The 144,179-nt window shown below is 33.5% G+C and overlaps 4 protein-coding genes and 1 long non-coding RNA gene across 23 annotated transcripts in view; 1 reads left to right on the top strand and 4 right to left on the bottom strand.

Moving 5' to 3' along the window:
• Positions 1–17,416: 17,416 nt before the first annotated feature.
• Positions 17,417–21,842, bottom strand: LOC143228260 (uncharacterized). The gene is made up of 3 exons (XR_013015292.1): positions 21,706–21,842; positions 20,914–21,099; positions 17,417–17,502 (listed from the first exon to the last, which is right to left on the bottom strand). It is a non-coding gene; the product is annotated as an uncharacterized LOC143228260 (long non-coding RNA).
• Positions 21,843–44,142: 22,300 nt separating this feature from the next.
• LOC143229683 (uncharacterized) lies at positions 44,143–87,609 on the top strand. 11 transcript variants are annotated; one of them, XM_076462374.1, is made up of 4 exons: positions 44,143–44,474; positions 72,916–73,160; positions 77,080–77,185; positions 86,039–87,609. In XM_076462374.1, the coding sequence occupies exon 4, from the start codon at positions 86,327–86,329 to the stop codon at positions 86,999–87,001; it is 675 nt and encodes a 224-aa protein (XP_076318489.1). In that variant the 5' UTR covers positions 44,143–44,474; positions 72,916–73,160; positions 77,080–77,185; positions 86,039–86,326; the 3' UTR covers positions 87,002–87,609. The 11 variants fall into 11 exon arrangements, 6 of the variants coding, with proteins under 6 accessions (XP_076318489.1, XP_076318491.1, XP_076318490.1 ...); XM_076462376.1 differs by lacking the exon at positions 44,143–44,474 and adding an exon at positions 71,767–71,991; XM_076462375.1 differs by lacking the exon at positions 44,143–44,474 and adding an exon at positions 72,027–72,513.
• On the bottom strand, positions 44,742–65,212 carry LOC143229682 (1,5-anhydro-D-fructose reductase-like). Of its 3 annotated transcripts, none has more exons than XM_076462370.1 (10): positions 65,076–65,212; positions 64,731–64,898; positions 60,801–60,917; positions 59,668–59,751; positions 57,438–57,554; positions 50,045–50,175; positions 49,226–49,304; positions 47,741–47,824; positions 47,513–47,595; positions 44,742–44,883 (listed from the first exon to the last, which is right to left on the bottom strand). In XM_076462370.1, the coding sequence occupies exons 1-10, from the start codon at positions 65,148–65,150 to the stop codon at positions 44,757–44,759; spliced, it is 1,065 nt and encodes a 354-aa protein (XP_076318485.1). In that variant the 5' UTR covers positions 65,151–65,212; the 3' UTR covers positions 44,742–44,756. The 3 variants fall into 3 exon arrangements, with proteins under 3 accessions (XP_076318485.1, XP_076318487.1, XP_076318486.1); XM_076462371.1 differs by lacking the exon at positions 44,742–44,883 and adding an exon at positions 46,734–46,925; XM_076462372.1 differs by lacking the exons at positions 49,226–49,304; positions 50,045–50,175.
• A 132-nt stretch (positions 87,610–87,741) lies between the features above and the next one.
• On the bottom strand, positions 87,742–96,096 carry LOC143229681 (aldo-keto reductase family 1 member A1-like). Its single transcript, XM_076462369.1, has 5 exons — positions 95,986–96,096; positions 95,645–95,812; positions 92,008–92,124; positions 90,657–90,740; positions 87,742–87,915 (listed from the first exon to the last, which is right to left on the bottom strand). Exons 1-5 carry the CDS (start codon positions 96,058–96,060, stop codon positions 87,742–87,744), a joined length of 618 nt encoding a protein of 205 aa, XP_076318484.1. The 5' UTR covers positions 96,061–96,096.
• Positions 96,097–118,364: 22,268 nt separating this feature from the next.
• The window catches only part of LOC143229685 (1,5-anhydro-D-fructose reductase-like), a 55,859-nt gene continuing 30,044 nt past the window's right edge, over positions 118,365–144,179 (bottom strand). For 4 of the 7 annotated variants that reach the window (XM_076462383.1, XM_076462384.1, XM_076462380.1 and 1 more), the window contains one exon: positions 118,365–118,550. In XM_076462383.1, coding sequence (XP_076318498.1) covers positions 118,508–118,550 — 43 coding nt within the window. In that variant the 3' untranslated portion in view covers positions 118,365–118,507. Of the gene's footprint in view, positions 118,551–119,163; positions 119,247–119,391; positions 119,476–120,853; positions 120,933–121,646; positions 121,778–131,572; positions 131,690–134,715; positions 134,800–136,072; positions 136,190–139,713; positions 139,882–140,054; positions 140,209–144,179 lie in introns of those variants that run through there. The other 3 variants (XM_076462381.1, XM_076462385.1, XM_076462382.1) reach the window with 3 other exon arrangements.

Here is a 144,179-nt window from a genome sequence, read left to right on the forward strand (position 1 = left end):
GAAATGAAATTGTGATTTTAAAGTTTAGACCCAAACTACACTGCATGGATTTATTTGTATGTTCTTTGTTACCTATTCAGTATAAATATATCCGATTAACTTCTAGAGTGAATGTATCAATGAACTCTGACCAGTAATAAGAAAAAGAGCCGTAAGATCAGAACCTTGCTGTTATTGTGAATATAATATATATTGAAAACCTAAATATTAAAATCATTCAATTCGTTTCTTGGTTGAAAACAAAACTGCAGAATGATTATACCGGAATTTGTTTTTTTTTTTTTTTTGAAGTTCGCACAAAGCTACTCGAGGGCGATCTGTGCTAGCCGTCCTTAATTTAGTAGTGTAAGACTAGAGGGAAGGCAGCTAGTCATCACCACCCACCACCAACTCTTGGGCTACTCTTTTACCAACGAATAGTGGGATTGACCGTCACATTATAATGACCCCACAGCTGAAAGGGCGAGCATGTTTGGCTCGACGGGGATACGAACCCGCAACCCTCAGATTTCGAGTCGCACGCCTTAACACGCTTGGCCATGCCGGACCCCTCCCCGGAATTTAATAAAAAACAAAACAAAACAAAAACAGCAGTGATTTATACTCCTATTACAAAGAAGAGGACATTACATTTAATAGTGAGATAAGACTAAATGATGTATGAAAATTAAGAGCAACTGGTTGGTTATTTTAAAGCAAATCTGTACTGGATTATATGCTGTGCCCAGTACAAAGAATCGAACTCCAGATTTAAAACAATATCCTAAATGTTTTCATTAAAACATGAAATGGCTCGTCTTGGAAGCACTTGAACAGTTTCAATTTCTTTGCGTTGATTTCATTAATTATACATTGCTAATATTATAAAATGTCTACAATCGTATGATACATCAAATTACTGAAACCTAATTAAATAGAGTAGTATTACATTGTGAGACACTGCAGCGTATTATACAGAGGTTTAAAAACGTTTTATTGAAGTAATTTAGAAGTCATTCTACATTATTACCTCACATTTCATCAAGTGATCATGCACCTTCATGATCGCCCTGACTTCCTTTTGCAAGAGGTCCCATTTTAAGGTTGACACCTTCAAAATACACAACTTGTCACTGTAGAACTTCCATAGTCTATGTGTTGTAGAGAACGACAGTCTCCCATTATCCGTTTCAACACTCTAATCGCATAGAAAACTCTAGATACTATATCCGACAACCTTACCAATATAACTGTGCATGAATACCTGTTTTATTCTCTAGTTGCTTGAGTATATGACAGTTTAACATGAGATATAGCTAGCAACTTACCTTATCTTCGTGAATCCATACTCTATTGACACGTTTTCATACAAATCCGGTACTTTTTTGCAACACAGAGTGTCCAGAACATTGATCTGACCCAAAAGTATAGTTTACATTAATCCGTCTATCCATTGTTTTGTTAGTTACCCTGTTCCTGTTGTAGTATCTAGTGACGATCATGAACCATTTTTGTAAATATTTTCATCCTTTGACCTGTAAAAAGTGAAGAGAACTTTTTCAGTTATCAAGGTACATATAACCCTCATCGAATGTCACTTAATATCGACTCTCACTGGACAGCAGTAAGTCTTTGTTGTAAACCACAACGCTAAAATCAAGGGTTAGATTTCTCTCGGAAGACACGACAGGTAGCCCGATATGGCTTTACTATAAAAAAAACAGACACTTATTTTCACTTTCCCACATTAATACAGCTTTCATACAGTTCTTATTTCTTTTCTGTATATTTCATGGAAGCATCTCGTGTATACATGACTCATGTCTTTTCCACATTAGTTTCCTTTTTGGCTATGTTGTTCACTGTCACCTGGAGCACGTGAACGATGTTTACTCAGACCTTCGTGTTCGTGGATTCTCATCTGATAAAAGACACAACATTTTTGCTTACCATAAATGGAATACTATTCGTTTCAGATTATTTTCTGATTGTTTCTGGTTCCCAAGGTATTCCATACTTCTCTGTTTTCCAGTATAATTAAATGCAAGGGATAGTCCCGTCTTGTAAATACTAAATCCACGATCTAAACATATGTCTACGATTTGAGTATAAAGTGTAGTTATTTTGTGTCTAAAATATCTATTAGCCGCTTTTTCCCAAAAGAGTTAAATTTTCCCTGTCATCACACTAACTATGAAACCCCAAATAATACCCAAATGTAGTTATGATACATCTGTTTAATAACGGCTCTATATCGGTGGCGGTTTCACGTTAGTTGCTGATATGCGTAACTAGAATTGTTTTGATATGTGTTCAACCCTCTGTACTACACTCTATTATACTTTATTATATTACAATGTAAAGTATAACAAAGTAATGAGAATATAGTATTGTGTATGTTGACTTAGTAAGCAAACAGTCATGAATCCAATTTTGGTAATTTAACTTAGAAATTTATAGTATTTTTAATTTGTATTTTGAATTTCGCACAAAGCTACTCGAGGACTATCTGTGCTAGCCGTCCCTAATTTAGCAGTGTAAGACTAGAGGGAAGGCAGCTAGTCATCACCACCCATAGCCAACTCTTGGGCTACTCTTTTACCAACGAATAGTGGGATTGACCGTCAAATTATAACGCCCCCACGGCTGAAAGGACGAGCATATTTGGCGCGACGGGGATGCGAACCCGCGACCCTCGGATTACGAGTCGCACGAAGGCTTAGAAAACAAAATATGTTTAGAATAAACAGTGTAGGTAAAGGCATATTTCCGAGCCTGTCCAACCTATACTGAATCAGTGGAGATAACTCGCACCTAGCGACATTTTCAAAAGAAAGATCGACTTTTAGGAACAAAAGTACATTGGCGAAAAATGCACCTGAAACTCAAGTATCGTTCATACTGCCTTCTAATATTACGTCACTGTAATGTTATGCACACCTGTACAACATATAATGGTATTGGTATTGTTGTTACTGTAATGTTGCTCTTACCTGTACACTGTAGCGTTGCTGTCATATGTGTACCATACAAGAAACCTTTTTGTCTCACCTTGTTAAATGATATATGAAATCTTTCTGATGTTCTCGTACTTCTTTAAAAAATAGCGAAACTTAGAACTGTCATGAATGATATCGAAATGTCGTTAACACATGCTATTTATACTGAATTATTCCATGAATATATTTTATACACGTGCAGCTGGTATTTCGCTTTTCACTAACAAGACCTTACAAGTAAAATACTTTTAACCACATGCAAATTCAATCCTATTAAAGAAGCTATATTAGCTCATAACTTACCGATTATTACCTTGTGACCACAAAGCCATGGTTGGTAAGCAAGTAAGTCAGTAAGTCAGTATTTACCGTAATGTCCTGTATTTTCTATTAAAAAAGTAATTTCGATATTAAGTGAAGCCTCTGACCTCTTCAAGCGTAATACGTATTAGTAAGTTTTATTTCCATGTTGTGAAACTTTTCACCAAATTCAGTACTTTCCAAGACACACCTAAATCTTATAACAACAAGGTGTATGAAACAGCGCGGTAAAAAGTCAATGTCGAACTAACATTTCTAGTTAAGGTAAACCTGGGGACGAGGCTAAGTGTCAGCTGCTTTTATAATCGACACAAATTACATGGTGATGGAAAAGTAGTGCTCGTAATGATAGGCTTAGTACATCCCAACCGACCAGTGCAGGTTATTGCATACCAAACGCTTCTTACGGTCTTTGGGAAAGAGGTGAGAGAACGTGGGGGCTCTGAAGCCTCAACTACTCAACTTGGTTAAAGTTGACGTAAATGGGACATTGTTATCTCCGACAGAGGTCTTGCCGATCTGACACAACTCGTCTAAAAGTGTAGCTGTAATATACACAGAGAATTAGCTTAAATGCTTACGTATCGAATATCAAAACTACTGACAGTCTACGCCATATTGTTATCCGAGTGTTGACTATTATTATATATTATCATTTACTTCTTGCCTTTAATTCGTTCGAGAGTTCAATATAACCTTTCAAATTATTGAATACAATAATATTAGCGAACATTAACAATAAGCTTCACGTGAAAAATCCACCAGTGGTTCAGCGGTAAATTTGCGCACTAACAAGTTTCTTTGCTTGTTTTTTGAATTTCGCACAAAGCTACTCGTGGGCTATCTGTGCTAGCCTTCCCTAATTTAGCAGTGTAAGACTAGAGGGAAGGCAACTAGTCATCAACACCACCGCCAGCTCCTGGGTTACTCTTTTACAAACGAATAGTGGGATTGACTGTAAGATTATAACGCCCCCACGGCTGAAAGGGCAAGCATGTTTGATACGACCGGGATTCGAACCCGCGAATTACGAGTCGAACGCCTCAACACACTTTACCATGCCGGGCCTGGTGAATATGAATCATTCTTATTAATTAAAATTAAATTCGCTGACTCATCAACAATATATTGAATAAATAAACAGACGAGTTAACATTAAATGGAGCACTAAAGTTATTACGTGCCATTCCTACAATATTTGAAGACTATTACGATTCACTTTATGTGTTCTGTATATCCATGATAACAAATTTCGGTTTCATTTTTGTTTATCACAACGCCTCATTCCTCCTCCAAATGGCACAGTTGTTTGTCTGAGAACTTAAAACGCTAGAAAACGGGTTAAAATACCAGTAGGAGGGCAAAGCACAGATAGCTCATAGTGTACTTTTGTGGTTAATTACAAACAAATAAACAAAACATCACCTTCAGTGGCATAGTGGTTAGTCTAAAAGCCTATAACTCTGAAAACCTAGTTTTGATACCTGTGATGAGTACAGCACAGACAGCCTATTGTGTAGCTTTTAGCAACAAAATAACTGATATCTTCATTTAACAATAACAAAATAAGGATTTGTATTAAGATGTACTTAATAAGGATTTTTATTTTCGTATTTTTCACCTTTTCAATAATTTACTTTTCAGAACGCTATTTGTCTTAGTTCCACCGGAACTTGCAGTTATAGCTTATTCACAAGCTGATCTACTAATTCATTCACAATACTGCTTCACAATCATTACATTCATACATTGGGTGAGTTTGTTTGTTTCTTTTGAATTTCGCGCAAAGCTACTCAAGGACTATCTGTGCTAGCCGTCCCTAATTTAGCAGTTTAAGACTAGAAGGAAGATAGCTAGTCATCACCATCCACCGCAACTTTTGGACTACTCTTTTATCAACGAATAGTGAGACTGAACGTCACATAAAACGTTTCCACGGCTGAAAGGACGAGAATGTTTGGTGCGACGGGGATTCGAATCCACAACCTTCAGATTACGAGTCGAACGCTTTAACCCACCTGGCCATGCCGGGCCCACTGAGGGAGAAAACAATCTAAAGATATATGAATGTGAAGACGATTACCTATCGCTCTCAATTTAGAATGATATATATATATATATATATATATACATACGTATATTTAACTACGTAAAGAAAATAAACAATTTGGTTTCACTTTCGTCTGGTTTTTACAATTTCGATTCAAATTATTAATTGAAACATTATTTTACATGAATTAGCACAAATATACCCACGCTTAGCTTGTGTATTCAAATGTTTCCATCCCCCTTATGATTCACAAAAATCTCAAAGTAATGATCTGGCTATAGCTACCCAAATGAGAGGGATTCACCCGAAAACAAACCCCATTAGGACACTTACTCGTGGTAACAAGCTACGTGTGCCACGTTTGATCTTCTGAATTGCGAATGAAGTAAGAACATAATTTCAAACATGACACCTCCAGGATCTTTAGTAGAGCTAAGAACACAAAGTAAACACCCTGGTTTCCCCCTCCCCGTTGCAAAATTTGAGGAATTCCACTAATAGCGAGAGGGAACACAATTTATTCTCTCTCAGTATCTATATAGTATACCGAGCCGGCTGTGATAATTATTCACAGGTTTTTATAGTCAGCTCAAGCGTTGAAAATTTATTAATGTAAGAGTTTGCTCAACAGAAGCATTCTAGTTTGAAACAATTTTTACGCTACATACTGCCCATAGAAAGGGCAGATTTAAGGCCAAGAAAAATTTCCTAGAATCTTGGAGGACATTTAGAAATTACTAATATAAAAAGAATAAAGATTATTTAATTTAAGTACTTTTTCCATACACCCCTGAAGCCTTAAATTTCTACACAAGAAATCTTGTAAAGGGCAGACTATAAAGAAATATCATATTTTTTTGAAACAAAAGCGTATATATATGTGTATACTTTTATTTTATCATAGTAAAGTGAAATCATTTATATTGCATTAAAAGTACACTTGAAACAAGGAAATTGAGATCTCTGAAAGCTTTAATCTCTATTTAAAAAAACGTGATGTTAGATAATGGTCAAAAGCTATTTTAACCTTGGGATATTATGTTCTGTCATGTACTTTAAGCAGTGGGATAAAATTCTGCCATCCTAACTTGTATCGTGAACTCTAACACACAGAAGTGAGGAAAGTGAAGTTTTAAGTGACTCGTTTACTTTGTTCTAATTTACATGGTCAGTGACCTCGCTTGGAAAACAGAACCGGCAAAAATACGATAAGAACGATTATACATTGTTTGTTTGTTGAGAATAAAGCACAAAGCTACACAATGGGTTATTGTGCTCTGCCCACCATGAGTATCGAAACCTGGTTTTTAGCGATATAAGTCCACAGACATCCAGCTGTGCCACTGCTGGCCAAAATCTTAAGTCCAATAAACATAAAGATAAAATATGCATTTTGCGTTGTTAGACTCAACCTCTTATTTGAGTAGAGCTTCAAAAGATGAAAATAAAAAAACCTTTTTAGCATTTAATAGGGAAAATGTGAACACTATGAAATTAGCCTAAATACTAGTCGGTTAAAAGTTTAAGACCATAGTGACACGAAGCGTTAATCGGTAGACACGAAACGAAATTTAGACATTCATGTTCATGCATTAGCGTTGTCAACATCTTCCACTGACATCTCCTGTATTACATTGGGTAAAAACATGGCAAAGGCTAAAAAGCTGACAGAGTTTGAACGTGGAAGAATTGTCGAGCTGCAAAAGCAAGATCTCTCTCAACGTGCCTTCGCTGGTGAGATTGAGCGCAGTAAAACCGCTGTTACAAATTTCTTAAAAGACCCTGAGGGATACGGAACGAGAATTTCCAGTGGTCGGCCCAAGAATATTTCGCCGGCATTGAGCAGGAAGATTTGACGGGTTGCCGATCGTCTAACGAGATTAAGGCCCTTACGGACGTAGAATGCAGCTCAAGAACAATAAGACGGCATCTATGAGAGAAAGGCTTTAAAAACCGTAAACGTCTTCAAAGGCCACACCTCCTTAAACACCATGAAACAGCTAAGTTAAACCTTGCTGAGAAGCACCAAACATGGGACGTAGAAAAGTGGAAGAAGGTTTTGTTCTCTGATGAGAAGAAATTTAACCTGGATGTTCCAGATGGCTTCCAACATTACTGGCACGATAAGGATATCTCACCGGAGACATTTTCTACACGACACAGTGGAGGTTCCATCCTGATCTGGGGTACTTTCTCTTTCCATGGAACAATATAGCTTCATGTTATACCAGGGCGTTAAACAGCAGTTGGCTCTATTGGCATGTCGCAGAGAGCATCCTTATTGACTGAAGGCCCTCTCTTGTGTGGAAATGACTGAATCTTTCAATAGGACAACGCTACAATCCACAATGCCCGCAGGACAAAGGACATTTTTATGGCAAATAACGTGATTCTTTTGGACCATCCAGCGTGTTTGCCCGAACTGAAACCCCATTGAAAATGTTTGAGGGTGGATGGCAAGGGAAGTCTATAGAAATGAACGTCAATTCCAAACAGTGCATGATCTTCATGAAGCCGTTTTCACCACTTGGAAAAAACATTTCAACCAGCCTTCTGCAACTGCTTATATCGACCATGCCAATACGAATGTTTGCAGTTATTCGTAATGACGGCCGTGCAATTTACTACTGAGACCTCTTGTTGGGCATTTCCATGTAAAATAATGGCTTGTTTTAGATTGTCTCGAGTCAGGAATGAATGTTTGTGTAAAAAAATAAAATTTTAATTTGTTCTGAAATGTGCGCAAAGCTACACGAGAGCTATCTGGGCTAGCTATCCTTAATTTAGCAGTATAAGACTAGAGGAAAGGTAGCTAGTCATCACCACCCACCGCTAATTCTTGGGCTAGTCTTTTATCAACGAATAGTGAGATTGGTCGTAACATTATAACCACTCCACGGCTGAAAGGGCGAGTATGTTTGGCGTGATAGGAATTCGAACCCACGACCCCCAGATTAAGAATCGAGTGCCTTAACCACCTGGCCATGTCTGGCCGAAAGAAAAATAAATAGCGTAATGTTTTAATAGGTCTTCACTTGTTTGACTTCTTCCTTATAAACATGTTAAGTACATAATCTATTATTTTTATTAAATTCAGATATTTGTACTAGAAAGTCGGTTACATGTTTGTTTTCTTTTTTCTTTCACTATTAACAATGAACAAAAAAAATCCTAAGAAGTATTCTGTTTTTTTTCTCATTTTCAAAGCTACTCGAGGGCTATGTGCGCTACCTAAGAGTAAAACAGCATTAAAAAAATGTTTCTTGTAGAATTTCACTCAAACTTCTTGAGAACCTATCTGCGCTAGTACACTTCCTTAATTTAGATGTGATAGTTTTCAAACTGCGTTCCGTGGAACTCCTGAGGTTTCACGAAGAGTTACCAGTGATTTCTCGTCAAGATAATACATAGCGGTGTTGTTTTTTAATTATTGAGAGTTCACCCATCAGGGTCCAAATCTATTTTTAAGAATCAGGAGTCATTTGATTTTCAGTGTCCACACAATTAACACACAAGCAAATAAAATAAGAAATATTCGTACTTATATAAATTATAAAGGTGGGTTAAGGGTTGAGGTCCCGTGGCTTCTTAAAGTTTGAAAGCAAACAATAGTTTAATCAAGAGACAGCTAGCCAGCAGCACCCACCGACAACTCTTTAGGCTATTCTTTAACAATAATTAGTAAGACTGACCACTATATTATTATGACCTTACGGCTGCAACGTCAAACATGTTTGGCGACAGGTTTGAATCCTGCAATCCTCAGCTTATGAGTCAGTTTCTACCACATAATTAGCGGGCCAAATATCATGTATGTTAATAAATAACATGTACTGAGGTTACTCGTAATCTGAGGGTCGTGGGTCGCACCAAACATGCTCGCTCTTTCAGCCGTGGGGGCGTTATAATGTGACGGCCAATCCCACTATTCGTTGATAAAAGAGTAGCCCAAAAGTTGGCGGTGGGTGGTGATGACTAGCTGCCTTCCCTCTAGCCTTACACTGCTAAATTAGGGACGGCTAGCGCAGATAGTTCTCGTGCAGCTTTACTCGAAATTCAAAAACAAAAAAAACGTACTAGCAAAAATATCCAAGATTTCCTAATTTAATAAGTTAAATAAACAAACGTGTAACGTTTTCGGTCATTGAAAAAGAGAATATGGAAATAAATTAGCGGTTAATATACTTGGCAGAGTTATAAATTCTAACGTTTTTAAGAACGTCGTTTTGTAAAAGGAAAAAGAGTATAACCAAACTGATTTTCGTCAGACTTTTTATGTCCTATCGGTGTTCACAAGCACCTCAATGAAAGTCTTTATCTGCTTGTCGTCGAACTTAAATATATGTGTTACAAATAGGACATCAATGATTATTAAATGCTGGTCCTAAATTACAACTGAGGTGCACAAAGTAAAAATATGTTTGAAGTAACGTTTAATATATTTTCACGAAGGTAATGTTGTTGGGAAGTCTAGTTGCAGCTACGATTCCTTTAGGCATATTTTTTAAGTAATGTCTTAAGTTCTTAAGATTGTAAAAGAGCCGTGGGGCTCTTTAGTAGCTTTGCGCGAAATTAAAAAGAAAAAAAAATACAGTTCCACACAAAAGATTACACTGGGGAACACTCATTTTGTTGCATTTAAAAAAAGACCTTTCTATAGTCAATTTGAGTGTGTTGATTTCAAATCTGAAGTCGGTTTTTGTCTGCAAGCTACAGATTTTATGCAATTTGACATTTTTATTTATTTTTTAATTTTTCGTTATTATAGGAAATTATAGGAATAGCTTATCAATTTGTTTGTGTATTTTATTCAGGGAGGAATTTGCGTTTGTACACTTCATCTGGACAATCTCGTTTAATGCTCCAGCAGTAGTCAGCCATCATACTTTTGTCCCAGCGCCCTTGGTAGCGTTCTTCCATGACCTTTAGGTCTTGGTGAAATCGTTCTCATTGTCCGTCACTCACAGCCCCCAGGTTGTCAGGGAACTTATCAAGGTGGCTGTTTAAAAAATGAAGCTTGATGCTCATGTTGCACCCGAGATCACGAAAAGCGAGGAGCATTCTGTTCACAAGTTCACTGTAGTTCTCCGCCTTATTGTTTCCAAGGAAGTTCTGAACGACTGCCACAAAGGATAACCATGCTGCCTTTTCTAAAGCGGTCATCTTAGCAACAAACTGATCATCACGAATTAGGATTCGAATCTGTGGGCCATCAAACACGCCTGCTTTGATCTTCTCAAATGATAACCCTGGTAAAGCTGTGATGATATGTTGGAAACATTCACCTTCGGTTTCCAGTGCCTTGACAAATTGCTTCATCAAACCTAATTTGATGTGAAGAGGAGGAAAGATGATCTTATCTCTGCTTACAATTGGGTCTTGTATGATATTTGGCATGCCTGCTTCAAGGGTGTCACGAATAGGCCAGTCCTTCTGGACCCAATGTCTGTCTCGTGCTTGGCTGTCCCACATACAGAGGAAACATGGAAACTTAGTGAAACCTTTCTGTTGTCCAAGAAGAAAGTTGACCATCTTTAAGTCTACACAAATGATCCAATTGTGCTCATGATATTTTAATAAGTCCATAACCATTCTCATATCATCATTGTCTTCCCGCAAATGCACTGAGTGACCGGCAGGTACTGCTCCATAAACATTCCCATTATGTAAAAGAACACACTTTAGACTGCGTTTTGAACTGTCTAAAAAGAGTCTCCATTCACAGGACTATAGTAAGGTACACCCAGTTCTTTGAGAAGCCCTTGGATGTCATGGCAGAAAACAAACTGTCTGTCTTCTGAAAAGAAGGTCACAAAAAGCTGGTCACGCTTTCTGAAATATGATACTTTAACAGAGTGATCAACAAGATTTCTGCCTTGTAATCTTGATGCCAAAAGCTCTGCTGCTTTCTTTGAAAGACCTAAATCCCCCACTAAATCATTCAGTTCAGCCTGGGGAAGAGGCTTGGGGACGGGGAAAGGTTCAGTGTCTGAAGAACAGTTCTCCGATTGTGTACATTTTTCTGACAATTCACTGTCACAACTGTCTTGTTTGCTTGTATCATGTCCAATGTCTTTATCGTCCAATGAAGGCAAGCCTTTGAAAACTGAAAGAGGAACTTCTTCAGAGTACGGAGCAGGCCGAATAGCTGAGGGAATGTTCGGATACGTAATCTTATGTCGGTTTTCCTTCCCAACACCCGTTGTGTTTACCATGCAGAAATAACAGTCAGTTACATGGTTGGTGGGTTCGCGCCAAATCATTGGAACACCAAAAGGCAGACCATTGCGTTTTCCTTTGGTCCAGTCTCGAAGCATTTCCTCACAATTGTGGCACACAACATGAGGAGCCCATTGCTTGTCTTGATCACCAAGATGAACTTCAAAATATGCCTTGTAGGCACGCTTGACGAACGAGGATATGTTACGTCTCTGACGATTGAGTGTGTAGCATCCACATATGTAGCAGAAGGCATCAGGCTTGTTTCTGCAATGATATCTATTTTTGGAAGCCATGTTTGATCTGAAACAAAAGAAGAATGATCAAAATATTAGAAGCTATCTATATATATGGACGTGAAAATGCTTATACATGGTTTACGCAAGTTCACATTTGTACAATTTCATTAACTTGCATACAAACTAGAGCTTGTAGAGATAAACTAATTTCAGATTTGAAATCAGCGCCTAAAACTCCTTCAGAATCAGTTAAAATATCCAATACAACTTAAAGTTACTGAAAAAGTGTTCCCCAGTGTTATCTAAATACATCACATGAGGAGGTACTGGAAATAACCCAGTTATTTGAATTCTAGAGTGGTTGTATTAGTGATATTAATTACTTCAATTAGGTTTTATTAATGGAGCTCAGTCCAACTGGACCACTGTTACTAATGGAATGTCTGTGATTCAGGAATCAGCTCTTAGACATTTGTCTATTAATAGAGATTAATTAGTAAATCAGCAAAATTAGCAAATGACATTAGCTTAGATTAATTAGTGAATTAGAATAGTTACTTAATGACCTTAACATAGTTTAACAAACGAATTAGCAAAGATAGCTGATGAGAGTAAATTCTTGGGAATTTTGTACAATTTGTACATTGGGTACAATGATTCTTGATGTCTCCATAATCAGAAACAGCTACATTTAAGTTTAAAACTGTCAATGCTCTCACAGACTGTCAGCTTTATACGTACAAAATGAGGTTTAATTTTGATGTCATAAAACGGTTTAAAGATATTGTAAGTTGAGGTCTTTTTATTTCAATGTTGTGGACTAGTTAACATCCAAAATGTTAAGTTTTATTTTTGTTGTTGTTTTTTTTTTTAATTTCGCGCAAAGTTACTCGGGGTCTATCTGCGCTAGCCGTCCCTAATTTAGTAGTGTAAGACTAGAGGGAAGGCAGCTAGTCATCACTATCCACCGCCAACTCTTGGGCTACTCTTTTACCAACGAATAGTGAGATTGACCTTCACATTATAACGCCCCCACGGCTGAAAGGGCGAGCATGTTTGGTGTGACGGGGATGCAAACCCTTAACCCACCTGGCCATGCCGGACCAAAACAAATATGTTTAATTAGATTTAAAGGTTTAAACTTTACGATTTAAAGAATGTCGTATATACCTTTTAGACAAAAAGACATTTATTATTTGAAACTTGTTATTTCCGTAATTAATTTTGGGTAAGCTAGAAACAAAAATTATGCCAGTCCTTGAACATCGAAATTACCCAACAATGTCTAAGTGTTAAATTTGTTTGTTAGTAATTATACGCAAAGCTACACGAAGGGCTATCTGTGATGAGTCCAAGACAGGTATCGAAATCCGATTTGTAGCGTTATAAGCTCGCAAATTTTCCGTTGTATCACTGGTGGCAGGGGTAAACATGACGGTTTAAAACGCTAAAATTCGTATTTATACACTCGTTGTGAGTACAATTCAACTAGCTTATTGTGTAGCTGTGTGCTTAACTACAGCAATAAAAAAAAGGCTTAACACAGGTTATGTTTCTCTGTTTGCGAGGTGCTATATTTATTTACTCATATTTATTATAGTACCTTTTAAGTGTGGACCCGTGTGGTTTTGTTTGCTTTTTAATTTCGTGCAAAGCCACACGAGGGCTATCTGTACTCGCCGTACCTAATTAAGCAGGTGTAAGACTAGAGGGAAGGTATCTAGTGATCACCACCCACCGCTCTTGAACTACTCTTTTACCAATAAATAGAAGGATTGAATGTAACATTATAACGCTATCACGGCTGAAAGGACGAGCATGTTTGGTGTGACGGAGATTCGAACCCGCGATCCTCGGATTACGAGTCGAACGCCTTAACCACTTGGCCATGCGGGCTCCCAAACGCGCTCCGTATTTGGACCTGTGTTGGGATGGTACAGTCACAGTCACAGTGACAACCAAAATTGTTTGGTTAGAAAAGGAGTGGATAAAGAAGGTGATGGTTGCTGTTGATTAAGTGCCTTCGCTCAAGTCTGTAGGCTCAAAATTTAATTCAGGTATATATTTGTGTGGGTTAGCATGTAAATTCTGAAACAAACACATAAAATATATTGGATTGTTTTAAAAGTAAAAGAAAACGAGAAAATTTGTCCTAGCCAGTTTGTACGATCTTAAGAATCGCTTAATTTGAAACTAGTTTAAAATATCTTGAGAAATACTTACTTTTAAACTGATTGATATATTCTTAATAATTTCTTTGTACTAAGATAACTGATATGGTCTTAAGAATGTCTTTTTTTTAACTAGTTGATTTGTCTTAAACTTTTTTTTACTCATTTATTTGTTTTGAAACTTTCTTTGTTTGAAGTAGTTGGTACAGGTTGATAATGCAAATAGAGCTAGTGCATTACTATACCGAGTTATATTATTTATTACTGTAACTTAATGGCTCTCAGACATTGTCATAACAAGCGTCTCTAAACAAATAAGAAAAAACAACTTCGCCCCATTCATAGTTTACTACGTTTGAAAAGACTGCGTGGGAATAAGCCACACAGTTTAAGACTGACTCCAAGGGCACATTTCAAAATAGAACGTTGACTCTACTTTATATCACGGTTCCCTCAATGTCGACTGTCAATCAGAAACTTTGTTCAGCATTTCCAAAATGTACGTCAAAACATAAAATAAAAGTTGCTAGACCTTCGTTTACAGTAAACTTTAAGTCCCCTAGTGTAGATGTCACGACTCTTTAGAAGATGTCATGTGGCTTTTTTAATCTCAACGCTTCTTCGTGCTATTCAATTGTGTTGAATAAATACTGAAGTAACACCGGGGACCAACGATTACAAAGTGATTTTAGGAACAGGATCTGTCAGCGTGGAGGTTTTTTAATACACCTATGTATATATCAGGATCTGTCAACGTGGAAGTTTTGAATACAACTACATATATATATACATATCAGGATCCGACAGCGTGGAGTTTTTGATTACATCTATGTATATAATATCAGGATCCGACAACGTGGAGTTTTTAGTAAATATCTATACACACTTTTCAGGATCTGCAACTCGTAAAATGTCTAACCGGTCCCTCACGTACATTCTAACTGGTTCTTATCAAGGTTACAAGTCCACTCCAACAAAATGTTATGTTAATACTTTTATATCATTTGCATACGCCATTTTCTCAAGGAAGGAAACAGTTTTAAGTACGTGTTTGTAACATTAAACAAAACTCTTTGATTTAGAACATTTTTTATTATATCATTCTTAGAATGTTCGTACATATATATATTATTTTAATAAATTAAGAACACACAGAGACTTGAGACTGCTATATTAATACTGACCAAAGAGTAAAATGTTTCTTCATTATGTTTCGTTTGATCCATCCGTTCACATGTTTCAGGAACTTTTTTTTCATTTCAAACATCAAAGGGATTTCCTGTAATGTTTAAAGATAGGCCAGGGATCCCCAGAAAGCTAGAAGCTTCACTTATGAATTTGAAGTAAATAGAGTACATTTTGCAGACGAAGACATACAGTTTTGGGGAAAACGTGTATAAGTGGTGAAATGTGAAAAAAAGTTTAAGGTTTTAATAAGTTTAACATGTCTGATTAGAATATTTTTATTTTTTGTTATTCCAATCCGTCCTTAGATGTGTTTCAGTTGCTAAGGGATACTAGTTGCCAAAAAAAAATATTTGCGATTAATTTGGTTTGGTAGGCCCGGCAAGGCCATGTGGGTTAAGGCGTTCGACACGTAATTTGAAGGTTGCAGGTTGGAATTCCTATCGTACCAAACATGCTCGCCCTTTAAGCGATATATATGTATATCGGGTCCTACAGAATGATACAGTAATGTACCTCTGTGATATACAGGTATATAATGAATGATACCGTGGTGTATCGATATATATAATGAATGATACTGTGATGTATTTCCATATCCTGCTTTCATTCCCCCTTTAACGTTTTCACATGATGGTATTAGAAATCGTTTCATTCTTATTCTTAGATCAGATATGTGCACGTACGATATATTCATAACTGTGTTTGTGTAGCTCACACTTTGAAGAATAATGCTGGCCAAATAAGCTTTAACAATGTTTTATTAGGCATTAGTCTGACGAGCTGTACTTGGTTTATTTCCGTCAAAATATTTGGCCTCGAAAGTATTAATAAATATATAAATCTATATAACTACATACATTTTAATTGAACTATTTACGGATCACTTCTAAACATATCGTGAAAAATTTTCACTATTTTAATTTGCAGAGAAAATCCGGGACTTGTTTTATGTTTCCCATTAATCCATAAAACAAATTATAGGAATTAAAAAGACCACTCCAAATTTAATTTTACTTTCAGATGAAGCTGATGAATATTTGAGAAAATTTACTTCAGTAAATATACAAATGTAATTTCATTATTAGATATCCATATACACGGTATTCTAAATTACTCACCAAAGTGATATGTTGGTCTTTTTTTTGTTGTTTTCTTTAGGTGAAAGGCTATTTTATTTCCGGAAACTGACGATACTTGAATATAATTTGAAAAGCAATTAGAACAAAGCTTCCTTGTTCTACACAAAGTAGAGGTACTAAACTTGGAGAACCCTCAGTGATTTACCATGATTATGATTACACACAGGATTTCGGACATTCACGTAAGTTAGTGTGCACTGACGTCGTGCACTGGAACACTTCATTGCAAAGACCCCAGCTAAATCATCTTAGCGTTTTAAGTTGTCTAAAACAACTTTACTTTCATAAACGAGCAATATACTCTTTGTTCACATGAAAAAACAAACATTCTAGTGAATAACGTGAAACAAATATGTCACCGCAATAATCAACACTTTAAACTAAAACTCAAAATGTTCAGTTCTCCGCTGGGTCAGTGGTAAATCTATGGATTTACAACGCTAACATCAGAGGTTTGATTCCCCTCGGTAGACACAGAAGATAGCCCAAGGTGGCTCTTTTGTAAGAAAAACACAACACACTAAATGTTTGGTTTCGTGAAACACATTTTGATACCTTCTACTTTTTTTATCACAATTTAATCGTTTGTGTAAACTACAGGGGAAAAAGTGTAATTAAATAACTCACATTCCGAGGTTGTTTTATTACTAACAAAGTGAAAATTTATACTTTTATGTTAAGTTTCTTTTAATTGGATATCATTATCTTTGTTCGCGATGCCAATTCGTGTTTAAATATAATATACGTATATATCGAAGAATTTAGCAAAGTTTAGTAGGAAGAGGTTTCATTATACCATTTAAAATAAAGTTAACATTCATAATGAAAATAATTTTATGCAATCTTTATATATATTTAAGGCCCCCCGCTAGTACAGCGGTATGTCTCCGAATTTACAACGCTAGAATAAGGGGTTCGATTCCCCTCGGTGGGCTGAGCAGATAGCCTTTTGTGGCTTTGCTATACGAAAAAAACACACACACATATATATATTTAAGAGTATATGGATCATAAAAACACTTTTATATAACACGATATGATCATCCAGATTAGATAATATATAGAATTTACAGTACGTATTAATGTTTATTAATCACAAAAAGTTACGAATCCGCTAGAACTCTTCATTTAAAATTTAATGCATTGTGCTTAAGTGACAACTTCAGACAGGCTCTTTAGCACACAGTATTTTCTTTCCTGTAAGAATGAATAAGATTACAGTTAACCTATTTTAACAACTCGTGTAAAAACTACATAAAATATTTCTAGTTTATTTAACAACGTGTCGGAAATCGTTTAGCAACTACTTGCATGTAATATGTTTAAAATGTGGAAAGTGTTTGACAGTTCTCAACCTTATCAGAAACACACGTTTTATTTATTCGTTTTTTTAAAAAATTGTATGAAGTGTTAAAGTAGTTTAAAAAACTAAGTGTAAAAGAGGAAATCATTTTCAATTTATGCTCTGGAAAGAATATAAGGTTAAAAATTACATTATCTTGACTTTAACGCTTCTCTACTTCTCCATTTCTTAGTAGAGGCAAGGTAAAAAGTGGATTAATAAACATTTGTTGCTTGCAATAAATCTGAGGGACTATTAGTGGCTTGACATGGCCAGGTGGGTTTAGGCGTTTGACTTGTCATATGAGGGTCGCGGGTTCGAATCCCCGTCACACCAAACATGCTCGCCCTTTTAGCTATAATGGCGTTATAATGTGACGGTCAATCCAACTATTCGTTGGTAAAAGAGTAGCCCAAGAATTGGTGGTGGGTATTGATAACTAGTTGCCTTCCCTCTAGTCTTACACTGTTAAATTAGGGACGGCTAGCGCAGATAGCCCTCGTGTAGCTTTGTGCGAAATAAACAAAAAAATTGAGGATATTAACACATAATTTCGCTGATTTATTCCTGCTCTGGTTTATATAAATAGCCAACTGTACTTAATAACAAAAACAAACAAATAAAAGTTCTCCAAAATAGGAAAACAAGGTTCAATTCTCATTAGCGATTCTTAAACTCTCAGCTCAGAGAAAACTTTGATTCAGGATTGAAATCGCCCATATAATGGCAACAGGATACGTTGTGACCATTAGCGAAAATAAATACGGATGAAGTTCAGCACTATGTGAGTAAGAAAGTAACAAACTTATAAGCTTGAAGTATGTTACTGATATTTTTTCATAGAACCTTAAATAAAAATGATGATTAAAAACGAAAATATAAATTCCAATCCCACAATGCCATTTGTAACAAGTCATTGATTGGTCAGTTCTTATTGCATTTTCCATGGTGACTTAAAAATACTGTTTGAATATTTATTGTAAAATAATATATTTTTGGAAGTATTAGGTGTGAAAACAAAGGTGCAGCCCAAAAAAAAAAAAAAAATGAAATGTTCGCGCTACATAAAGAAATGAAGTCAAAATTGGCGACCAAAATGGTAACTACGATTATAGCATTGATAAGAAAGTTAACCACCATCATGCCCCAAGCTGAATAAAAAAACGAGGCCTGGTTAACAAATGTATGAATACTTGCTGTGAAGTCCTGGCAATAGTATAAGTACATCTACCAGTTATGTTCACCAATTTTGATTTTTTTCCTTCAAGTCGCACGATTATTTTTTGGCCGTAACTTTATTCACATCTAAGGTGTTTTTGATTATAAATTATGACTTTTTGTCAATACACACCAACAAACCACACCAAATAAGAAAGTGACACTCGATAGTCGTTTTTAACATTAGCTTAAGAATCACACCCCTATTACTCGGAACAGACCTTTATCTCACAAAACCAGCCGGATTCTTTAAATATATCGTGGTAGTTTTCCTCTGTACAGTAACGCCATGGAAACTAAATTAGCAATTTCTTTTTATTACCCGCATTTACTCGGTGCAGCCGTATGAATCATTATTATCTACGCTAATTTCTTGCGCTAATATCACATGATGCTAAACTCTCTCTAATTAGGAGAATTTATTAAAATTTAGAAAAACTAGTGTTTAAAAGTTGGCAATGAATAATAAATGATAATTGTCTGCCCTCATGACTCTTTCGAAAACTCCAGTTAGAAACTGATAATCTAGTTTGCTTGGCCTAACTAATATTTACGTGTCTGCACGTTCTTTCAACCTAAACAAGTTTACCTGTACTGTTAAATTAAAGCCGAAATGAAACTTTTAGACCGATAGCTTACGTGATATTTTGCAGAGGCGTGCGCAAAATTGCTGGTCAAAATTGAGAAGTTTTTGTTAAATAACTTTGCACATGTGTCCTATATTTAAATCAAACTTGATACGTAATTGTAGGTTGCAAAGATCTATCAGTGTACCAAATTAAAAAAAAACCCTAAAAGTGACGAATGTTTTTTATCATATAAAGGTTCCGTTTTTTGTGCGTGTGAGAAGAAAGAAGTAAATAAAAACTGCAGGTTTTATAACTTGTGTATTTCTTAATAAATTGCCTTCAGATTTGGTGTGTGAAGTCATATTCTAGTGGAACATATCCAACACTGAAAATATGTGTTAGTTTGGATTACCACAATTCCATCGACATAAGGTGCAAAATTGCTAAACTGTCACTCCTAGCGCAGATAGCCCTCGAGTAACTTTGCGCGAAATTAAAAAACAACAAAACAAACTGATCCTACAGGTTACTTTGGCCGCACGACACACTATTGCGTGTCCTTATATGAAATAAAGAATGAATAGAGTACAATCTGTTTCCCAGTTCTCACAACTATTAAGTATTTCATTTTTTACTGGTTTAATATTACATTACTCAATGTTAAACACTGATAATACATCCTCGCAAACTTGCCCGTCATCAAATAACTCTATCGAATCTCAAACTCAAGCTACACAAGTGTCTATTATCAGTTATAAAACGTTACGAATGTCCAGGCTAGTAAAGTTTCTACTTTATTATAGCTCAGTTGTCGACAAGTAAAACAAACTATGAGAAATATCAAGGTTTGAAACGTTGATCTATCAACATATTATATATTTATCTATTTAAAACGTTTCTTTTACGTTCTATCAGGTGCAGATAAACAGAATGATCCAGGAATGTCATCTGTAGCAATTGCAGAAAATAAAACATGAACTATTTCCTTTTCTCGGATTTAATTTCGTATTAGACAAAATATTATTTAGCCTATTGAATATAAATTCTTATAAGCTAATATTACTGACATTAAACGCCTCATTAGATCCCATAACAGAATAAGCCTTCTCGACTTTACTTGAAGAATAAAATCCAGTAATTTTTGGCTATTCGCCTGCTTTCGACTTTAGGACGCTCTGGATACTTGAAAAGAAGGGGAGTTAGGTCTTCATATCTAGCTTTTGAAGACTTGTGTGAGTGTTGATATTTTTTTCACTTCTTCTCTTCACACATAATATAGAAGTTAGTTCTCTAAAGACACCGACTGTATAGTGTACAAAACATTGAGTATTCTACTTGTTACTTTTAACGAAATAAGGAAGCTAACTACAAGGGGTATTAACATCGTTTTTAATTTTTCGTAAAATAATAATAAAATAGGTAATCAGCGGTCACGAAGACTGTTTTTTTTCTATCAAATGATGATAAAATTATACTTACTTCTAGAAATAGGTAGACGCTAAGCCTGTTGAAGAAGGATGATGATGATGAACGAAAGTAAGAAATCTCGGTTCAGGTTAATAGCTAGTTTTCGAATTTGGACGCTCTGGATAGCTAAAAAGCTGCTCATACGCCAGATATATAAAAATTATGCTAGGTAGCGCTTTATATTTAGCGTTTGATGACCTGTAGGAAAAAGAATCCACATGACTTTTGTATTGCTTTAATACAGGCACCTATGTCGTCCCTACATAGAGTGCTAGTGCATTCTTGGCATACGTATATACATTTGAGCTTTATTAATAAATTTTAACGATCTCAAAGATTTTAGGTATATTTGCTTCAAACGTTTTATAATGATATGGCGTTATGACTTTACTGGGATATATTTCTAGGAGACAACAATATTGTTTCGATTGTCAACTTTGTGAAACTTAAATCTTGGAGTCATGTCTTAATACACAGTTTCAAGTATTCAAATATTTCCAATGGTGGATTGATTTTGAATGTTCAATTAGTTGTTATATATATAAAATCAAACCACAAAATAATTTAATTTATGTAAATAGTAAAGACAATTATAAAAAGGGTTACTTGAATCAAATAAGTGAGGCAACCTATGAAATAAAAATATATGGCATGTAAATAATAAAGAATATAAATAATTAATGATCGGTACTTGTGTGATAGGTTTCTGTATTCATTTAAAACGGTTTCGTTTGAAAGAAAAAACCTCTACACACTTCTACCTTATTACGTCACTTTCATAGGGAGTTAGTTTCCATAACTCACTTGTTTTTATGTGAGGAAACGTCACAAGGTCGTCAATCCCAGTTTCGTCTCTTTTGTTTTTAAAACTTAGATACATCGCGAAGCTCGCAGTATTGAATCTGGTCTTGTTTCGTCACGAGCGGGAAACTTAAATTCGTAACGAGTTATTCAACAAATGACTAAGACGTAAGAAGATTTTACGCGTACACTTGAATAGGCTTGTGGGAAGTCATGTGATTTTACGTTCTCTGTTATTTACAACCTAACTTCCTCATGACCTTTACAGAAGGACACATCATATGCCAACTCTACGATTAGTTGGGCTGTTATTTTTGTATACTACTACGTATTATTTTTCTAGTTTTGTTATTTCTAACGATCCGTCGATGTATTTAACAAACAAACTATTAGGATGAGCTAGAATTATCGCTTTGTCCTATCGAAATACGTATTGTGCTGTTTGTGTATATTTTGGTATAGACGAATTTCATTTTTTTATTCCTAACATAAACTTTATGTTTTACTAACGTTTACTTTTAGTCACAAATATAAATACTAATACATTCGTACAGTATTTTGTGAGTTCCAGGCTTATGAATTGAACTATTTTGTCATCGGTTTTATCCAAAATGCGCTTAATTTTACTTTGAATCAAGAATATTTTTTCTCAAAAGGTTTATATAACTTATTAATCGTAATACGTAAGTTGAAGTTTGATTTTAATTTTCTTATAAACAGATTTTAACGTATTATTTATAACTTCCATTGAACATTTACTAAACTGACTTCAATTTGAGTACTCTTTTAACTGCTACGTAATTAATTAATAACAATTAATTTCGTAGACTGTATTGATCAATCCATTTCTTCATGTCTCTGTAAAGATAAGTATAAATGAAGAAGGTTTTATGCTATTGCATGGCATGATTCTTAAAGTGGGCCATGACATAAGCGAAACGTTACCTAAACACATCTTTTTTGACCAATTTATCTACAAAAAGTAAACTCTTACTTTCTTCATTTTATGATTAAATACAATTGGTGATTCTATACTGTTTCTTTAGTTTCATAATTAAATACAATTGGTGGTTCTATACTGTTTCTTCAGTTTCATAATTAAATACAATTGGTGATTCTATACTGTTTCTTCAGTTTCATAATTAAATACAATTGGTGGTTCTATACTGTTTCTTCAGTTTCATAATTAAATACAATTGGTGGTTCTATACTGTTTCTTCAGTTTCATAATTAAATACAATTGGTGATTCTATACTGTTTCTTCAGTTTCATAATTAAATACAATTGGTGGTTCTATACTGTTTCTCCAGTTTCATAATGAAATATAATTGGTGGTTCTGTACTGTTTCTCCACTTTCATATTTAAATACAACTGGTGGTTCTATACTGTTTCTCCAGTTTCATAATGAAATATAATTGGTGGTTCTGTACTGTTTCTCCACTTTCATATTTAAATACAACTGGTGGTGGTTCTGTATTCTATATTTAAATGTTTCTCCAGTTTCTTATTTAAATACAATTGGTGGTTCTATACTGTTTCTTCAGTTTCATAATTAAATACAATTGGTGGTTCTATACTGTTTCTTCAGTTTCATAATTAAATACAATTGGTGGTTCTATACTGTTTCTTCAGTTTCATAATTAAATACAATTGGTGGTTCTGTACTGTTTCTTCAGTTTCATAATTAAATACAATTGGCGATTCTATACTGTTTCTTCAGTTTCATAATGAAATACAATTGGTGATTCTATACTGTTTTTTCAGTTTCATAATTAAATACAATTGGTGGTTCTATACTGTTTCTTCAGTTTCATAATTAAATACAATTGGTGGTTCTATACTGTTTCTTCAGTTTCATAATTAAATACAATTAGTGGTTCTATACTGTTTCTCCAGTTTCATATTTGAATACAATTGGTGGTTCTATACTGTTTCTCCAGTTTCATATTTGAATACAATGGGTGGTTCTATACTGTTTCTCCAGTTTCATAATGAAATATAATTGGTGGTTCTGTACTGTTTCTCCACTTTCATATTTAAATACAACTGGTGGTTCTATACTGTTTCTCCAGTTTCATAATGAAATATAATTGGTGGTTCTGTACTGTTTCTCCACTTTCATATTTAAATACAACTGGTGATTCTATAATGTTTCTCCAGTTTCTTATTTAAATACAATTGGTGGTTCTATACTGTTTCTTCAGTTTCATAATTAAATACAATTGGTGGTTCTATACTGTTTCTTCAGTTTCATAATTAAATACAATTGGTGGTTCTATACTGTTTCTTCAGTTTGATAATTAAATACAATTGGTGGTTCTATACTGTTTCTTCAGTTTCATAATTAAATACAATTGGTGATTCTATACTGTTTCTTCAGTTTCATAATTAAATACAATTGGTGGTTCTATACTGTTTCTTCAGTTTCATAATTAAATACAATTGGTGGTTCTATACTGTTTCTTCAGTTTCATAATTAAATACAATTGGTGGTTTTATACTGTTTCTTCAGTTTCATAATTAAATACAATTAGTGGTTCTATTCTGTTTCTCCAGTTTCATATTTGAATACAATTGGTGGTTCTATACTGTTTCTCCAGTTTCATATTTGAATACAATTGGTGGTTCTATACTGTTTCTCCAGTTTCATAATGAAATATAATTGGTGGTTCTGTACTGTTTCTCCACTTTCATATTTAAATACAACTGGTGGTTCTATACTGTTTCTCCAGTTTCATAATGAAATATAATTGGTGGTTCTGTACTGTTTCTCCACTTTCATATTTAAATACAACTGGTGATTCTATAATGTTTCTCCAGTTTCTTATTTAAATACAATTGGTGGTTCTATACTGTTTCTTCAGTTTCATAATTAAATACAATTGGTGGTTCTATACTGTTTCTTCAGTTTCATAATTAAATACAATTGGTGGTTCTATACTGTTTCTTCAGTTTCATAATTAAATACAATTGGTGATTGTATACTGTTTCTTCAGTTTCATAATTAAATACAATTGGTGGTTCTATACTGTTTCTTCAGTTTCATAATTAAATACAATTGGTGGTTCTATACTGTTTCTTCAGTTTCATAATTAAATACAATTGGTGGTTCTATACTGTTTCTTCAGTTTCATAATTAAATACAATTGGTGGTTCTATACTGTTTCTTCAGTTTCATAATTAAATACAATTGGTGGTTCTATACTGTTTCTTCAGTTTCATAATTAAATACAATTGGTGGTTCTATACTGTTTCTTCAGTTTCATAATTAAATACAATTGGTGGTTCTATACTGTTTCTTCAGTTTCATAATTAAATACAATTGGTGGTTCTATACTGTTTCTTCAGTTTCATAATTAAATACAATTGGTGGTTCTATACTGTTTCTTCAGTTTCATAATTAAATACAATTGGTGGTTCTATACTGTTTCTCTAGTTTCATATTTGAATACAATTGGTGGTTCTATACTGTTTCTCCAGTTTCATAATGAAATATAATTGGTGGTTCTGTACTGTTTCTCCAGTTTCATAATGAAATATAATTGGTGGTTCTGTACTGTTTCTTTACATTCATATTTAAATACAACTGGTGATTCTATAATGTTTCTCCAGTTTCTTATTTAAATACAATTGGTGGTTCTATACTGTTTCTTCAATTTCATAATTAAATACAATTGGTGATTCTATAATGTTTCTCCAGTTTCATAATTAAATACAATTGGTGGTTCTATACTGTTTCTTTTCATATTTGAATACAATTGGTGGTTCTATACTGTTTCTCCAGTTTCATATTTAAATACAATTGGTGGTTCTATACTGTTTCTCCATAATTAAATACTTTCATTTAAATACAATTGGTGGTTCTATACTGTTTCTCCAGTTTCATAATGAAATATAATTAAATACAATTAGTGGTTCTATTCTGTTTCTCCAGTTTCATATTTGAATACAATTGGTGGTTCTATACTGTTTCTCCAGTTGGGTGGTTTCTCCAGTGATTCTATAATGTTTCTCAGTTTCTTATTTAAATACTATACTTTTCTTCAGTTTCATAATTAAATACAATTGGTGGTTCTATACTGTAATTGGTGGTTCTATACTGTTTCTCCAGTTTCATATTTGAATACAATTGGTGGTTCTATACTGTTTCTCCAGTTTCATATTTAAATACAACTGGTGGTTCTGTACTGTTTCTCCACTTTCCTATTTAAATACAATTGGTGGTTCTATACTGTTTCTCCAGTTTCATAATGAAATATAATTGGTGGTTCTGTACTGTTTCTCCACTTTCATATTTAAATACAACTGGTGATTCTATAATGTTTCTCCAGTTTCTTATTTAAATACAATTGGTGGTTCTATACTGTTTTTCCAGTTTCATAATGAAGTATAATTTGTGGTTCTATACTATTTCTCCAGTTTCATAATTAAATACAGTTGGTGGATCTATATTGTTTCTCAGTTTTATAATTAAATACAATTTGTGGTTCTATACTATTTCTCCAGTTTCATAATTAAATACAGTTGGTGGATCTATATTGTTTCTCAGTTTTATAATTAAGTACAATTGGTGGTTCTGTACTGTTTCTCCAGTTTTATAATTAAATACAATTGGTAGTTCTATACTTTTTCTCTATTGCCTTATTTCTACATTTACAGTCTTGGAGATATTCACTAAACAAGAAGATTTGATAAAGTATTAATTATTAATTAATTATTTAGTACTTGAAATTCAATTCAAATGTTGTATAAAGTCTTTAATAAATTTAGTAATAAGGCAATGTCAATTATAAACACCAACATCAAATTCTAATGAAATAAAAAAAAATCAGAGACTAGACCATGAAACTAGGACTTCTGGTCAGCAAGTCTAGTTTATGTATACTCTCTCTTTATAATAACCAAAACATACGAAGTAGTTGTACATACAAAAAAATCCAGAATAAAACAAATTGCAAAGCGCATACTTCTATCGATTTCAGAAAAATAATAAACACGATAATATGTGGAAATGTTAAGATTATAAAATGAGCTGTTGAAGTGAATAAAACATTTAATGTTATTACGTATAGTGTAAATGAAAAAATAACAACTAATTTTATTTTCAATCTTGGCTTTATAAAAAGATGAATTCACAATTCTTTGTTAAGAATATTCTTAGAATGGTCATTATACAATATTTAGAAATAGTATTTGAAAACATTATTCCACCGCAGAGCTATATAAGATTCTAAGTCGTTGCCACCAACGTTTGTTTTTAAACTTCTTGTTATGAATATAATACACTTTGCTACGTTGTTACATTAGTGTAAGTACAAAAACCAAATCAAAAGAAGTTAATTCGCAAAAGTACACTTATTTTTAAGTTCGGTTCGGATAATATTTAACATTATCATGAATGGCAAACGAATAAAGCAAGTTATCAGATATACATATCATTTTGATAGAAATATATAATGGGCATCTTTTTAAGCAAATGATCAAGTGTGGGTATCAAACCAAGAACGTTTTTCACATCCTCCTCCACAGGCTGTGTAGATTATTTACACGAGTGAAGAAAATATCTTTTCAGGTATTAATACAAAGTTACAGCATTATAAACGGAGTATTTTTAATCAATCAGATAAAGCATATTAAAATATTAATTTTGATGAAAGCATCGTAATAGATAAGATATATTAATTTCTGATAATGATAATACAATATTTACGCGAGTAGAACATAAATTACGTTAAGCTTCAACCTAGTACAGTGGTACCTCGGTTCTCGAACGACTCCCTTCTCGAACAATTCGGTTTTCGAACATATTGTTTGAGAAAAAAATGTCTCGGTTATCGAACATAAACTCGGTTCCCGAACCAAGTTGTCTTGGCCCGAGCCCCCGAAATAACTCGACTGATGACCCGAACGACACTTCGACCATTTTCGGCTCACGCCAAGCTTGCCCAAAACATTTTACCCGCACCTGTAGCTCAGTCCACACCCCCGCTAAAATCTGCTGTAAACGTTCTCGTTTTTCTTTTTGTTTGTTTTTCTAAATATTCTGATTAAATAAGCCACCTTGGGGTCAAAGAAGGATAATAAAAGCAGCAAACCAAAAAGAAAAGTTGTTAGAGCCACAATAGAGGTGAAAAACGATCTCATAGCGAAGTATGAGAGTGGTGTTCACGTGTCTCACCTTGCTACACAGTTTGGTATGGAGAAGTCTACAGTCTGCACCATACTGAAAAATAAAGAGGTCATCAAAGGAGCTGGTGTTGCAAAAGGAGTGACAGTGCTTATGAAACAAAGATCACAAACAATGGAAGAGGAAGAAAAACTGTTGATGATTTGGGTAAACGAAAAGCTGGTGATAGCATTTCTGAGACCATCATTTGTGAGAAAATAAAGCAGTTGCATGCTGATCTCCTGAAAAACACCCCTGGAACGAGTGCTGATACAAGTGATGTCTTTAAGGCTAGTAGGGGGTGGTTTGAGAAAATTTAGGAAGATAAGTGACTTACATAGTGCGGTGAGAGGGTGCCAGTTCTAACAAAGACGCTGCTGATAAATTTTTTCGGGAATTTAAGGACTATGTAGAAGCTGAGGGTTTTATTCCCCAACAAGTGTTCAACTGTGATGAAACAGGCCTCTCTTGGAAGCAAATGCCAAAGAGGACCTACATCACCAAGGAGGAGAAATCACTGCTTGGACACAAGCTAATGAAGGACAGGCTAACTCTATTGTTGTGTAGTAATGCAAGTGGGGACTTAAAACTTAAGCCTTTGCTTGTGTACCATTCTGAAAACCCGAGGGTTTTTAAGAAAAATAATGTCCTGAAAAGTAAACTAAATGTCACGTGGAGGGCTAATAGTAAAGCATGGGTAACGAGGCAATTTTTTATGGAGTGGGTCCATTAAGTGATTGCCCCAAGTGTAAAGAATTACCTCACGGAAAAACAGTTGCCACTCAAGGCCCTTCTTGTGATGGACAATACACCTGCTCACCAACCAGACTTGGAGGACGGGTTGGTGGAGGAGTACAGTTTCATTACGGTGAAGCTCTTGCCCCCTAACACGACTCCTCTCATTCAGCCCATGGACCAGCAGGTCATATCGAACTTTACGACACTCTATACCAAAGCACTGTTTTAAAGGTGCTTTGAAGTGACCTCTGACACATAGTTAACCCTCAGAAAGTTCTGAAAAAACCAATTTAATATCCTCCATTGCTTGAGAATCATAGAGAAAGCCTGGAGGGAAGTGTCTTTGAGGACCATGAACTCAGCCTGGAAGAAATTGTGGCCAGACTCAGTAGCAGATAGAGACTTTGATAACTTTGAATCTGAGCCTGTTGTCGAGGATATTGTCTCACTAGGCAAGTGTATGGGCTTGAACGTGAGTGGTGATGATGTGGAGGAGTTGGTGGAAGACCACAACACTGAGTTTACCACAGAAAAACTCCAAGACCTTCAGAAGGAGCAGCAACAGAAGGCAACTGAGGAAGTGTCTTCAGATGAGGAGGAGGAAAGGGAGGATGTTCCTAGTTCACTAATCAAGGAAATGTGTAGAAAAAGGGGAGAGTTACAAAGTTTTGTGGAAAATTTTCACCCTGACAAAGCTGTAGCAAACCGCAGCATAAACCTTTTCAATGATAATGCCATGTTTTACTTCAGAAACATTTTAAAATGCAGACAGAAACAAACCTCATTAGACAAGGTTTTAGTGAAAAATAGGTCCAGTGAGTCTCAAACAGGTTGTAGCTGTGCAAAGAGACAAAAAAGTGAAAGAACCCCAGAAGGAGAGTTACCTAACGTTTTTATGGAAGGTGACTCCCCTTCCAAACAATAATAACCCTCCTACTTTCCACATTCCTCATCACCTTTCACTTATACAATCAACTCTCCTCAGCACAGGTAAAGTGAAGTTAAATTTTCAGTTAATGTTTTTTTATTGTGTTTATAGTTCTTGTGGTTGTCTTTATGCATGTGAGTATTATTATACAGGTATAAATAAGCAATATGTTTACTTAAAATGCTTCATAATGCGTAATTTTTGGAGGTCTGTAACGGATTAATTTAATTTACAGTATTTCTTATTGGAAAAATTGATTCGGTTTTCGAACAAATCGGTTTTCGAACAGCCTTCGAAAAGTTCGAGAACCGAGGTACCACTGTATTATAGTTTCAAGTCGCTTGTAAAGCACTTACAAAGGCGGACACTGCGCAAGTAGTCTATAATGTAATATTTTTCTTGAAAACAACTGTTACACTTCCACTAGGTGAAACACATCAACATGATAATTTTATTGAAGGTGTTATGAAAGAATGGTTTTCAGTTTTTGTTTTCTTCGTGTCTAAGGGCACCACTGACCATTCGTATTTTGTATTTTTGTCAAAACCACTATAAAGGCTGTCTTCCACCGTTCATAATTCTGAATTACGACTCATTACCCATATTAAATATTTTACTATTACTAATATTGCGCATCCACGCCTTAAAATGCGGTAATATTTGTGATGTCACATAAATTTCAGCCAGGAATGTCAACTTTGAGATCTAGATCTCTTCTACAAGACTGACCTTAGTCCCCAGCACTAATAAAAGTAAATTTGTAAGGTAATAAAACAAACAAATAAAGTACTTTTTATTTGATCAAAAATGGTATTATTAATTTGTCTTTTGTAATGTTGAAACTTGATCTTACTTTGCGGACCCATTCAGATTAGTCACAATATAGAATATTTCCTGGATACACCGTTGTAATCTGTAAAGGTTTAATTGCTACATTGTGATCAGTTTTAACGGCTTAAAAGTGTTTTTATAAAGAACAATATACTTACAAAGAATAATATGATAAAGGAGTTATATTTAATATAGTATTATACTTTGATTACTATTAACAGCAAGATACATTTTTCTAAAGGAATAATTTCTGTCCCAAACACAATATGGCAGGGAGTTAAAGTAAAATATACTGTTACATTATTATCATTTCTGAAAGTTTGTTTGTTAGTTGTTAAGTACAAACCTGCCCTCAGTATCACAGCAGTATGTAACAGGCTATCAAAGAGTAAACATTGAAGCAAATTATGAATGTAACTAGTTATTAAAGTATAAGCACTGAAATAAGTTAATAACGTAACTAGTTATCCAAGTGTAAACACTGAAACAAATTAAGAATGTAACTAGTTATTAAAGTTTAAGCACTGAAATAAGTTAATAACGTAACTAGTCATTCAAGTGTAAACACTGAAACAAGTTAAGAATGTAAGCAGCGATTAAAGTGTATACATTGAGGCAAGTTAAGAAAATAAGTTGTTTATTTAAGTGTAAACATTGAAACCAGTTAATAACATAACTAGTCATTCAAGTGTAAACATTGAGATAAGTTAATAACGTAATCAGTTATTAAAGTGTATACATTATTACAGTTTCACTCTTATTAATTTACGAATGACTTATTGTTATAGTAATTTCCGAACTGAAACTGACGTGTACAAAATGTATTATTATTGCTTGTTATATGTTGTTTGAATTACTTCTTCGATCACAAAATTTATTAAGAATATTGGGAGGTTTTTATTAGGTGTTTTGTGTCTAACTGTTTATTTAGAAAGCGCAGTATACAACCATACAAGTAAATTAAACATTTGTTTCAAATTTAAGCGACCATTACCAGCTTTCGTAAAAACAGCACATGCGCTCTGAGATATTATACTAAATGTTCTCTGCATTTCATTTCAAAATGTTTTTCACACAATACATGAACAATTCATTGACGCAGTGGTATAATCAATTTCGTATTCGTTGGTCCAAGTGTTTCTCACGTTCCTCAGTCAAACGGAAGTTTTAACACTAACAACTTTCGTAAGCAGTGATTCATATTCCTTTCTGCATGTAGTATTTATACGTACATACAATACGCACACCTTGCACAGGTCTGGGTGTTTTTGGTGATTGAAATATTTGTAGAGGAAATTATACAATGGAAAATTTGATTTGTTTTACTTTTGCTATCAGACCAATATCTATACAAATAAATATATTACACTTATTATATGCTGGAAAATACAACTGGAAATATTCTAACTGTGGAATCTTTGCATTCGTAGGCGTTTAATCACTATAAATAATGCGTGTAATTTTCCACGGAATCACTTTCGAAGTTTCTGATAAATTCTAATCATATTTCTAGAAATATATCAAATTACTATTGTTTACAAAATGCTTAACATTATCCAGAACTTGTGTTTAGTTTTTTTACTAGCCGTTTTAAGGAAGATCAGCTGTCATCCAGCACGTGACCATTTTAGTGAAAGTGCGAACGACCAAGAGTTATCTCCGACTGCCAGAACGGTTAACGTTGACGACGAAACTTTGTTCCTACTTATTAATGAACCTAAAAACTCAGACGTAATTACTAGAGAAAAACTTGTTCAATCTTATAGGGTAAAGGTCGACGAAGCACAACGTGACAGTGGGTCAGTTAATCAAATGAGAAGTCCGGGAACACGTGTTGAATACAGAGCAGACTGTCCATTTTACTGGGAAGTGGACTTCAACCCTGAAAGAATCCCAGCGTACGTGATGCAAGCGAAGTGTATCTCTGACATTCCGCAATATAAACACAAAATTAAAGATGTTCGTGAGAAATGTGAAGAAGCTAGGTATCCAGTCCCAGTATTGCGACGTCAAACCAACTCAAGAAACAGTTTTCTTTATGAATATCAGCACAGCTGGGAAAACGTATCACTAGCCTGCATCAAGACCTCCACTATAAAATCGTTTTTAAAACAAAATAATACAGCAAGACTATTTTAAAACTGTTGCATAATGTTGCGACATATTTGTTACTACTATTTATATGTGATTACTTTACTAGTCACTTAGAAGAGATGTGTATATACATACATATATTGTATGTATTTATTTATCGAAACAGTCAGTGTGAATTCGCAGCGACGTATGAAAAATCGGAAAAACACTGTGATATTTATTTTACCGTCGTCAAATGTCGACATTCTAGAAACTCACTCGTTGTTTTAACTACTTTTCATGTGACATTAGTTGATTTTGATTTAGTTAAGATTTTATTTATTTACTTATATGTAGTTTTTAATTTTGTTTTAGACAATGCGATTTTTCAAATGCACAATATGTTTTTAGCATACGATTTATAATAAAATGATACATTCTCAACATCTTTTGTACTTACTTTAAATCTCTCTTCTGTTAATTTATTACATGTAAGTATATATAATATAATAATCATAGTTTTCACACTGTACAAGTAACACTTAAAAACAATCACATGAGTTTAGAAACTAAATGCCAATAGAAGAATTTATTTCCGTAAGTGAGTAAAGATTATCATAGTTTTTCACGAATAATCTCGTGTCTGCTCTGGCATTGCTTAATAGAATTTACAAGCAGAAGTACTTGTCTCCAATAATAGAAAAAATTTAAGACGTCACGCGTGGGAGACACCACGGTTTACATATGTATAAATTTCGGCTTCTGTTTGAGTGTAATTCATAGTTACAAAATACCTTTGATATAGTTTAATGATATTTAACACAAACAAAAAAACCGGAACGTTTGGGTACAGTAAATTTAAAACAACAATTACGACGAAAACATTCAGTGACAGCTAATTAGAAATAACTGTACAACTATAAACACTTGCAATGAAAACATTGTGACTGAAGAAGAGAAAAAGGTGTAAAAAATGGTAAATTAATTTGTATATAAAACTAGAATAAATAAACAAGTAAGCTTACTTCATTTGTAAACAACCCTACCCCTGCTAGTACAAAGGTAAGTCTTCGGGTTTACAATGCTTCGTTCCCCCTCGTTGGGCTCAGCAGATGGCCCGATGTGGCTTCACTATAAGAAAACACGCACATTCCTAAACAAGTTAATATCCCGAAACAGTTACTTCTGAATAAATACCTTAACCCTGTTAATTAAAATTACTGTACCTAAAAGCCTCTTGTATTTGTTGTTTTCCATTAGAAGGAGCAAGCACTGATTCTGCTCTGTTCATGGATAATTTATATATATACATTTGGTTGGAATCCATGTGATACCATAAGATATTTCCGTCTTTTTTAATTAAGCTGTGGAAAGTCAATTTCTTAGTGTGCACGGTGGTTGGCATTGGTGCTGATCTTACCACTGGTCAACAGTTCAACCTTAGTAGTTTTGCCGTAAACACAAAATAAATTTGCACTCAGACTTTCAGATATTTAAGCTTATACAACTATTTATTTTCAGCATTAGTATAATTATTTCATATGTATTATTGGAATAATTTTCTAGACAGAATGTATGCATTCCTAAACCTTTATTATTCTTCAGTTCTATAGTTTTATTGTTTCCGAAATTGTTCCCTGGTTGGACAATGGTAAGTCTACGGACTTGTAATATCAAAAGTGAATGTTCAGCTTTACCTGCGTGAACAGCTTTTCAAACAGGTTTGTTTGTTTGTTTTGAATTTTGCGCAAAGCTAATCGAGGGCTATCTGAGCTAACCGTCCTTAATTTAGTAGTATCAGACTAGAGGGAAGGCAGATAGTCATCACCACCCACCGCCAACTCTTGAGCTACTCTTTTACCAATGAATAGTGGGATTGACCGTACATTATAACATCTCCAAGGGTGAGAGGACGAGTAGTTTGATGTGACGGGGATTCGATCCCGCGACCCTCAAACTACGAGTCAAGTGCCTTAACCACCTAGCCATATAAGATAGAATCCTCAGCCCTCGAATTTTTCTAAAAAATAACTCAATGATCTGAAATACAATATACTGACACAAATTGCTCCTTTTACTTACCAGGTTGCCTGACTGAGAAGATGTATATGTTTCAAGTTTTTAATTTTTTAAACTGGATACGTTTGAAACAAAAAACTCTAAGAGTATATATACTCTATGAGATATAATGTTGTGATTCTTACTCACTTTTATACATCTCCCAGTGGAACAGCGGTACCTTTACGGACTTATAACCTTAACATTCTGGGTTCAGTTTTCTACTGTGGATTTACCCGATAGCCTCACGTGTCTTTGCTCTGAAAATAAACCAAACCGTTTTAAGCATTCCACTTTTTCTTTGTTTCATATTTAATGTTCTTGCAGTAGCTGAAGGATAGTTAGAATACATATCTAGTTACTAAACTTGATTGTTTCTCAACCATCTGAATTTTTTTCTAACACGGTGAACCACTATTGAATGTTTTCATTACGTCTCTTCTTCCTTTTCGTAATTATGAAACCTTCCATGAACCATCTCGGCCCACAGATTGTTAACCATTTCATTTCGTGAAATATTCGGTTTTGGGATATATTACAGTTATTGCATCAGTTTATTTACGATTATATATGCTGAAAAATCTACCGTTTGTTACATGTGCGTCATGCTAGTTTAAGTGCCAAACCCACGTATTCAGAGGATAATCAAAATGTAGATATTTAAAACTGTCGAGTGAAAAATGCGTGAGCTTTTACAAATGTCAGCTTCAGTCAATTGAAGTCTGTTTGAAAATTAGTGAATTACCTGGGAATTTTAAATGATTAAAAAAACCGAAAAATATCAAAAACAATGTTACTCGTTTATTACCTATTACGGTTTTAATGCTTATTATACATGTGATGGACTTGATATTTTAAACCTTCATAAATAACTCTTTTTTTTCTTTAGGTACTTGAAAAAAACAATTTGAATAATTTTAATCACCAAAATTTAAACCCAGTACAAATAAACAAATATATATTTACCCATGTACTGGACTAGCTGCACTACCTATTAGTCATCCCTCGTTAGCACAGGAATAACTTTACGGATTTACAACTCTAAAATCAAGGACTCGATTCCCCTCGGTGGACTCAGCAGATAGCCTGAAGTGACTTTGCTATAAGAAGACACACACACACCTAGTAGTCGGCCCTCCAATTGCACAACGACATTTGTACGGACTCACATCGCTCGAAATCAAGTTTCTTTAATCATGGTCCAATAAAATGGGGGTTGAGCCCACTCATGATCTTCCTCATGCTATCCGTTATCAGTGTGTCAAGTCGCATGCTGATTGATCAAGAATATATAAAGAACAGATGTATACACATATTAAAGTTTCTTTGTATAGAAGATGGGGTCCAACCTCTTCCTGACTTTCCTTATGTCATCCTATGCCAATGTGTCCAATTTGTTGCTGGTTTGTCAAGAAATGTGGAAAGAAACAAACAGCTGAAAGATGTTACCTGTTACTGTTCATGAAACTGAGTTACTGAGCTCTTTCATTTTTTAAGTTTCCAGAATTTTGTCTTTCAGTTAAAAACTCTCAATATTGCACACAAGAATGCCACACGTTATTTCAGTTTAACGCTAAAATTCAAGGATAGTTCCCTACGGTGGACATGAAACAAGTTGCAATGTGACAGAAATTATTGATTTTACAATTTTTTTTAAGCATTAGAAGTGACGTTATGGACCAGTCGTCATTATCTCTACTGAGGGCTAATAACGTTTTTGATGATACGTTATTTGTTAAGACAAACCATGTGTAAAAATAACAACTCAAGTTCAGTTCCTTACGGGGATAAAACAACTTTCAGTTTATTCTTCTTGTAATGAGAGTAAAATATTAAGAATATCATCATACTTATAGAAAAAGCTGTTGGGAATAAAAATCAATGTTCTTTTTATGTTTTGTCCAATACGATGACTTAAATCAACTTTTTAATTTTTTTATTACTACTAATCAGTTTATAACTTATTCTTTTCATACGTTTTGGTCAGTAGTCGGCTATAGTGATCAATAAAGATCTGTAAAATACTATTCTGTGTATTGTTCTGAGCAGAGGTTCAGAGCCCGGATCTTCTTGATGGAAATTCGGTACGTTATCAACTCCACACAGTAATACCGATCTCGGAAATTCCTAACTTATGACTTTCTTACGCAAGTCGGGAAAAACCAGATAAGTTATTTGCAAAATATTAAAATGAGAATCTGATGCGTTAGCTACTTTAATAAACTAATTGTATTGATGTTTTTGAAGAGGGGTATCCAGGTTTTACTGACATTATTTATAACAAATTGAGTTGCCTCTCCTCTGTATGTATGTCTGTAAGTAGTTATGATGACGAGAAACCCACTTGAAGTAAAAATGTATTCTAAAGACGACTGCTATTGGTATTAAAACTTTAACTGAAATAAAGTTCAGTACAACGTTTAAAAGTCAACTTTCAGATAATATTTTAATAAACATACCAGCCTCATTCACAACACATGATTTATCGCTGCTGTCAGATAGATCAAAACTGACCATTGTCAGTTATTTGAAATATTTATCTAATATATAGCAACAATGTTTCAAAACATGAGATAATTCAAATGATAATGAAATTTTACATATTTAAGGATAACTGACCTTTCATTTTGTAAACAAAATTTGTTCTAAGCCACTAATACAGTCCGATAACTTGCTGTATGTTGAGTACAGTATGCCATAATCGTACGCTAACCCGTCAGTTATTGATAAGATACAGTTTGTGTTTTGTGCGACAACATAATGAGCTTACACAGATAGCGGCAATGTTTCATCATTGATAATTACGTTTTAAAAACGTACAGTTTAATTAAATATAAAGAGTGTATTTCAGTGATATGTATGACTACATATTTAGTTTCTAAAGTGAACAATCTATTTTCAATATGTTGTAAATGTATTAAAGAGCATTAAAATTGACTTCTATTGTGATAAAAGTTTCCATACATATATTGTAATTGTCACACGTTCAAGTTGGATAGAACTTTCATTTTATCAGTAAGTTTTAATTAAGATATTGTTCTTTCAGAACTATTTAAATGATAAGGAAAAATAAGTAATTTGATGATAATAAGCGTTTTATGACAAATTAATTATAAATGTATTAATTAATTAGTGTTATGTATCTTTGTTAATGAAAATTTAATTATAATTGAATTACTACTACGAGTCTTGCTTCATTAATGAATTACTTATAATTGATTGGTGTTAAACGTCCTACTTAGAATGAATTAATTCATACTTTATTATTGAGTGATGTTTGGAACGCTACAAAGTGATACTTCTACGTGGTCTTCCAATATGGAGCCCTAGCGATGTGTGGTACAATGTCAAAATGGATGGCTGTGAAAGCGGCCTAACATCGCGTCCTCTGGTGGCATCTTTTGGAATTTTGACGTCTTCATCTTTGATGGCATTTTTCCCCTAACCCCTTGTCCCCATTCTTCTCGTACATCCAGAATGGAGCATTAACTACTTACAGACATATTTCCTAATTTCTGATAAAGGATATGTAAACAAAATAAATTAGATATAGTAATCAGAAGCCACAACACAATACGTTCACAATTATTGTGCACTAATCCACCCAAAGACCCAACGTAAAGGGAAAACAGTTTGTGAACTTGAACTCTAACACAATGACAAAACAGAAAGACAAACTTTGTACCAATTTATCTGCAATAACTTGTAACGTTTGAGAAGAAAAGCATATGACAAAAAGTAGTAACACAAAAGGAATGGGATATAAGCCAGACATGAGACAAAAGTCCGATCCGCGACGAATCGCCAAGTGGCCCACGATGTCCAACGGGAAAATCAAACATAGAGAGTTCGCGCCTGCGCGAAGATTAAGCGCTATGGAAGAATATGCATTAGATTAGATACTGGATGGTTCCATATTTGTGTCGAGCAATAAAGAAAATTTAATAAGCAAATCTCGTTAATGCATAGGCATTTAATCATTGGAGCAATGATGTAACATTTCCGTAATTACGAAATCTCACGAGTTCCACTTGTTCTTTGAGATTTACTTACGAGCCCTATTTTGATATGATTTTGTAATAAAAATGGCAGCTAATCGTAAAAGAAACGTTGACAACGAAAACCGGCAGTTTCATGACGACTGGACTGCGCAATACTGTTTTGTTCAACAACAGAAGAACGTGATTTGTCTGCTGTGTCATTCAACAGTAGCAGTGGCGGAGGTATCCAATATAAAGCGTCATTATGAGTCGAAGCATAAAGATTTCCACAACGTTGTCGGTGATAAACGAACAGCTCGAATTGAATCTCTGCGGCGGTCGCTGAATCTCCAGCAGAACGTTTTCTCAAAGCAGTCAGCAGATTTTGGTGCAGCATGTGAGGTCAGTTACGATATTTCATTGACGATAGCGAAATTTGGCCAACCGTTCACTTATGGTGATTTTGTTAAGCAATGTATGATTACTGCATCGGAAAAGTTGTGTCCGGAAGCAGTTTGCAAGCTAAAGACGGTGGCTTTGAATCGTATGACAGAATTTCACACTTCTCAGCAGACGTGGCAGCTTACAAATAAAGCAGCCAACTTTATCTACTTCTTTTTGGCAGCAGACGAGTCGACTGACATCAGTTCAACAGCACAGTTACTAGTTTTGTTCGTGGTGTGTCGTCATATCACAGAGGAACTAATAGGCATGGGTTCCATGAAGGGTTAGACAACTGGGTCTGCTCTATTCGAGGAGACAGTACGACTGTGTAGTATTGTTTCATTGGATTTCACGAAACTGGTAAGTGTGACAACTGATAGAGCACTAGCCATGACTGGAGAAAGTAACGGGCTGGTAGCACTGTTGATGAAGCATCGAGGAAAGCAGAACAGACAGTTGGTGAAGTTGCACTGTATTATTCACCAACAAAACCTGTGCAGTAAAGAACTTGGTTTTCAGATACTGATGGTATTAGTGACAAAAACCATTAATTCCATCAAATCACGAGGGCTCAATCACCGTCAGTTTCGAAGTCTTGTTTAAGAAATTGATTCAGACTATGGTGACCTTGTGTATCGTTGTGAAGTACGCTGGCTGAGTCGAGGGAAGATGCTCAGAAGATTCTGGGTGCTGATTGATGAGGTAATAGAATTCCTCAGAAGCAAGTGATTTCCATGACTGATCCAACATGGCAAGCTGATTTGATCTTTCTGGTCGATATGACACAACACTTGAATGATCTGAATTTGAAGTTGCAAGGCAAAAATCAGCTTGTCTGTCAGCTTAAAAATCGTGTCTCAGCTTTCAGGACAAAGTTGCAGTTGTTCCGGCAGCAAGCAGCATCAGGCAACTTTGTACACTTTCCCACTTTTTAGTCGCAGCTACAGAAGAATCAGGACATTGACACACAAGTTTATGTTGGAAAGCGAGATACCTTGATTCAATCCTTCAACTCACGGTTTCATGACTTTGACCAATGCAGAACGTTGATGAAACATTTTGCTGATCTGTCAGTGGATGACTTGTCAGCAGAATATCCGCTCAAACTTACTGATCTCCAGTCATCTGATGAACTGCGTGCTATTTACTGAGAAAACAGTTTGCTTGACTTCTACAAAACGTTGCCTGATACATTTTCTAATCTGAAAGAGAACGCACTTGTCTACACCAGCATGTTTGGCAGCACATAGTGCTACGAACAGGCTTTATCGCAAATGAAACTGAATAAAAACAACACTCGCAATCAGCTGTCTGATGATCATCTGGAAGCAGTCTTGCGTCTTTCAACGTTAAAGATCAAGCCGGACATTTCTAAGCTCGTAGATGACATACAGCACTATCTATCGCACTGACTTTGTGACAGTTGACGTATCATAACATGTCTTAGAATAATGTGCAAACTCTTTAATGTAATCGTTATTTGTTTGTTCTTAAATGTGATGTCCATCTTGTGCGAAACAACTGTGGGACGATTTTAATCTTCACTTTTGTGGCCCCTAACTGTTACGAGAAGTTTGTTTGTGGCCCCTGACTCAAAAAGTTTGTTCACCATTGATTTACAGCATCTTCTGTGAACGTGAACTCTAACCCAATGACGAAATATAAAAAAAAACTTTGTATCAAGTTACCTGCAATAAATTGTAACGTTTGGGAAGAAAAGCATATGACAAAAAGTAGTAATACAAAAAGAATACGATACAAGCCAGACATGAGACAAAAGAACTTTACATTTATTTAATTGATAACACATAAACTCAACTTACCATAAATCAAGTCAGTGAAACCTGGATGCCCCTCTTCAGAAACATCTGTACAGTTGGTTTATCAAATCAGCTAGAGTAGCCCAAGAGTTGGCGGTGGGTGGTGATGACTAGCTGCCTTCCCTCTAGTCTTACACTGCTAAATTAGGGACGGCTAGCACAGATAGCCCTCGAGTAGCTTTGTGCGAAATTTCCAAACAAACAAAATCAAATCAGCTAACGAATCAGCTAAAAAAGAGGTTATCCGGTTTTTTCTACGATTTCTATAATTCACTGAATAAGAGAGTCATAAGTTATGAATTTCCGTAATCGACATTACTGAGTTGGGTGAATAACATATCGTATTTTCCTAACAACTGCTGTATGTCTGTAAGTTTTCCTGTTTATTATTATTACTTATTCTCTTCTTTATCGAGTGATCTGTTTATAAATTAGTAATAAGAGTTAAGTATATATGTAAAAACGGCTGGTGTGGGTTGACAAAATTTTTTTATGTAGAGGAGCGAACAACGTTTCGACCTTCGGTCATCGTCAGGTTCGTTGTTCGCTCCTCTACATAAAAAAATATTTTCTCAACCCATACCAGCCGTTTCTACATATATATTGTTCTCTACAAGTGGGTTTTCTCGTCATCACGGATTAGAAATAAGAGTTGTATTGTTTTGAATTTCTTCCTTACTTTTGGCATCTTTTATATTAGAAATATATTTTTCCGGAAACGTTAATGTTAGCTTCGAAGTGTTTCATATAGAGGTGACTGAGTATTGGTGATAGTTATATTATGGTGGCATTAGCATGTTTTTTGTGTTCCACGTATTTCTGAACAGTTGACTTTATTTTTCTCTGATGTCTTCGGCAAGCTGTAAATTCTTTCTTCTGTGGTTTGATAGGGCGAAGTTTATCACATCAATTAATACAGTTTCTTCAGGATCTGTTGTTCGTTTATAAAAGTTCATTATTTTGTGTTTTGGTCTTCTGTGTGAGTAGGCTTCTTGCTGTTAGGATCAATGAATGGCTTTAGTTTCTTTTAAATTTTGTGCACGTTTGAAAGAAAGTTTATACGGTTATTCGTATGTTAATAGAGTTTATGTTTTTTATAGATCACTAATCTTATTTTGCTTCTTGTGTATGTTTATATGGTGATGTGTAATTTCAACTTTGATGTTTACATTATTTTGCTTCTTGTGTATGTTTATATGGTGATATGTGATCCCATCTTTGGTGTTGACATTATTTTGCTTCTTGTGTATGTTTATATGGTGATATGTGATCCCATCTTTAATGTTTACATTATTTTACTTCTTGTGTGTGTTTGTATGGTGATATGTGATCCCATCTTTGATGTTTACATTACTTTGTTCTTTGTGTATGTTTATATGGTGATATGTGATCCCATCTTCGATGTTGACATTATTTTGTTCTTTGTGTATGTTTATATGGTGATATGTGATCCCATCTTCGATGTTGAGATTAGTTTGTTCTTTGTGTATGTTTATATGGTGATATGTGATCCCATCTTTGATGTTGACATTACTTTGTGTATGTTTATATGGTGATATGTGATCCCATCTTTGATGTTGACATTACTTTGTTCTTTGCGTATGTTTATATGGTGATATGTGATCCCATCTTGGAGCATGGCTTTGTTGCCTTTCTGAATTAGTATCTAACACCGTAGATTATTGTTACTTTAGATAACCGTAGACCGTTTGTGAACTTCGTAATATTTTTTCTTACGAAGGTGTGGGTAGTGGATATTTATTTTAGACAACTTATTATGATGTTTCCTTCAATCTTTAAATTCATTATTAAATCTTGTGTTGTGACGGTTAGTACGTTGCTGTAGTTTAAAATTATATGTTTACTATTTTTCGTGACCTCCATTAATAACAATTGATGTTCATTGCTCATTTATATTTTTGCTATTATTTATATTGGCCTGGCATAGCCAAGCGCGTAAGGCGTGCGCTTCGTAATCTGAGGGTCGCGGGTTCGCGCCCGAGTCGCGCCAAACATGCTCGCCCTCCCAGCCGTGGGGGCATTATAATTTGATGGTCAATCCCACTATTCGTTGGTAAAAGAGTAGCCCAAGTGTTGGTGGTGGGTGGTCATGACTAGAAGTTGCCTTCCCTCTAGTCTTACACTGCTAAATTAGGGACGGCAAGCACAGATAGCCCTCGAGTAGCTTTGTGCGAAATTCCGAAACAAACAAACAAAGCTATTATTTATCATACTTGTATAAACAATGTACTTCAGATATCAAAACTTCCTTGAGAAATATTAGTCTACTTATTGTTATAACACGTTCTTCGAACAATAACTTCAACTCAATACTAATAAAGACGTTAATGACAGAGTATTGTTAAGTTACACGATTTTCTGTTAGTGAAGAGAATTTGATTTCAGATGATATAGCAATGATTAAAATTCATCTTCATGTTTAATGATAATTTAATTTACAAAGTATATATACGTATAAAGACTCGTTTTTATAACGTTTAATAAACAAAACCTTTTACTATTTTAGAATGAAGATACTGTTAATATTAAATTTTTGTGTTAGTGTTATTAACATGGTAATTTGTTGAATATAATTAGAATAAAAGTGGTAAAATGTTCTCGAATAAAATACTCTGTACATTGTATATTTCAATCATGTATTTCTGTCAAAAACACTATGTATTTAGATTACTCATCCTTTTGTAGTGTCTGTCTTAGATTTGAAAAATGCATTTAAACAAAAGCAGTTCATTCATGTTAGTGCGATATTTTCAGATACATTAACTTATATCTCAGGTAATATCCTCAAATTAATAGATGTTCGAAAAGTAAATGTTTTACGAAATAAGTCTGACCTCTGGCTTTGACAGAATTAGGAGTAATAAAAGAGCCGGATTAAGTGTAAATACAATGAAATTTAATTTTTATTCACATAAATGGCCATAGTAACGAGTGTACTGGACTGAAGACTGAATTTACTGAAGGCTATAAATAACTCAGCTTGTTTGAAGGTGTAAATAAAATAACATTGTTATATTTTACACGATGAGGACAAAAACTTAGCAATCCACTTAAACAATGATACGCTAGACGAAGGGAGCATAGTTATATATACATGAGAAGTTATGATGGAGAAAAACCAGAAAAAAATTGTAACAAACGTGAAAGGAACTTAGCAACACTTCTTGATTAAACCTCTATTAACGTGTGAAAACTTTTAAAAATTATGAAGATCTTAAAATGTTTATATTATTGTTTAAAGGTGGAAAATACTAGGCATGCGTTTGTTTACTTTAGGTTCAGGTACGTGTTTATTCCTTTTTCTAATCACTCTTTAAAACTACTTCCTCTGTACATTATTACATCATTTCCTTTCTGTTGGTAAAGCATACGTCAATTACCCTAGTTGCCAAAACGAACGTCACTTCTCCGTTGGTAAAACGGTGTAATGTTGCGCATCTTTATTTCAGGAAGTTTCTTATGTGTAAAGCTCAACCTCTAAGAGAAAATAGGATTTCTTTCCTGTTCCTCAACGTTAGAAAATATTTTGCAAGGTTATGTGATCCCTGTATATCACGTCATAACGTTTATAAAGAAAGTCACCTTACGAATTAGTTTGTCAAGCTGAAGGAAAATATGACATGTCAATATTTTTCTGTTAAGCAACACGATGGACAAGAGTGCAGTTTTCGGAATTGAGTGTCCAATAAAGGAATTTTTACCACGATGCGAGGTAAGTTGTGTACTTAACATTTTGTGTTACAGTTTTGAAGCTTTGTTTGTGTTATGAGGCGTCACAGTAATGATAATAATGACAAAAAACAGTAACTAATTACAAATTATACTAAACTACTATTTTAGGTACTAGCTATAACGATAGTGGATCTAATCATAATAGTCTTACAGATGGTTAAACTTATGTAGTCTACTAAACTAATGCCAACTCAAAAGTCTAAAAGCAATAAAACGACACTCGTAGAAGAAAAGTGTGATTTTCAATTTTTGTTCTGCTGTCTCAGTTTCCTCTGTTTACTACCTTCATGCTTCCCGCCAGTACAGCGGTAAGTCTGTGGATTTGGAGCGCTAAACTTAGGGGTTCGATTCCTCTCGGTAGGCTCAGCACATAATTCGATGTGACTTTGCTATAAGTAAAAAAGTACAAAACTAACTTCATTTTATTTTAACCTCTTATATTTGACTATTGCTTTTAATTTTTTAAATAACTTTTCTCAAATATTCCTATTTTTAATCTATTTTCTTGTCTAGTCAAACTATAAAATTTGTTTCAACATGAGTGGAAAATAAAATGATTGGTGGCCACATGCTACATTTTGACATGATCTACAATAACATATTTATGCTATCTTGGGAACTTCCTGAAATTTACCTCAATGATGAAACACCACTCATGTTGTCTAAATATACAATATACTTTACTGTAGAGTTTACCAAGATGACAAAATAATTAAAAAGTCACAATAATTTACGTCTGTCACACGTAACGGTTGTTTTCTTAGTCATGTGACATTCATAACGTATTTGTTGCTCAATAAACACGCCACTGCAATGAAGTGCTATTAGTTTCCCATTGTGTTTTTAATATGTTGGTATTAAAGAACGATAGATAAAAGTTCTGAATAATTCTTATAAAACAACATTGGAAATGTATGGTGACCAATCAAGGACCACCAGCAAAACCCACAATAAAGAACAACAACTGTCCTTCTACACCTGACCACCCCCAAATTTAACTTGAATCGCTATTTAAATACAAGATAAATTCAGAAGTAATATAAAGGTATTCTATGTAACACTTGTGTTATTAAAATACAATAAGTGTTAATGTATTTTTAGTTGGTTAGATGGCAACCAATTTTATGTATTTTAGTTGTCTAAAGATACACATTTTCATATAAAAGTCACTTTTAAGACAAACTTACCTGTGTTCATTAGCTTAAAAAAGCTTTAGATATTAGAGATACAAACTTTTATTAGAACATGAAATTACAAGTAGCATTATCTAGATTTTTTTCAAATAGTAAACACGTGTACACTTTATTATGTTACAATACAGTTAAATCAACGGAAACCTCCTCCATAAAGTATTTTACGACATAAAGTAAAGTTTGAAATGAAACATAATTTGAAAATATAAACATCGTCACAAACATCACTGCCTCTGAAGTATGTATATATATATATATATATATATATATAAGCTGGTGTTATGATCCCTGGTATTGGATGAACGATCTCGTTGGTGTTGGATAGTGTAGATATAGCGTGACTGGTTCGTTATTCTACACTATTCTTTGCATTCATTCATAACAATCTGACAAAATTTATAATCAGTATGTAACAAATTTTTTTTCTTGTTCCTCGCCGAAAAGTGCTATTTCCCAATTGCTTATGGCTAAAGTAAATGGAGAAGACATTTTTTTCTCTTCAAACTTTGCTTTTATGACCTGGGAGCGTATAACGAAAACATGGTGGGAGACAATATTTGGGGGCTGATACGTGAAAGTGATTTACAGTCGCAAATCTCGAAAAAACCACTCACTTCTGAACATTTTTGTATAACTTTAGTATAAATACATGTAAATCTTGATTCATATGTTGTTTTATTCAGACCTTTTGTAAATGAAAATGTGCAAATTTTCACGTTTTTAAACAGAAAATAGGTTAATTTTTAAATTTTATTCTCCAGGTCACAAAAGCAAAATATGAAAGGAATAATGAACTTTTACAACATAAGCAATTAAGAAATAATGCATACTATCCAAAAACAAAATTTGTGTTATATGGTGTAATCAGTATGGCAATGAAAAGAATAACATTCTCTTCAATGCAAGGAAGAGGATAAAACTTCCAGATTCCTGTGATTACTTCAAGGGTGCCAAAACTAAAATGCTTTTGTTATTGACAATAAATACTGTATCTGTGTTAGAGTTTTTTTACTGAACGTAGAGACAAAAAAGCGTGTATGAAACAATCACCTTATTTAAACAGTAATTTTATTATTTCCCAAATATGTTTAACAAATTGTCATTATATCAGTTTATACTTATAAGAATAATATATGGAGAACATAAAATTAAGTCTTCAACACTCGTATATCATCGATTTTCATCAATTCATTACTCAAGCTGGGATTTTGAAGGGAAAATGTGGATGGTCTTCCAGCCTAAAAGTAAAAAAGAACCATTTCTACCTCTGTTTAATAAACAATGAATAATCACTTTATTTCTAATGTTTCTTCTCTATCTAAATGTATAAAAGATTGTATTTCGTTTATTTTGTTTGAATTTCGTGTAAAGCTACACGACGGCTATCTGCGCTAGCCATCCCTAATTTAGCAGTATAAGATTAAAGGGAATACAGCTAGTCATCACCACCCACCACAAACTTTTCAACTACTCCTTTACCAAAGAATAGTGGGGTTGACCGTTACATTATAGTGCCTTCACGACCGAAAGGGCGAGCATGTTTGGTGTGACGGGGATACGAACCCACGACTCAGATTACGAGTCGAGCGCCCTAACCATCTGGCCATATCGGGCCTTTAAAATTCTTATTTGTGTCAAAATGATAGACTGAAGAACATTATTCCAAGTTCTATCACTCTAAGCTATTTATTAATTTATATCTAGATATACATCTTTATTAAGTAACTAAGTCAAATAACATTTGAAATCTAAAATAATTAAGTTAAACTTATTATTTCAATATATTTAAGAAATATAGATTGAAGCTGAATACATAAAAACTTACCCATCATATTTAAATAATCTAATATTCTTATCCAAGGCATTTATCTGATTTACTTCTTCTTCAGACAAGTTGAAATCAAAGATCTATGTAATGGTAAAATATAAAACAACAACAAATAAACGTTCACAATAATAAAATAATATGATCCAAAATAATACAAATGAAACACATTACAATATTAATTGTATATTTTACTGAGCCCTCACATCCAAGAAGAAAAAAACTTACCTCGAAGTTTTCTTTGATCCTTATTGGTTTTGAACTTTTTGGAATAACTATAATTCCTCGCTGAATCAACCATCGCAACAAGATCTAGAATAATAGAAATAATTTCATGTAAATTAAAACTATAAAGGTGTATAGTTAACCCCGTGGTGGGCAGAACAGAGGTAGTTCTTGCGTAACTTTGTGCTTAATTCCAAACAAACAAGTGTACAGAAACCTAAATCACAAAAATATAAAATGAAAAAAATTCTAACACAGACTGAAAAGCAAAAGTACTGGGACAACACACTGATGATATCAATGCCCCCATTCCTATTGATGAAATTTTCGAGTATTATGTAGAATTTATGTAAGCAACTGTAACAGACAACCAATTTAAGTCAAAATGCCATGAGGAAAACAGCTTGGTGACGTTTAAAGAGGATGGATGTGTTCTGTTCTGCCTACCATGGGTTTCGAAACATGGATTCTAGTGTTGTAAGTCCGTAGACGTGCCTTTGTTCCACAAGAGGAGGGGCAGAAAGATAAATGAACGCCACATTAGAAGTTGGAGTTCTGAAATATTTTATTCTGGTTTTACCTATCCAAGCTCATTAGGGTAATATGCTGTAAAAATGTAAGACCCCTGGATATACTAACCCATAAGACCAGTCAAAAAGCCCACCTAAAACACATCTCAAATCTTTGTGAACTGAAAGAAGTTTGTAAAATGAAACAAGCTGCTTATTCAAACAGTCATTTGGTATTTCATTAAGGTTGCAGAATTCTAAATCACCATTACACTGTGCACTAGCAACTCTATGGTACTGGAATTGCTGAATGTTACATCTTCAACATGGAAAAACATTTTCTTGTAGATTTGAAACTCAAGACTTTTAGCTGATTTCAGGAAAGGAGCCAGCACTCTTGCTTGCAGTCATGGCTTCTTTACAGTGGTAGACACTTTTTTTTGTTTTTTTTTTAATTTTCCACTCAAGACTATGAACAAATTCATTAAGCAAAGTTGTTACGATACAGCATTGCTAAAATTACATTGCACTTTGCTGTTTGTCAAATCTCTGTGATTTTTTACAAGTAAATTAAAGCTTGAATTCTGAAGTAAAGAACACTTTGTGTTGTGCAGCACCGTTTCCTTCCAGCTTTTTCTGCACAGTCAAAACCGACTCAAACTTTTATTACAGAAACACAAGCCCACATGCAATCTCTGTTACTGTTGATGGTTGGGAAAGATCTCTTTAACCCTTAAGCAGCGATTATGTTAAAGGTAGCAGCATCATTTGATGACACCTTCCGTTTAAGGGTTAATATCACACATCATTTTGTTCAAGGCATCCTTCCTTTCAAGAGAACCAACAGTAGTGCTTAACGTATCTATCATTATATTGTTCAAAAATATCAAAGGTGTCATGGTACTTACTCAATGATTAACACATGAGTCACACAATGAGAACCTACATCCTCAGAATTAAAGTTGATATTGTGGTTTACCTGAGCTGGAGTTTTCTGGTTCCTTTCAGCAATGGCTTGAATAGAAGTATCTTTCAAGAGGTTTGGTAAATCAGCATCTCTGCTCAAAGAAGAAAAAAGAACGTTTATAGCATGTAGCAGTGACTTATTAAAGGGGATATCTCCTTTTAATATTTTATATTATATTTTAGAAAATGTGCTATTACATATTAATAAATACATTTCCCAAAATAAGACATATTTTTAAAACAATATAAAAAAGGGAGTAACTAACCACCCACCCTAAATCAGCTACTATGTAGGTAGAGTAATTAACTATTTCTTAATGCTAGTTAAATTGTTTGTTTGTTTGTGAACTTCCCACAAAGCTACTCATGGACTATATGTGCTAGCCGTCCCTAATTTAGTAGTGTAAGACTAGAGGAAGGCAACTAGTCATCACCACCTACCGCCAACTCTTACGTTTCTCTTTTACCAACGAATAGTGGGATTAACTGTCACTTTATAACGCCATCATGGCTGAAAGGGCGAGCATGTTTGGTCAGACAAGGATTTGAACCCGCTACCTTCAGATTACGAGTCAAGTGACTAAACCACCTGGCCATATCGGACCGCTCGTGAAATAGCTGAACAAATCTGAATAAACGTTTTTAAAAAAATAACATGATTAAGTTAATGAAGAATTTGCATAAACTCAACTGAAAACGCTTACCCATCCTTGATATCTTTTTTAGACAGTGAGGTATACCTTCCACAAGTATTTCATCAAGAAATTTTATGCAACGTAAAACAAAATTAAATTTCTTTGCTTATGATAATTTATTTGTGCTCAATACTTACATTCCAAAATTTTCTTTCAAAAATCTAGATAGACTAGGGTTGCCAAGTGGACCGTAGGCAGTAAAGGTGATGTTAAGTTCTTTGCACAATTCAAATAACTTGACTTGAGGTAAATAAGCATGACATTCAACCTAAAATGGTGTAAACAACACATAGTTTTAACATTAGATTTAAAGATTATAAAAGAAAAAAGTACAATAACATATATTACAAACATAATTATATACCTAAATCAAGATATAAAATGTAATTACCTGTAACACCCATGGTAAGAAGATGTGTAGTACACCATACAAACAGTCAGCAAATTGCCAATTCAAATGTACAAGAAACATATATATATATATATGTATACAACTCAATGCAATACATTAATTAATTGTTAATAGGCGATTAAAATGAACACTAAAAAGTAGTAATTAATTTAATATAAACAAGAAACAGCACAATAAAATTCAAATTGAAAAGCCACACTTGAACTGCCATTCCATACTGTTCTCTTTATTTCATAATAAATAATGCCTCTGGTCGTAGCAAACAAATACATTGCGGATATTCTATATATCAGGCAAGATCCATATAAAGATGGAAAACATGCTGGGAACTAAAGAGAATCAGATAAGAGTTAGCAGTACTTGAATCCACAACCTCTCAACTCCAACTGCATTTCGCTGTCTGCAAGCAGTTGTGGGAAGGTATTAACCCTTAATGTTTAGAAATAGAAAAAAGCTTTAATGTGTATTTAAACCAACACAATAAAAGCGATACAAAATCCTACAAAGTGAAACTCCCAACCTTCACACATTTAACTAATGTTATAAATAATATAATATTCTTACAGTAGAACAATGCCACCCTTAATCTTTACAGAATATCCAACCTACACCCTTTTATCTTATGGTAACCAAAATAAGAGACCCTTTCCATTCAAACATACACCTGGAGAAGTGAGACAAGCCTAGCTACCTGACGCTCGTCTTTCCGCCACGGTATATTGAACTAATTTACTTAAAATTATTCAAATTACTGGCAGATAATGCGATTAAAATTAATTCTTTAAAAATATTTAATCATCGGGGTACTCTAAGATTGAGCAATCTGCCTTCACCCCACAAGAGGATTGGGAACTGGTACGGAGTTACAAACTAAAGTGGTTTATGACGTATAATATACACATGGCTGATAACTACAGGCTAATAATTACATACGACTGAGCTCTAAACATTAATAAACGGCCGAACTCAGATATATTGTCTTTCATGGCGGCGGATATCTATTAAATCCAATACCAAGAACTTGTTGTGGAGGAAGGTGAACGGGAGTACCCCAAAACACACTTTCACTGCTAAAGCGCCAATCCATTACTAGTGCCCAGCTAATTTGAAGGTTTAAGATGTACATAGAAAGAGTGATAGGCGAGGTTGTAGGTTACTTCTTGTACTATGGCCCGGCGTGCGACTCGTAAACTGAGGGGCGCGGGTTCGCATCCCCTTCGCGCCAAACATGCTCGCCCTTTCAGCCGTGGAAGCGTTATAATGTAATGGTCAATCCCACTTTTCGTTGGTAAAAGAGTAGCGCCAGAGTTGGCGGTGGGTGGTGATGACTAGCTGCCTTCTCCCTAGTCTTACACTGCTAAATTAGGGACGGCTAGCACAGATAGCCCTCGAGTAGCTTTGTGCGAAATTCAAAACAAACAAACTTTTTGTAGTGAGGAATCTCTCATTCTGCAGCTGTTACTTAGGAAGAGGAATGTACCGATTGGGTCGAATCTTCTGGGTCTTTGACAGGTGAACGATAAATGAGGAAGGACATAAGGAGAGACTTGTCTATTTGGTCTTACACCAGAGTGGAAGGATTACTGGAGATGTCTGCGTATAAGCGTCAAGGGTGTTTGATGCAAAGTGTGTGGTTTCTAGAATGAAAGGTATTGTAATTCGTGCAGGTATATGGTTTGTTGTAATTTGTTGATTGTGGTAACAGGTCGGATCTGGTTATCTGTTAGCAAAGGATTTGACTTGCTTTTTTCTTTTTAGTGTCGATGTTTGTGTTCTCTTGTCATTAATGATTATTGGTGCTAATATTTGCAGTTAGTACTCGGCATCCAGCACTTATCAGTAGCAGTACTTGTTTATAATATGTCATATGCTGAGAATAATATCTGTTATCATATGCTTCATCTCTCCTGCTATTTCAACTTCACTTTTCACAAAATTATAAATCCTGAAGTGGCAGTTTTGAGTTCATACTTCGGTCAACAAGTTAATCTTACCATGGAAATCGGCAATAGTACGAAATATGGGAAACTTGTGACTCTTCTGCTCTTGAGAAAATAGTGAATGGGCCTATATGATTGATTGCACGTTAGGTAGGTGCGTATGCAATTAACCCTTAGCCCAAACTGCGCATGGCAAGACGTTCTGGTGAGTTACATCCACAGTTTAATTAAACTGCTTATTTATCGTTATATACAAACACATTTGACATTAAACTATATATAATAAATCATATTTATATGTTAAATAAGTTTTAATTTTATAAAGAAATATTTTAAAACAACCTTAAATTAGATATTTGTTTGGGAGCCATCTCTTATTTTGTATTTTGTTTCATCATCACACTAGAAAACTACGAAATGAAAGATAAAATAGCCTTTGCAATTCGTCATCGAAATCATGAAGCTCTATTTTTATATTCTTCAATCTTATGGGGCTAAAGAACAATCACTGAAACTTCGGAAACTACATTCCATGTCTCCTTCTGACATTTTCCAATTTACAGTTTGGTAACAGATTTTTCCTGGAACGGTATTCAAATAAATTTATAGATTTCAACTAATTCATTGCCACAGTTGTCATGCTACTTGGTTTTACAGATAATTGACAATTTGGTTTCATGTGAAAGAAACAATTCCCGCGAGAATACTCTGAAAAGAAGAGCTGAACTGCTAATTACTCATGTAACATGAGTCATGACTTTTGAATATCAGCAACACGATACTACCAGTACCACTGCAAACTCTGATCAATACTGTCTGGACCTGTTGATTCCTTGCAGTTGTTTGTTCTAAGTAGATGGATCGAGTTTCATGGTTGGCAGTGGATGTTAGTGGGGCTGGGGAAGGATTGATATTGGATACGGTTGGGGCTTAGCTAGGCTTGTGAGTATATTTTGTGCTTCAAAATGAAAGTAGCCGAAAAAAAGTCTTGTATTAAGATGTAGTCTGCAGTCTGTTGGGAAGTTGTTAGAATTTTGATGGAGTGAGCTGGTAGTCCTGATTTCTTGAACGTTATTCGGTGGAAAGCGTAAGCCATAGAACGGGTGGGTGGCTGACTTCAGGACTATGAGAATTTCATCAGTCGAAAAAGATTAGTAGAAGTTTTTTAAGAAGATCGTATTAAAGATCTGAATGCTTTTGAATGGTTGGGAGATTAGAGTTCCAAGGTCAGCAGGGACGTTCGAAGATTTCCAGCGTCTTTGGTTGCAGGAGGATGTTCTCTTTACACAGTCTTGTATTAAACTCTGGGGTAACTTTAATTCGGTGTTTGTACATGCAGATAAAATAAACACTAGCAGAGGGAAAGTAGTCGCGACTTAGTCCATTGATTATGACAAGCGGCTTTGGGTTAAGGGAAGGGAAGCTTACAAGAGAGAGAGGTAAAATAACATACGTCTTACTGGTTCTGTGACTAGGAAAAGAATGAACTTTCCTAAAAGTGACAAATTAAGTGGTAAAATAAAGTAGCTAACATCCTGTAAATTTTCCACAATGGATTCTCTGTGAACAATAACTTAACCCTTAATGTGGTTTCATATTTATTATAAAACGCAAAAGCTCTAATTAGCCAGTCCACACAACCATTATCTTCAGTTTATTCTTCAATAAATTAGCATTATGTATAAACAATTATTACAAACTGTTCAAATATTTTGAATTATGATGTAATTATCTTTCTTAACAATACAGAATAAACAATGCTGTCAGAGATGAATAAACCAAGGATAAGTTTTGTTTGGTTTCTTTTGAATTTCACGTAAAGCTATACGAGGGCTAGCTGCGCTAGCTGTTCATAATTTAGCAGCGAAAGATTAGAGGAAAGGTGACTTGTCACCACCATCCAATGTCAACTCTTGAGATACTCTTTTATCAACAAATATTGGTAACTACTGTCACATTACAATGCCCCTACGAGCATGTATGGTGTAACAGCGATTCGAACTCGTGATCCTCACATTGAGAGTCAAGTGCCATAATCATTTGGCCATACCAGGTCTACGAAGAATGGTTCAATTTACTTTCTTTATTAAAAACAATCAACTGTATCTTGTCTCTTGCTAGAATCCAAATCTTTCTTAATGTCTTATCGATGGTTTGCAACGATCTCGTATTTTGTTATTATTTAGTTACTGGCCACGCGCTGAAGTTATATAATGTAAAACATCAACGTTAATAGACTAAATTTAAACGGTTTTAAATGTTTAAACCTTTTTAGTCAAATATCTGAAGTTACTGGTTAATATGCTTTAATCACACTTATAGTTTCTGAGGTTTGGAGTACACCAAATGTGGCAAACCAATAATATGTACTGTCTCTTGGCACGGTCCTGGCATGGCCAGGTGGTTAAGGCACTCGACTCGTAATCCGAGGGTTGCGAGTTCGAATAAATGTGGAGAGGATCATATCAACACTACATAACAAGCCATTCTAATGATAAAGTTCTTTATTTCACATCAAGAAAGTCAACAACCTTTTTAGTCAACCTTTTAGTCTTTATGGTATCAACACCGTTGAAGCCATCGGCATTCCACTAATAGTTGTACCACTAGCCCCAACTGCTTAAGATATATTAGGCTTAGTCATTGCTTTTCTAATCTTTTACATCACTCTTATACGACTTCCAAATACAGTGAAATATAAGAGCTAACCATGACCTCATATCTTTTCATGTATTCAGATAGAAAATAAACATGTGCCACTTAAACTTTTTAATACTCTCGTGATGATTGTAAAACAATAAAGGAATCCATTTTGCAACACCTGATAATAATAATAAAAATATCAAGGAAACAGTTGCCCAGCTCCTCAGACTTCAACAACCAGCTACGCAAACAGCTACATTTTCTATCACAATTTGAACTTAAAAACAACAATCGTAAATAACATGCAAGCACAAAAACGATATATAAACCACCAAACCCATTTAATTTCTTTAAGAAAATTCAAATATTCCACTAAAAAACTCAAATGTACAGCCCCAGGTCAAAATGGCGTTAACAACAAAATGTTGTTAAAACCAGTCCGATCCAATTTTACGACACCTGACCACAACATACACCCTTTCTTTCACCACAGGCTGCTACTCATTTATATAGAAAACTCCAGTCATCAAAGTAACACCCAAAATAAATCAGCTGATCTTCATCTACAGATCCATATGCCTCACCAATCCCTTTTATGGAAAAATCATATCCAAAAGGCTTTTATACTCCCTTAAATCCAATGACCAACTAAACAACATACAAAACGCCAGTCACAGAAAAAAGGATAAAGACAGACTACTTAGTTCGCCTTGTCAAATCTGTTTACCGCGACTTCAGGCCCGGCATGGCCAAATGGTTAAGGCCCTGGACTTGTAATCTGAAGGTCGCGAGTTCAAATTTCCATTACAAGAAACATGCTTGTCCTTTCAGCTGTAAGATGTATATAATGTGACGGTAAATCCCACTATTCTTTGGCAAAAGAGTAGCTTAAGAGTTGTCGGTGTGTGGTGATAACTAGCTGCCTTTCCTCTAGTCTTACACTGCAAAAGTAGGAACAGCTAGGACAAATAGCCTTCGTGAAGCTTTGCGCGAAATTCAAAAATAAACAAACCAAGGCTTCAATAGAAAACATCCAACTATAACCACATTCCTCAACTTTAAACAAGCTTTAATAGAGTTTCGCATCATACCATCCGATTTAAACTATGCAACAACAATATTCCTACACCGATTACCACGTATATATCTAGCTTTTTTTCTTATAACAACAGCATCAGTTAATATCGATAGTTTAATCTCCCGTTGTTTTCTGCTTACAGCAGATGTACCACGAGGCTCAGTTCTCAACCCTCTTCCCTCTGTAATATACGTTAAGGATATTCCGTTCTCAGGTCTCCCATTCATTCTCGCGTTACAGTTCGCCAATGACGTAGGAGTATGGAGCACCTGGACTCACGGTCAACCGCCTCCCAATTAAAATCACATCTCTTAAAAATTATATTAGGATGTAATCAATCGCGTGTTATCCTAAATCTCAAGCAAATATACTTTATAGAAACAGAGACAAACATCAAATAATACTCTACCTATATAACACTCTGATCTCACACTCTTACCCGGCACGGCCTGGTGGTTAAGGCACTCCACTCGTAATTCGAGGGTTCGAATTCCCGTCACACCAAACATGCTCACCCTCTCCGTTGTGGGGAAGTTATAAAGTTAGGTCAATCCCACCATTCGTTAGTAAAAAGAGTAGTCTAAAAGTTGGCGGAGGGTGGTGATGACTAGCTACAATGCTAAATTAGGGATGGCGAATTTCAAAACAAGCAAACTCGCACTTTTCGTCCACTAAATATCTGGGCATAACACCTGTAAAGAGACTTAGCTGGACCCACCACTTCAGCAATACATTAAAACTAGAAAGCAAAGGTATATCAATTCAACACGACATCGGCAGCATGAACAAAGAACGCAACAGTCATTCTGTCAAAGCCATTTATGACGTGCAATATAACTGACATAATATTTAATAACCTGCAAATTTAATAAATCATTTACCCCAATCGGCTTTACTCCTAAACATACATAAGACAATAACGTCTGAATTACAAAATATAACTATAATCTATTCCGTATTCATTTTTTTCAAGGGACTATAACTGAAGACTAACTTCCAGTTTCTTCTATCTCCTTCTACCATGAAACTCGATTTCTTGGTCTCTCTTGGTACAGAACGATCACCGACTGTCACTATCTATGAAGTCCTTCCACCCAGTTTAAGCATCTGCAACCATTCCTTCCTTCTGCGTGACGTCCTCTCTAAGACTTGTCTTTTAGATTTCCTAAATGCCTCGAAGAGGCATAATCAAGCTCGCTCAAACCAACCCGTCGAGATTACTAGCCCACTAACCTCCAGTTGCTAACACTTTCCAGGTAAAACCTCATAAACTACTTGAAACTTCGTCAAGATACCATCATATCAACCGTTAGCCTACTACCTCATCAAGCACCCAAATACTAAATTTTCATTTCGGGTCGAAAGAAACCCCATAGTTTCTGAGCACCCCTGATTATTTTTCAGGTCTCAAAGAGGTTGTTATGTTGTTTATATATATGTTGTATCGGTAAAAGTACCTGTAAATTGGCTGGTTTAATCCTCGCATTTTCATAGATACGTTTAATCTGTTCACTGTTGAAATTAGATAATCCAATTGCCTTGGTCATTCCTGCATCTACAGCATCTTCCATTCCCTGTAACAACAGACACGTTTGTGAACGTCTATACGACTCTTACACTAATATATTTTTTTACATAGCTACTTAAAGTACAAATAATGTATGTTTTTCTTATTATCTATCAACACTGAGTACCTGCAGTTAATCTTGTCTATGGATATATTATAACTTCTAACAAGATGTGAATTAACAAACAGATCAGTATTAGACACTTTTATGTTATGGCGTTTTGAAACGTATTTTATTCACACAGTTGTTATATATGTATGTTGTAATTTCAAGAGTGTGCAGTACTGGTGTTGCTAATTCGTTTTAAAAGATAAATCAATAGAATAAAATTAAGTTTCGTATAGAATAATTCCCTGTACCTTTATAACTCAGTGACACATGAAGAATCAAATGAGATTAAGCTTTATATTTATTTCTTTTTTATTCTCTGGCTGAATCCTGTTCTTTCATTTAATGTTTGTTATTGTATTCATTTATAAACATCGGTCACAATGTGAATAAACATTGTAAAATATTTTGCATCACACATACACTCCACCTCTTTTATGAAGCCTAATAATAATATTTGAGCACAGATCGCCCATTGTGTTACTTAGCGCTTAACTTCAAACTTATTATTTCAATTTGCCCTACCACAGAATTACTGAAAAAGGATGAAATTTCCTTAAACTGATATAATTACGTGTTAAATGGAAAGCTGAATAACATTACATAAAGAACTCACTCTGAATTTAGATGCAAAATGTTTACAGATGTAAAAAATTTTCATGTCAAACATAAGCATTTTAAACATTTTTTTCTTTCTAATATTCAAAGTTTTAAAAAGAATCTGTCTCTCTTTTATTACAGTAGATGTCACACACACAGAAAGAACAAATGTTCCACCCAGACCTGGGTGGTTAGGCATGTTTTCATTTTATTTTCATAATATTCGGGCAAATCTCAAGTTATGGAAAAATATGTACATTGCAAGACCAAAACTTAATTTTTCATTGCTATATGATTAACTGGATACTATATCAATTTATATAATGTTTATTTTATCGTTATGCTACACATTATGATTAATGTGAGCTGTACAAAGCACCTTAAATGTTCTTCTGTTTTCTTTGAGTGAGCAAGAAATAGATAAAAGAAAAAATATGGAAATAAAAGGACAAACATGCCAATTGTTTTGTGTAAGATTTCTTAAACGAACTCACATGCAACATTTCATAAAGAATAAAAATATTGCTTTTAAATTTTATTTTATTAAAATTAATGTAAAAGTGTGTTTGTGCGTGTTCTTATAGCAAATCCACGTCGGGGTATCTGCTGAATCCACCGAGGGGAATCGAATAATGTGAATGTCAAATATTCTATTTTGGCAAGTGCATCCAGCTTTTGTTTAATGTTACTTTCAATTAGAGCTTATTTCTAATGGAAAAAAAATATTTATTATATTCTTTAGTTACTTGTGCACTTTGTTATTTCTTTAAAAATTATAAGTTTAGACGTTTTAATCCATTAAGATCATGAGTTAATGTGGAACGAAATGTAAATAGAAAACAATTCATCTCCAAATGTTTTTATAATCCTATAGCCTGCTGAAAACTAGCCTGTAACGTTAAAGACTAATTATAATTTTTTATATTCATCATCATTTTAACCTATAAATTATTAACTCCATAACTCGTTAAAAGTCAGTGTTATCATAAAATAAAACTTAATAGTCATTTTTTGTCATGAAATTGTATGACAAAATCTGATAACCTGCTTTTGGAGAAGAAAAACCAAAATGGTATATAAATTGATTTTGAAATTTTAAAATTGTGTTAATATAGCACTTTAGAAAGACATACCATGGGTTTTCGGTGTTGTTGTTTTTAATATGGTATTATCTGAAATGTATCATTTATTGAAGAATCCCTTGTTATTTAGTGCACCTGTCCCATATTTCTACGCTTCCCCACAGTTCTAAAAAACGAGTTTTGATACCAGTGGTGGCCATAGCACAGATATCCCATTGTGTATGTTTGTGCTTCATTACGAATAAACAAACAAATCTGTAAATAAAACATTGTGGATAATATTTAAAGTATACACTAATAATATCTAATATGCCACTACTCTTTCTCACTTTCCAAGTGTCCACCAAGTCTGCCTCATAGTCTATAACCAGCTTTCCATCTTTCCTTGGGAATACTGCATCACCGTCTGTTGGCTAAGAAAGTAACGCAATATTGTGATCAGTATTTCAACATATCTTGAAGCAAAAAATAACTGTTTGCCAGATTTAGTCAAACACTCAATTTCAGACTTTCTACAACTATATGATAGTTTCTAAAGTTGTATGCACTCTTTGACCTTAAAGAGAATAAAATGGCTTTCCTATAAACTCTCATCCCATAGTTAAAAAGTAACTCACAAGTGGATATAAACACTTTAAAATGATAACGGCAAATGTAAAATTAAAATTATTTTAATATTTATATTTTGATGAAAAATAAACTCTTTAAATTACACATTTTTATTTTTCTGTATGGTATATAAATTGAACTGACACACTTATCATAAATATAAAATAAGAGTTATGAAAAGACTGCAAATATGGAATATCACTATTTTATTTTCATAAACGCCAATATTTTTTATCGATAAGATAGAAAAAAATATTTTATTTTTAAATTAAAACATTTAACATATATACTACAAATTAATACACAAATGTGGAGAGGGAACAGGAACTAATAAATAAGGCCGGTGAAAATATCTGTTACTGCAAAGGAATCCAATGAGCTAAGAATTGTTTATCAAAAAATAGCTGCTATTTACTTCAAAAATTTCAAATGGAAACAGAGGTCACTGTTGTGAAAAATAATTTGAAAGAATAGAATAGTACGATTGTTGAAAATAAACTTCAACTCATGAACTATAGATACTGTATTTTGGAGATTCAGTTTCTTATGCGCATCCATTTGCACACGAGATCTATACAGATTATTCGTAAAGGATTATCTTCAGACAATGATAAACTCCTTCTAAGATATTTCGAATAATGAAATTTAATAAAGTGTTAAAAACGTTGTGCAATTTACAAAAATCAAACTTTTGAAACATTAACAACAACTGTATGTAACAAAGCATCTTATATTAAATTATTTATTAAAGTGTACAATAATTCAGGATATATTAAGTTAAGAAAGTATTCACTGAATATTAATATATTTTATCTTTGTAACGAAACAACAGTTCACGTTTTTAGAAACTCACCACAACACTGAGAGGAGAATGTACCAGATACAAGTCGACATAACTCAGTTGAAGATCATCTAACGACTGTTGAAGATAGTGAAGAACTTTATCTCGATGATGCCCTCCATTTGGCAGCTGGAATTAAATAGAAGTATCTATATCATGATTAAGTTAGAAGAAAAGAACAAAATTCTGCCAAAATTGACATGTTTAAACTAATGCTGAGACGCAACTTATTGTAATGTAATGTCTTACGAAGCTATATTGGGAGAATTTTACACTTGACCATTGCATCAGAGTGACTGTATGTGACAGAATCATCCACCAACTCTTGAAATATTAAAAAAGGTTTAGTGACATGGTGGACGAATCCCTCCATCTCTAGTTATAGGTTTTGTAAATAACAGGTAAAATATCGTTGCAACGTTTTCTATGATTATGTCGGTTATTTTGAATCACAAAATCATAAAAAAACAATTTATATTTTGAAACATTTTTCTTTGAGTTACATACACTTTGACTGCTGCTGGAGGTCTAAGCTCACAAAAAACATTTAAACTGGAGCTCCAAGATATACATCTAATTTGATTAGGTTTTATGCAGTTACTTAATATAAGAGTATATTCTGTAAACCATATTACTGATTCTTCTCAGATGTATAATCCTTCTCAACGTCTACCTAGCTTTGAAAATTGCTCGATCTTGCAATATGAAATATTTAGCCACTCTATGCCACTTTGATGAAATCCAATCTTATCAGAGGTAATACCAAGCGACTTTTCACTTTTCAGCTGGTTTAAGTCTTTCACACCTGAATTCATCTATGATTTTTTCTATTCTTCAAATTCATGAAAGCCCATCTAACCATTAATTATTTAGGATATGCCAGTGTTTGATTCCACTTTATCGCAATTACTTGATGCAGATTTATTTCTAATAACTCCTGGTATTATTATTTCACTTCTTGGTGGTATAAAGACTGCTCTCTTTCTCACTTCTTGTTCATCCTATATTGAGATAATTGCTTTGTAGTGCACATGGATTTCCTGGCAACAACTGTGAAGATACTTGGAGCTATCATAACTTTGCAGCTATGTCTCCACAATAAATCAGTAGTCACTACGTCAGTTACAATGTACCATGACGTATGGAAACATTTCCTGCAGTAAAGGTAACTATTATCTTTCTGTTACTTTACTTTCACGTACTCTTGGCATCACTCCCTCTTTCCTTTATATCTGGATTCAATTTCTTAACTTTCATTAGCAAACTATGACTAACGATTATATTCATTCAATATACCACAAAATGTTAGACTTGTAAACCTACAGACACGTGAAACGTTTTCCTAAAACTATAAATTTCTTATATTTCTTGTGTTAGACAAAGTATTTCTTGTTAAACATTGCTCCACAAATTCCGCTAATTCTTGTTCACCTCATGTGTGGTCAGCTCTTTATTGTTCCTTTGATATAGTTGAACTCTGTATCCTTGGTTGAATTACAGATGTTGATTCCATACAATATCGGCTGTAATGGCCATGTTCCCCACTCTACAACACTTCCCGCTTTCTGGGTGGTGCTCTTGTTTCATACATGCAGGTGTCTGCAGTTCTTAACAATATGTAATTTCGTGTTATTTTTGTTGAAATATCTATTTCCTTGTAGTTTATTTCCTTCATTCTGTGCAACCAGTTATCTAAACAATACTTTAAGTTTTCCAAACTATCACGAGTGAAAGCTGATATGCCAATAGTGCTCGAAATTATTACATTGTATGTTATATGATGTATTTAGTTGTTTATCTGCAACAGTAAATAATTCAAGTTACATTGCCAATTGAGAGCTTTCATTAATGACGTACACCTGCTTTTTCTATTCACATCTCTCAACACACCTATAAGTTGATCAATTTCCATCAAATCTGTCAATACATGTGGAACTTCCAAGAACGATAAATGCTCATCGTTCCTTTATAGGATATTCTTGAATTTTACTACCTTTTTCAGGATTGTCACTCCAAACCTGTTACATGAGAAAACTTCCAGTGTTTTATAGTTCCCATAGTTCTCACCTGGAAAAAAATACTTAATGTTGTTAAAGATAGACATTTTAAATTGGCAGTAAGATGAAAACCTTTTTTCCACAATTCTTCCAATACCTTCTGAAAATTATTTTTAGCTGAGCCTGACATGTCTCTTGTGTTACTTTTCTGCTATAATCTGGTGGTTTCTCGATTGGGCAATGAAGCTGAAATAGCAAGTTTTGTAAATTTATCTGTTACTGACAGCACTAGAGTAGACCAGGAAGATACTGATAGATCAAATATGTTCTCCTATTCCATATCTGATGGACAGCTACAGAAATAGGAGTAGCTGGTTTGATTTTTGCATTCACCAGTTCGTCATTAAAATACGTCATTGATGTTATTTTCTACTTTGTTCACCATGCTGTTATAGTCTTTCTGCACATAATAGATTTTTTATTCACAACCCTTATTTAATCTCTATGGACATATTCACTGATCTTAGTTTCAATTGGAACTTTTTTTTAAATCATTCTTGAAATATTACATCTTTCATTTACTTCCTCTCTTAAGTTATTTCTTACCTTTTGATCTTTTAATTTTTTATAAATTTCTTCTTCTCATTAAAGTTTTCGTCTACTATCTTCCTTATCTTCATTTTCTGCAGTCACTTCCATCAAAGTTCTGATTTCGATCTGCATCGGATTCTCATCTTAAATTTCAATCAAAGCTCTAATGTATTTTCACCAAAATAATCCCAATTGTTGCATCAGTGTTGTATCTTATTTCATCTTTGAGTATAATGTTTGAGATTATTTGGTAAATATAATGCAACATCAAATTTTAATGATGATAAATGAACTTATTCCTTCGTTAACGTTTGCTACAGACTATATTTATCCTCACTTTATTTTTAGGCCAAAATTGACCTATATGGTTTTATTTTAAAAATTCCGAGGCTGATGGTAAAGCCCCCTCTACCTCCAGTGGCATGACAACGGATTTAAAGCTAGTAACCATGTTTCGATATTTGAGGTGAGCACAGCACAGATTGCCCACTGTGTAGCTTTATTCTTAGTTATAAACAAACAAACTACTTGTAAATCTAATAAATTGATTTACTGTGACAAATGAACAAACACATAACACACTGAGTAACTGAACAGCACTATCACTGAATACACTGAACTCACATAATCAATCAACGATTATTCATCTTTATATCATACTCTTATGTCGAAATATACTTTGAATTTTCTTTATGATTAAATCACAATTAGCTCCCTCTATAAAACATCAAAGTTAATTTTTTTGAAACAGAAGTTTCAAACTATCCAGGGCATTAAAATACATTAATTTTGTTTACGTATTTTTTCACTATATATATTAACTGATGATACATTCATTCCATGTTACTGTTAGTTTGTATTTTAATTTCGCTCAAAGCTACACGAGGGCTATCTGTGCTAGCCGTCCTACTTTTGCGTTGTAAGACTAGAGGGAAGGCAGCCAGTCATCACCACCCAACGCCAAGTGTTGGGACACTATTTTAACAACAAATACTTGTATTGACCGTGAAATTATAACACCCCCACGGCTGAGAGAGAGAAATAGAGTATCTTTGGTGTGATGGGGATTCGAACTCCCGATCCTCAGATTACGAGTCAAGCGCCTTTTCCACCTGGCCATGCCGGGCGTTGTTAGTGTTTGATATCAGTTAATAAGTTAGCAAAGAATGTCAACCCTTTTTTTATAAATAAATTAAAATAAATACACTTTACAAGTATATATTAGTATTGCTATCAAAATACAAAAAATAAACTTTACAATTAGGTATTGTAGATAAACAAATGTATTTATTTATTTTTCTAGAACACGAACTCTGTGAAACTAAACGAAATAAGAGGATAATATTAACTTTACCTTAGACACAACGAAAATGTCTTCTCGTCTCAACTTTCCAGCATCAATTACCATTTTTAAAGCATTTCCAATATCTTTTTCGTTCATGTAGGCCCAAGCAGTGTCAATATGACGATATCCATATTCAATCGCGGTTTTAACTGCTGCTTCTAATTCACCAGCTTTAGCCTAACAATTAAAAAAACAATATTGAAAAATTACATTTTATAACTGTACACATATTACTCGACAATCATTCGGGTTCTTCTATACCAGTTGTATTAAAGAACATTAGAAAACACTAGATAAAAACAAAATACCGTCCAAACTTATCCTCTATTACTATAATTACAAATACATCATCACCTGAAATGTACCCAAGCCAATAAGGGGCATGTGAGCTCCGTTATTAAGTTTAACATAGTGTGGAAACGATGCCATTTTACACGCCACGCTCACATGCAATGAAAAACTACCACGTCGTATCTACTTACATTTGGTTTATATATGGCCATGAATAGTGATAACTGCTGCGTCATTTATATCGTAGACGTAACTTAACCAGATAAATTTTTTTAATAATTAAAGAAAGTGCTCTATTCGGTACAACTTAAATCTTTTTATTACTGATAGCTGTTGAATCTGATAGTGCTAGGTTAACCTGATATATAATAGTAGCCATGAACATTAGACTCAGCACATGATGAAGAACTATAATTAGGCTCCTTGTTTACTTGAACCATCTAACGTCGTTCCAATATATAAACATTTTTAATAACTGAAACATAACTCACGGAAACTTTCTTTATCTACCTCTTACAAGAGATTATTCAACTTACTTTATATTACTTAAGTTTACTAACATATAAGATTCATCGTTTGTCATATCATGATATTTCGCTCCAACACAATTTAAATATTGTTATGAATGCCCTCAGTTTATTTGTTCTCGTTGCATACTGAGTTGTGTGATATACAGGAGGTGAACAAATAAGTGACCCCTTAAAAATGTTAGTTTCTTAGATCTTTTATTAGATAACAGAAAAATATTTAAAACTTCATGTTTGTAGAACATGCTCAAAGAGATCTGTTCAAATATGACCTTAAATCCTAATTTTAACACTGACATTTCTAAATACCTGAACTTTTTATGATTTTAGTTACATTTTATTGTAAAAGTGTTGTACACCTGCTGTAATTTTTTAGATCTTATTATTCTAATTAGCCTACAAAATGTTCAAACAGGTTTCACTACAATAATCGACGTAAAAATGAAACTCAAAATAACACAATCCAGGTTCACAAGTTAATATTTTGTCTTCATTCCATTAGATTTCAGTACTGCTTCATATCAACGTGACACGCTTTCAGAAAGTTTGTGTAGATATTCTTGAGTGATGGATTGCCATCCTTCTTTGAGTATTTCAAAAAGTCCATCTTTCGTGTTTTGTTTGTGATCTTTCATTAATTGGTTCAACTCAGCATATAAATTTTCAATCGGACTGATATCAGGTGATTATTCTGGTCATTCCGTAACATTAAAAACCTACTTTTAAGATATATTTTAATGACTTCACAATGCAGATAAACTTGTTTGATAAATTTAGAGGCTAACTGGAATACGATATGCAGCAGGTGCACAATACTTTTGTATGAAAACATTTAACTGAAATCATGTTATTCACGAAAGCTAGTGTTAAAATTAGTATGTGAGATCATATTTAAACATATCTTGTCGAATATGTTCTAGAAGCAAATAGTTTTACATAATTTTGTGTTATCTGATAAAAGATATAACATATTAACAATATTTCAAGGGGCCATATTTTTCCACCCTTGTAAATTAACAAAATTACTTATTTTACATTATTTATTATATCGCACTTACTCCCTCCCTTCTTGCGCTGTCTGAATTTAAGCTATAATTACGGTCTTGTACAGAAAATGAATTGAATTTAAAATGTCTCAATTCCGATTTCTGGGTACATTTAATTAAGAAAACATCTGTACATAGTGTACGTAACAACTTGAAAAATCAGACCCAAAAGTGCAGAACTGTAGACCAGTCTGGTGGTTGATCTTGTGACAGTTGTATAATTTTGAAAATATGTTAATCTGTTCCTGTTTGACATAACAGAGCATTATATACAATATTCTGTAAAGATATATCTCCCATGTCAAGAAGTAGATCACCAATAAACTTAATAGTTTTCGCCGTGATTTTCTCGACACAAATCTAAAAATGATAACTATGTATTACAGACTCAAAAAACAAAATATCGATAAAGTTGGAACTGATTGCGTATATGAAATAGAACATAACTTCAGAGGTTGGTATTTGTGATTATTTTTGGAAAAAAATGTGTAAGATCCCTTTCCGATGAAAAATATTCATTGACTCACTTAACAAACGTGTTCAGATCGAGGATTTAGAATCCCGGAAAAAAGTAACCCTTATACCCAGTGGCATTGGAAAACAAAAAAGTATGAATCAGCGAGGTTAAGAGAAGTAGTGTTTACCAAGATTAGGTTAGGTTATCAATCATACTTCCTGTTCAAATACTGTATACCTCGAGCAGCTGAAAAATAAAATGGCTACTCATATCATTTCATTAAGAGACAACTAGATAATTTATCTCGAACGAGTCTCCGAGTGATTATGTTACATATTACGATTTCAAATAAACTGAAGTTTGAATTTGAATTTAGAAGTTAATTGAACGTTAATATGTATTAAATTTATGTTATTTGCCAACAAAATTTACACACACAATTTTCTTTTTTTAACACAAATATATTTTAATATAGAAACAAAAACTTACAATTTATAATAAAAGTTATTAATATTTATCGCAAATGATTGTTTATATACAATAGTTTTACAAACTTACAAAGAATACTGAGTCTTCTATCTGGTCTGGAACTGAATACTTTATCGATGATCCATGTCCACGACGAGCAAATTGTTTTAATATAAGACATCTCGTCTCTGTTTAACTTCTGCCTTATCAAAACAACAGGGAGAAAATTTAAGGGAAGTTTTATCTCCTTTCATATTGAATTCAAAATTGTAAATTTTCTCATTTTCTGTCAAGAGAGTTAACATTATTGATAACCTAGTTATTAACAAGATCATAAGAAATCTAAAGCAATACAGAAATTTGAACGTCTAACAATAATTGAATAATTTGTTTGTTTGGGGTTTTAGTGCTATTTTGCCATGGATTTATTGGTGGTTATGCTGTGTAAATTATCGTTCTCGCATGTTTAACCAGAAGGTCCTAATCTTGTGTAGCTGAATTTTATTTATTTTAAAAATACCTTAAATGGTACTTATTACTTTTTTGGTACATTTTGACAAACTTTATCACTTTGTACATACACATTCTGATGTGGGGCTACAAGTGTTAGTTGCTCATATAGTATAAATCTGAAGATATAATAGCTTATGCCAGGAGAAAATTATCTCCTAAAAAAAATGAATATTTATTTTCTAAATGATAATGTATTTCTGTTATTTGGGTTGTTAAACTACTTCTTTTCTTGAAGAAACCAACAGTGTTTATGACGGTAGGAACTACTTGGGTGGTTAGCTAATTAACCTCTCATATGATGGGAGTCCAACATTCTTGTACAAAATTAAACAAAAACTAATGTTGTACCTTATATTATACCAGAATTAGCTTTAATAGCTTATAATGTAACAACAGCAACCAACTGTTTATATAAACTTTTAAATTATAAACACACTTCTGAACTCCTGAAACGACATTATGTAAATAATTCTTGCATTAAAATTTATACTCGTTAATCAGATATTGCTCCTAGTATATAAATATGGGTTTATGGAAATGCCTTTTATCTGAATCGTCCAACTGATCGAGATAATTATCATATTGCCTTTATCTAAATCGTCCTTCTGATCAAAATCAGTATCATAATACCTTTCATCTAAATCATCCTTCTGATCGACAGTTGGACTACTTTTCTGTCAGACAAAGGCTAGAAACAAGGGTGTAAATAACTCTTCTTGGTTTTACAATTACGAATTTGTGGGTCAACAATATTTCTGACATACTGTAACAGGAAAGGTGTAAGTTGTCATTATTTCAGTGTTTAATCACAAAATTTCTGATAGTGGGAATTGCCTGTCTGTAGCTGAGTACAAGAAACTTAAGGCAGAGAGGGAAGAGATAAAAAGAATTACAAAGGTTACACTAAAAATTTGTGAAGAATTTTAATACAGGGAAGGAGTGTGGAAGCTTCTGAAGAACAAGGAAAATAGGATTGTTGATCATAAGAATCTGAGACGTGCTCTAGTGGGTTTTCAGATGAAGAATCGTTGAACTTTGAAAAATAGGAATATCTTGATAGTAAAAAAATCAACAGTTAAGACCTTGTCTTAAACTATGATTGCCGCAACACTACTTTAAGTTTAAAAAAAATATCCTTTCCAGTGAATAATTTATGTCAGGAACGACGTAAGAGCACTACTTGTACTAAAAGATCTGTTACAAGTAAAACATTTAAACATTTCACAGGATGCAACCATTTGTTGAAACCTTGTTTAGCAACAGTCACACTAATGTCTCGTCTTTTCAGTTAAAGATAATGCAATGATTTGTTTCTGCAGCAAGATTGAAGTAAATGCGAGATGCCAATTGATTATGAAATTTTAAAAAAACAGAAAGTACTGGAAGTAATTCTAGGAAAGAAACATATCATTCATCTGAGAGAGTTTCAGAGAGATTTATAGCTAATGTAACATGTTAAGACTAACTGAATTGAACAACTTTATTATTTCTAATTTAACACAATAATCATTTGTTGTTGAAATGAAAGACGGATTTTTTAAAAAAGTAGAGAACAGGGAAAGCAAAGAGCTATTATTTTTCAAACTATATTCAAAATAAACACATACATTTGATTACCAGTAAAACCACTCTCAACCTTGGGAGCATAAAAAAGTGCAAAACTTTGGATTAAACTCTGGACATAACTTTTAGATAACGGATGATAATGATTGTTTGATATGTAAAAGTATGTTCTGCTCATCTCAAAGTTAACAGTGATTTCTTGAATAAAGCACTCAACTGGCACCGTTGTAACCGCCAAACACTTCAAAAACAAGGACTTTATCTTGAAGATAAGAGGAGCAATGCCCTCATATCAGAACTCTCGAGGGTAAGATCGGTCTAAATCTCTATGTTCAAGAGAATCATTTGTTGTGCTCAGTTTTGAAGTTAATGAAACAGACATGTTTTGATTTGTTTTCCAGTGATTCATAAGGTACTTATATTTTATATACACAATTCTTAAGGATTGGTTCGAATTTCGTGAGAGCTATATTCGTTAGTCGTCTCTCTTTTAGCAGTGTAAGACAAGAAGGAAGGCACCAACCCCAGATCTTGAGCTACTCTTTTATCACCGTCCCATTATAACAACCACATGGCTGAAAAGGCAAATATGATTCATGTGATAGGGATTCGAACTCGCGAGTGCCGGGTTATGAGCCTTAACCACCTAACCATGCCATACCCGATTCATAAGGTGTTTATTTTTTATATACATGATTCATAAAATGTTTATTTTTTATATACACGTAAGGAAAGCTTTCAAGACGCTTATAGCCAAAGTTATAGTCAAGTCGTTCTCAAATACTTGTTGTGACGCGATGCATGTTATTTGTTACCAAATAGATTGGTGTACAAGTGCTTTAGAAGTTCTAGGAGTTGATAAGACACAAACATCATGGAATAACAGTAATATGTAAACTCTTGCAGCTAATTCCTAAAGTTTGAACTTCTTGTGATGTTCTGTAATTTAATGTTGTGCGCTTTTGAAAGTGGACATAATGAGTAAAATACCACAGAGCAGCAGATTAAACCAATCATCATCCACGATTCGTGTTAAAGAAACAATAAAATCTTTCATACAAAATTATTGTTCTGATAAAGAACTTACAACAATGGAAAATTCGAAAAGATAAAAATTGATACGAATGGTATTTTGTGAATACAGAAAAATTGTGAACCGTCTTTATATTTGTCAGAATCTTCAAAAATTATGTAGTGGCAGGTAGAGAGCTCCTGACACTTGTTCAGTCATTATCCTGCGCAAGAAATAAGCAGTGAATAAAATTATTTGAGTAACTCAGCAAAAGAGAAAGAAATAAACGGATTAAATAGATAGACGCACTTAATAGGAATGAATAGTCAAATAATTCTTACAATAATCTTTAAACTGGTTCTAAGTAAATATAGAAAAGAGAAAGACCAAATACTACTTGCAAATATATTACAAATAAGATTCCAAACACTGAACGAATTCAAATAACCAACTCAGCACTTGATGTTAAGTCTAGTAAAACACTAGAAATAGAATTATATTAAGCTGTTTGCATGTAAAGCATTACAACTGACAAACTCAGATTATTTTTGTACTAGGATGGCAGCCTCATCGAATGAAGGTAGACCTTTTAAAACACTAGAAATAAAATTATCTGAAATTGTATACGTTAGAAAATTACAACTGACTAAATCAGATCATTTTTTAATAAGGAGTTAAGAAGTGCAACCTCGGACTGATCAAGTAGGGACAAATAGAGCAGCAAGTTTGTCCACAGAAGAAAGTTAAAAAATATCATTTTCTAAATGTTTTGTTCTTGTTGTTGTTCTGAAGTTAAGCACGAAGATACACAATTGGCTATTTGTGCTCTGCCCACCAGGGGTATCGAAACCCGATTTCAAGCGTTGAAATGCTGCAAACATATCACTGTGACACTGGAAGGCAATCCACAACTGAATATACTTTATTTCAACAAACTGCGATTGCACAGCATTATACTTTACTAATGAAAAAGTGGTACTATGATAAGAGAATAACTTTAGTTATTTCTCTATCTGGACTATTTACTTTATGAAAATAACGTAGCGCACGCCGTAACATGGAAACATGGAAGGGTGTAGAATATCAGAGCTCTTCTTCGGAAATAATAAAAAATGAAAACACACCCAGGAAGTGATTAAGATTTTAAATCATCTTTCCGCTAACACCATTTCCTTTGGTTATTAGCTATCACGTGTCTTTTCACTTTGGCAGTAAACTAAATCCAAAAGATATACATTTAAAATTCTCGGATTTTACGACAACTTCACACTGCATGGTTCAATTTTATCTCCTCTTTTCTGTCCATTCGAATTATTTTATCTATTTCCAGAAAACCATGAGAAAAAATACCACTTCTTGCTGAGTGTGCGTTCAGCGTATTCTTAATTTAAACGTAATGGATTTCGTAATATAAATGGCTTACGTTGAATAAATTAATATTTTAAATTTTACGTTAGTTGTTACACAGTTATGTGTATTTCCATGTGACTAAGTAACATATATTTCAAATACACCCTCAGTTTAAAATAGGTTTTGCAGCGAGGCCTAATTACCGCTAAAGTAGCCAAGCTAAACTGTCTCATCTCAAAATTTTGCCAAGAACTACTTTAAATTTTTATATCATGCGTATTTTGTTCATTTACAAAATAACTAATTTTTCTTGCTAAAACTTTTCAAAACGGTTCACGTAATATTTTATATTTTGGATTATAAATAATTAGATACATTTTCTAAATTTGGCTCGTTATTTTTCGTTTTCCAGATTCTAGTTTCACGAGCAACTGTTAAATGTCATATACCCATGTGGTTTCACGTATGTGACGAAGATGTTATAAAATACAACAGTATATTATGTTTAGTGTTCTGTTTTCTTGATATTAAATATAATATCATTATTCTATCACATTCATTTCAGGTATTATTTTTTATTTTTTTTAATATTCATAAACATTAATTTTGTTTGTAGTGTGTGAACATTACCGCTACACACAGGAATATTTTTAACTGCAAAATATATGTTCATCACAGATACGACTCGAGTGCTTCTGCTTTTATACAGAAGGAGTGGCTTAATGAGTCTCTTTAGTTAAAATATGATAAGAAGTGAAGAGTATTATTACAATTGGAAAGATATCTGCCTCTAAGTCAACAGTATAGTGTTCATATGTTTCCACGGTGAGGTATACAGTCTTATCTATTTATTGTTACTTTTGTTAGTATTGGTTATATTATTTAGTATATGAAATACCATTACTTTTAAGTTTTCTTTATTGTGTATTAATATATGTTTCTAATTTAGATTGTCTTGCATTGTTAGCTAAAAACCGACAGAAGGTTGGGCGATCCAAGCCTAAAGTCAACTGTGATCAGATTTGTTGATACATTAGTGAGAGAGTGGTCAATTAGTATCTCCAGAATATCTTCAGTGTTAGAGTCAAAAACGGATTCACATAGCCATCCATCTAGAAAGATAGTGATAGGGTGACCACTGGCGATAATGACAGAGTGTAGAACTGAATGGATGTGACTACGTTAAAGAGATGGAAGATCTATCAGAGAAAGGTACATATGAAAATCGTGAGTACATCTCTACAGGTATTATCTTCTAATGCCCCCCATAAATTTGAAAACACCTCTCAAATAATTTTTACTGACGGAAAGGGGATTTAAATGGAATATTGTGAGTAGAAAATTTAAGAAATTTACTAATGTTGTAATAGTGAGTAAAAAGTATGATTTTAAAACCTAGTTACTATAACATTGGAAAAAAACTTCGAGTTTTACAATACGTTACAGGTTTAACACTAGTTTATTTAAAGTTGTTGTTTTTTTAAAATAACAAGAAATAGTTTACCCTATATTTAAACCGGTAAATAAGATAAAACAATTTTAAGATAATATTAAAGATAACATACAGTTAGCGGAAAAGGCATAACAAGTCAATGTGAATCTGGAAGTATTTATATTAGAAAGACGTAACTTAATCTACATTTTGTTTAAAATTACAGAAACGATATTTAAAAACAAAAGTGAGAAAATAAAAATTCAGCAATAGCAGAACATACACGTTAAATATATGGAGGGAATCAAATATATTAAAGCCAATTATGTTCGTGAATATTTCAAAATATTTTAAGTGTAAAAGAAAGATCATGAATTATTAATAGAGTGGAAACACCAACAAATATCTGTACACGAATGTGGTGTGATCTTTTTCAGAGGTTAATTAAAGGATTTTAGTTAATGCACAGTAGACATTATCCGATAAAAGTTTGTTTGTTTTTCATTTCGCGAAAAACTACGTGAGGGTTACTAACTCTAGCCATCTCTAATTCAGCAGTAAGGAGAGGACACCTACGCATCACCACCCACCGCTTAAACTGCATTGCTTAGTGTTCTTAATAAACATGTTGAGATTTTTTAAGATTAGAACTCAAATCAATTTTTTGTGCCGGAATTAGAGTGAGGAGCAACAAGAAACCGTCATAACCAGGTGGGTTAAGACGTCGACTGGTAATATGAGGGTCGCGGGTTCGAATCTCCATCACTCCAAACATACTCAACCTTTCAGCCGTGGGGCGTAATAATGTGACGGTCAATCCCATTATTCATTGGTAAAAGAGTAGCCCAAGAGTTGGTGGTGATAACTAGCTACCTTCCCTCTAGTCTTACACGACTAAATTAAGGACGGCTTGTGCAAATAGCCCTCCTGTAGCTTTGCGCTAAATTCAAAACAAAACACACGTAAAGAGCGATAAGACATTTAGTGATTTTTTGCTTTGATTGGGCATGTCTTAGTTTGTAAGTGACACAGATGACATTGTTGTGTTTCTGTGATTGAAATGAAGTTTGTTGCATATTAACTTATGAACACTATGGATATACTATGTCACTCTAATGTAAGGAATAATAGAGATAGTATTATGATGTGCGTTTTTTGTTGTTTTTACAGATTTGGGCCATTGATAATAATTAAGGTAACTGCACATGATTTGTTGTAGTTTGGCAATATATCATAGTGGCTTGTAATAAAATAACATCCATAGTTCACTCTGGCTTACCTACAGACAAAATACATGTTTTTAAACCTGCTTTAGAATTCTGAATAATACTCCCATATAAAAACAAGGGCCGTGTCAGAAGGCTATCCTTCTAAATATGGTATCAACAGTTGATGGTTGGATTCCATCATGGAACCTAGGTTGTGACAGATAACACAGTCTTTGTAACTACATATTAAAATGAAACATCTTTAGCAAAGTAGGACATCCCTTTCTCAAACTGCACTATTCTAATATTGTTGGTGATTCTTTATAGATCATAATTATACATTTATTGAAATAAATTTTCGTGTACTCCAACTGGATAACTTAACTCTTTCAACTTGTTTTCTCTTGAAAAAGAAGAGTTTAAATGGTATGATTGAAGTATTTAAGACTATTTATGAAATTCATAGTGTTGGTGCATGATATTTGTCTGTATTTAATGGTGAGAATGGTAAGACTATTAGACACAAATATACATTTTGGCAAGATAGGAGTTATCTTCATTATCGACAGCTTTACTTTTGAATACATTGCCTTTAGATGTTGTATATTCAGTTAATTTTAAAAGAGTTTAAAGGAAAGCTAAATATTTATTTGAATGATAAGGCTATGAATTTTTTAGCGTTTTGTTTAATTTCGAGTGAAACTATAGGTCTACTCAGATGAACCAAAATATCTCTTGTTGTTCTTTAACATTGTTATAGGGAAAGTGTAACATGATTATGTGGTTTAATAACTAGTTAATAAGCATAACCATGTTTGTAACTGTTCTGAACTACTAAGACTTGAATATAAATCTAGAAAGCGAAGAAAGACTTAATGTAAAGAAAAAAATTTAAATGTCTTAATATAACTTTTGGTTAACAGTTAATGATCTTACTTAACATGCTTTTCTTTAATTTCATCTGTGTGACTACTTATGTGACAGGCATGGTCAAGCTGTGTATAAGATGCGTAAGCTTCTTATGTTTGTTTTCACTTACAAAAAATTGTACATAGTGATAACATTACATTAGAAAATTGAAAGAAATTGCTTATATGTATTTATAACGAATACAAAGACATACTTATAGGGTAATCTAATGATGAAGAATGGTCCATAACGAAAACACAGAAAGTTTTATAAGGCAATCTATTAATGAAAAACAATCCCTAACCACTTCGATAACTGTATTAGTTACAAATCAGATCCCTTGATGGTATTGTTATATAGAAATAATATCACAAGGCTACTTAAAAATATGTAACTGACTGTTTAACTTATATTTTGATATTTATTCGATTGTTAAAGTATTAGTTCAAAAATGAGACCTTCATCCTTAGAATTAAAGTTGATATTAAGGTTTACTTAAACTGGAGTTTTATGGTGCCTTACAGCAATGATTTGAATACAAGGATCTTTTAATAGGTTTGTAAGTCTGCATTACTGTTCAAGAAAAACAAGAATGACTACCTGTTTATACATTTGTCATTCAAAAGTGTATTTATCCCAACTAAATTTATAATTTTGAGAAAATGTGTTTTTAAAAATAAAGTGTTATCTTAGCGAATGAGACAGATGTTCTTAGAAGTACGTTTCTCCAGCTACTCCAGTTCATCAATTATTTAGTTCAACTCTAAACATTCTAAATCAAACACATTTATATTCTGACAAGGAAAATAGAATTAATATCTACTTAAAGGACCTTTAGCAATAGCGACCACTTCTAACGATTAAAATATTTTTACTCAGATATTAATAGAATTAATTTTCAATATTTGACAATTCATCAACACAAAATTGTTCAAGTTTATTTACATTCCGAGTAATTCTCTTATGTACAGCCTCTTTCAAGTAATAACAACGAATTTATATCAAATTTAAGTTGGAACTGTGATTAGGTCTTACCAGACTCTTGCTTATATTATTATTAACCATTCTTAAGTAGATTTTGATGCATGCTTTGGATCATCATTTTGTTAGATCACACAGTTGCAACTTAAACTAAATTTTGTATTTAAGGGCTTCAGGTTATTGGCCAGTTTACTGGAATCCTTTCTGCCGTGTATAGAAACTAAGCTTTTAACGGCTAGAGCAGATATTCTTTACGTAAGCTTTGCACAAAATTAAAAAAAACAAACAAACTTGATACAGAGAAAGTTGTGATAGTACAATGAGTTTTGCGCTTCTTGATAGCAGAAGCAAAAGTTAAAACTGGAAATACTTGGAAATATTTCTGTATTGTTCTTCATTCTTATGACATTTTACAAAAGACATTTGGATAACTCTTTAGTTTTTTATCACATTGACATGAGTAATCATGCTATGCTTCACTCACTTTTAATACTAGCATAAAATCCGGAATTTTCTAGCTTTTACTAGAATTAGGAAATGAATTAGCTTATTTTTGTACATTGTTGGAAAAAAAATTATTGTAAGAACTTTTTTCTTTCAGGTTAACCTGAAGATAACCTTGGAAGTTCGAAACGTTGTTCTCCGCTTATCAAGAAAAGTGTTGATACCCGTACCAACCGTCATGAGATACGATGTAGAATCTATGGGTATGAGTATTTTTAAAGTTGTATTTCTGGATTTTCTGAAAAATATTTGCTAAAATAAGTAACTGTGAACATCTATTTCCTGTAATATTTGCCTAATTTGCAAGAACTAACTTCTTGTTATAAATGCTTTCATATAATTGTTTGCTTTGAAAATTTTAAGGATATAATAAAATTAAGCAATTTTCTTTTAATGCTTGTGGAAAACTGAAAAGTTTCATCAAATGTTTTAAAATAAAAACATAATTGCATTAATCAATAATTCACGTACATAAAACAAATATCTATATTTAATTTTTCTGGAGATATCAAATAATGAGATAATTTGTTCACAAAACTAATTTTAGTGCAGCCAAAAATCACATCAAACGGCTTTGCTTGTGATAATTTATTTGTGCACTGTAAGTACACGCTAATTATTATTTAATACGCCACTATTCTTTCTCATCTTCCAAGTGTACAGAAAGGCTGACATATAGTCTAAACCCAGCTTTTCATCTTTGATTAGTAATTACGCATTACCATTTTTTGGCTGAGAAAGCAACACAATAACCACTTCAGTATTTCAATGTAATGCTATAGTTTGAAATTGAAAAAAAAATACAGCTACGTTCTCATACATATTTCACTAATTAAAGTTCAGTTTGAGACTTTGTCCAAATACATGATGTTTGGCTTAAACGTTGTATCATAAATGAAACTATAGAAATAATTTAACTTGACCTTAAAACAAATAAGTGACCTTCCTGTAAAATTTTACAACATTTACATAAATATAAATTCCTTTAACTAATTACTTAATGTGAGGGGAAACAAAACTCACCACAACCATGATAAAAACTGGAATATTTTCAGCTCTGTACATAAGTAATGCCTTGCATATGTTAATAGTTTGCACTCGACGGCTTAAGGGCAACCTGGTTCATAATTTTAAGGATTTATTCCCAGTATAAGAATATAGAACATACTATTGCAATTTTTATGATTTCAAATGCTATGATTTGAAAGTCGCTCACGGATCGATAGAAACACTTTCGACATATCTTTAAAATGTTCAATGTAAATGTAAAATTAAGATTTTTTTTATTCTTCTAAGAGAACGTAAACTCTTAAGGTTGCAATTTTTATATTTACAATGTTTTAGTATAAATGAAACTGACATTCTTTAAGAACTTTTGTATCCTATACAGGTTATTGTTTTGTTTTGTTATTAAGCACAAAGGGATATCTGTACTTTGCCGACTACGGGTATCGAAATACGATTACTACTAATATTCAAAGATAGGAAATAAGAGTCATCAGATTACTGAACATAAGGAATATCAATATTTTATATTCATAAACATCAACATTTGTCACTAAGACAAATAAACAAAAATACTTTTCTTTATTAAAACATTTAGCTTATAAACAACAAATTTATCCACAGGTTGTTTGTTTTCGAATTTCGCGCAAAGCCACACGAGGTCTATCTGCGTTAGCCGTCAATAATTTATTAGTGTAAGACTAGAGAGAATACAGCTAGCCATCACCACCCACAGCCAGCTCTTGGGTTACTTTTTTACCCACGATTAATGAGGTCGATTGTCACATTATAACACCCCCAAGACTGAAAGGGCGAGCATATTTGGTGCGATGGAGGATTCGAACCTGCAACCCTCATATTACGAGTCGAGTGCCTTAACCTCCTGGCCATGCCGGCCGCTAATCCACAGCTGTCGAGAGGGAACTGAAACTAATAAATAAGGCTGGTGAACATAGCTATGTTACTACAAAAACCTTTCAATAAACTTGTACATAACAAATAAGATGTTAGTTGGAAACACGGTCTAATAGAAATAACAGAGTTTCAAGAAACAGTTTTGTTAAAATTATCCAATGAGCTACTATTTTTGTGTTAATAAAATATTAGTACGAATTTCAAAAAATGTGAAGTAGAAACAGAATACAGTATTTAGAAACATTATTTAAATAACAAATAATAGACGTGTTAAACAATTCACGAAGCTAGCATTTTTAGTCGAAAGAAACAATCAGTTTCATCAAAATCAAGAATGACTATTGTATTAATTTGTATTACGAAGTTCATAGAGACATCTCGTTACATGTGAACTTCACCTATAATATTTTTAGAATACCATGTTCAGGTGATATCATATTATGATATTTGTTTAATGATGAAACTTAATGAAATGCTGAAAAAATTGTATCTTTATCTAAGAGTTACAAAACATCAGGTGAATGAAGTTTTAAAACGTGTTTTCAGTGTAATGTAGGGAAAAACCTTTAAAGTTTGTATCGTTTTTACATCATAAAAAAAACAAATACTTAGCACAATAACGCTAAAGTTTTTAACATTATGCCACATGTAAATTGTACAGTTTTTCGTACAATAAAATTAGTATTCCACATAATCATGCTAAAATACAAAAACTCTAAAACTTTAAAAATTTTAGCAAAACAACTGTTTACGTTTTAAGAAACCAAGACACCGAAAGCGGAATGTACCAAATTCAAGTCGACATAACTCAGTTGAAGGTCATTTAGCGACTGTTGAAGGTAGTGAAGCACTTTATCTCAATGATTCCCTCCATATAACAGCTGGAATTAAATAGAAAAGTCACGGAAACGTAACGTGCTGTTACCTAAATGGTAATGTTATGTGGAGACAATACTTCTTATTGATATGTCCTACAATTCTACAGTGGGCATTTCTAACCCTTCAGATTAGCGTCAGAAGTGTAACTATATAAATTATTATATCTTTGTTTCTCTAATTAAATGTCTTTAAAAACAGCATCATTTTAATTATCTGGTACATGTTCACGTATTCTTTGTCTCTGTACCTTCTTTATTCATCTCTGAAGACATGTTTTGACCTTTCTTTACCAAATCAGAAACAAATTTTGCACCCGTAAAACCATTTTTTTCAACTTAATGTTAAGTGTTACTTCAATAAACTTACATTTATGGATGTTTTTTCCTCAAATAATAGTTTTTTACATCACCAGAACTATCAGGTACACTTAACCTAAATACCTGAACTAGATGAAGTACTCTCAGGTACACTTTACCTAAATACCTGAACTAGATGAAGTACTATCAGGTACACTTTACCTAAATACTTGAACCAGATCAAGTACTCTCAGGTACACTTTACCTAAATACCTGAACTAGATGAAGTACTCTCAGGTACACTTTACCTAAATACCTAAACTAAATAAAGTACTCTCAGGTACACTTTACCTAAATACCTGAACTAGATGAAGTACTCTCAGGTACACTTTACCTAAATACCTGAACTAGATGAAGTACTCTCAGGTACACTTTACCAAAATACCTGAACTAGATGAAGTACTCTCAGGTACACTTTACCTAAATACCTGAACTAGATGAAGTACTCTCAGGTACACTTTACCTAAATACCTGAACTAGATGAAGTACTCTCAGTTACACTTTACCTAAATACCTGAACTAGATGAAGTACTCTCAGGTACACTTTACCTAAATACCTGAACTAGATGAAGTACTCTCAGGTACACTTTACCTAAATACCTGAACTAGATGAAGTACTCTCAGGTACACTTTACCTAAATACCTGAACTAGATGAAGTACTCTCAGGTACACTTTACCTAAATATCTGAACTAGATGAAGTACTCTCAGTTACACTTTATCTAAATACCTGAACTAGATGAAGTACTCTCAGGTACACTTTACCTAAATACCTGAATTAGATGAAGTACTCCCAGGTACACTTTACCTAAGTACCTGAACTAGATGAAGTACTCCCAGGTACACTTTACCTAAATACCTGAACTAGATGAAGTACTCTCAGGTACACTTTACCTAATTAGAAATAATTCTACAAATCTAAACAATGAAAACATTGTGACTGAAGAAGAGAAAAAGGTGTAAAATTGGTAAATTAATTTGTATATAAAACTAGAATAAATAAACAAGTAAGCTTACTTTATTTGTAGACAACCCTACCCAGCTAGTACAAAGGCAAGTCTTCGGGTTTACAATGCTTCGTTCCCCCTTGTTGGGCTCAGCAGATGGCCCGATGTGGCTTCACTATAAGAAAACACGCACATTCCTAAACAAGTTAATATCCCGAAACAGTTACTTCTGAATAAATACCTTAACCCTGTTAATTAAAATTATTCTACCTAAAAGCCTCTTGTATTTGTTGTTTTCCATTAGAAGGAGCAAGCACTGATTCTGCTCTGTTCATGGATAATTTATATATATATATTTGGTTGGAATCCATGTGATACCATAAAATATTTCCGTCTCTTTAATTAATCTGTGGAAAGTCAATTTCTTAGCGTGCACAGTGGTTGGCAGGAGAGTGCTGATCTTACCACTGGTCAACAGTTCAATCTTAGTAATGGCAGCAGATATCCTCAGTAGTTTTACCGTAAATACAAAATAAAATTGCACTCAGTTTCAGATATTTAAGTTTGTACAATTATTTATTTTCAGCATTAGTACCATTATTTTTAATTATTCTTTTATGTGTGTTATTGGAATTTTCTAGAGATAGAATGTTTTCTTGTTTCCGAAATTATTCCCTGGTTGGACAATGGTAAGTCTACGGACTTGTAATATCAAAAGTGAATATTCAGCTTTACCTGCGTGCACATCTTTTCAAATACGTTTGTTTGTTTGTTTTGAATTTTGCACAAAGCTACACGAGGGCTATCTGAGCTAGCCGTTCTTAATATAGCAGTGTAAGACAAGAGGGAAGGCAGATAGTCATCACTACCCACCGCCAACTCTTGGGCTACTCTTTTACCAACGAATAGTGGGATTAACCGTACATTATAACGTCCCCACGGGTGAGATGACGAGCATGAGAAGGTGTTTATGATGTTTTACGTTATTAATTTTGTAAGGTGTTATGTTGTGATTCTTACTCACTTTTATACATCTCCCAGAAGATCAGCGGTACCTTTACGAACTTACAATCCTAAAACTCTGAATTCGATTTCCTACTGTAAAACCATCTCGGCTCATAGATTGTTAACCATTTCACTAGGTGAAATATTCGGTTTGTGAGTCGATTATTGTATTAGTTTATTTACAGTTCTATACGCTGGAAACTTTACCGTTTGTTACATGTGAGTCATGCTAGTTTAAATGCCAAACTCACGTATTTAGAGGATAATCAAAATGTAGATATTTAAAACTGTCAAGTGAAAAGTGCGTGAGCTTTTACAAATGTCAGCTTCAGTCAATTGAAGTCTGTTTGAAAATTAGTGAATAACCTGGTATTTTTAAATGATTAAAAACAATGTTACTCGTTTATTACCTATTACGGTTTTAATGCTTATTATACATGTGATGGACTTGATATTTTAAACCTTCATAAATAACTTTTTTTTTCTCATTCGGTACTTAAGCTTCCAGAATTGCGTCTTTCAATATTACACGCAAAAATGCCACATTATATTAGAGTTTTACTCTAAATTTCAAGGATGGTTCCCTACAGTGGACATGAAGCAAGTTGCCCATTCGTCACAAACATGTGACAGAAATTATTGTTTGTTATAAATTTTTTAAGCATTAGAAGTGACGTTATGGACCAGTCGTCATTATCTCTACTGAGAGCTAATAACGTTTTTGATGATACGTTATTTGTTAAGACAAACCATATGTAAAAATAACAACTCAAGTTCAGTTCCTTACGGGGATAAAACAACTTTCAGTTTATTCTTCTTGTAATGAGAGTAAAATATTAAGAATATTTTCATACTTATGGCACAAGCTGTTGCGAATAAAAATCAATGTTCTTTTTATGTTATGTCCAATACGATGACTTAAAACAACTTTTTAATTTTTTTGTCACTGTTAATCAGTTTATAACTTATTCTTTTCATACGTTTTGGTCAGTAGTCGGATATAGTGATCAGGAAAGATCTCTAAAGAGCTATTCTGTGTATTGTTCTTAGCAGAGGTTCGAGCCTAGATATTCTTGATGGAAATTCGGTACGTTATCAACTCCACACAGTAATACCGATTTCGGACATTCCTAACTAATGAGTTTCTTTTGCAATCAGACATAGAAGTGGGGAAAAACCAGATAAATAATTTGTAAAACAGTAAAATATGTTTTAATATGACTGTAAGTAGTTATGATGACGAGAAACCCACTTGAAGTAAAAATGTATTCAAAAGACGTGTGGTATGTGTATTAAAATTTTAATTAAAATAAAGTACAGAAGAACGTTTAAAAGTCAACTTTCAGATAATATTTTAATAAACATACCAGCCTCATTCACAACACATGGTTTATCGCTGCTGTTAGATAGATCAAAACTGACCATTGTCAGTTATTTGAAATATTTATCAAACATATAGCAACAATGTTTCAAAACATGATATAATTCAAATGATAATGAAATTTTACATATTTAAGTATAACTGACCTTTGATTTTGTAAACAAAATTTGTTTTAAGCCACTAATACAGTCCGATAACTTGCTGTATGTTGAGTACAGTATGCCATAATCGTACGCTAACCCGTCAGTTATTGATAAGATACAGTTAGTGTTTCGTGCGACAACATAATGAGCTTACACAGATAGCGGCAATGTTTCATCATTGATAATTACGTTTTAAAACGTACAGTTTAATTAAATATAAAGAGTGTATTTCAGTGATATGTATGACTACATATTTAGTTTCTAAAGTGAACAATCTATTTTCAATATGTTGTAAACAGACAGACAGCGACAGTGTATTATAATTGACTTCTATTTTAATAAAAGATTTTATACATATATTGTAATTGTCACACGTGTAAGTAGGATAAAACTTTCACCTTATTTTGGGAAGATTGAAACACTCTGATAGGTTTCTGGTACAGTATATAATAGTATATGGTGAAAAGTAAAATAGTCATTTAAACATTAATTGATTGAGTTTTGATTGAGATATTGTTCTTTCAGGACTATTTAAATGATAAGGAAAAGTAATTAATTTAATGGTAATAAGTGTTTTATGACAAATTAATTATAAATGTATTAATTAATTAATGTTATATATCTTTGTTAATGAAAATTTAATTATTATTGAATTATTACTACGAGTCTTTTTTCATTAATGATTTAGTTATAACTGATTAGTGTTAAAAGTCCTATTTATAACGAATTAATTAATGCATCATTATTGAGTGATGTTTTGAACTTTACCAAGTGATACTACTACGTAGTCATCCAAGCGATATGTGGGACTATGAGAAAATGATAACAGTGAAAATGGCCTAAAATCGCGTCCTCTGGTGATATCTTTTAGAATTCTCACGTCTTTATCTTTGATGACATCTTTCCCCTGACCACTTGTTCTCATTCTTCTCGTACATCCAGAATTGAGGATTAATTACTTACAGAGATACTTTCTCATTTCTAATAGAAAATATGACTCATTGAGGAAACAGAAAGACAAACTTTGTACCAATTTATCTGCAATAACTTTTAATGTTTGGAAAGAAAAGAATATGACAAGAAGTAATAACACCAAAAGAATGGGATATAAGCCAGACATGGGACAAAAGAACTTTACATTTATTTAATTCATAACACATAAACTCAACTTAACATAAATCAAGTCAGTGAAACCTGGATGCCCCTCTTCAGAAACATCTGTACAGTTAGATTATTAAATCAGCTAACGAACCAGAGTTTCATTCTAATGTTTTACAAAAACAGGTTATCCTGTTTTTTCGACGATTTCTATAATTCACTGAATAAGAGAGTCATAAGTTTTGAATTTCCGTAATCGACATTACTGAGTTGGGTGAATAACATATCGTATTTTCCTAACAACTGCTGTAAGTTTTCCTCTTTATTATTAGTACTTATTCTCTTCTTTATCGAGTGATTCGTTTATGCATTAGTGATAATTGTTTGTTTTCGAATTTCGCACAAAGCTACTGTGCTAGCCGTCCCTAATTTAGCAGTGTAAGACTTGAGGGAAGGCAGGTAGTCATCACCACCCACCGCCAACTCTTGGACTACTCTTTTACCAACGAAAAGTGGGATTGACCGTAACATTATAACGCCCTTACGGCTGGGAGGGCGAGCATTTTTAGCGCGACTCGGATGCGAACCCGCGATGCTCAGATTACGATCGCATGCCTTAACGCGCTCGGCCATCCCGGGCCGCATAAGTGATAAGAGTTAAATATATATGTAAAAACGGCTGGTATAGGTTGAGAACATTTTTTTATGTAGAGGAGCGAACAATGTATCCACCTTCTTCGGTCATCGTTGGTAAAACGGTGTAATGTTGCGCATCACTATTTCAAGAGGTTTCTTATGTGTAAAGCTCAACTCTAAGAGAAAATAGGATTTCTTTTCTGTTCCTCAACGTTCGAAAATATTTTGCAAGGTTATATGATCCCTGTGTATCACATCATAATGTTTACAAAGAAAGACACTTTAGGAAATAGTTTCTCAAGCTGAAGGAAAATATGACGGGTCAATAACACTGTGCAACACTCAAAAAAGTACAAGAGACCTGTGGCCATTTTTATATGCAAAATGACATGGGAAATCCATTTCTGGCCTTCTTTTTGTTGAATTAGGCATGCTTTTGCATATTTGTCACTGTATACTTTTTTTTGTCATTATTATTAAATAAAATTCTCCAACGCATTCTAAAATGGTTTTCAACCCGGGGCTGGAGACCAATCTTAGTAACACCTACAATGTGATATGATTAATAGCACAGTATAGTTTAAAATCATATTTTCTGGTTTATTATTATGTGCTTATATTTATTTGAGTTTATCACTTAATATTTTATACTTCAAAGCTTGTGTTTAATGTTGTTTATTTTTTTCTTTAAGATCTTATTTGTTTTCAACAATGAGTGCAAGACAGTGCAAAAATGATCCAAACAGATTCTGTTGCATGTGTGGGGAATTAACTTTTGCTAAAGAAAAGCGCAGTACTACACGCCGTATCAAGAAAATGTACAAGGCGTACTTCGTTTGTGACTTAGGAGACCAGGACAAGTAAGGACAAGTACTACAGCAAAGAAAAAGAAACACATTGTTTACCCAAATTTGCAATCAGCAATACGCCCAGTAGAGCACTCAGAAAATTTACCTGTGCCCAAACCTCCAGATCAAGAAATGCAGAGTTCCAGCAGTGCAGATGAACATTCCAGTGGTGAATATGTGGAGCCCAATCATCCAGAAAGCGAGAATAAACCAATACCATTTTCTCAAGAGGCTCTAAATGACTTGTGCAGGGATCTCTATTTAATCAAAGACAAAAGTGAGTTTCTGGCATCAAGGCTTCAAGAACGTAATCTTCTTGAGAAAGGAGTGAAGATAACACTGTACAGGAAACGTACAGAGGATCTGCTTGCATTATTCACCATGAAGGAAGACTTATGCTTTTGTAATGACATCACTGAACTTTGTAAGCAACTGAAAATGTCATATGATAACACCAACTGGCGACTTTGCATAGATGCATCCAAGGACAGCATCAAAGCTGTTCTGCTACACAATAGTAATACTCTGCCTTCTGTTCCCATAGCTTATAGCACAACCATGAAAGAATCATATGAAAATCTGAAAGCAATTCTAACAAGCATACAGTATGATGACCATAACTGGCATATTTGTGCAGATTTCAAGGTTGTGGCCATGTTTACTGGCCTTCAGCTTGGCTATAATTTTGCTACTTCCTGTGCTTATGGAACTCCAGAGCAAGAACTGAACATTATGTACGCAAGGACTGGCCGATCCGAGAAGAAATTGAGCAAGGAAAACACAACATCATGCACAAACCACTTGTGAAAAGTGATAGAATTCTTTTACCACCTTTGCATATTAAACTTTGTTTGTTTAAGCAATTTGTGAAAGCCTTGGACAAGGAATCCTCCACATTTGCATATCTTGCAGAGAAGTTCCCTTCCCTGAGTCAAGCTAAAATTAAAGAAGGTATCTTCATAGGTCCCCAAATTCGAAAAATTGTACTTGATGACACCTTCATCACACATCTCAAGAGAAAAGAGAATCTTGCCTTTGAATCATTCAAGAACGTTTGTGATAACTTCCTGGGGAACCATCGTTCAGAAGACTATGTGCAAGTTGTGAATGGTCTGCTGAGTCATTATCATGATATTGGATGTAACATGTCTCTAAAAGTTCATGTGCTCCACTCTCATTTGGATTTTTTTTGCGGAAAATCTTGTTGATGTGAGTGATGAACATGGCGAGAGATTCCATCAGGATATTTTAGTGATGGAACGACGATTTAAAGGAAAATGGAACCCTGGCATGTTGGCAGACTACTGCTGGGGTATAAAAAAAAAAGATCACACTCCACACAAGAGGCTTAGAAGAACAAAAGTTGTTTAAACTGACAGGTGTGTGTTTTTAATTCATAAACAATAAATGTTTTGTTATACACTTGAAACTTCGTCAAGATACCATCATATCAACCGTTAGCCTACTACCTCATCAAGCACCCAAATAAGAAATTTTCATTTCGGGTCGAAAAAAAACCAATAGTTTCTGAGCACCCTGATTATTTTTCAGGCCTCAAAGAGGTTGTTATGTTGTTTATATATATGTTGTATCGGTAAAAGTACCTGTAAATTGGCTGGTTTAATCCTCGCATTTTCATAGATTCGTTTAATCTGTTCACTGTTGAAATTAGATAATCCAATTGCCTTGGTCATTCCTGCATCTACAGCATCTTCCATTCCCTGTAACAACAGACACGTTTGTGAACGTCTATACGACTCTTACACTAATATATTTTTTTACATAGCTACTTAAAGTACAAATAATGTATGTTTTTCTTATTATTTATCAACACTGAGTACCTGCAGTTAATCTTGTGTATGGATATATTATAACTTCTTACAAGATGAGAATTAACAAACAGATCAGTATTAGACACTTTTATGTTATGGCGTTTTGAAACTTATTTTATTCACACAGTTGTTATATATGTATGTTGTAATTTCAAGAGTGTGCAGTACTGGTGTTGCTAAATCGTTCAATAAGATAAATCAATAGAATAAATTTAAGTTTCGTATAGAATAATTCTCTGTACCTTTATATCTCAGTGACAAATGATAAATCATGTGAGATTAAGTTTTATATATATTTCTTTATTATTTTCTGGCTGTATCCTGTTCTTTCATTTAATGTTTGTTATTGTATTCATTTATAAACATCCGTCACGATGTGAATAAACATTTTAAAATATTATGCATCTAACATAAATTCCACCTCTTTTATGAAGCCTAGTATTAATATTTCAGCACAGATATCCCATTGTGTTACTTCGCGCTTAATTTCAAACTTATTATTTCAGTTTGTTCTAATTCAGAATTACTGAAAAAAGATGAAATTTCCTGAAACTGATATAACAAAGTGGTAAATAGAAAGTTGAAAAATATTACATAAAGAACTCAGTCTGACATTTAGATTCAAAATGTTTCCAGATGTAAAAAATTCTCATGTCAAAACATAAACATTTTTTTCTTTCTAATATTCAAAGTTATAAAAGGAAACTGTCTCATTTTTTTATTACAGTACATGTCACATACACCTAAAGAACAAATGTTCCACACTGATCTAGGTGGTTAGGCATGTTTTCATCTGATTTTCATAATATTCGTTCAAATCTCCAGTTATGAAAAAAAATGTACAATGCAACACCAAACTTCATTTTTTGTTGCTATATCATTAACTGAAAACTACATCTATTTATATAATGTTTATTTTATCGTTATGCTACAACATTATGATTAATGTGAGCTGTACAAAGCACCTTAAATGTTCTTCTGTTTTCTTTGAGTGAGCAGAAAATACATAAAGAGGAAATATCGAAATAAAAGGACAAACATGGCAAAATTTTTTTATGCAAGACTTCTTAACGATCTCACATGCGACTTTTCATACAACATAAAAATATTACTTTTAAATTTCATTTTATTAAAATTAATGTGAAATTTTGTTTGTAGATGTTTTCTTACAGCAAATCCACATCGAGGTATCTGCTGAATCCACCGAATGGAATCTAATAATGTAAATGTCAAATACTTTTTGGAAGAGCATTCAGCTTTTGTTCAATGTTACTTTCAATTACAGCTTATTTCTAAAAAAAATATTTATTATATTCTCTAGGGTCTGAGGGTCGCGGGTTCGCATCCCCATCGCGCCAAACATGCTCGCCCTTTCAGCCGTGGAGGCATTATAATGTGACGGTCAATTCCACTATTCGTTGGTAAAAGAGTAGCCCAAGAGTTGGCGGTGGGTAGTGATGACTAGCTGCCTTCCCTCTGGTCTTACACTGCTAAATTATATACGGCTAGCACAGATAGCCCTCGAGTTGCTTTGTGCAAAATTTAAAAAAACAAACAAACAATTTCTTTAAAAATTAATGTTTAGACCTTTTAATCCATTAAGATCATGAGTTAAAGTGGAACAAAACGTAAATAGAAAACAATTCAACTCCAAATGTGTTTTAATCCTATAGCCTACCGAAAATTAGCCTGTAACTTTAAAGACAGATTATAATTTTCTATTTCATCATCATTTTAACCTATAAATTATTATCTCCATAACTCGTTAAAAGTCAGTGTTATTATAAAATAAAATTTAATAGACATTTTTTGTCAGGAAATTATGTGACAAAATCAGATAACCTGCTTTTGAAGAAGAAAAACCAAAATGGTATATAAATGGATTTTGAAATTTTAAAATTGTGTTAATATAGCACTTTAGAAAAACATACCATGGGTTTTCTGTGTTGTTGTTTTTAATATAGTATTATCTGAAATGTATCATTTATTCCATTTGTGTGCAATTTTCACGTAACAAGTAGTCAAAAAAATCCTGTGGTTGATTTCTTCCTAGCTTTCTCGGTCATTCTGTCGAAGTAACACCTGCTCTGACCACAGAAGAGGTCTGTAATATTACACATTGTGCAAGGATGTAGACATGATGTCCTTCAGCAGAATGAGAGCTATAATTACTCAGAATAAGTTTGATGTTCCCTTCGAAGTAAGTATTTTAAAACATAAACAGTGTGATAGAAATTGTCAGTGGTTTGATAAAGATTACATATCTCCAAACAGCTAAACGCATGAACACTGAGTTCACGTGACTATTAAAAAACTGTTCATTTTTTGTTATTTTGTGTACTGTTTCTTTACTTCATTTGTGACAACCCAGCTATTCAAGGTCAGAACTACTTTGTTATAAATATATTGAAGAATCCCTTGTTATTCAGTGCACCTTTCCCATATTTCTACGCTTCCCCACACAGTGCTAAAAACCGAGTTTTGATCCCCGTGGTGAACAAAGCACAGATATCCCATTGTGTATTTTCATGCTTCATTACAAATAAACAAACAAATCTGTAAATAAAACATTGTGGATAATATTTAAAGTATACACTAATAATATCTAATATGCCACTACTCTTTCTCACTTTCCAAGTGTCCACCAAGTCTGCCTCATAGTCTATAACTGGCTTTCCATCTTTCCTTGGGAATGATGCATCACCGTCTGTTGGCTAAGAAAGTAACGCAATATTGTGATCAGTATTTCAACATATCTTGAAGCAAAAAAATGACTGTTTACCACATTTAATCAAACACTCAATTTCAGACTTTCTACAACTATATGATACTTTCTTTAAAAGTTGTATGCAATCTTTGACCTTAAAGAAAATAACCAAATGGCTTTCCTATAAACTCTCATCCTATTTATACGAGTATAAATCCCTAAGAATAACTACTTAAAGTAAGAAGCAAAATTTTCATTGCTCCCTGTCATAAACTGAAATATGTTCAGCTGTGGTCATGAGTCAGGACACTCTAGTGATGTTTGTTCAGAATTTTAAGGATTTTTTTTTTCCAAAATAAGAATCGAAGACAAACTATCACAATTCACAAAAAACATTATAGTTAAAAAAACACTCACAAATAGATATAAACACTTTAAAATGATAAATTCAAATGTAAAAAAAACAATTTTTTTATATTTATATTTTTATGACAAAGTAAACTCTTTAAATTACACATTTTTATTTTTCTGTATGGTATATAAATTGAACTGACACACTTATCATAAATAGAAAGTAAGAGTTATGAAAAGACTGGACAGATGGAATATCACTATTTTATTTTCATGAACGCCAATCTTTTTCACTGATAAGATAGAAAAAAATATTTTTTGTCAAATTAAAACATTTAACATGTATACTACAAATTAATACACAAATGTAGAGAGGGAACAGGAACAAATAAATAAGGCCGGTGAAAATATCTGTGTTACTAGAAAAGAATCCAATGAGCTAAGACTTCTTACATAACAAATAACTGTTATTAACGTCAAAAATATCAAATGGAAACAAAAGTCACTGTTGTTAAAAATAATTTCAAAGAATAGAATGGTACGATAGGCAAAAAAAATTCAACTCATGAATTGTAGCTGCTGTATTTTGGAGATTCAGTTTCTTATGCGCATCCATTTGCACACGAGATCCATATAGATCTATATAGATTATTCGTAAAGGATCATCTTCAGACAATGTTATACTCCTTCTATGAGACTTGAAATAATGAAATTTAATAAAGTGTTGAAAACTTTGTGCTCTTTATAAAAATTAAACTTTCAAAACATTTACAACAACTGTATGTAACAAAGCCTCTTATATGAGATTATTAATTAAAGTGTACAATAATTCAGGATGTATTAAGTTAATAAAATGTATTTACTGAATGTCAACATCTTTCATCTTTGTACCGAAAGAACAGTTCACGTTTTTAGAAACTCACCACAACACTGAGAGGAAAATGTACCAGATACAAGTCGACATAACTCAATTGAAGATCATCTAACGACTCTTGAAGATAGTGAAGAACTTTATCTCGATGATGCCCTCCATTTGGCAGCTGGAATTATACAGAAGTATCTATATCATGATTAAGTTAGAAGAAAAGAACAAAATGCTGCCAAAATTGACATGTTTAAACTAATGCTGAGAGCAACTTATTGTAATGTTATGTCCTACGAAGCTATACTGGGAGAATTTTACACTTGACCATTACATCAGAGTGGCTGTATGTGACAGAATCGTCCACCAACTCTTGAAATATTAAAAACGGTTTAGTGACACGGTGGAAGAATCCCTCCATCATTTTGGATTCCAAAATTATAAAAAAAAACAATTTATATTTTGAAACATTTTTTTTAGCTAAATACACTTTGCCTCCTGCTGAAGGTCTAAGCTCACAAAAGCATTTAAACTGGAGCTCCAAGATATACATCCAAATTGATTAGGTTTTATAGAGTTACTGAATATAAGAGTAAATTCCGTAAACCATATTACTGATTCTTCTCAGATGTATAATCCTTCCCAACGTCTATCTAGCTTTGAAAATTGCTCTATCTTGCAATATGAAATATTTAGCCACTCTATGTCACTTTGATGAAATCCAATCTTATCAGAGGTAATACCAAGCGACTTTTCACTTTTCAGCTGGTTTAAGTCTTTCACACCTGAATTCATCTATAATTTTTCTATTCTTCAAATCCATGAAAGCCCATCTAACCATTAATTATTTAGTATATGCCAGTGTTCCATTCCAGTTTATCGCAATTACTTGATGCAGATTTATTTCTAATAACTCCTGGTATTATTATTTCACTTCTTGGTGATATAAAGACTGCTCTCTTTCTCACTTCTTGTTCATCCTCTATTGAGATAATTGCTTTGTAGTGCACATGGATTTCCTAGCAACAACTGTGAAGATACTTGGAGCTATCATAACTTTGCAGCTATGTCTCCACAAGAAGTCAGTAGTCACTACGTCAGTTACAATGTATCATGACGTATGGAAACGTTTCTTACAGTAAAGGCAACTGTTATCTTTTTGGAACTTTAATTTCACGTACTCTTGGCATCACTCCCTCCTTCCTTTATATCTGGATGCATATTCTTACCTTTCATTACCAAACCACGATTACATTCATTCAATATACCATAAAATATTATACTAGTAAGCCTACAGACACGCGAAATATTTTTCTAAAACTATAAGTTTTCCAAACTATCACGAGTGAAAGCTGATATACCAATAGTGCTCGATATGATTACTTTATATGTTATATGATGTATCGCCCCCGGAGAGTACAGCGGTATGTCTCCGGATTTACAACGCTAAAATCAGGGATTCGATTCCTTTCGTTGGGCTGAGCAGATAGCCCGATGTGGCTTTGCTATAAGAAAACACACACAAACACATATATGATGTATTTAGTTGTTTATCTGCAACAGAAATTAATTCAAGTTACATTGCCACCTGAGAGCTTTCATTAATGATGTACACCTACTTTTCCTATTCACATCTCTAATGACACCTATCAGTTGATCACACTCCAACAAATCTGTCAAAACATGTGGAACTTCCAAGAACGATAACTGGTCGAGCCTTTCCGAATATTACATAAACGCTCATATTTCCTTCATACGATATTCTGGAACTTTACTTTTGATACCTTCTACAGGATTGTCACTCCAAACCTGTTAGATAAGAAAGCTTCCAATGTTTTATAGATTCCTTAGTTCTCAGCTGTAAAAATACTTAATGTTGAAGATGAGCATTTTAAATGGGCAGAAAGATGAATAGCTTGTTTGCTATGATTCCTTGAAATCCTTCTAAAAATTATTTTTAGCTGAGCCTGACATGTCTCTTATGTTACTTTTCTACTATAATCTGGTGGTTTCTCGACTGGGCAATGAAGTTGAAATAGCAAGCTAAGTTTTGTGAAAGTATCTGTTACTGACAGCACTAGAGTAGGCCAGGAAGATCCTGTAGTAGCATGTTAAACATAAATACTGATAGATCAAATATGTTCTCCTATTCCATATCTGATTGGACAGCTACAGAAATAGGAGTAACTGGTTTGATTTTTGCATTCACCAGTTCGTCATTCAAATACGTCATTGATGTTATTTTCTACTTTGTTCACCATGCTGTTATAGTCTTTCTGCACAGAATAGATTTTTTATTCGCAACCCTTATTTAATCTCTATGGACATATTCACTGATCTTAGTTTCAATAGGAACTTTTCTCTAAATCATTCTTGAAATATTACATCTTTCCTTTACTTTCTCTCTTAAGTTATTTCTTACCTTTTGATCTTTTAATTTTTTATTAATTTTTTCTTCACCTTTAAATTTTCTACTGCTATCTTTTTTATCTTCATTTTGTGCAGTCACTTCCATTAAAGTTCTGATTTAGACATGCATCGGATTGCCATCTTAAATTTCAATCACAGTCCTATTTTAGTTTAACCAAAATAATCCCACTTGTTGCATTGGGGTTGTATCTTATTTTATCTTTGAGCATAATGTTTTAGATTATTTGGTAAAAATAATGCAAAATCCAGTTTATTTAATGATAACAAATGAACTTATTCCTTCGTTAACGTTTGCTACAGACTATATTTATCTTCACTATATTTTTAAGACAAAATTGACAAATATGGTTTTATTTAAAAAATTCAGAGGCTGATGGTAAAGCCCCTCCACCTCCAGTGGCATGTCAATGGATTTAAAGCTAGTAACCATGTTTCGATATTTGAGGTGAGCACAGCACAGATTGCCCACTGTGTAGCTTTATTTTTAGTTACAAACAAACAAACAAACTACTGGTTAATCTACTAATTTGATTTACTTTGATAAATAAACAAACACATAACAGATTGAGTAACTAAACAGCACTATCATTGAATAATGTTTTCACATTAAACTCACATAGTTAATCAACGATTATTCATCTTTATATCGTGCTTTTATGTCTGTATACACTTTGAAATTTACGATTAATTCATAATTAGCTCCCTCTATAAAACATCAAAGCTAATTCTTTTTAAATAAAGCTTACAAAATACTAAACAGTGTAATATATTAACTGATGTTACATTCCATGTTACTGTTTGTTTGTATTTTAATTTCGCGCAAAGCTACACGAGGACTATTTGTGCTAGCCGTCCCAAATATTGCGGTGTAAGACTAGAGGAAAGGTAGCCATTCATCACCACCCAGTGCCAACTCTTTTACTAACGTAAATTTATAACATCCCACAGCTAAGAGGGCGTTCCCGTTTGGTGTAACGGTGATTCAAACCCGAGACCCTCAGATTACGGGTGAATCACCTTATCCACCTGGCCATGCCGGGCGCAATTAGTGTTTGATATCAGTTAATTGGTTAGCAAAGAACATCAACCCTTTCTTTATAAATAAATTAAAATAAATACACTTAACAAGCATGTATTAGTATCACTTTCAAAATACGAAAAACAAAGCTTACGATAAAATATTGTAGATAAACTAGTGTATTTATTTATTTTTCTAGAACACGAACTCTGTGAAACTAAACGAAATAAGAGGATAATATTAACTTTACCTTAGACACAACGAAAATGTCTTCTCGTTTCAACTTCCCAGCATCAAATACTTTTTTTAAAGCATTTCCAATATCTTTTTCGTTCGTGTAGGCCCAAGCAGTGTCAATATGACGATATCCATATTCAATCGCGATTTCAACTGCTGCTTCTAATTCACCAGCTTTAGCCTAACAATTAAGAAAACAATATTAGAAACATTTTATAACTGTATACATATTACTCGACAATCATGCGGGTTCTTTTCTACCAGTTGTATTAAAGAACATTAGAATACACTAGATAAAAACAAAATACTATCCAAATTTATTTTCTACAAGTATAATTACAAATACATGATCACCTGCCATGTACCCAAGCCAATAATGGGCATGTGAGCTCCGTTATTAAGTTTAACATAGTGTGGAAACGATGCCATTTTACACGATTCGCTCACATGCAATGAAAAACTACCACGTCGTATCTTCTTACACTTGTTTTATATATGGCCATGAATAGAGATAACTGCTGCGTCATTTATCTCGTATGCGTAACTTAATCATTTTTTGTTTTGTTTGTTTCTTGAGTGTAAGACTAGAGGAACGGCAGCTAGTCATTACCATCCATTAAAGAAAGTGCTCTATTGGGTATAACATAAAACTTTTTATTACTGATAGCTGTTGAATCTGATAGTGCTAGGTTAACCTGATATATAATAGTAGCCATGAACATTAGACTCAGCAGATGATGAACAACTATAATTAGGCTCCTTGTTTACTTGAACCATCTAACGTCGGTCCAATATATAAACATTTTTTAAAACTGAAACATAACTCACGGAAACTTTCTTTATCTACCTCTTACCAGATATTATTCAACTTACTTTATATTACTTAAGTTTACTAACATATAAGATTCATCGTTTGTCATATCATGATATTTCGCTCCAACACAATTTAAATATTGTTATGAATGCCCTCAGTTTATTTGTCCTCGTTGCATACTGAGTTGTGTGATATACAGGAGGTGAACAAAAAAGTGACCCCTTAAAAATGTTAGTTTCTTAGATCTTTTATTAGATAACAGAAAAATATTTAAAACTTCATGTTTGTAGACATGCTCAAAGAGATCTGTTCAAATATGACCTAAAATCCTAATTTTAACACTGACTTTTCTAAATACCTGGACTTTTTATGATTTGAATTACATTTTATTGTAAAAATGTTGTAACCTGATGTAGTTTTTTAGATCTTTTCTAATTAGCCTACAAAATGTTCAAATAGGATTCACTACAATAATCGAACGTAAAAAGGAAACTCAAAGTAACATAAACCAGTTTCACAAGTTGTTAATTAGTTTTCATTCCCTTGTGTTTGTGTACTGCTTCACATCAACGTGACATGTTTTCAATGAGTTTATGTAGATATTGCTGAGTGATGGATAGCCATCCTTCTTTAAATATTTTCAAAAAGTCCATCTTTCATAATTGGCTTGTGATCTTTCATTAATTGGTTTAAATTAGCAAATAAATTTTCAATCGGATTGATACCAGGTGATTAATCTGGTCATTACATAACATTAATTATCCTTCTTCTAAGATATATTTTAATGACTTCAAAATGCAGGTAAATTTAGAGGCTAACTGGAATACCATATACAGCAGGTGCACAATACTTTTGTATGAAAACATTTAACTGAAATAATGGTATTCACGAAAGCTTGTGTTAAAATTAGTATGTGAGATCATATTTAAACATATCTTGTCGAATATGTTCTAGAAGCAAATAGTTTTACATAATTTTGTGTTATCTGATAAAAGATATAACATATTAACAATATTTCCAGGGCTTATATTTTTCCACCCCTTGTAAATTCACAAAATTACTTATTTTACATTATTTATTACTTACTCCCTCCCTTCTTGCGCTGAATGAATTTAAGAAATTACGGTCTTGTACAGAAAATGAATTTAAAATGTCTCAATTCCGATTTCTGGCTACATTTAATTAAGAAAACATCTGTACGTTGTGTACGTAACAACTTGAAAAATCAGACCGAAGACTAGAACTGTAGACCAGACTGGTGGTTGATCTTGTGACAGTAGTATAATTTCGAAAATATGTTAATCTGTTCCTGTTTGACATAACAGAGCATTATATACAATATTCTGTAGAGATATACCTCCCATGTCAAGAAGTAGATCACCAATAAACTTAATAATTTTTGCCGTTAATAGTTCTCCTCGATACAAATCTGAAAATGATAACTACGTACTACAGTATTCAAAAACAAAATATCGATAAAGTTGGAACTGATTGCGTATATAAAATGGATCATAACTCTCAAAGGTAGATATTTGTGATAGAGTGAACCATGTTACTTTGCTGAAAGAAGGCGTGAATTACATCTTTTCTTTTATAAAGAGATGAGTTTATGAACACCGGCACTTCAAAACCAGCTTACGGGAAGACATTAAAGTCAGTAATAGAGTTACCAGACCCGTAATACAATTAAGTTACATAATTAGAAATTAACAAAATATTTTCATGAAAAGGTACAAAGAATAACATTTAAATATGTCAATTACACAAAATCTGTCATATCCATTACTAATGAGACACAACATCAGAGTTCTGCATCATCATTACCAATGAACCGAATCATCAGTTATTATAACTGTTCAAGTTATGTTTGATTCTTCGGACCTCCAGTTATTGTAACTGTTGAAGTTACGTTTGATTCTTCGAATCACCAGTTATTATAACTGTTGAAAATATTTTGATTTAAATCACCAATATTATAACTGTTGAAATTATATCTGATTCTTTTCTGCTCTGGCAAGAAGGTTTTATTTTATTGCAACTCAGTTTAGAATCAGTGTTTTGTATAATTTATTCTTAAATAAAGCATATTGTCATAAGTTCTTAATTCTATGGCACTGGGCACAAAAGTTATTGAATACAGAAAAAAAAAATTAGTTCCTAATCTGATCAAGTTTAAAAATTTTATCGTCTCAGTACAAACATGAATCATTGATGTTTGTTTATCGCATTCAATAACTTGAAACCACATAAAAGCTGGAGTTTTCTAAATTATTGTAACAAAGTAGTGTTTAACGGCACGATGTGGAAAACTTACTATTTGTTCGTTGGTCTTTTGAAGATATATTGCAGATTGTTCCAGAATAGTCAATAGACTGTCTATTTCAGTTGAGGTAAGTTGTAATATACCATTCGATGTTTTTCTTTGTAGGGTTTCTTTTTCGAGCTAAAACAACTAGATAAATGTCTCGATGGTTGCTTTTGAACTAACTAAACCGTATAATAGTTTATACTCAGGACTAACACTTTTAATTCTGAAGAAAACAGAGTGTCAACATATAATCTGTTGTGGCTTATCAACAGTTTAGAGCTGACACAGTAAATAATACAGAAGTATTTCATGTGTCAATTAGATGATATTACGGAATGTTTGTGAGGCATGTGCTCTGATTACTTTAGATATCATAATAGTAAACTCAATAATTAAAATAATGTCATAAAATGTTGTTCAGGGTTAAAACAAGTCGCCAGCCTCATTGAATTTAAGAAAAACATTGGTTGGTTTGATCTTTTTTAATATTGAATTTCGCACCATGCTACATGAGAGCTATCCCCAATAGCTGTCCATAATTTAGCAGTGTAAGACTAGAGACAAGTCATCACCACCAACTCTTTGGCTAGTTTTTTACCAACGAATAGTAGGATTGACCGTAAAATTATGACGCTTCAACGGTTGAAAAGATGAACATGTTTGGTGTGACGGGAATTCAAACCTGCGAACCTCAGATTACGAGTAGAGTGCTCAAACCAGTACAAATTGGACGCAAATCGGCAGCGAACAACAATTGCTTATTGAAAAATAAACCAACAAAATTCCTAGTGATATGTGTGTCGGAAAAACAGGCATTACTTCTCTTAGAGAATGGACAGATTCTTATATCCGAAGAAATTCATCTACGGGCTGTATTTGAATGAGGTTAGAACTTGCCCTGAGACTATTTATTAACACTAGTGGCTTATTTCACTGAAAGTTCTGCTAGCTCAACACAGCCCTATGAATTAAAGCTCACTGCAACATTCAATCATAGAATATTTTGATGATATATAGCTTTACAGAAGGTAAGGACATAATATGAAAACAACTTTTAATGTACAGATTGCAACAACCACTGGCGATATAAAACCTTGGTGGAATCACATATTTGAGAACTACATTTTTTACACTGTTTGATGATTACGTAAAGCCATCCAAAACTCATTATTTTTTTCAAAGAATATGTAAGATCCCTTTCAGATGAAAAATATTCATTCATTCACTTCACAAACATGTGTTGAAATCGAGGATTTAGAATCCCGAAAGGAAGTAACCCTTATACACAGTAGCATGGAAAACGAAGAAGTATGAATCACCGAGGTTAAGAGAAGTAGTGTTTACCAAGATTAGGTTAGGTTATCAATCATACTTCCAGTTCAAATACTACATACCACGAGCAGTTGAAGAATAAAATGGCTATTCATGTCATTTCATTAAAAAACAACCATACTAGATGTATTGATTTCTCTTGTTACGTATTACGATTTCAAATAAACGGAAGTTTCAATTTGAATTTATAAGTTAATTGAAGGTTAATGTCTTAAATTTATGTTATTTGCCAACAAGATTTACACACACAATTTTCTTTATTTAACACAAATATATTTTAATATACAAACAAAAAAGTACAATTTATAATAAAAGTTGTTAGTAATATGTATCGCAAATGATGGTTTACATACAGGACTTTTATAAACTTACAAGACAATACTGAGTCTTGTCTAGAATGGAATACTGTATCGACGATCCAGATATAGAAGGAGCAAATTAATTTTTAATTGATACTGTCACACGTCGCTCAAACTAACGCTCTCTTGTTTCTTGAGAGAAGTAATATTTATTTGCTAAATGATAATATATTTCTGTTATTTGGGTTGTTCAACTATTTCTTTTCTAAAAGAAACTTACAGAGTTTATCGCGGTAGGAACAACTTAGTGGAAAACTAATTAACCTCTCATGTGATGAGAGTCTATCTTTCTAGTACAAAATTAAACAAAAAAACTAATGTTGTACCTTATGTATTATTCTGTTATCCAATGAATACAATAGACAAGTTATTTGGCGAATTACCAGAATTAGCTTCAATAGCTTATTATGTAACAACAGTAACGAACTATTTATCTAACTTTTTCAATTATAAACACACTTCTGAACGCCTGAAAGGACATCAGGCAGATTATTCTTGCTTAACGATTTATACTCGTTGATCAGATATTGTTCCTATCACATAAATATGGGTTTGTGGAAATGCCTTTTATCTAAATCATCCTTCAGATCGAGATCATTATCATAATGCCTTTTATCTAAACCATCCTTCTGATCGAGATCAGTATGATAATACCTTTTATCTAAATCATCCTTCTGGTTGATATCATTATCATAATACATTAAATTTATTCCTTTCTCATTGATCATCCGATTCTGTATTTCATGCTAATCCTGGTTGTCTTCTGTCAGGACAAATATTAATATCAAACTTTTATATGCTATCAGTACATCATTTTAGATTAGACACAGAAATAGAAGTTTAAAGTTATGTTTATTGTAAACATTTTCCTGGTTTCAAATGTTCTCTACAAATACCTTCTTCTGTGTGGGTATTTGGGTATGTTAATTTTTGAATACCCAGAAGGGTCAAGTGCACGAGACTTCTTCCTCCATCACTAACTTTCATGTCGTCTACTAGTTAGAATTTGATGTTGTGTAGACTTTGGGCCAGAATATTCGTCAGTACTCAAGCCATTTTCAGGACAATGTCCATGTATCGTCTTGATTTGTCCTTTTTTTATCCATTATTTTATTTTTTATTTATATTCCATTTTTATCTTTTTTTAAATATTTCTCTTCGTTTTCTTGTTATTATTTTTTTTAAATATATATTTTCCTTTTTTGATATATATTTATGGGAAAAATGAAATAATAATAATAAAAGTAAAGAAAAGAAAAAATAAGTCAATAAATAAAAATAAAATAAAACTAGTTTTAAGCGTCTGGTGCATGGTGGCCAGCTTGATTTGTATTTCAACTCCCGGATTACGAAAGATCTGGGTGTTGACCTAGTTCCAGGCTAGTGTATGGTTATGTTTCCTGTTTAAAAGCGTCCGAAGGCCATCTTTTCAACTACATGTATCTATTTAGGTCAGCGGTTCCTGTCCTTGAACAAGGACCTCGCCGCAGGGCAGACGTTATATTTTTTTAATCTTGTCTTGGGGTAAACAAATATATTTCCATTGCTAATTGAGGCTGGTTGAAAATTCCGGGAATGCCTTGTAAAATAATCGCGTTTATCGGTAGTTTAGTTGAACTTTTTAAGTGTGTTTCTGTATTTGTTAGTACTTGTTTTTCGTGTTTTTTTTCTGACTTGTAGTCTTCACTAGCATGAATCCTTCGTCGTCAGAACTAGCTTAATTACGTACTGAGTTAGCGTTTGTTTCAATATCCATGGTGGGGTTTTGATTACTTATGCTACTAATCGTTTGGTTTATATTTACTAAAGCATTGTCGATCGGTGTAGCCTCAGCTTCACTGTCTACAGTAGTTAAATTAATATTTTCTTTACTTACTTTGCATATCTTTCTTTTTTTCTGGCTTTAGTAGTTGTATCTTCAAGTGGGGAAATTTCAAATTTCAGATCGTTTTTAGAAAATTGTATTAAGGTTTTCAATTGTAAATTTTCATTTAAAATTTGGCCACCTACACTAGACTAACTTTTTGTTGCTGTTGAGCACGAACCCTGGCCTTCCACGGTCGACGTCATTTCGTCATTCACTTTATTTGTTTGCTCCGGTATCCTGTTCTGTATGGCTCGTAGCTTCGCCAACGAAATCAAACTTTTAGGTCTTTGTTTCTTGTTCTTGTTGATGTAGCTTTTCTTCTGTCCTTGTAGTCTTTTCTTGCAGTTGACTGGTGTGTAGCCCAGGTAAAATTGTTTCACTCAATAGGTTCTCCAGGAGACCGAAATAAGTTCGTAATACTCTTAAAACTTAAGAGCCTGAAAAATATCGACTTGTCTCGTCTCTCACCAACAAAAGAATCTACAAATACCTTCTTCTGTGTGGGTATTTGAGTATGTTAACTTTTGGATTCGCAGGAGGGTCAGGTGCACGAGACCTCTTCCTTCTTCCCTAACTTTTATGTCGTCTACTTGTTGGAATGTGTTGTTGGGTAGACTTTGGGCCAGATTATTCCACAGTACTCAGGCTCTTTTTAGAGCAATATCCATGTATAGTCTTATTTTCCCCTTTTTTTTACTATTATTTTTAATATTTTTATTCGTTTTCTAGTTGTTTTTTTCACTTTTATATATATAATTTTTTTTCATATATGTTTATCGTAGGAGTGAAATACTACTAATAAAAGAAATAAAATAAAAATAAACGAAGAATAAAATAAATAATGAAGAAAAATAAAGAAAGATAAAATAAAATAAAACTAGTTTTAAGTGTCTAGTGCGTGGTGACCAGCTTGTTTTATATTTCTTACATATATATTTATAGGAGAGAGGTACTTAGAACTATGCTCATCATGTACGTAGTCTCTATCGAGATCACACATTAAATCATTTTTATGCCAATTCTTATTAAAATAATTCAGTGCATTATGCAAGAGTCTTACAGATATTGTTTTTATGTTTGCATACTTGTGTATGAATGTGGATGAAGTGCTCTGTGGTACTTTATAGGCTGAGGTTAAGATTGAATTTTGTATTTTTTGTACTTTGTGTAATTGTTTTTGTGTTATGTTTATCCAAGCAGTAAATGCTTTTTCTATTATAGGTCTGATGTATGTTTTATAGATATTTATTATATCATCGAGTGATGTTCCTTGATTTTTACCTGAAAGACTTCTTGTATAATTTGCTCTTTTCCAAATTCTTATCAGGATATTGTTAGTACGCTGTATCTACGTTAATTTAGTATCACATGTTAATCCTAAAAATTTTGCAGAAGTAGCAGTCTGTAAAAGTGATCCATTCATGTATAACTTGGGTGGATATTTTTTTTTCAGTTTATTTAATCTGCTGAAAGATATTATTTGGGTTTTCGGAATATTAATTTTTATTCTATATTTTTGGTAGTATTCTTCTATATTATTTAGTACTGGTTGTAGGTTTGATGCTGCGAATGATGGAGTTAGGGCACTTTTCCAGACTGCTACATCGTCAGTCAGCAAATTGTGATGCAAAACCTAAATGTAGGTCCGACAGTGACATGTTACTCACATACATGATAAATAATATAGAGCTAATTACTCCTTCCTGCGGGACTCCCACCTCGGGTGAAAAGGACCCTGAGTGGGCCCCATTCACATCAACTTTACACGTTCTATTATCCAGGAAGTTGGATAGCCAGCGAATAATTAATTCCCTGTGGCATAGCCATATCCGTTAACAGATGGCGTAATCCGTTATGCCACACCGTGTCAAATGTTTTATCAATGTGGGGAAAGCAAGCTACAGTGCATTCGTTTTTGTTGAAACTGTCTGAAACTGATTCTGTTAGTTTGATTAGATGGTCCATAGTTTGTCTGTATTTTCTAAATCCATTTTGAATTTCGGGTAGTTTATAATTTAATTCTAAGTATATAGATAGTCCATTACTAATTATTCTTTCTAAAATTTTGCCGATGCAACTGGTTAGGCTAATTGGGCGGTAATTGTTTGGTTTATTCTATGGCTTTCCTTCTTTCTGGAACATTAATATTACTGCTTCCTTCCAAGAAACAGGGATATATCCAGCTAATAATGATAGGTTAAATAAAGCTGTTAGGTGTTCATATAATTTCTGAGTACCGTGTTTTAGGAGGATAGCTTGGATATCATCTTCTCCAGGAGCTTTGTTTTTTTGTGAGGTCCGGCATGGTCAAGCGTGTTACGGCGTGCGACTCATAATCAGAGAGTCGCGGGTTCGCATCCCCGTCGCGCCAAACATGCTCGCCCTTTCAGCCGTGGGGGCGTTATAATGTTACGTTCAATAACACTATTCGTTGGTAAAAGACTAGTCCAAAAGTTGGCGGTGGGTACTGATGACTAGCTGCCTTCCCTCTAGTCTTACACTGCTGAATTAGGGACGGCTAGCACAGATAACCCTCGTGTAGCTTTGTGCGAAATTCAAAAACAAACAATTGTTTTTTTTTGTTCTTTTTGATAGCTGTTTGTACTTCCGTTACTGTTATATTTTTTATTAGTTGATGAGTGCTCCAGTCTATTGTTTTCTCTGGTTTTATTAATGTGTTTACTGGGAATTTTGGTGTGCATATGTTTTTGTTGTGTTCAATAAAGTTATTGACTTTATTATAGAAGTATCTGTTCATGTCTGTTTCATAACGTGTTTTGAACGTGTTTTCCAGGTGGTTTCTAAATATCTCAGCTTTTTCTATGTTAGTGTACGCTGTTTTGCCATGTAGTTCGAGTGGTGGGTATTCTTTGTTGTTTTCCTATATTCGTGTATTTTTTCAATTGCACATAATTCTTTTGGATCTGTTTTTTGATTTAGTTCTGAGCAGAAGGTGTCCCAACTGTCTTTTTTTGTTCTCTGATTTGATGTCTTATTTTATTTTTTATAGTGTTTATAGTGTGGGGTTTCGATTTTGTATAAACTGTGTGCGTAGTTTTTTTCTGTCTTTTATTAGGTGTATTATTTTTTGATGGGGTTGTTTTAAGTATGTTGTTGTGAAGTGTTTCTGTTTCGATATCGAGTTGTTGGCTGCATGTTTCAGACACTCAGAGATTATATGACTATACGCATCTATATCTGATGCGTCTGCGACAAAATGTAGTACTTCACTTGGTAAAGTTTGGTAAAGGCCATTCCATGGTTTAGATAACCTTCTCAAAATGTTGGAAGTAATTATCAACTTCATTATCATTAAATGGTAGTACTTTAATATTGATTTCAAAGCTTTCATTTTGCCTTGATCGATCAGAATAGTTTATAATTCCCATTGCTTTCAGTCTACTTTCTTTCTCAACTTCGATACGGGCTTGTTCGGTGTTTAGACGTTTCCTTTCTCTTTCAGCTTCGATACAGCCTTGTTCTTTATCTGCTTCTGTACGGTCTTGCTCCTTCTTAGCGTCCGTCGCTGGTAGAGCAGTAAGTCTAGGGATTTACAACGCTAAAATTAGAGGTTCGATTCCCTTCGGTAGACTCAGGAGATAGCCCAATGTGGCTTTGCTATAAAAAACACTTTTTACGATCTTCCATACGGGCTTGACCTTTCTCTGCTTCAATGCGAGATTGTTTAAGATTGATTTGTTTGAGTTTTAGTTGGATTTCTAACTTATCTTTATTACTCAACTCTGATTGACTAGTGAAGTTACTAGAGTATTCCCCTCATGCTTCCACAGACAACAAACCATCATTGACTAATATTTCAACAATACATTTTTAATTCATTTGTCTCAATTATTTCTTAACTTCTAAATCTAAAATTTTGGCAGCTTCGAGCAAATCACTTTTGTATATTTTTTTTAGTTGTTCAAGAAAACCTTGATAATCAAACATGATCAAATCTTGTTGGCACTGATAAATATAAATCGAATTATGATTTGACTTTTAATTTATTTCGAATTTTGTTTCTCATTCAGATCTCGGACACGAGGCCTCAGTTTATTATATTTTACTATTTAAAATAATCGGAAAGTTTAATTTTAATTTAGAATTTTACTAAATGTTAATATGTGCCAACAAGACTGATACACACAATTTTCTTTGTTAACACAAAAATATCTTAATATACAAAAAACAATATAATTTATAGTAACGATTATTATAAATAGTTAATACAAATAATTATTTATATACAAAAATTTCACAAACTCAGAAACAATATTCAGTTTTCTATTTGGTCTGGAACTTAATATTTTATCAATAGTTCAGGTCTACGAGGCGCAAATTATTTTAAAATTGTTATACAGATATACTTAACTTGACAGAAATGCTAGCTAGTTCTATTCTTCTTTGGCCTAACACAGTTTGCAAGCTTACCTTTCACAGAGGAAAATAGATATATAATGTCCTTGTAGAAATACTAAAATCGGAAGTTAATTCTCTGAAACTAAACTGTTCGAAGTCTGCAAACATTCCTGATGAAATTCTGTAGTTTTTCGATTAATAAGTGTTAACCACAATTATAGCTTCCAAGGCTTATTAGTATACTGATTGCAGCTGACAAACAATAATCTATCATTCTCTCGACTAGCTTTCATACTAATTAGGCGAGATTCTCAAACGTTAAAAATATTCGAAGATACAATAGTATCTTTATAAACCATATATTGTTGATTCTTCCTCTCGAGAATCTTCTACAAATTTAGAGAACAGGCTTGCGTCACATGCATCAAACTGAAACAAACATAGGTATTAAAATAAATGTATAACATTGAATCATTTACAGTTATTCAGAGACATTCAGAATCATTCTCCATTAAATGTATTAACAAATCACTACTAATTAGTGAACTTATCCCAACTCTCTAAGACAAATCAGTTTCACTTAGAAATAACGCACTATGGATAATATTTAAAGTACACGCTAATAATATTTAATACGCCACTATTCTTCAGCTACGTTCTCATACATATTTGACTAATTAAATTTCAATTTGATACTTTGTCCAAATACATGATGTTTGGCTTAAACGTTGTATCATAAATGAAAATATGAATGGTAGAAATAATCAAACATGACCTTAAAACAAATAAGTGACCTTCCTGTAAAATTTTACAACATTTACACAAATATAAATTCATTTAACTAATTACTTAATGTGAGGGGAAACAAAACTCACCACAACCATGATAAAAACTGAAATATTTTCAGCTCTGTACATAAGTAATGCCTTGCATATGTTAATAGTTTACATTCGACAGCTTAAGAACAACTTGGTAATATTTGTTCATGATTTTAAGGATTTATTCCCAGTATAAGAATATAGAACATACTATAACAATTCTTACAGAATGCTATGATTTGGAAGTCGCTCAGGGATCGATAGAAACGCTTTCGACATATCTTTAAAATGTTCAATGTAAATGTAAGATTAATATTTTTTTATTCTTCTAAGAGAGCGAAAACTCCTAAGATTGCAATTTTTATATTTACATTTTAGTAGAGATGAAACACTATTTAAGGACTTTTCTATCCTATATAGGATATCCACGGGTATCGAAACTCGACTTCTAGCAATATTCTTGGATAGGAAATAAGAGTCATAAAACAACTGGGCATAAGAAATATCAATATTTTACTTTCATCAGCATCAATATTTTTACTATTAAGATAATATAACAAAAATACTTCTCTTTATTACATTAAAACATTTAGCTGTTGTTGTTTTAAATTAAGCACAAAGCTACACAATGAGCTGTCTGTGCTCTGCCCAATACGGGTGTCGAAAACCGGTTTTAGCGTTGTGAGTCCGCAGACATTCCGCTGAACCACTGGGGTGCCATCCATTCCGTGTAACTTACAGATCAAACTGTTTTGCCTTGGAAAAATATAAACGATAAATTTATATTCAGATTGTTTATTTTCGAAATTAGTGCAAAACCACACGAGGGCTATCTGCGCTAGCCGTCTCTAATTTAGCAGTTTAGCGTATTTGGTGAGATAGGGATTCGAACCTGCGACCCTCATATTACAAGTCAAGTGCCTTAACCACCTGGCCATGCCGGCCGCTAATCCACAGATCTCGAGAGAGAACGGAAATTAATAAATAAGTCTGGTGAACATAGCTATGTCACTACAAAATTAGAAATCTAGAAGTGAAACAATCCAACTGACAAAAACAACAACTTTCAATAAACAAAACCTTTCAATACATAACAAATAAGATGTTAGTTGGAAACACGGTCTAATAGAAATAACAGAGTTTCCAGAAACAGTTTTGTTAAAATAATCCAATGAGCTGCTATTTTTGTGTCAATAAAATATTAGTACGAATTTCAAAAAAATGTGAAGTAGGAACAGAATACATTATTTAGAAACATTATTTAAATAACAAATAATAGACGTGTTAAACAATTCACCAAGCTAGCATTTTTAGTCGAAAGAAACAATCAGTTTCAACTCATCAAAATCAAGAATGACTATTGTATTAATTTGTATTACGAAGTTCATAGAGACATCTCGTTACACGTCAACTTCACCTATGATATTTTTAGAATACCATGTTCAGGTGATATCATATTATGATATTTGTTTAATGATGAAACTTAATGAAATGCTGAAAAATTGTATCTTTAACTAAGATTTACAAAATATCAGGTGAATGAAGTTTTAAAACGTGTTTTCAGTGTAATGTAGGGAAAAACCTTTAAAGTTTGTATCGTTTTTACATCATAAGTAAAACAAATACTTAGCACAATAACGCTAAAGTTTTTAACATTATACCACATGTAAAATTTATACAGTTTATCGTGCAATAAAATTAGTATTCCACATAATCATGCTAAAATATAAAAACTCTAAAACTTTTAAAATTTTTAGCAAAACAACTGTTTACGTTTTAAGAAACCAAGACACCGAAAGCGGAATGTACCAAATTCAAGTCGACATAACTCAGTTGAATCTCAATGATTCCCTCCATATAACAGCTGGAATTAAATAGAAAAGTCACGGAAACTCAACGTGCTGTTACCTAAATGGAAATGTTTTAAGTTATGTGGAGACAATACTTCATATTGATATGTCCTACAATTCTACAGTGGGCATTTCTAACCCTTCAGATTAACGTCAGAAGTGTAACTATATAAATTATTATATCTTTGTTTCTCTAATTAAATGTCTTTAAAAACTGTATCATTTTAATTATCTGGTACATGTTCACGTATTCTTTGTCTCAGTACCTTCTTTATTCATCTCTGAAGACATGTTTTGACCTTTCTTTACCAAATCAGAAATAAAATTGGCACCCGTAAAACCGTTTTTTTCAACTTAATGTAAAGTGTTACTTCAATCAACCTACATATATGGATGTTTTTCCTCAAATAATAGTTTTTTACATCACCTGAACTCTCAGGTACACTTTACCTAAATACCTGAACTAGATGAAGTACTGCAGGTACACTTTACCTAAATACCTGAACTAGATGAAGTACTTCAGGTACACTTTACCTAAATACCTGAACTAGATGAAGTACTCTCAGGTACACTTTACCTAAATACCTGAACTAGATGAAGTACTCTCAGGTACACTTTACCTAAATACCTGAACTAGATGAAGTACTCTCAGGTACACTTTACCTAAATACCTGAACTAGATGAAGTACTCCCAGGTACACTTTACCTAAATAGAAATAATTCTACAAATCTAAACACTGGTTTGAAATCATTGTGACTGAAGAAGAGAAAAAGGTGTAAAAATGGTAAATTAATTTGTATATAAAACTAGAATAAATAAACAAGTAAGCTTACTTCATTTGTAAACAACCCTACCCCGCTAGTACAAAGGTAAGTCTTCGGGTTTACAATGCTTCGTTCCCCCTCGTTGGGCTCAGCAGATGGCCCGATGTGGCTTTACTATAAGAAAACACGCACATTCGTAAACAAGTTAATATCCCGAAACAGTTACTTCTGAATAAATACCTTAACCCTGTTAATTAAAATTACTGTACCTAAAAGCCTCTTGTATTTGTTGTTTTCCATTAGAAGGAGCAAGCACTGATTCTGCTCTGTTCATGGATAATTTATATATATACACTTGGTTGGAATCCATGTGATATCATAAAATATTTCCGTCTCTTTAATTAATCTGTGGAAAGTCAATTTCTTAGCGTGCACAGTGGTTGGCAGGAGAGTGCTGATCTTACCACTGGTCAACAGTTCAATCTTAGTAATGGCAGCAGATATCCTTAGTAGTTTTGCCGTAAATACAAAATAAAATTGCACTCTGAGTTTCAGATATTTGAGCTTGTACAATTATTTATTTTGAGCATTAGTATAATTATTTGTAATTATTATTTTATGTGTGTTATTGGAATTTTCTAGAGATAGAATGTTTTCTTGTTTCCGAAATTGTTCCCTGGTTGGACAATGGTAAGTCTACGGACTTGTAATATCAAAAGTGAATATTCAGCTTTACCTGCGTGCACATATTTTCAAATACGTTTGTTTTGAATTTTGCACAAAGCTACACGAGGACTATCTGAGCTAGCCGTCCTTAATATAGCAGTGTAAGACAAGAGGGAAGGCAGATAGTCATCACTACCCACCGCCAACTCTTGGGCTACTCTTTTACCAACGAATAGTGGGATTAACCGTACATTATAACGTCCCCACGGGTGAGATGACGAGCATGAGAAGGTGTTTATGATGTTTTACGTTATTAATTTTGTAAGGTGTTATGTTGTGATTCTTACTCACTTTTATACATCTCCCAGAAGATCAGCGATACCTTTACGAACTTACAACCCTAAAACTCTGAATTCGATTTCCTACTGTGGAACCATCTCGGCTCATAGATTGTTAACCATTTCACTAGGTGAAATATTCGGTTTGTGAGTCGATTACAGTTATTGTATTAGTTTATTTACAGTTCTATACGCTGGAAACTTTACCGTTTGTTATATGTGAGTCATGCTAGTTTAAGTGCCAAACCCACGTATTTAGAGGATAATCAAAATGTAGATATTTAAAACTGTCGAGTGAAAAGTGCGTGAGCTTTTACAAATGTCAGCTTCAGTCAATTGAAGTCTGTTTGAAAATTAGTGAATTACCTGGGAATTTTAAATGATTAAAAACAATGTTACTCGTTTATTACCTATTACGGTTTTAATGCTTATTATACATGTGATGGACTTGATATTTTAAACCTTCATAAATAACTCTTTTTTTTCTCATTCGGTACTTAAGTTTCCAGAATTGCGCCTTTCAATTAAAAACTCTCAATATTACAAAAATGCCACATTATATTAGAGTTTAACACTAAATTTCAAGGATGGTTCCCTACAGTGGACATGAAGCAAGTTGCCCATTCGTCACAAACATATGACAGAAATTATTGTTTGTTACAAATTTTTTAAGCATTAGAAGTGAGGTTATGGACCAGTCGTCATTATCTCTACTGAGAGCTAATAACGTTTTTGATGATACGTTATTTGTTAAGACAAACCATATGTAAAAATAACAACTCAAGTTCAGTTCCTTACGGGGATAAAACAACTTTCAGTTTATTCTTCTTGTAATGAGAGTAAAATATTAAGAATATTTTCATACTTATGGCAAAAGCTGTTGCGAATAAAATCAATGTTCTTTTTATGTTATGTCCAATACGATGACTTAAAACAACTTTTAATTGTTTTTATCACTGTTAATCAGTTTATAACTTATTATTTTCATACGTTTCGTTTAGTAGTCGGCTATAGTGATCAGGAAAGATCTCTAAAGAGCTATTCTGTGTATTATTCTTAGCAGAGGTTCGAGCCTAGATATTCTTGATGGAAATTCGGTACGTTATCAACTCCACACAGTAATACCGATTTCGGACATTCCTAACTTATGAGTTTCTTTTGCAATCAGACATAGAAGTGGGAAAAAACCAGATAAATAATTTGTAAAACAGTAAAATATGTTTTAATATGACTGTAAGTAGTTATGATGACGAGAAACCCACTTGAAGTAAAAATGTATTCTAAAGACGACTGGTATTGGTATTAAAACTTTAACTGAAATAAAGTTCAGTACAACGTTTAAAAGTCAACTTTCAGATAATATTTTAATAAACATACCAGCCTCATTCACAACACATGGCTTATCGCTGCTGTTAGATAGATCAAAACTGACCATTGTCAGTTATTTGAAATATTTATCAAATATATAGCAACAATGTTTCAAAACATGAGATAATTCAAATGATAATGAAATTTTACATATTTAAGTATAACTGACCTTTCATTTTGTAAACAAAATTTGTTCTAAGCCACTAATACAGTCCGATAACTTGCTGTATGTTGAGTACAGTATGCCATAATCGTACGCTAACCCGTCAGTTATTGATAAGATACAGTTTGTGTTTTGTGCGACAACATAATGAGCTTACACAGATAGCGGCAATGTTTCATCATTGATAATTACGTTTTAAAAACGTACAGTTTAATTAAATATAAAGAGTGTATTTCAGTGATATGCATGACTACATATTTAGTTTCTAAAGTGAACAATCTATTTTCAATACATTGTAAACAGACAGACAGCGACAGTGTATTCTAACTGACTTCTATTTTAATAAAAGATTTTATACATATATTGTAATTGTCACACGTCTAAGTAGGATAAAACTTTCACCTTATTTTGGGAAGATTGAAACACTCTGATAGGTTTCTGGTACAGTATATAATAGTATATGGTGAGAAGTAAAATAGTCATTTAAACATTAAGTAAATCTGAGAATCTTTACTCACGTGATTGAGTCAGTTTTAATTGAGATATTGTTCTTTCAGGACTATTTAAATGATAAGGAAAAGTAATTAATTTAATGTTAATAAGTGTTTTATGACAAATTAATTATAAATGTATTAATTAATTAATGTTGAATATCTTTGTTAATGAAAATTTAATTATTATTGAATTATTACTACGAGTCTTTTTTCATTAATGATTTAGTTATAACTGATTAGTGTTAAAAGTCCTATTTATAACGAATTAATTAATGCATCATTATTGAGTGATGTTTTGAACTTTACCAAGTGATACTACTACGTAGTCATCCAAGCGATATGTGGGACTATGAGAAAATGATAACAGTGAAAATGGCCTAGCATCGCGTCCTCTGGTGATATCTTTTAGAATTCTCACGTCTTTATCTTTAATGACATCTTTCCCCTGACCCCTTGTCCTCATTCTTCTCGTACATCCAGAATTGAGCATTAACTACTTACAGAGATACTTTCTCATTTCTGATAGAAAATATGACTCATTGAGGAAACAGAAAGACAAACTTTGTACCAATTTATCTGCAATAACTTTTAACGTTTGGAAAGAAAAGAATATGACAAGAAGTAGTAACACCAAAAGAATAGGAAAAAGCCAGACATGGGACAAAAGAACTTTACATTTATTTAATTCATAACACATAAACTCAACTTAACATAAATCAAGTCAGTGAAACCTAGATGCCCCTCTTCAGAAACATCTGTACAGTTAGTTTATTAAATCAGCTAACGAACCAGAGTTTCATTCTAATGTTTTACAAAAAAAGGTTATCCTGTTTTTTCGACGATTTCTATAATTTACTGAATAAGTAAACTCTTGGGCTACTCTTTTACCAACGAAAAGTGGGATTGACCGTCACATTATAACGCCCCCACGGCTGGGAGGGCGAACATGTTTAGCGCGACTCGGATGCGAATCCGCGACACTCAGATTACGAGCGCATGCCTTAACGCGCTCGGCCATGCCAAGCCGCATGTAAAAACGGCTGGTATAGGTTGAGAAAATTTTTTTATGTAGAGGAGCGAACAATGTATCCACCTTCTTCGGTCATCGTTGGTAAAACGGTGTAATGTTGCGCATCTTTATTTCAGGAAGTTTCTTATGTGTAAAGCTCAACTCTAAGAGAAAATAGGATTTCTTTCCTGTTCCTCAACGTTCGAAAATATTTTGCAAGGTTATATGATCCCTGTATATCACATCATAATGTTTACAAAGAAAGACACTTTAGGAAATAGTTTCTCAAGCTGAAGGAAAATATGACGGGTCAATAACATTGTGCAACACTCAAAAAAGTACAAGAGACCTGTGGCCATTTCTATATGCAAAATGACATGGGAAATCCATTTCTGGCCTTTTTTTGTTGAATTAGGCATGGTTTTTGCAGAATTGTCACTGTATACCCTTTTTGTCATTATTATTAAATAAAATTCTCTACCGCATTCTAAAATGGTTTTCAACCCGGGGCTGGAGACCAATCTTAGTAACACCTACAATGTGATATGATTAATAGCACAGTACAGTTTAAAATCATATTTTCTGGTTTATTATTATGTGCTTATATTTATTTGAGTTTATCACTTAATATTTTATACTTCAAAGCTTGTGTTTAATGTTGTTTATTTTTTCTTTCAGACCTTATTTGTTTTCAACAATGAGTGCAAGACAGTGCAAAAATGATCTAAACAGATTCTGTTACATATGTGGGGAATTAACTTTTGCTAAAGAAAAGCGCAGTATTACACGCCGTATCAAGAAAATGTACAAGGCGTACTTCGTTTGTGACTTAGGAGACCAGGACAAGTCATGGGCTTCTCATGTGTGTTGCCTTACATGTGTGAAGACATTGAGTGCCTGGTATGCAGGAAAAATGTTCACATGAAGTTTGGTGTGCCAATGATTTCGAGTGAGCATAAAGACCACTCTAATGATTGCTATTTTTGTAAGTAAGACTTTACAGGCTGTACTACAGCAAAGAAAAAGAAACATAGTTTACCCAAATTTGCAATCAGCAATACGCCCAGTAGAGCACTCAGAAAATTTACCTGTGCCCAAACCTCCAGATCAAAAAATGCAGAGTTCCATCAGTGCAGATGAACATTCCAGTGGTGAATATGTGGAGCCCAATCATCCAGAAAGCGAGAATAAACCAATACCATTTTCTCAAGAGGCTCTAAATGACTTGTGCAGGGATCTCTATTTAATCAAAGACAAAAGTGAGTTTCTGGCATCAAGGCTTCAAGAACGTAATCTTCTTGAGAAAGGAGTGAAGATAACACTGTACAGGAAACGTACAGAGGATCTGCTTGCATTATTCACCATGAAGGATGACTTATGCTTTTGTAATGACATCACTGAACTTTGTAAGCAACTGGAAATGCCATATGATAACACCAACTGGCGACTTTGCATAGATGCATCCAAGGACAGCATCAAAGCTTTTCTGCTACACAATAGTAATACTCTGCCTTCTGTTCCCATAGCTTATAGCACAACCATGAAAGAATCATATGAAAATCTGAAAGCAATTCTAACAAGCATACAGTATGATGACCATAACTGGCATATTTGTGCAGATTTCAAGGTTGTGGCCATGCTTACTGGCCTTCAGCTTGGCTATAATTTTGCTGCTTCCTGTGCTTATGGAACTCCAGAGCAAGAACTGAACATTATGTACGCAAGGATTGGCCGATCCGAGATGAAATTGAGCAAGGAAAACACAACATCATGCACAAACCACTTGTGAAAAGTGATAGAATTCTTTTACCACCTTTGCATATTAAACTTTGTTTGTTTAAGCAATTTGTGAAAGCCTTGGACAAGGAATCCTCCACATTTGCATATCTTGCAGAGAAGTTCCCTTCCCTGAGTCAAGCTAAAATTAAAGAAGGTATCTTCATAGGTCCCCAAATTCGAAAAATTGTACTTGATGAAACCTTCATTACACATCTCAAGAGAAAAGAGAAACTTGCCTCTTAGTCATTCAAGAAAGTTTGTGATAACTTCCTGGGGAATCATCGTTCAGAAGACTATGTGCAAGTTGTGAATGGTCTGCTGAGTCATTATCATGATATTGGATGTAACATGTCTCTAAAAGTTCATGTGCTCCACTCTCATTTGGATTTTTTTGCGGAAAATCTTGGTGATGTGAGTGATGAACATGGCGAGAGATTCCATCAGGATATTTTAGTGATGGAGCGACGATTTAAAGGAAAATGGAACCCTGGCATGTTGGCAGACTACTGCTGGGGTATAAAAAAAGAAGATCACACTCCACACAAGAGGCTTAGAAGAACAAAAGTTGTTTAAACTGACAGGTGTGTGTTTTTAGTTCATAACCAATAAATGTTTTGTTATACCAACTAAATTTTTGTTTTGTTTTTTGTAACTTTCAGTATATGCAATGTTGTGTTCAATACACGACATTTTGCAGTATATTATAAAACATATGGTTCATGGTACAGGAAAACCGTGCCTAATCTGGAGGAATAAAGGTCAGATTCAGAATCAGGACAATTTTTTGACCCAGAAACAAGTCTTACTTAACTTGTACTTTTTTTGAACCTGAAATTTGTTGCACTGTGTAATTTTCGATTTAGCAACACGATGAACAATAGTGTAGTTTTCGGAATTGAGTGTCCAATAAAGGAATTTTTACCACAATGCAAGGTAAGTCGAAGCTTTGTTTGTGTTATGAGACGTAATAGTAATGATAATAACCTCAAATATGAGTAACTAATTACAAATTACACTAAACTACTATTCTAGGTATTACCTATAACGATAGTGGATCCAATCATAATAGCCTTACTTTATGTACTTAGAAATGGCATTAGATTAAATTACTTTGGACTTTTGAATCTATATGAAGTCTACTCAACTAATGCCAACTCAAAAGTCTAAAAGCAATAAAAACGACACTCATAGAAGAAAAGTGTGATTTTCAATTTTTGTTCTACTGTCTCAGTTTCCTCTGTTTAGTACCTTCATACCTTCTGCCAGTACAGCGGTAAGTCTACGGATTTATAACGCTAAAATTAGGGGTTCAATTCCTCTCGGTAGGCTTAGCACATGGCCCGATGTGCTTTTGCTATAAGTAAAAAGTACAAAACCAACTTTATTTTATTTTAACATGTTATATTTGAATATTGCTTTTCTCAAATATTCCTACACAACTTTTTAGATCTATTTTCTCATATAGTCGAACTATATAATTTGTTTAAACATAAGTAGAAAATGCATTGATTGGTGGATACTTTCTACCTTTAGACATGGTCTACTATAACATATTTATGTCATCTTCGGAACTTCCTGAAGTTTACCTAAATGATCAGACATCCCTCATGTTGTCTAAATATATCATATACTTTACTGTAGAATTTACCAAGATGACAAAATAATTAATAAGTCACAATAATTTACGTCTCTCACAAGTAATTATTGTTTTCTTAGTCATGTGGCATTTATAATGTATTTGTTGCTATGGCGATTTCTTTTATAAACATGCTACTGTAATGAAGTGTTATTAGTTTCCCATCGTGTTTTTAAAAGGTTGGTATTAAAGAACGATAGATAAAAGTTCTGAATAATTCTTACAAAACACAACATTGGAAATGTATGGTAACCAATCAAGGGCCAATAACAAAACCCACAATAAAGAACAACAACTGTTCTTCAACCCCTGACCCCATAAATTAACTTTGAATCGCTATTTAAATGTAAGATAAATTCTTAAAGTAATATAAACGTATTCTATGTAACACTTGGGTTATTAAAATACAATAATTTTTAATGTATTTCTAGTTGTTACTGATTCGATAGTGACCAATGTTATGTACTTTAGTTGCCTAAAGATACACATGTTCATATACAAGTCACTTTTTAGACAAATTTAGCTGAGCTCATTAGCATAAAAAAGCTTCAGATATTAAACAAACAAGCTTAATGAGTACATGAAATTAAAAGTAACATTATCTAGATTCTTTTCAAATAGTAAAGACGTGTACACTTTAGTCTGTTACAATACAATTAAATCAATGTTAACCTCCTTCATAAAGGATAAAACTTCTAGATTCCTGTGACTACTTCACGAGTACCAAAATTAAAATTCTCCTATTATTGACAGAAAATACTGTGTTTGTGTTAGAGTTTTTTACTGAACTAAGAGATAAAAAAGGAAAGTGTGTGAAACAATCACTTTATTTAAACAGTAATTTTACCATTTCCCAAATATATTTAAGCATCCAAAGTAGAAATGATATCTGAATAACATAAAATTAAGTCTTCAACACTCGTTTATCATCAATTTTCATCAATACATCACTCAAAATGGGATTTTGAAAGGAAAATTTGGATGGTCTTCCATCCTAAAAAAAATAAAAAAAAACCAGTTCCAGCTCCGTTAAACAAACAATGAAAAATCACTTTATTTTTAATGTTTCTTCTGTATGCGTAATGCTAAATCTGTAAAAGATAAAACGTATTTGGTTTATTTTTTTTAATTTGTTCGTTTGAATTTCGCGAAAAGCTATACGAGGACTATCTGTGCTAGCTGTCCCTAATTTAGCAATGTAAGGTAATACAGCTAGTTATCACCACCCACCGCCAAATCTTGGGCTACTCTTTTACCAACGAATAGTGGGATTGACTGTAACATTATAACGCCCCCCCACTGCTGATAGGACGAACATGTTTGGTGAGACGGGGACTCGAACCCACGACTCTCAGATTACGAGTCGAGCGCCCTAACCATCTGGCCATATCGGGCCTTTAAAATTCTTATTTGTGTCAAAATTATAGACTGAAGAACATTATTCCAAGTTCTATCACTCTAAGCTATTTATTAATTTATATCTAGATATACATCTTTATTAAGTAACTAAGTCAAATAACATTTAAAATCTAAAATAATTAAGTTAAAACTTATTATTTCAATATATTTAAGAAGAATAGATTGAAGCTGAATACATAAAAACTTACCAATCATATTTAAATAATCTAATATTCTTATCCAAGGCATTTATCTGATTTACTTCTTCTTCAGACAAGTTGAAATCATAGATCTATGTAATGGTAAAATATAAAACAACAACAAATAAACGTTCACAAGAATAAAATAATATGATCCAAAATAATACAAATGAAACACATCACAATATTAATTGTATATTTTACTGAGCTCTCACATCCAAGAAGAAAAAAACTTACCTCGAAGTTTTCTTTGATCCTTATTGGTTTTGAACTTTTTGGAATAACTATAATTCCTCGCTGAATCAACCATCGCAACAAGATCTAAAATAATAGAAATAATTTCATGTAAATTAAAACTATAAAGGTGTATAGTTAAACCCGTGGTGGGCAGAACAGAGGTAGCCCTTGCGTAACTTTGTGCTTAATTCTAAACAAACAAGTGTACAGAAAACTAAATCACAAAAATATAAAATGAAAAATAATTCTAACACAGACTGAAAAGCAAAAGTACTGGGACAACACTCCAACGATAGCAATGGGCCCATTCATGTTGATAAAATTTACGAGTATTATGTGGGATTTATGTAAAAACCGTAACAGACAACAAATTTAAGTCAAAATACCATGAGAAAAGCAACTTTGTGACGTTTAAAGAGTATAGATGTGTGACTTGATTCATTGACGTTAAGTATGTATAAGGCAAGGCAATGGGCTATCTCTGCTCTGTCTACCATGGGTTTCGAAACATGGATTCTAGCGTTGTAAGTCTGCAGACGTACCGTTGTTCCACAGACGGGGGGTGAGCAGAAAGATAAATGAACGCCACATTAATATTTGGAGTTCTGAAATATTTTATTCTGTTTTTACCTATCCAAGCTCATTAGGGTAATATGCTGTAAAAATGGAAGACCTCTGGATATACTAACTCAGAAGATCAGTCAAAAAACCCACCCAAAAATACATCTAAAATTTTTGTGAATTAAGAGAAATTTGTTAAATAAAACAAGATGCTTATTTATACAGTCATTTGGTATTTTATTAAAATTACAGAATTCTAAATCATTATTACACTGTGCACTAACAGTTCCATGGTACTGGAATTGCTGAATGTTACATCTTCAACAAGTGAAAACATTTCCTTCTAGTTCTCAAACTCCAGACTTTTAGCTGATTTCAGGAAAGGAGCCAGCATTCTTACTTGCAGTCATGGCTTGTTTGCAGTGGTAGACACTTTTCTTTCGTGTTTTTTTTTATTTTCCACTCACGACTATAAACAAATTCATTAAGCAGAGTTGTTACGATACAACATTGCTAAAATTACATTGCACTTTGCTGTTTGTCAAATCTCCGTGATCTTTCACAAATAAATTAAAGCTTGACTGCTGTAGCGAAATACACTTTGCGTAGCGCAGCACCATTTCTTTCCAGTTTTTTGCACAGTCAAAACCGACTCAAACTTTTATTGCAGAAACACAAGCCCGCATACAATCTCTGTTACTGTTGATGAGTGGGAAAGATTTCTTTAACTTTTAAACAGCGGGTATCTTGTAGGTTGCAGTAAGGTAATACAGCTAGTTATCACCACCATTGTTAAAAATATCAATGGTATCATGGTACTCACTCAATGATTAAGGTATGATTAAAGCATGAGTCCGAAAATAAAAATTTACATCCTCGGAATTAAAGTTGATACCTTTACCTGAGCTGGTGTTTTCTGGTTCCTTTCAGCAATGGCTTGAATAGAAGTATCTTTCAAGAGGTTTGGTAACACAGCATCTCTGCTCAAAGAAGAAAAAAATGTTTCTAGCATATAGCAGTGACTTATTACGGGGGATAGCTCCCTTTTAATATTGTTTAAAAATTTAAGTTACATTTTAGAAAATGTGCTATTACATATTAATAAATACATTTTCAAAAATAAACATATTTTTTAAACAATATAAAAAAGGGAGTAACTAGCCAACCTCCCTCAATCAGCTACTATGTAGGTAGAGTAATTAACTTCTTCTTAATGCCAGTTAAATTGTTTGTTGTTTTTGAATTTCGCACAAAGCTACTCGAGTTAGAAGTGTAAGCCTAAAGGGAAAACAGCTATTCATTACTACCCACTGCCAATTTTTAGGCTTCTCTTTTACCAACGAATAGTGGGATTGACTGTCACATTTTAACGCTCCCATGTTGAAATGGCGGGATTCCACCAGTATTCGAAACCGCTACCCTCAGATTACGGGTCGAGTGACTTAACCACCTGACCATGCCGACCCGCTCGTGAAATAGCTGAACAAATCTGAATAAACGTTTTTAAAGAAAATAACATGATTAAGTTAATGAACAATTCGTATAAACTCAACTGAAAACGCTTACCCATCCTTGGTTTCATTTTTAGACAGTGAGGTATACCTTCCACAAGTATTTCATCAAGAAATTTTATGCAACGTAAAACAAAATTAAATTTCTTTGCTTATGATAATTTATTTGTGCTCAATACTTACATTCCAAAATTTTCTTTCAAAACTATAGATAGACTAGGGTTGCCAAGTGGACCGTAGGCAGTAAAGGTGATGTTAAGTTCTTTGCACAATTCAAATAACTTGACTTGAGGTAAATAAGCATGACATTCAACCTAAAATAGTGTAAACAACACATAGTTTTAACATTAGATTTAAAGATTATAAAAGCACAAAGTACAAGAACATATATTACAAACATAATTATATACCTAAATCAAGATATAAAATTACCTGTAACACCCATGGTAAGAAGATGTGTAGTACACCATACAAACAGTCAGCAAATTGCCAATTCAAGTGTACAAGAAACATATATATATATATGTATACAACTCAATGCAATACATTAATTAATTGTTAATAGGCGATTAAAATGAACACTAAAAAGTAGTAGTTAATTTAATATAAACAAGAAACAGCACAATAAAATTCAAATTGAAAAACCACACTTCAACTGCCATTCCATACTGTTCTCTTTATTTCATAATAAATAATGCCTCTGGTCGTAGCAAACAAATACATTGCGGATATTCTATATATCAGGCACGCTACAAATTACGGCAGGTATTGTGATTAAAATTAATTATTTAAAAGTATTTAATCATCGGGGTTCTCGAATATTGAGCAATTTGCCTTCACCCCACTCGAGGATTGTTAACTGGTACGGATTTACAAACCAAAGCGGTTATGACGTAAAATATACAACTTAATATTCTTAAAGTGACAACCAAGTGGATAAATAAAGTAGCTAACATCCTATATATTTTCCACAATATTTTCTCTGCGAACAATAACTTAACCCTAAATGTAGTTTCATATTTATTATAAAACGTAAAAGCTCTAATAAGCCAGTCCTTATAACAATTACCTTCTGTTTATTCTTCAATTAATTAACATTGTGCATATACTATTATCAGAAACTGTTAAAATATTTTTAACTGGGACGCAATAATTTCTCTTAACAATACAGACAAAACAATGCTATCAGAGATGAATAAACCAAGAATAGGTTTTGTTTGGTTTCTTTTGAATTTCACGTAAAGCTATACGAGGGCTATCTGCGCTAGCTGTCCATAATTAAGTAGCAAAAAATTAGAGATACTCTTTTACCAACGAATAGTAGTAATTATTGTCACATTATAATGTCACTATGGCTGAAAGGGCAAGCATGTTTGTTGTAACAGTAATTCGAAACCGTGATCCTCACATTGTGAGTCAAGTGGCCTAATCAACTGGCCATACCAGGCCTACCAAGAATGAGAAAATTCAATTTATTTTCTTTATTAAGTTTTTAGTCTCCTGCTAGGATCCAGAACTTCCTTAATATCTTATCGATGCTTTACAACGAGCTAGCACTTTATTATTATTTATTTACTGGCCACGCGCTGAAGTTGTATAATATGAAACACCAACGCTAATAGACTAAAGGTAAACGGTTTATAATGTTTGAAATATGTAAACGTTTCTAGAAAAATATATGAAGTTGCTAGTTAAAAAGCTTTTATCACAGTTATAGTTTTTGAGGTTTATAGTATACCAACCGTGGAAAACCAATAATATATATTGTCTCTTAGCACGGGCCCGGCATGGCCAGGTGGTTAAGGCGCTCGACTCGTAATTCGAGGGTCGCGGGATCGAATCGCTGTCAAACCAAACTGCCATCTTTCATTAGGGACGTTATAATGTGATAATCAATCCAACTATTCGTTGGTAAAAGAGTAGCCCAAGAGTTGGCGGTGGGTGGGGATGACTAGTGCCTTCCATCTAGTCTTACACTTTATATGCAAAATGGCTCGTTTGGGTTGAGAAAATATTTTACATAGAAGAGCGAACAACGTTTCGACCTTCTTCGGTCATCGTCAGGTTCACAAAAAAGAGGTAACTGACCGGAAGCTGACCACATGTTTGAAAGTGGTTGTGTAACTGAGTGTCGGACACTCAGTTTTTGCATATAAATTAGGGAGGGATAGCGCAGAGAGCCCAAAATATAAAAGCCAGACTTCTTGGCGCGATACACTAGTTAATTACCTTTTATAAGCGTCAGGCGAGATTCTAAAAATTTCAGCTAAAACAACAATACTAGTATTTACATACACAAATGTCCCCTTCCAGTGGTACAGCGGTATGTCTGCGGACTCACACCACTAGAAACCAGGTTTTGATACCCTTGGTGGGCAGAGCATAGATACTTCAAGTTGCAGCTTTGTGCATTATTCTAAGCTATCAAAACAAACTTACACAAGTATATTGTTAATTCTCACACTCGAGAATCTTCTACAAATTTAGTGAATAGGTTGAGATTTCGCAATACAAATTTAACAGTATAAATTTCATAAATTTCTAAATATATATTTAATTGAAACAAACATCGATACTACAATAAATATACAACATTAAATCTGTCACATAACCCATAGAGTAAAGTAAATGAATCATTCATTGATAAAAATAGATAACAATAATTCGCTTTGTCAGTTGGATTCTAAATTATTTCAGTCAGCCCGTTTTGGCTTTTGACAAGAAAAGAGAATTATTTCCACATCTATAAATTGATGAAATAGGTCAATAAGAACCCTAACGTGACTAAATCTTTCATATCCATTTTTATACATAAAATACTTTAAATCAGGGGTGTGCAACATTTTTCGTCGGTGGGCCATATAACCAACTTCATCAATCAAGCGGGGCCACTTAAAAAACAAGCTTATTCGTGTACATGCACAATAAATTAAAAAAATTCTCAAAATGCAAGCAATAATATTTTATATTTTTGCATGCGTGATCATTTTAGTGCGACACTTGAAATTTAGAGTCCTTGCAGAGCTTGTCAATATCAGCTTTGACAGAAGTGGTTGCCACTCTTAACTGACTGGTCAAATGTTCATCAGTCAGCTGACTTCTACATTTGGTTTTGATGAGCTTCATTTTGGAGAAAAATTGCTCACAGCAGTAGGTGCTACCAAAAAGGAAGGCAATTCTTTGTGCATGACGGGACAAATTGGGAAACTTTTCACGTACACAGAGTTTGTAAAAGTCTAGCAAACTGTTTTCAGAGAATTTCCTTTTAGTGCCCATGTCAGCCTGCAGTTCAATGAGTTCCATTTGGCAATCATCAGGACTGTCTTCCACTGCCAAATCAAAAGGTTGAGCGAACAATTTCAATCTAATTTCAGTTTGTCTGAAATCTGGAAATCTGTTTGCAAACTCATCACGCAGCTTTTGTACACTGGTTCCATATTTGGTGCAATCCAGATTAGGAAATTCCAGTTTCCTGGTTGCAAGACATGTAAAATGGGTCAATATGGCTCTTCTCAACTGAACCTGGAAAAGTTCCAATTTCTTCTCAAAAGCACAAATATGCTCAAACAACTTATTCACAAGTTGACTTTTCCCTTGTAGTTTTAAGTTTAAATCAGACAGATGCTGTGTAATGTCTGTGAGGAATGCTAAGTCATTCAGCCAGTTCTCATTGCTCAAGAAGTCCACATTCTGACGTTTGCTCTCCATGAAGAACTTAATCTCCTCTCGCAGATTCCAGAATCTCTTCAAAGTAGCAGCTCTACTAAGCCAACGTACAGCAGAGAAGTACAAAACATCTGAATACTCACTGTCCAGCTCATCTAAAAAGTTTTAAATTGTCGATGATTTAATCCTCGTGTTCGAATATAATTTACGCATTGGACGACATTTTTCATGACTTCTGCAAAATCCAGAACTTTGGTGCACAAGCTCTCTTGGTGAATAATGCAATGGCTTACAACTACGTCTTGTGCTCCAATTGCAGTTAGAAATTTCTTGGTGAATCCATTTGTCCTACCTGTCATGGAAGGAGCACCATCTGTTGTAACACCACATAATTTATAAGGATTCAGTTCAAACTTTTCTACAACCTTAAGCACTTGTTCACAAATATCCTGTCCTGTGGTTGTGGAGGAAAGGCTTGCCATATCTAAAACTCTTCGAAAACATCAAAGCCTGCAGTAACAGCTCTGATGAAAATGACAAGTTGGGATGTGTCATTGATATCAGTGCTTTCATCCAAAGCCAGACTGAAAGCTTCACACGAATTCAATCTCTCTTTCAAAGTTTCTTTGATGTCCTCTGAAAGATCTTTTGTCCTGCGTGAGACAGTAAAGCGGGAAAGGCTAGTTTGCTCCACCAAATATTTTTTCTCTGGACATGCATATTCTGTGAATATTGTTAAACAATTTTTAATAAATTCTCCATCACTGAAAGGCCTTCCCTTTTCTGCCATATATTCACAAAGCTTAAAACTCAGTTTTGTCACCAGTTCTGAATTTTTCTTGAAAGTGGTAAAAACACCTTGTTGCTTTTCAATGGATGTTTTTAAATGTTCAATTTTGTCCTTTCGTGCCTGACCAACAATTTCATCAAACTGGGAGGAGTGCTTAGTTGCGTAATGTCGCTTAATATTGTACTCTTTCATGACTGCAATTGTAGTTTGACAGACGAGGCAGACAACACCTTGATTATGTGGGACAACAAGATATTTTGTGCACCATTCACTGTTGAATAACCTTCCCTCATCATCAATTTTTCGTTTCTTAACTGCTGACATTTTACTAGCCCTGAAATCAAAACAAAAATTATTCTCACGAAAATAGCAAAGTGGAAAAAAACATAGAATTTATTTACACATGGAACCTCTTATAGACAGAAACACATGTTTCTAAATTGGCATCCCGATCATAGCCTTCCGGTACTTAAATTAATTGAGAATAGCAAAATACAGTGTGACCTCGCCTATTCGCGGTTCGCCATTCGCGGCCCCGCATATTCGCGGGTTATGCGCGAACTGCGTTTTTGTAGGTCACAGAGACTGAAAGGACTTTTCAAGGAGATTTCTGTTGTATTTACTCAATCAAGCCGTTTTATCAATTGTCGTCTTCACCAAACAAAATTGACTGCTACTGGCTGACTGCCTCAGCTTCCCAACAACGCAAACGGCAAAGCACAGCCCGGTAACACACGGTACAATTTAGTGAAATACATAACAGTATGCAATATTGCTACATTATTACTGCATCAATGAGTATAAGTATCATTAGTGTTTGGGAAGCATTTCATATAGTATATAATCGCATACATATACGTTTTAAAACTGCGTCCAATATTCGCGGTTTTTCGCTATTCGCGGGAGGGTAAAGAACGTAACCCCCGCGAATAACGAGGTCACACTGAACATAGAATCAGATGCATCTGAAAGCAAAAATTTTAATAAATTCAGTAAAGTCACAACAATATGCTAAATAATAATCAATTTACCTTCAATCTCTTGTAGTAACTGTAAAAGGTAATAAAATTTTCACCAATAATGAATGACGAACAGCAGAGGTTAGGGAAAATTGTCGCCAGCGGGCGAAGGCGAGGTTCAGGACATGACGTTGAGTCGTAGACAATAGTGCTAGTGCACGTCACCTATTCATGCCCTAAGGAGGCCAACCAATCGAATTCGGCCTGCTCCTCTCTAGCAAAGATAATTTTAGAAGTTTGTCGAGTCGAAGCCTGGGAATCCCGTAGGATGGATGCTTTTAAAAATATTCCATTTGCGTTGGATTACAGATCAGGCCACATGGTTAGATTACAACAACTAGGGTCACACTAAATGGCTTGGCGGGCCAGGTTGTGGCCCTCGGGCCGCCAGTTGCACACCCCTCCTTTAAAGCATAAGTGATTACAATGTAAGCTATTTGTTAAAGTTTAAATAATTTAAGCAATGCAGAATCAGAATATTGTTTTTTTATTATTGAAATATAATGATTCGAGTTATCTTCAGACAGTATATTTATTTTTCCCAAAATATTATTAAGTTCTCAATAATAAATCTTGTAACTGTATTTGAAGAGTTGATGTTAAACCTCAACTCGATAGCAGTTTAATGTAATTTCGGAAATGCATCAAAAAAATAATAATTTAATGGCTTTTATCAAAGTACTTCATAGAGAATACGCTGTGGTAAATTTATAGGGGGGAAGTTACTTTGTTTTAATAGCTAATTGTCGCTATTATTTTACAATTGTTTTCTTAGTGAAATTAAGTTTGTTTTTTTTGGTTTTTGGAATTTCGCAAAAAGCTACTCGAGGGCTATCTGTGCTAGCCGTCCCTAATTTAGCAGTGTAAGACTAGACGGAAAGCAGCTAGTCATCACCACCCACCGCTAACTCTTGGGCTACTCTTTTATCAACGAATAGTGGGATTGACCGTCACATTATAACGCTCTCACGGCCGGTAGGGCGAGCATGTTTAGCGCGACCCACAGATTACGAAGCGCACGCCTTAACGCGCTAGGCCATGCCGGGCCGCTAGTAAAGTTAAGTAAGTATGAATAATTCAAGAAGGTCAGTAAGTTTTCTTACATTGTTTACCCGCAGTTTAGTTCATTATTTCCGCCCTTTTGTTGCTGTACGATTCAACTCTTTAGAGCTAGCACCAATTTGCTTTATTTTTATTTTTGTAAAACACAACTTCCCGACTTAAAATGCTATGCTCCGAGAATGCAAAGAACACTGCACTTCAGAGAGCCAGCTGTCTGGGCATCACCATATGCTCCATGTAGCGCCCGAGTTCTCCATCTACGAACACTAGCCCTACTTCAATCAAGGTAATAAGGTCGTCAATTCATTAACAACAAACTCGCGACATCAAACCAACACCTTCAGCCAAGCCAGTACTACTAAACGACCATTAATAGTTACAGCTGAGAGAATCCACATCAAGTTATAGCCAAGGAAATAGCTCGTTTATTTTCGGATATCCAGTTCGAGCATGCGCCAACCACCACGTAGAGGGGTATGCATCAAGTGTAAATATTTACGTTGCTATGCGACTATCTTAAAGAACTGGACAGAAAAGGCATTCCAGGGAGACAAGATTTCTATCCATGCTGTTGGCGAGACACTGCCGATGAAGCCATACGTCATCAAGAATGTGTCAATGTGCATGAAGTCAATCTGGAGAGGATCATACCAACACTACATAACAAGCCATCCCAATGATAAAATTCTGTATTTCACAATCAAGAAAGTCAACATCCTTTTAGTCAACGGTGTTTCTTTATAGTTTCAACACCACGTCATTGAAGCCATCGGCATTCCACTAATAATTGTACCATTAATAACATTCAAATGACCCACACTAGCACTAAATATATAAGGTTACTATGACCTTATTTCTTTTCATACATTCAGACAGCTAATGAACATGTGCCAACTTAAAGTTAGACTTTTTAATACTCTCATGATGATTATAAAACAATAGATGAATCCATTTTGCAACACCTGATAGTAATAATAAAAATATCAAGGAAACAGTCGCCCAGCTTCTCAGACTCCAACAACCAGCAATGGCGAACAGCGACATTTTCAATCACAATGTAAAACTAAACTCAACTTTCTCAAGTAACATGCAAGCACAAAAACAATATATAAGCAACCAAACCCATTTAATTCTTTAATAGAAGTCATACTTTCCATTAAAAAACTAAAATGTACAACCTCAGGTCAAAATGGTGTTAACAACAAAATTATAAAAACCTGTCCAACCCAATTCTTCAACACATGACCACAACATACACTCTTTCTTTCACTACAGGCTGCTACTCATTTATACAGAAAACTCCAGTCATCAAAGTAACACCCAAAATAAATCAGCTGATCTTCACCCACAGATTCGTTATCCTTACCAATCCACTTGATGGAAAAATCATATCCAAAAGGCTTCTATACTCTCTTAAGTCCAATGACCTACTAAACAACATACAGAACGCCAGTCACAGAAAAAAAGATAAAGACAGACCACTTAGTTCGCCTTGTCGAATCTGTTTACCGCGACTTGAGGTCCGGCATGGCCAAATGGTTAAGGCCCTGGACTTGTAATCTGAAGGTCGAGAGTTCAAATTTCCGTTACAAGAAACATGCTTGTCCTTTCAGCTGTAAGATGTATATAATGTGACGGTAAATCCCACTATTCTTTGGCAAAAGAGTAGCTTAAGAGTTGTCGGTGGGTGGTGATAACTAGCTGCCTTCCCTCTAGTCTTACATTGCAAAATTAGAAACAGCTAGCGCAGATAGCCCTCGTGCAAAATTGAGCGAAATTAAAAACAAACAATCCAAGGCTTCACCCAACTATCACCACATTCCTCGACCTTAAACAAGCTTTTCATAGAGTTTTGAACAATATCATCGCATATAAATTATGCAACTTTGTGCCATAAGACGGTCAACCGCCTTCCGGTTAAAAACACATCTCAGAGAAATCATTTAATGATATTATCAATCGCGTGTAATCCTAAATCTCAAGCAAACATACTTCATAGAAACATAGACAAACATCAAATAAAACTCTACCTTTTTAACACTCCGATTTCACACATTTACCCGGCATGGTCAGGTGGTTAAGGCATTCGACTGGTAATTCGCGGTTTTAATAGCTGCATTCTGCATCCGTGAGGGCCTAAATATGGTTCAATGGCTGGTGTTTTGCCGAACAACCCGTCGAATCCTGCTCCTCAACACCGGCGAAATTTTCTTGGGCCGACCACTTGAAATTCTCGTTTGGTATCCCACAGAATCTTTTAAGCAATTTCCAACAGCAGTTTTACTACGCCAAATCTCACCAGCGATGGCACGTCGAAAGAGACCTTGCTTTTGCAGATCAACAATTGTACCACGTTGAAACTTTTACCCTTTCCCATGTTTTTACCCAATGTAACACAGGAGATGTCAGTGAGAGATGTTGACAACGCTTATGCTTCAACACATATGACTAAATTTCGTTACGTGTTTACCGATTAACACTTCGTTTTAATATGGTCTTCAATCTTTGACTGGCTAGTGTTTTGGCTAATTTCTTCATATTCACATTTTCCCTATTAAATGCAAAAAAAAGTTGTTGTTTTTTTCCCTTTCCTTATTTTCATCTTTTGAACCTCTACGCAAATAAGTGATTGAGTCTAACAACGCAAAATGCATATTTTTCCTTTGTGATCATTGGCCTAAAGATTTTGGTTAACAGTGTATTAGATGAATGTCTATGATTACCGAGAATACGTGCATTATATTAATCATTCAAATTCGTTTCCGCTATCCAGGACACTGGTCAAATACACTGTTTGCAGATTCACCGTGAAAGTTGGTTTATTTTGAATTCTCCGGTCATCCTCCTCAAACCTCCCCCACCCCACACACACATATCAAAATTTTTTGGGCCATAGAATATTTCCTTCAAAGCTCCTATGAAAACGACCGCCTCTTGGTGATAAATTAAATAATTAAATCATTGTATATTAATTCTAAGCTTTGATAAACCATTAGTTTAATCGGCTTTACTCCTAAAAATACATAAGACAATAACGTCTGAATTAGAAAATATTATTATAATCCATTCCGTATTCATTTTTCTCAAGGGACTATAACTGAAGACTAACTACCAGTTTCTTCTATCTCCTTCTACCATGAAGCTCGATTTCTTGGTCTCTTCTGCTACAGAACGATCAACGACTGTCATTATCTATGAAGTCCTTCCACCCAGTTTAAGCATCTGCAACCATTCTTTCCTTCTGCGTGACGTCCTCTCTAAGACTTGTCTTTCATATTTCCTGAATGCCTCGAAGAGGCATAATCAAGCTCGCTCAAACCAACCCGTCGAGGTTACTAGCCCACTAACCGCCAGTTGCTAACACTTTCCCAGTAAAACCTCATAAACTACTTGAAACTTCGTCAAGATACCATCATATCAACCGTTAGCCTACTACCTCATCAAGCACCCAAATACTAAATTTTCATTTCGGGTCGAAAGAAACCCAATAGTTTCTGAGCACCCCTGATTATTTTTCAGGCCTCAAAGAGGTTGTTATGTTGTTTATATATATGTTGTATCGGTAAAAGTACCTGTAAATTGGCTGGTTTAATCCTCGCATTTTCATAGATACGTTTAATCTGTTCACTGTTGAAATTAGATAATCCAATTGCCTTGGTCATTCCTGCATCTACAGCATCTTCCATTCCCTGTAACAACAGACACGTTTGTGAACGTCTATACGACTCTTACACTAAGATATTTTTTTACATAGCTACTTAAAGTACAAATAATGTATGTTTTTCTTATTATCTATCAACACTGAGTACCTGCAGTTAATCTTGTCTATGGATATATTATAACTTCTTACAAGATGTGAATTAACAAACAGTTCAGTATTAGACACTTTTATGTTATGGCGTTTTGAAACGTATTTTATTCACACAGTTGTTATATATGTATGTTGTAATTTCAAGAGTGTGCAGTACTGGTGTTTCTAAATCGTTCAATAAGATAAATCAATAGAATAAAATTAAGTTTCGTATAGAATAATTCTCTGTACCTTTATATCTCAGTGACAAATGATAAATCAAATGAGTTTGATGTATATTTCTTTATTATTTTCTGGCTGAATCCTGTTCTTTTATTTAATGTTTTTATTGTATTCATTTATAAACATCCGTCACAATGTGAATAAACATTTTAAAATATTATGCATCTAACATAAATTCCACCTCTTTTATGAAGCCTATTATTAATATTTCAGCACAGATATCCCATTGTGTTACTTCGCGCTTAATTTCAAATTTATTATTTCAGTTTGTCCTAATTCAGAATTACTGAAAAAAGATGAAATTTCCTGAAACTGATACAACAAAGTGCTAAATAGAAAGTTGAAAAATATTACATAAAGAACTCAGTCTGACATTCAGATTCAAAATCTTTCCAGATGTAAATAATTCTCATGTCAAAACATAAACATTTTTTTCTTTCTAGTATTCAAAGTTATGAAAGGAAACTGTCTCATATTATTATTACAGAACATGACACATACACCTAAAGAACAAATGTTCCACACTGATCTGGGTGGTTAGGCATGTTTTCATCTGATTTTCATAATATTCGTTCAAATCTCCAGTTATGAAAAAATATATACAATGCAACACCAAAACTTCATTTTTTGTTGCTATATCATTAACTGAAAACTACATCTATTTATATAATGTTTATTTTATCGTTATGCTACAACATTATGATTAATGTGAGCTGTACAAAGCACCTTAAATGTTCTTCTGTTTTCTTTCAGTGAGCAGAAAATACATAAAAGAGGAAATATGGAAAGAAAAGGACAAACATGGCAATTTTTTTTTATGCAAGACTTCTTAACGATCTCACATGCGACTTTTTATACAACATAAAAATATTACTTTTAAATTTCATTTTATTAAAATTAATGTGAAATTTTGTTTGTAGATGTTTTCTTACAGCAAATCCACATCGAGGTATCTGCTGAATCCACCGAATGGAATCTAATAATGTAAATGTCAAATATTTTTAGGAAGAGCATTCAGCTTTTGTTCAATGTTACTTTCAATTACAGCTTATTTCTAAAAAAAAATATTTATTATATTCTCTAGGGTCTGAGGGTCGCGGGTTCGCATCCCCATCGCGCCAATTGTTTGTTTGTTTGTTTTGGAATTTCGCACAAAGCTACTCGAGGGCTATCTGTGCTAGCCGTCCCTAATTTAGCAGTGTAAGACTAGAGGGAAGGCAGCTAGTCATCACCACCCACCGCCAACTCTTGGGCTACTCTTTTACCAACGAATGGTGGGATTGACCGTCACATTATACACCCCCACGGCTGGGAGGGCGAGCATGTTCAGCGCGACGGGGGCGCGAACCCGCGACCCTCGGATTACGAGTCGCACGCCTTACGCGCTAGTCCATGCCGGGCCCCCATCGCGCCAAACATGCTCGCCCTTTCAGCCGTGGAGGCATTATAATGTGACGGTCAATTTCACTATTCGTTGGTAAAAGAGTAGCCCAAGAGTTGGCGGTGGGTGGTGATGACTAGCTGCCTTCCCTCTGGTTTTACACTGCTAAATTATATACGGCTAGCACAGATAGCCCTCGAGTTGCTTTGTGCAAAATTTAAAAAAACAAAACAATTTCTTTAAAAATTACAAGTTTAGACCTTTTAATCCATTAAGATCATGAGTTAAAGTGGAACAAAACGAAAATAGAAAACAATTCAACTCCAAATGTGTTTTAATCCTATAGCCTACCGAAAATTAGCCTGTAACTTTAAAGACAGATTATAATTTTCTATTTCATCATCGTTTTAACGTATAAATTATTATCTCCATAACTCGTTAAAAGTCAGTGTTATTATAAAATAAAACTTAATAGACATTTTTTGGCAGGAAATTATGTGACAAAATCAGATAACCTGCTTTTGAAGAAGAAAAACCAAAATGGTATATATATGGATTTTGAAATTTTAAAATTATGTTAATATAGCACTTTAGAAAAACATACCATGGGTTTTCTGTGTTGTTGTTTTTAATATAGTATTATCTGAAATGTATCATTTATTCCATTTCTGTGCAATTTTCACGTAACAAGTAGTCAAAAAAATCCTGTGGTTGATTTCTTCCTAGCTTTCTCGGTCATTCTGTCGAAGTAACACCTGCTCTGACCACAGAAGAGGTCTGTAATATTGCACATTGTGCAAGGATGTAGACATGATGTCCTTCATCAGAATGATAGCTATAATTACTCAGAATAAGTTTGATGTTCCCTTCGAAGTAAGTATTTTAAAACATAAACAGTGTGATAGAAATTGTCAGTAGTTTAATAAAGATTACATATCTCCAAACAGCTAAACGCATAAACACTGAGTTCACGTGACTATTAAAAACTGTTCATTTTTTGTTATTTTGTGTACTGTTTCTTTACTTCATTTGTGACAACCCAGCTATTCAAGGTCAGAACTACTTTGTTATAAATATATTGAAGAATCCCTTGTTATTCAGTGCACCTTTCCCATATTTTTACGCTTCCCCACACAGTGCTAAAAACGAGTTTTGATCCCCGTGGTGAACAAAGCACAGATATCCCATTGTGTATTTTCATGCTTCATTACAAATAAACAAACAAATCTGTAAATAAAACATTGTGGATAATATTTAAAGTATACACTAATAATATCTTATATGCCACTACTCTTTCTCACTTTCCAAGTGTCCACCAAGTCTGCCTCATAGTCTATAACCGGCTTTCCATCTTTCCTTGGGAATAATGCATCACCGTCTGTTGGCTAAGAAAGTAATGCAATATTGTGATCAGTATTTCAACATATCTTGAAGCAAAAAAAATGACTGTTTACCACATTTAATCAAACACTCAATTTCAGACTTTTACAACTATTTGATACTTTCTTTAAAAGTTGTATGCAATCTTTGACCTTAAAGAAAATAACCAAATGGCTTTCCTATAAACTCTCATCCTATTTATACGAGTATAAATCCCTAAGAATAACTACTTAAAGTAAGAAGCAAAATTTTCATTGCTCCCTGTCATAAACTGAAATATGTTCAGCTGTGGTCATGAGTCGAGACACTCTAGTGATGTTTTTTCAGAATTTTAAAGATTTTTTTTTCCAAAATAAGAATCGAAGACAAACTATCAGAGTTCACAAAAAACATTATAGTTAAAAAAACACACACAAATAGATATAAACACTTTAAAATGATAAATGCAAATGTAAAAAAAAACAATTATTTTTATATTTATATTTTTATGACAAAGTAAACTCTTTAAATTACACATTTTTATTTTTCTGTATGGTATATAAATTGAACTGACACACTTATCATAAATAGAAAGTAAGAGTTATGAAAAGACTGGAAATATGGAATATCACTATTTTATTTTCATGAACGCCAATCTTTTTCACTGATAAGATAGAAAAAAATATTTTATTTATCAAATTAAAACATTTAACATATATATACTACCAATTAATACACAAATGTAGAGAGGGAACAGGAACAAATAAATAAGGCCGGTGAAAATATCTGTGTTACTAGAAAAGAATCTAATGAGCTAAGACTTTTTACATAACAAATAACTGTTATTAACGTCAAAAATATCAAATGGAAACAGAAGTCACTGTTGTTAAAAATAATTTCAAAGAATAGAATGGTACGATAGGCAAAAAAAAATTCAAATCATGAATTGTAGCTGCTGTATTTTGGAGATTCAGTTTCTTATGCGCATCCATTTGCACACGAGATCCATATAGATCTATATAGATTATTCGTAAAGGATCATCTTCAGACAATGTTATACTCCTTCTATGAGACTTGAAATAATGAAATTTAATAAAGTGTTGAAAACTTTGTGCTCTTTATAAAAATTAAACTTTCAAAACATTTACAACAACTGTATGTAACAAAGCCTCTTATATGAGATTATTAATTAAAGTGTACAATAATTCAGGATGTATTAAGTTAATAAAATGTATTTACTGAATGTCAACATCTTTCATCTTTGTACCGAAACAACAGTTCACGTTTTTAGAAACTCACCACAACACTGAGAGGAAAATGTACCAGATACAAGTCGACATAACTCAATTGAAGATCATCTAACGACTCTTGAAGATAGTGAAGAACTTTATCTCGATGATGCCCTCCATTTGGCAGCTGGAATTATACAGAAGTATCTATATCATGATTAAGTTAGAAGAAAAGAACAAAATGCTGCCAAAATTGACATGTCTAAACTAATGCTGAGAGCAACATATTGTAATTATATGTCCTACGAAGCTATACTGGGAGAATTTTACACTTGACCATTACATCAGAGTGGCTGTATGTGACAGAATCGTCCACCAACTCTTGAAATATTAAAAACGGTTTAGTGACACGGTGGAAGAATCCCTCCATCATTTTGGATAACAAAATGATAAAAAAAAACAATTTATATTTTGAAACATTTTTTTTAGCTAAATACACTTTGCCTCCTGCTGAAGGTCTAAGCTCACAAAAAGCATTTAAACTGGAGCTCCAAGATATACATCCAATTTGATTAGGTTTTATAGAGTTACTGAATATAAGAGTAAATTCCGTAAACCATATTACTGATTCTTCTCAGATGTATAGTCTTTCCCAACGTCTATCTAGCTTTGAAAATTGCTCTATCTTGCAATATGAAATATTTAGCCACTCTATGTCACTTTGATGAAATCCAATCTTATCAGAGGTAATACCAAGCGACTTTTCACTTTTCAGCTGGTTTAAGTCTTTCACACCTGAATTCATCTATAATTTTTCTATTCTTCAAATCCATGAAAGCCCATCTAACCATTAATTATTTAGGATATGCCAGTGTTCCATTCCAGTTTATCGCAATTACTTGATGCAGATTTATTTCTAATAACTCCTGGTATTATTATTTCACTTCTTGGTGATATAAAGACTGCTCTCTTTCTCAATTCTTGTTCATCCTCTATTGAGATAATTGCTTTGTAGTGCACATGGATTTCCTAGCAACAACTGTGAAGATACTTGGAGCTATCATAACTTTGCAGCTATGTCTCCACAATAAATCAGTAGTCACTACGTCAGTTACAATGTATCATGACGTATGGAAACGTTTCTTACAGTAAAGGCAACTATTATCTTTTTGGAACTTTAATTTCACGTACTCTTGGCATCACTCCCTCCTTCCTTTATATCTGGATGCATATTCTTACCTTTCATTACCAAACCACGATTACATTCATTCAATATACCATAAAATATTATACTAGTAAGCCTACAGACACGCGAAATATTTTTCTAAAACTATAAGTTTTCCAAACTATCACGAGTGAAAGCTGATATACCAATAGTGCTCGATATGATTACTTTATATGTTATATGATGTATCGCCCCCGGAGAGTACAGCGGTATGTCTCCGGATTTACAACGCTAAAATCAGGGGTTCGATTCCCTTCGTTGGGCTGAGCAGATAGCCCGATGTGGCTTTGCTATAAGAAAAACACACACAAACACATATATGATGTATTTAGTTGTTCATCTGCAACAGAAATTAATTCAAGTTACATTGCCACCTGAGAGCTTTCATTAATGATGTACACCTACTTTTCCTATTCACATCTCTGATGACACCTATGAGTGGATCACACTCCAACAAATCTGTCAAAACATGTGGAACTTCCAAGAACGATAACTGGTCGAGCCTTTCCGAATATTACATAAACGCTCATATTTCCTTCATACGATATTCTGGAACTTTACTATAGATACCTTCTACAGGATTGTCACTCCAAACCTGTTAGATAAGAAAGCTTTCAATGTTTTATAGTTTCCTTAGTTCCCAGCTGTAAAAATACTTAATGTTGAAGATGAGCATTTTAAATGGGCAGAAAGATGAATAGCTTGTTTGCTATGATTCCTTGAAATCCTTCTAAAAATTATTTTTAGCTGAGCCTGACATGTCTCTTATGTTACTTTTCTACTATAATCTGGTGGTTTCTCGACTGGGCAATGAAGTTGAAATAGCAAGCTAAGTTTTGTAAATGTATCTGTTACTGACAGCACCAGAGTAGGCCAGGAAGATCCTGTAGTAGCATGTTAAACATCAATACTGATAGATCAAATATGTTCTCCTATTCCATATCTGATTGGACAGCTACAGAAATAGGAGTAACTGGTTTGATTTTTGCATTCACCAGTTCGTCATTCAAATACGTCATTGATGTTATCTTCTACTTTGTTCACCATGCTGTTATAGTCTTTCTGCACAGAATAGGTTTTTTATTCGCAACCCTTATTTAATCTCTATGGACATATTCACTGATCTTAGTTTCAATAGGAACTTTTTTCTAAATCATTCTTCAAATATTACATCTTTACTTTACTTTCTCTTTTAAGTTATTTCATACCTTTTGATCTTTTAATTTTTTATTAATTTTTTCTTCACCTTTAAATTTTCTACTGCTATCTTCCTTATCTTCATTTTGTGCAGTCACTTCCATTAAAGTTCTGATTTAGATATGCATCGGATTGCCATCTTAAATTTCAATCACAGTCCTATTTTAGTTTAACCAAAATAATTCCACTTGTTGCATTGGGGTTGTATCTTATTTTATCTTTGAGCATAATGTTTTAGATTATTTGGTAAAAATAATGCAAAATTGTGTTTATTTAATGATAACAAATGAACTTATTCCTTCGTTAACGTTTGCTACAGACTACATTTATCTTCACTATATTTTTAGGCCAAAATTGACAAATATGGTTTTATTTAAAACATTCAGAGGCTGATGGTAAAGCCCCCCTCCACCTCCAGTGGCATGTCAATGGATTTAAAGCTAGTAACCATGTTTCGATATTTGAGGTGAGCACAGCACAGATTGCCCACTGTGTAGCTTTATTTTTAGTTACAAACAAACAAACAAACTACTGGTTAATCTACTAATTTGATTTACTTTGATAAATAAACAAACACATAACAGATTGAGTAACTAAACAGCACTATCATTGAATAATGTTTTCACATTAAACTCACATAGTTAATCAACGATTATTCATCTTTATATCGTGCTTTTATGTCTGTATACACTTTGAAATTTACGATTAATTCATAATTAGCTCCCTCTATAAAACATCAAAGCTAATTCTTTTTAAATAAAGCTTACAAAATACTAAACAGTGTAATATATTAACTGATGTTACATTCAATGTTACTGTTTGTTTGTATTTTAATTTCGCGCAAAGCTACACGAGGGTTATTTGTGCTAGCCGTCCCAAATATTGCGGTGTAAGACTAGAGGAAAGGTAGCCATTCATCACCACCCAGTGCCAACTCTTTTACTAACGTAAATTTATAACATCCCACAGCTAAGAGGGCGTTCCCGTTTGGTGTAACGGTGATTCAAACCCGAGACTTTCAGATTACGGGTGAATCACCTTATCCACCTGGCCATGCCGGGCGCAATTAGTGTTTGATATCAGTTAATTGGTTAGCAAAGAACATCAACCCTTTCTTTATAAATAAATTAAAATAAATACACTTAACAAGCATGTATTAGTATCACTTTCAAAATACGAAAAACAAAGCTTACGATAAAATATTGTAGATAAACTAGTGTATTTATTTATTTTTCTAGAACACGAACTCTGTGAAACTAAACGAAATAAGAGGATAATATTAACTTTACCTTAGACACAACGAAAATGTCTTCTCGTTTCAACTTTCCAGCATCAAATACTTTTTTTAAAGCATTTCCAATATCTTTTTCGTTCATGTAGGCCCAAGCAGTGTCAATATGACGATATCCATATTCAATCGCGGTTTCAACTGCTGCTTCTAATTCACCAGCTTTAGCCTAACAATTAAGAAAACAATATTAGAAACATTTTATAACTGTACACATATTACTCGACAATCATGCGGGTTCTTTTCTACCAGTTGCATTAAAGAACATTAGAATACACTAGATAAAAACAAAATACTATCCAAATTTATTTTTTAAAAGTATAATTACAAATACATGATCACCTGCCATGTGCCCAAGCCAATAATGGGCATGTGAGCTCCGTTATTAAGTTTAACATAGTGTGGAAACGATGCCATTTTACACGATTCGCTCACATGCAATGAAAAACTACCACGTCGTATCTACTTACACTTGTTTTATATATGGCCATGAATAGTGATAACTGCTGCGTCATTTATCTCGTATGCGTAACTTAACCATTTTTTGTTTTGTTTGTTTCTTGAGTGTAAGACTAGAGGGACGGCAGCTAGTCATTACCATCCATTAAAGAAAGTGCTCTATTGGGTATAACATAAAACTTTTTATTACTGATAGCTGTTGAATCTAATAGTGCTAGGTTAACCTGATATATAATAGTAGCCATGAACATTAGGCTCAGCAGATGATGAACAACTATAATTAGGCTCCTTGTTTACTTGAACCATCTAACGTCGGTCCAATATATAAACATTTTTTAAAACTGAAACATAACTCACGGAAACTTTCTTTATCTACCTCTTACAAGAGATTATTCAACTTACTTTATATTACTTAAGTTTACTAACATATAAGATTCATCGTTTGTCATATCATGATATTTCGCTCCAACACAATTTAAATATTGTTATGAATGCCCTCAGTTTATTTGTCCTCGTTGCATACTGAGTTGTGTGATATACAGGAGGTGAACAAATAAGTGACCCCTTAAAAATGTTAGTTTCTTAGATCTTTTATTAGATAACAGAAAAATATTTAAAACTTCATGTTTGTAGACATGCTCAAAGAGATCTGTTCAAATATGACCTAAAATCCTAATTTTAACACTGACTTTTCTAAATACCTGGACTTTTTATGATTTGAATTACATTTTATTGTAAAAATGTTGTAACCTGATGTAGTTTTTTAGATCATTTCTAATTAGCCTACAAAATGTTCAAATAGGTTTCACTGCAATAATCGAACGTAAAAAGGAAACTCAAAGTAACATAAACCAGTTTCACAAGTTGTTAATTAGTTTTTATTCCCTTGTGTTTGTGTACTGCTTCACATCAACGTGACATGTTTTCAATGAGTTTATGTAGATATTGCTGAGTGATGGATAGCCATCCTTCTTTAAATATTTTCAAAAAGTCCATCTTTCATAATTGGCTTGTGATCTTTCATTAATTGGTTTAAATTAGCAAATAAATTTTCAATCGGATTGATATCAGGTGATTAATCTGGTCATTACATAACATTAATTATCCTTCTTCTAAGATATATTTTAATGACTTCAAAATGCAGGTAAATTTAGAGGCTAACTGGAATACCATATACAGCAGGTGCACAATACTTTTGTATGAAAACATTTAACTGAAATAATGGTATTTACGAAAGCTTGTGTTAAAATTAGTATGTGAGATCATATTTAAACATATCTTGTCGAATATGTTCTAGAAGCAAATAGTTTTACATAATTTTGTGTTACCTGATAAAAGATATAACATATTAACAATATTTCCAGGGGTTATATTTTTCCACCCCTTGTAAATTCACAAAATTACTTATTTTACATTATTTATTATATCGCACTTACTCCCTCCCTTCTTGCGCTGTCTGAATTTAAGCTATAATTACGGTCTTGTACAGAAAATGAAGTGAGTTAAAAATGTCTCAATTCCGATTTCTGGCTACATTTAATTAAGAAAACATCTGTACGTTGTGTACGTAACAACTTGAAAAATCAGACCGAAGACTAGAACTATAGACCAGACTGGTGGTTGATCTTGTGACAGTTCTATAATTTCGAAAATATGTTAATCTGTTCCTGTTTGACATAACAGAGCATTATATACAATATTCTGTAGAGATATACCTCCCATGTCAAGAAGTAGATCACCAATAAACTTAATAATTTTTGCCGTTAATAGTTCTCCTCGATACAAATCTGAAAATGATAACTACGTACTACAGTATTCAAAAACAAAATATCGATAAAGTTGGAACTGATTGCGTATATAAAATGGATCATAACTCTCAAAGGTAGATATTTGTGATAGAGTGAACCATGTTACTTTGCTGAAAGAAGGCGTGAATTACATCTTTTCTTTTATAAAGAGATGAGTTTATGAACACCGGCACTTCAGAAAACCAGCTTACGGGAAGACATTAAAGTCAGTAATAGAGTTACTAGACCCGTCATACAATTAAGTTACATAATTAGGAATTAACAAAATATTTTCATGAAAAGGTACAAAGAATAACATTTAAATATGTCAATTACACAAAATCTGTCATATCCATTACTAATGAGACACAACATCAGAGTTCTGCATCATCATTACCAATGAACCGAATCATCAGTTATTATAACTGTTGAAGTTATGTTTGATTCTTCGGACCTCCAGTCATTGTAACTGTTGAAGTTACGTTTGATTCTTCGAATTACCAGTTATTATAACTGTTGAAAATATTTTTGATTCTACGAATCACCAATTATTATAACTGTTGAAATTATATCTGATTCTTTTCTGCTCTGGCAAGAAGGTTTTATTTTATTGCAACTCAGTTTAGAATCAGTGTTTTGTATAATTTATTCTTAAATAAAGCATATTGTCATAAGTTCTTAATTCTATAGCACTGGGCACAAAAGTTATTGAATACAGAAAAAAAAATTAGTTCATAATCTGATCAAATTTAAAAATTTATCGTCTCAGTACAGACATGAATCATTGATGTTTGTTTATCGCATTCAATAACTTGAAACCAAATCAAAGCTGGAGTTTTCTAAATTATTGTAACAAAGTAGTGTTTAACGGCACGATGTGGAAAACTTACTATTTGTTCGTTGGTCTTTTGAAGATATATTGCAGATTGTTCCAGAATAGTCAATAGACTGTCTATTTCAGTTGAGGTAAGTTGTAATATACCATTCGATGTTTTTCTTTGTAGGGTTTCTTTTTCGAGCTAAAACAACTAGATAAATGTCTCGATGGTTGCTTTTGAACTAACTAAACCGTATAATAGTTTATACTCAGGACTAACACTTTTAATTCTGAAAAAAACAGAGTGTCAACATATAATCTGTTGTGGCTTATCAACAGTTTAGAGCTGACACAGTAAGTAATACAGAAGTATTTCATGTGTCAATCAGATGATATTACGGAATGTTTGTGAGGCATGTGCTCTGATTACTTTAGATATCATAATAGTAAACTCAATAATTAAAATAATGTCATAAAATTTTGTTCAGGGTTAAAACAAGTCGCCAGCCTCATTGAATTTAAGAAAAACATTGGTTGGTTTGATCTTTTTTAATATTGAATTTCGCACCATGCTACATGAGAGCTATCCCCAATAGCTGTCCATAATTTAGCAGTGTAAGACTAGAGACAAGTCATCACCACCAACTCTTTGGCTAGTTTTTCCCAACGAATAGTAGGATTGACCGTAAAATTATGACGCTTCAACGGTTGAAAAGATGAACATGTTTGGTGTGACGGGGATTCAAACCTGCGAACCTCAGATTACGAGTAGAGTGCTCAAACCAGAACAAATTGGACGCAAATCGGCAGCGAACAACAATTGTTTATTGAAAAATAAACCAACAAAATTCCTAGTGATATGTGTGTCGGAAAAACAGGCATTACTTCTCTTAGAGAATGGACAGATTCTTATATCCGAAGAAATTCATCTACGGGATGTTTTTTGAATGAGGTTAGAATTTGCCCTAAGACTATTTATTAACACTAGTGGCTTATTTCACTGAAAGTTCTGCTAGCTCAACACAGCCCTATGAATTAAAGCTCACTCCAACATTCAATCATAGAATATTTTGATGATATATAGCTTTACAGAAGTTAAGGACATAATATGAAAACAACTTTTAATGTACAGATTGCAACAACCACTGGCGATATAAAACCTTGATGGAATCACATATTTGAGAACTACATTTTTACACTGTTTGATGATTACGTAAAGCCATCCAAAACTCATTATTTTTTTGAAAGAATATGTAAGATCCCTTTCAGATGAAAAATATTCATTCATTCACTTCACAAACATGTGTTGAAATCGAGGATTTAGAATCTTAGATCGCAAATGATGGTTTACATACAGGACTTTTATAAACTTACAAGACAATACTGAGTCTTGTCTAGAATGGA

The sequence above is a fragment of the Tachypleus tridentatus genome, chromosome 10 (assembly GCF_004210375.1).
Source record: "Tachypleus tridentatus isolate NWPU-2018 chromosome 10, ASM421037v1, whole genome shotgun sequence".
In the NCBI taxonomy this organism is placed as follows: domain Eukaryota; kingdom Metazoa; phylum Arthropoda; class Merostomata; order Xiphosura; family Limulidae; genus Tachypleus; species Tachypleus tridentatus.

Bases quoted from the DNA above. Each gene is read 5' to 3' on its own strand.
- LOC143229683 (XM_076462374.1), top strand. From the start codon at position 86,327: ATGCAGAGTTCCAGCAGTGCAGATGAACATTCCAGTGGTGAATATGTG.
- LOC143229681 (XM_076462369.1), bottom strand. From the start codon at position 96,060: ATGGCATCGTTTCCACACTATGTTAAACTTAATAACGGAGCTCACATG. The intron at 95,813-95,985 runs GTGATCATGTAT...CTTAATTGTTAG, and splicing joins TTGGCTTGGGTACATGGCAG to GCTAAAGCTGGTGAATTAGA. The intron at 87,916-90,656 runs GTGAGAAAGAGT...CTGTTGTTACAG, and splicing joins ACTTGGTGGACACTTGGAAA to GGAATGGAAGATGCTGTAGA.
- LOC143229682 (XM_076462370.1), bottom strand. From the start codon at position 65,150: ATGGCATCGTTTCCACACTATGTTAAACTTAATAACGGAGCTCACATG. The intron at 57,555-59,667 runs GTGAGAAAGAGT...CTGTTGTTACAG, and splicing joins ACTTGGTGGACACTTGGAAA to GGAATGGAAGATGCTGTAGA. The intron at 44,884-47,512 runs GTAAGTTTTTAT...TTTTACTTATAG, and splicing joins AGATTATTTAAATATGATGG to CAAAGTCACATCGAATTATG.